Genomic DNA, 144,179 nt, shown 5'->3' with positions numbered 1-144,179 from the left:
GAGAATTTGAATTGCTAAAATGCTTCAACATTGAATATTCACTGAGGTTTACAATTCTGAGATCCTAAACTGAGATTGAACAATTAAAATGTCTGCTTAAAATGGTGAATTTTATCCTATGTGAATTATATGTAAACAATGATTTTACTGAAAAAAAAATGTTAAACTGTGATACCTAAGAAATGTTGATTCAATATTCAATTCTGTATTTACTATAGTTCCAGTAAAGGAATTTTTGGAACAAGTTTCTTCAATTGCAACCATTCCTCACACTATCCTAAAACCCTTAACATAAGATCGGTGATTGCACATGCAGGATCATCAATACTTAACTGCAGGAAGCAGTTATAATTATGAAAGAGTCTTTTAACATACACAAACATAAAGGCACCTAACCTTTGATTTTGCACTTGGCATCCAGATATTCTAAATGTTCTTTTATATTTACTTTGATGTGTACAAGTTAAAGTTTAACTAAATAATGATTTTTTTGTTGGATACCTGCAAGAGCAGAGAGAATTCAAGGAAGCCTTGCATTTCACCAGGATGTCTATGAAAGTGACTGAAGGTCTACTACAGCTGAGTAGTCACTTTAGATTTGGAAGTTGAGTAAAGATGCTGGTGTGGACAATGGAATACAGCCATTGGGTCACTTAAGGACAATACTGGAGAATCTCACACAGAGGGGGCATGAGGTGACTGTTTTGAAAACTTCAGGTTCCATTTTTGTGGGTGGTTGACAAATCATTTGCCCTTAAATTTGAAAGTTATCCTTAATCATTGTCAAGAGAAGATGTAGAGAATCTTTATACTCAATAACTCATTGTACTGGTTTATGAGATGCCACAAAAATCTGACATTATTATTCAATATTACAAGAAATTATGAGTCAATTTTCTGATTATTTTGAGAATCTATGTAGAGATGCAGTTTTAAACAAGAAACTTATGGTAAAACTATAAGAATCAAGGTTTGATGTCATTCTTTCAGATGCCATTAGTCTCTCTGATGAACTTCTGGCTGAAGTTCTTCAAAAACCATTTGTGTAGGCTCTCTGTTTCTCTCCTGGTTAGACATTTGAAAAGTATAGCGGGAGATTTCCCTTTTCTCCTTCCTATGTGCATGTTATATTTTCAGAACTAAGTGATCAAATGACATTCCCTGAGCAGGTAAAAATGTGCTCTACATGTGTTATTTTGATTTTTGGTTTGAATTTATTAATGTGAACATATGAAATCAATATTACAGAGAGATACTAGGTGAGTCACTCATACTAAAATGTCATGACTCACCTGAGCCTTTTTGAAGGTGAACTTCCAAGAATATAATGTCAGATGATTTTTGAATAGTTCCATGTAATAAAGGAAAATCATCTATCAAATCTAAAGTACAACAGAAAAATGTACATTGAAGTGTCAGAAACCTTTGCCCAACAATTTTGTAAGACATACAGCAAATGCACATACCCACTCATGGAGTTCTGAGGACTTCTCTAGGCAACTACATACATTTTACCATTGCACTATTCATATTATTTATATTTGTAAACTAATTTTAATCTTCAGTAAATCTTCATGAATATAGAACATATATATTTAGGACTACCTGCATATTTCTAGCACAGCTCTCCTTATAACACTGAGAAAATTGTCTCACTTTAGTTCAATTATATTCCTCATTTAGAAACCATTTTGTTAATTTGTGATGGATTCCTTCTCAGTTCAATGACAATGTTTCCATCCCAGACCAGGAGGCCTTTAATTGTGGTTTCTAGCCCATCCACCTTCCTTCACTTAGGGTTTGCAGTTCATTCTCTTTAATGTCTATAATGCTGAGTTTTAAAGTGTCAAAGAAAAAAAAAATTGAATGAAATATATTCTATTTCATTCTTAACTACTTTCAGCTATTCTTTCAAAATATTTTAATATACAAAATATTTGCAAGTCCCTAACATGAACTCAAAGCAGTAGTACATATAAAAAACAGAAACATATTCAAACTACTTTCAGTTCACTTGCAGAAACAAGGATCAGAGTTCTTCCTCTAAATTGTACACACTAGATGTGTACCACATTACTGTGGTACACTTAATGGATTATGTAACTCAAATATTTGTTTCGTTTGTGTTTGTTACTTTCTCAATGCTAGAAATGAAAAAAAAAACATATTTAACCTTATACAGGTTGGCTTCCTTTGCTGATATTTAAGCTTGTGAATTGTGAGGACATTACAGATAATGTATCCTCAAAAATTTCATATATATATATATATATATATATATATATATATATATATATATATATATATATATATTCATGCACAATAGAGGCTTTATCAAATTATGGACACTTTTAAGCATATTTGTCTTCATTATTAAAAGTTTATTCAGATATTAGGTATATGCATATTTACATAGAACTTTCCAGTGTCCTGTAGCTTTAATATTTGTAAGGTTCAGGACCACCCACTACAATGGAAAAAGCAGATATCTGGCTCATTATCACTTACTAGGTTTTGGAATATTCTTGTCCGACACTACCAAATGTTGATTTTGTTGGAGGACTCCACTGCAGACCCGCCAATCCTCGGCCTGAGGTAAACCTGTTCCAATTTAGTTGGTTCTGTCATTCTTGCATTTTTACCAGGAATGATTCTCTCTTCCTCATTCAGAATGGCTCACACACAGTGATAGAATTACAGGAAATGGAGCAAAGAGATTTATAAATTGACATTCTTGCATGTGTTTATCATCACAAGTATGTGTTACAGTAGAAAAAGGATTTTTGAGAATAGGGTCAGTTAAATGAAGTTTTATATTATTTAACATATAATAAAATACCAATCATTCCTTGACAGAATAATGAGAGTGACTAGCATGTACCACAGGAAAGTGCTAAATATACGTAGAAGAAAAAGTAGCACAGTCTTTGCCCCAAACACATTTAATTCTACATTGAAAGGTAGACTGTGAGCGAGAAAGAAAAATTGTGTGGGCCATGCTATAATAAGGAAAGACCAGAAGATTTTTCTATCTATCTCAATGCTATTGGGGACCTCAGGTATACTCTCTGAGAGAACATGGGTCTCCATACCATAGCTGCCTGACAGAAAGAATAGAAAAATGTATGTTGCACATATAACAAGAAATACAAATTGTGCATTTTAATAAGTAACTATTAATTTGTACCACTTGTATGTGTAGGCTGCCCTATATTTATTATTATGAACATATCTATAAGCATATAGAATTATATTTCTTGAAAAGAATCAAAGACTTAATGTATGTTTGATGAATATCTCACCTTTATGACACAATTGAGAAGCTACTACATCATTACTTGATCCTTAAAGAGATCCTTTTTGGTTACATATTTAGCATGAACATAAAATCTAATCTTATTGAAAGTTTAAAACACAATATGGTAACCTCACATTCCACAATCAGAGAAATGAACATACTGGACAGTCCAGATCTTGAGTGAAAAATTTCTCTATTCACATTAAGTAATAATTGCAGGGTCAATAGAAAAGTTAAGAGAAGAGTTAAAAGAAAACAAGAAAAAGGATTAATAGCATCCTAATCATGATAATTAAGAAAAGTTGTGGTAATGAAGTTTCATAAACAAAATTTAAATCCTCATTACTGATTATCAGATATATATGAATTCTTTTTACTCATGTGTTCCCTTGCCATTTCCTATTAGATTCTAGGAAATTTCTGTATATTTCAAAGAATCAGATATTTGGAAAATATAGCAAAACAAACCTGAAAATGAACATTTTCTAATTTATTGTATATTTTAAAATAGCTAGATGAAAGGGATTGAAATATCTCCAGATAAATGCTAAAGGTGACACAGATGTTAAATGCCTTCTTTTGATATGTAAGCATTATATGCATCTGTTGAAGTATCACAAAAATCTCAAAAATGTGTAAAACTATTATGGAAAAATCAAAATTTGCAAAGTATAATAAAAAATAAAAATGCCTAATTCTATTTGCTTCACCAACTTTGGAAATTTTACAGAAAAAAAATTATGCTGTATAAAAAATTTATACCTGATATTTTTAAAGGAATCATTGAAAATAATACAGATATGCAATATGGAGTAATGATGTAAACCTTATACTTTCTCCATGTTATACTATTACAATCATTTTGTCAAAGAATACTCAACTGCATATTTAGACATTATGCAAATACCTTCAGAAAATGAAAGGCATATGATAAATAAATTGCCTTTTTTTGGAGGATGAAAAAATTACACATAATGGGGTTATATTTCTCCAAATATGTGAACTTACTTGTATGAATAGAAAGTAAAACAGAACAAGATCATATGTATTTTTCTGTGTTTGTCATCTAGGAATGGAACCCAGGTCCTCATGCATTCTAAGCAAATCCTGGGACACTGAACTCTATATCCATCCCTTAAAACACACAAAACATAAATCAATTTAAATTTTAAACAAGGAGATTATCAGTAAGATTATTTCTTTTTTATACTACTCCAATTTTTATAACATTTAAATTTTAATTTTAAAGGATATTGCAGAATGGGAATGATAAGTCTACTTAGTGTTTAATCTGTGATATAAGAATATGTCAGTTAATAATATAAGTATACACAAAATAAAAAATGAATGAATGAATGTATGAATAAAAGAAAAAGAACATATATCCTACAACATGGATGAAGAAAGATTTACATAGAGCATCAGTACAATTAAGTAGTGAATAAAATTGCCTAAAGTACTAAAAGTCATCTGAATACATAAAACATTTGGATGTATCATATGCATTTATCATGAAGCAGATGTCATCAAGTTAAAATTATAATTTTGAAAAATGCTATAGGCAATATGGGACCTGTAAGTGGAATATGAAGTTCTTTTATTTTGGTCTTTTAAATGTTTTTATTTATTTATTTATTTATTTATTTTTAGTTGTAGGTGGACATAATACCTTTATGTATTTTCATGTGGTGCTGAGGAATGAACCCAGTGCCTCACACTTGCAAGGTGAGTGCTCCACCACAGAGCTACAGTCCAAGTCCTAATTTTTTTTCCAAACAAATCTTAACCAATCTGTACCAAATGAAATATAATACATGGTTTCAAAGAGTGTGGACATTATTTCATAGATGAAAACAGAAAGCAGTGAATTGAAAACAGAAACAAGGAGATAAATTAGGAAATTGGTTTTGATAATATTTCCAAAAAAAATTTGGATCTCCATTCCTTTTTGAGTGAGGGACTTTCTTAAATAAGTAGAATTGTTCTTGTATGGAATATATAAGGTGAAAGTTAAGAAACCTTATGTTAGGATAATTCTATGACCATTCCAAAAAATAGTTTCTCCCCCTAGGAACTTTCTAAAGATTTAAGTGAGTTACTCAATATTATGACTAAATCTTTACTGCAGAAAGGCCTGGTGGAACTCTCCTACTGGTGTGAAAGTTTTTACTACCAGCCACAGTCAGGTGATAACAAAAATCTGTCATAGTGAGTTATATGCAGCACATTATATAGGGACCTTAATTTTACAATGAGATTTTATATCATAATTAATATGTACAGCAATATGTTCATCAAACATGGAGCTAAACATATATAATACAAGAGAATTTATATGACTCTGATCAATTGTTTCACAGAAATTCCAAACCACTAGCAGATAACTGAATTCCAGTGATTCTTAAACACTTAACCATAAAGAATGATTTAAAGGTAGAATTTGCAATATTATGATTAAATTAAAGTTATAAGAATTTTAGAGCAAACAAAAAGGCAAGTAAGAATTTTTCTTAATTATATTTAAATTTTTCTTCACATTTATAGAGGAACAAAAGAACAATGAACACACCATACTTCACCACATAATCATCACCACACATTGATATATACCACAAGGTCTATGCATCAATATTTTGCAACATGGAGTTTAGTTACAAATGATTCTAAGTTAAATTAGGACATTTATAAAAAATAGAAATACCACATCAGTGCAGACTCCCAGCCACTCACTCATGCAGGACCTCTGGGTGCCCAAGCAGGACCAACTGTGTCAGAACCCCTGCTGGACTCCTGGAAACTCACTTGTGCAGGAATCCCAGCTGGCCTCCACTCCCTTGTAGACCCCTATTTACCAACATGGGGCTCCTCTGGTTGCCCCTATCTTGGGACACTGTAACCACTGTCATAGTCCCCTACATGCAGTAGCTGCACCTGGGAACACCACACAGGATCTGGAGACAGCCTTCAGCCACAAGGCATTCCACAGAGCTATATCTGTAAACACTCTGCCTAATGTCAACACTAAGACTCACCCAATTGACACCCCATGGCTGAAAGCAGCCACCACCATCTTGGGACATGTTTATTGCCATCTTTAGTTGGAGCAACACCCAGCTTGGACACCAGCTGGGTCTTAGAAGCAATATCAAGGTAACTTTAGCCCCCAACTTCCTCCCTCTCCCCAGCAGTTGCTAACCCAGCTCAGTGCCTGTGGCTATGCAGCTGGTCTGTAGTTCACAAAATTTGGTCCTTAACTGCCCAATACAAAACAGCTCTCCATGACAGGTACACAGCCCTCAGAGCATAGCCTACAAGACCTCTGGATAGAAAGATTCCTGATTGGAAAGTAGAAAGGGAGGGGTGATTAAGATATGCTTTAGAGACTAAGTTAGAGGACAGGAATTGTGAGGCCTGCAGGCCATATGAGGAGATAAGACTAGGTACCCACATCATAGGAGAAGGCGCCAAAGGACATCAATCCATGCTGTGCAGTCTCCAATCTGAGACAGGCAAGTGTTATACCCCACCTCCAGGATGTCTGTCCCCAAGAGTAACCCTCCAACCCTAATAGCCTTCATCATCCTGTGGGTGAAGATACCAGTAAACAAAAGACAACCCCACCTATTGGATGAGATGGGAAAAAAGAAAAATACTGATCTTCAACAACAACAACAACAACAAATCCTTGTATCTTGCTTCAAGAATTTTTTAAAATTATTTTCTCTCTGTTGCTCTCACAACACCAACATTTGTGAAACCACTTTTCATAAATTAGGCTACTGAAGATTGGGATGTCTGAATAGTATATTACAGTCTTTAATTTCCTATTTTTTACATTTTTATTTTTCTTAATATTTCTATTTGTTTGTTGTACACTCTCTATTGTCTTCCCACTTACTTGTCTCTCCAAAATCACTTTCTCTCACTTCTTCTGCTACTAATGCACTTCTTTAGATACCTCTTTCATGCTTTGTAAGATCTAATAACTCTGTATCCTCACTTCCTACCCCTCAACATCTCATCCCACATCTAACCTCCAGTTCTTGGCCCACCATCAGAAACTGTAAACCGTTTTGCAAAACTACTGTTTATATTGCAGATAATTGTTGAACTCACCATTTCTGTATATTCTGACAAAACCATAAATGTATTACTAGCAGTTATTTGGTTTAAGGCTGTATATTGCTTGTATTGTGATCTGTTAATATTGTTCTCCCCCTTAAAGGAGAGGTATGGGCACCTTGCAGGAACACTATAAGCCTATAGGGTAAAAACTGTAACACCTTGGATCCACAGTGCTGGAAGGGTAGACACACAAACAATATGAATAAAGGGGGGGGGGAAGTTCTCCAAACAAACCAAAATACTACATTATTAGACATCTGTGCTCAGCAAAACAGAAGAAATGAAAGAGGAGTTCAGGATGTACATGATTAAAATATTCTGTGAATTAAAGGATAATCTAAGAAAGCAAATATAGGAAGCAAAAGATCATTTTGATAAAGAGCTACATAAGCAAATACAGTAAGCAAAAGATTACTTCAATAAGGAGACAGAGGTTCTGAAAAAAAACAACAGAAATTCTTGAAATGAAAGAAACAATAAACAAATTAAAAGCTTAATAGAAAGCACCACAAACAGACTAGATCAATAGGAAGACAGGATCTCGGACAAGGAAGACAAAATATATAATTTTGAAAGAAATGTTGATCACACAGTGAAGATGGTAAGAAACTATGAGCAGAAAATCCAAGAATTATGGGATAACATAAAAAAAAAAAACAAATTTAAGAATTATTAGGATAGAACGGAAAACATGGTGGCAGGTGGGGAGGCAGAGCTCCCTTCACCTCCTCAGCCACGCGGACAGAGAGAGACCTCAGAACATTTGGATTCTGCCTGCTGAGAAACTCCCAGCAAAATTCAGCTAAAGTGAGACCTAGTTGGGGAATTTGTGCTCCTCAGAGGTGGGAGCTTGCTCAGACACGGGTCAATCTTGGCCACCCCACACCTCGTGGAGGTGCTTGCTGACTGTCTGGCAGCCTGCCACAGACCAAGGTATTTCGGCACTGCTGGAGACCGCGAGCGGCAGAGAAACAAAGAGTTGGACCCTTTGAAGAGGTTGCTAACCAAGCCTCCATGAGACACTGAGAACAGAGGCCGGGACAGACCAGAGACAGACCAGACCCACCCCTCCCATCAGACACCCCAGCAAGCAGTCTGGAGCCTGCCATAGCAGAAAGCTTATGTCACTAGAGTTCAGCAGACAGGATACTTTCCCAGCATAATCAGCTTCAACGGGTGTGTGACCCCCACCCCACCAGATACATACAGCTGGGAAATATCAAAAATATCTCCCAGATATCTGTGGGCATGATTGTAGGGGCCGAGGGAAGCAGAGGGGACTCCTGACCTCCAACTACCCCTACCACCAGCTCCCGGGGGCATGGCTACTGAAAGGGACCAGGCAAAATAAGCTGACGGCCCCCAGATCAACGGCTCCACAACCTTGGGGTCTGGGTGAATGGCAAACAGAGAGAGTGCTCAGTCATTCCCAGGGGGCTGCAAGTGTAACTAGATCTGTGGAGAACGTCACTGGTGAGTGGGGCCTGGCTGGCAGGAGAAAGAGTGGGAGAGGCTGGAGACCAGAAATGGCCCTGGGCAACCAGGATTGGAGAGCTGCCCAGAAGGGGAAGAGGAGCCACTGCACAGGGATTGTTTCCTGCATATTGAGGGCAGAAACTCAGCTTGGAGGGCACAGGTCCACCTACTGGAAGAAAAGAAAATAAACTCTAAGACTGCATTGATCCTTTTTTTTTTTTCTTATTTATTTTTTTTTAATTTTACTTTTTAAACTTTTTTTATTTTCTCTTTTCAATTTTTATTTTTCTTACCATTTTCTTTTATTCTACCTATTTTTTCTCCCTCTTTCACCATAAGGACTTCTTCCTTCCCCTTCTCCTACCTTTCATCCCAAGCATTACAAATTTCATTATGTGTAATTTTTTAAATGCAAATAGGTGAAAGTTTCGAGGCTGTATATAGTGCTCCTAAGTCCCTAGACACCACCAAATACCCTGGTCCATTCGCCTGTAATATCCCCCTTCAGTAGAGCAATCTTCCAAGGTAGCTAAGAAATGCTAACCTCCATACCATCACAGCACCCGACATAAACATACAGTCTTAAGACCAAACTGCGGATCACTTTACGCCTTCAGAATCCATATGCCTTTTATGAAATGAATAAATTTGCTTTAAATTACAATAAAGCCTAACATCTCTAGACATAGTCTCCCATAACAAAGGAGAGATCCCAAAGATATACAAAACCAAAACAAATTTATAGGAGAAAACAGAAACACAGAAGTTAAACAGAGTTGGAAAGTAAAATGAGCACCATGAAAAAACAGGGGAAAAAAGGATTGCAAACAATGAAGAACAGCTTAAATTTACAGGAGAACTTAGAGGCATCAGAAAAATGGTCAGATAAAGAACTCAAGGCATATCTGACTCAGATGGAATGGAATCTTAAAGAAGTCAATAGACAGCAAATCCAAACAATGAAAGAATATTTTGAAAATGAATTACATAAACAGATTCAAGAAGCAAAAATCAACTCTACCAGTAGATAGAGATTTTAAAAATATCAAACAGTAATCCTAGAAATGCAGAAAACCATAAACCAAATCAAAAATTCAAATGAGAGTATTATAAGTAGACTAGATCAAGTAGAAGTCAGAACATCAGATAATAAAGACAAAGTATATCAACTCAAAAAGAGTGTAGTCAATGTCGAAAGGCTGGTAAGAAACCACTAGCAAAACATCCAAGAGATAAGGGATATCATAATATAAACCAAACTTAAGAGTCATTGGGATAGAGGAAAGCATTGAGGTCCAAATCAAAGGAATGAACAATCTGTTGAATGAAATAATTTTAGAAAACTTTCCAGACATGAAAAATGGAATGGATTGCCAAATCCTGGAAGCCTACAGGACCCCAAACATACAAAACCATAATAGACCAACTCCAAGATACATTATTATGAAGTTATCCAACATACAGAAAAATGAGAGACTATTAAAAACTACAATAGAAAGGAAGCAGATGACATTCAGGGGTAAACCAATTAGGTTAACGGCTGATTTTTCATCACAAACATTGAAAGCGAGAAGATCCTGGAACAACCTATTTCAAACGCTGAAAAATAATGGATTCCAACCATGAATATTGTATCCAGCAAAATTAAGCTTCAGGTTTGACAATGAAATTACAATCATTCATGATAAACAAAAGTTAAAAGAATTCGCAGCCAGAAAACCAGCACTGAAAGCATTTTGGGCAAAACACTACAAGAAGAGGAAATGAAAAACAATATCCAAAACCAACAGTGCAAAGTAACTCAGTAAAGGGGGAAAAATAATCAAAGATGAAAAATAAGCCAAATTAAAACAAACAAACAAACAAACAAACATGTCTGGAAGTACACAGCATATATCAAGAGTAACCCTAAACTTTAATGGCTTAAACTCACCAATTAAGTGATATAGGCTAATAACCTGGATTAAGAAAACAGATCCAACAATATGCTGCCTTCAGGAGACTCATCTGATAGGAAAAGACATACATAGGCTGAAGGTGAAAGGTTGGGAAAAATCATACCACTCACATGGTCCTCGGAAGCAAGCTGGAGTGGCCATACTCATATCGAACATAATTAACTTCAAACCTAAGTTAATCAAAATGGATGAAGAAGGACACTATATACTGTTAAAGGGAACCATTCACCAACAAGAAATAACAATTATCAACATTTATGCATCAAACAATGGTGCAGCTATGTTCATAAAACAAACTCTCCTCAAGTTCAAGAGACAACACAATAATTCAACTCAAGTTCAACACAATAATTATGTTTGACTTCAACACACCTCACTCACCATTGGACAGATCTTCCAAACAAAAGTTGAATAAAGAAACCATAGAACTCAATAACACAATCAATAACCTAGACTTAACCGATATATATAGAATATATCAACCATCATCAAGCGAATATACTTTTTTCTCAGCAGCATGTGGATCCTTCTCAAAAATAAACCATATATTATGCCATTGGGTAACTCTCAGAAATTATAAAGGAGTGGAGATAATACCATGCAGACTATCTGATCATAATGGAATGAAACAGGAAATCAATGATAAAAGAAGGAAGGAAAAATCCTGCATCACTTGGAGAATTAACAATATGTTACTGAATGATCAATGGGTTACAGAAGACATAAAGGAGGAAATAAAAAAATTGTTAGAGATAAATGAAAACACAGACACAACATATTGGAATCTATGGGACACAATGAAAGCAGTTCTAAGAGGGAAATTCATTGCTTGGAGTTCATTCCACAAAAAAAGAAAAAAAAAACAACAACAAATAAATGATCTCACACTTCATCTCAAAACCCTAGAAAAAGAAGAGCAAAACAACAGCAAATGTAGTAGAAGACAAGAAGTAATTAAAATCAGAGCTGAAATCAATGAAATTGAAACAAAAGAAATAATTGAAAAAATTGACAAAACTAAAAGTTGGTTCTTTGAAAAAATAAATAAGATCAACAGACCCTTAGCCAGGCTAACGAAGAGAAGAAGAGAGAGAACTCAAATTACCAGCATATGGGATGAAAAAGGCAATATCACAACAGACACCACATAAATACAGAAGATAATCAGAAATTATTTTGAAACCTTATATTCCAATAAAATAGAGGATAGTGAAGACATCGATAAATTTCTTAAGTCATATGATTTACCCAGATTGAGTCAAGAGGATACACACAACTTAAACAGACCAATGTCAAAGGAGGAAATAGAAGAAACCATCAAAAGACTACCAACCAAGAAAAGCCCAGGACCAGATGGGTATACAGCAGAGATTTACAAAACCTTTAAAGAAGAACTAATATCAATTCTTTTCAAGCTATTTCAGGAAATAGAAAAAGAAGGAGCTCTTCTGATTTCATTCTATGAGGCCAACATCATCGTGATTCCGAAACCAGACAAAGACACTTCAAAGAAAGAAAACTATAGACCAATATCTCTAATGAACATAGATGCAAACATCCTCAATAAAATTCTGGCAAATCGGATACAAAAGCATATCAAAAAGATTGTGCACCATGATCAAGTAGGATTCATACCTGGGATGCAAGGCTGGTTCAACATATGGAAATCAATAAATGTTATTCACCACATCAATAGACTTAAAGATAAGAACCATAAGATCATCTCCATAGATGCAGAGAAAGCATTTGACAAAGTATAGCATCCCTTTATGTTCAAAACACTAGAAAAATTACGGATAACAGGAACTTATCTCAACATTGTAAAAGCTATCTATGCTAAGCCTCAGGCAAATATCATTCTAAACAGAGAAAAATTGAAGGCATTCCCTCTAAAATCTGGAACAAGACAGGGATGCCCTCTGTCACCATTTCTATTCAACATGGTTCTCAAAACACTGGCCAGAGCAATTAGACAGATGAAAGAAATTAAAGGCATAGAGATAGGAAAAGAGGAACTTATATTAGCACTGTTGGAAAATGACATGATCCTATAACTAGCAGACCCAAAAGGTTCTACCCAGAAACTTCTAGAGCTAGTAAATGAATTCTGCAAAGTGGTAGGATATAAAATCATCACGCATAAATCAAAGGTATTCCTGTATATCAGTGCCAAATCCTCTGAAATGGAAATGAGGACAACCACCCCATTCACAATATCAAAAAAAAAAAAAAATGAAATACTGGGGAATCAACCTAACAAAAGAGGTGAAGGACCTATATAATGAAAACTACAGAACCCTAAAGAGAGAAATAGAAGAAGACCTTAGAAGATGGAAAGATATACCTTGTTCATGGATAGGCAGAACTAACATCATTAAAATGGCGATATTACCAAAAGTACTCTACAGGTTTAATGCAATGCCAATCAAAATCCCAACGGTATTTCTCACAGAAATAGAAAAAGAAATCATGAAATTCATCTGTAAAAATAGGATACCCAGAATAGCAAAAGCAATCCAAAGCAGGAAGAGTGAAACAGGTGGTATAGCGATACAAGTTTTTAAACCATACTATAGAGCAATAGTAACAGAAACAGCATGATACTGGTACCAAAACATGTGAGTAGACCAATGGGACAGAATAGAGGTCACAGAAACCAATCCACAAAATTACAACTACCTTATATTAGACAAAGGTGATAAAAGCATGCAATGGAGAAAGGATAGTATCTTCAACAAATGGTGCTGAGAGAACAGGAAATCCATATTCAACAAAATGAAATTGAATCTGAGTCTCTCACCATGCACAAAAGTTAACTCAAAATGGATTAAGTAGGTAGGAATCAAACCAGAAACTCTACATCTAATAGAAGAAAAAGTTGGCTCTAATCTCCACCTCATGGGGTCGGGCTCCAAATTCCTTAATAGGGCAACTGTAGCTCAAGAGTTAAAATCAAGAATCAATAAATGGGACTTACTCAAACTAAAAAGTTTTTTTCTCAGCAAGAGAAACAATTAGAGAGGTACATAGGGAGCCTACATCCTGGGAACAAATTTTTACCCCTCACACTTCAGATAGAGTCCTATCTCCAGAGTATACAAAGAACTCAAAAAAATAAAAATAAGAAAACAATTAATCCAATCAACAAATGGGCCAACGATCTTAACAGACACTTCTCAGAGAAGGATATACAATCAATCCACAAATACATGAAAAAATGCTCACCATCTCTAGCAATCAGAGAAATGCAAATTAAAACCACTTTAAGGTACCATCTCACCCCAGTAAGAAAGGCAGCAATTATGAAGTCAAACAACAACAAGTGCTGGCGAGGATGTGGGGAAAAGCGTACACTTGTGCATTGCTGGTGGGACTGAAAACTGGTGCGACCATTTTGGAAATCAGTATGGAGATTCCTTAGAAAGCTGGGAATGGAACCACCATTCAACCCAGTGATTCCCCTTCTTGGACTATTCCCAAAAGACCTAAAAAGAGCATACTACAGGGATACAGCGTCATCAATGTTCATAGCACCACAATTCACAATAGCTAGACTATGGAACCAACCTACATGCATTCAATAGATGAATGGATTAAAAAATGTGGCATATACACACAATGGAATATTACTCAGCACTAAAAACCCACAAAATCATGGCATTTGCATGGAAATGGATGGCATTAGAGCAGATTATGTTAAGTGAAGACAGCCAATACCTTAAAAAAAAATGCCGAATGTCTTCTTTGATATAAATAGAGCAACTCAAAAAAGAGCAGGGAGGAAGACATGAGAAGAAGATTATCATCAAATAGGGACGAGAGGTGGGAGGGAATGGGAGAGAGAGGGGGAATTGCACAGAAGAGGGAAGGAGACCTGCATTGTTATACAAAAATACATATAAGAGAATGTAAGGCGAAGGGGAGGGAAAAATAAGAGAGAGTGCGAGAAATGAGTTATGGTAGCTGGGGTAGAGTGAGGGGAGGGGAGGGGAAGGGAAGGGAGGGGGTTCGGAAGGGGATAGGAAGGGCAGCAGAATACAACAGACACTTGTTTGGCAGTATGTATAAACGTGGCTGTATAATCAACATGATCCTGCAATCTGTACATGGGGGAATAATAAGAATTCATACCCCATTTGAAACAAAATTATGATATATGGTATTTCAAGACTAATGTAATGTTTTGAGAAACCAATAAATTTCTGATGTTTAAAATTAAAAAAAAGAATTATTAGGATAGAGGAAAGCATAGAGTTGAAAACCAAAGGAGTTAGCAATCTATACAATGAAATAATATCAGAAAATTTTCCAAACATGAAAAATGAATTGAAAATCAAATACAAGAGACTTACAGGACACCAAATGTACAAAATCACAACAGATCCACATCAAGGCACTTTATAATGAAAATGCCTAGCATATAGAATAAGGAGAGAATTTTGAAAACCACAAGAGAAAGGAATCAGATTACATACAGGGGAAAAATCTCCAGATTTTTCAACCCAGACTCTGACAGCTAGACAATCCTGGAAGAGTATAAACCAAGCTCTGAAAGAAAATGGATGCCAACCATGATTCTTTTATCCAGCAAAAGTAAGCTTTAGATTTGATGATAAACAAAAGTTGAAAGAACTTACAACTAAAAATCTGACACTACAGAACTTCCTCAAGAAAATATTCCATGAGGAGGAAATAAGAAACAACAATAAAATTCAGCAAAGGGAGAAACTATGTAAAAGGAAAAAAACAATCAAAGGAGAAAACAAGTCAAGTTAAATACCAAAAATAAATAAAAATGGCTGGAAATACAAATAATGTCTCAATAATAACCCTGAATGTTAATGGCCTAAACTCAACAATCAAAAGACATAGATTTGTAGATTAGATTTGATTAAAAAAAAAAAGACCATATAATATGCTGCCTTAAAGAGTCTCATCTCATAAGTAAAGACATACACAGACTGAAGGTGAAGGTTAGGAAAAAATATACCACTCACATGGGCTCTGGAAACAAAAAGAAGTTTCCATTCTCATATCAAATAAAATAGACTTCAAGTCAAAGTTAATCAAAAGGAATAAAGAGTACACTTCATACTGCTTTAGGGAGACATACATCACCAAGACATAACAATTATAAATATATATGCCCCAAATAATGAGACATCTACATTCATCAAATTCTTCTCAAGTTCCAGAGTCAAATAGACCACAACACAATAATTCTTGGTGACTCTAACACGTCTCTTTCACCAATTGATAAATCTTCCAAATAAAAGTTAAATAAGATATAGAATTCAATAATATGATCAATAACTTAGGCTATATATATATATATATATATATACATAATACATATAAATATATAATATATAGTATTTTATATACAATATACATAATACATATAGATATAATATTTTATTCATCAATGAGTGAAGACACTTTCTTCTCAGCAGCACATGGATCTTTCTCTAAAAAAGATGATATATTATGCCACAAAGCAACTCTTAGCAAATACAAAAAAGTAGGAATACTACCCTGCATTCTACAAGATCATAATGGAATGAAATAAGAAATCAATAAAAAAATAAAAATAGAAGCTACTCCAACACCTGTAGAATAAATAATACGTTATTGAGTGAACAATGGGTTGCAAAAGATATCTACAAGGAGATTAAAAAATTCTTAGAAGTAAATGAGAACACTGATGCAACATATCAAAATCTCTGGGACACTATGAAGGCAGTTCTAAGAGGACTTCATTGCATAGAGTTCATTCCTTCAGGGAAAAAAAAGCGAATAAATAAATGACCTAACATTACATCTCAAAGCGCTAGAAAAAGAAGAACAAATCAAAACCAAAAGCAGCAGAAGTGAGAAAATAATTAAAATCAGAGCTGAAATCAATGAAATTGAAACAAAAGAAACAAAATTGAAAAAAATTGACAAAACAAAAAGTTTGTTCTTTGAAAAAATAAACAAAATTGAACAAAATTCTTAGTTATGCTAATGAAGAGAAGGACAGAGAAAACTCAAACTACTAACATCCATGATGAAAAATTAAATATCATGACAGACACTACAGAAATACAGAAGATAATTAGAATTTTTTTGAAAATTTATACTCCAATAAAATCGAAAATATCAAAAGCATTGACAAATTTCTAGAGACATACTTGCTCAAACTGAATCATGATGATATTCAGAAGTTAAACAGTCAACTTCAAGCAATGAAATAGAAGACACTATTAGAAGCATACCAATCAAGAAAAGCCCAGGACCAGACAGATACACAGCTGAGTTCTATGAGACCTTCAAAAAACAACTAATACCAAATACTCCTCAAATTATTTCATAAAATACTAAAAGAGGGAGCCCTTCAAAACTCAATCTTATGAGGCCAAAACCAGACAAAGGCACATCAAAGGAAGAAAACTTCAGAGCAGTATCTCTAATGGGCATGAATGCAAAAGCTCTCAATAAAATTTTGGCAAATTGAATACAAAAACATATTTAAGATAGTATACCACAATCAAGTGAGTTTAATCCCAGGAATGCAAGGCTTGTTTAACATATGGAAATCAAAAAATAGAATTCATCACATCAATTGACTTAAAGATAAGAATAATATGATCATCTTACCAGATGCAGAGAAAGCATTTGACAAAATATAGCACTCCTTCATGTTCAAAACACTAGAAAAACTAGAGATAACAAGACTATATCTCAAAATTGTAAAAGCTATCTATGCAAAGCCCCAGGCGTACATCATTCTAAATGGAGAAAAATTGAAAGCATTCTCTCTAAAAACTGGAACAAAATAGAGATACCATATTTCTCTATGTTTATTTAGCATAGTTCTTGAAACAGTAGGCAGAGCAATTGGACAGACAAACAAAATTAAAAGGATTACAGATACAAAATAAGAGTTCAAACTATCACCATTTACTAATGACATGACTCTATACCTAGAGGATCCAAAAAATGCCACCAGAAAACTTCTAGAATAATAAATGAATTTAGCAAACTAGCACAATATAAAATCAACACCTATAAATCAAAGACATTTCTGTACATTAGTGACAAGTCCTCTGAAGGGGAAACTAGGTAAACCATCCCATTTACAATAACCTAAAACAACAATAACAATAACTTGGGAATCAATTTAACAAAAGAGGTAAAATACCCCTACAAAGAAAATTACAGATCATTAAAGAAAGAAACTAAATAAGACCTTAGAAAATGGAAAGCTCTCCATTATTCTTGGGTAGGCTGAATTAACATTGTGAAAATGACCACACAACAAAAGCACTATATATATTTAATGCAGTTACAATCAAAATCCCAAATGACATTTCTCATAGAAATAGAAAAAGCAGTAATTTTCTTGTGGAAAAATAAGAGACCCAGAATAGCTAAAGCAATCCTTAGCAAAAAAAAAAAAAAAGTGAAGCAGGTGGCATCACAATACCAGATTTTAAACTATATTACAGAGCAATAGTGAGAAAAAGAACATGGTTTGGGCACCAAAATATACTTGTAGACCAATAGTACACATTAGAGGACACAGCGACAAACCCATATAAATACCATTATCTCATATTAGACAAAGATGCCAAAAACATAAATTGGAGAAAGGATAGCCTCTGCAATGAATAGTGCTGAGAAAACTGTAAATCCATATGCAACAAAATGAAATTAAGCTCCTATCTCCCACCATGCCCAAAACTCAAGTCAAAATGAATGAAGGACCTAGGAATCAAATCAGAGACCCTACACTTGATAGAAGAAAAAGTAGGTGTAAATCTTCATTATGACAGATTCAGTCCCCAATTCCTTAATCAAACCCTTATAACACAATTAATGGGATGAATTCAAACTTAAAAGCTTCTTCTCAGCAAAAGAAACAATCAGTGAGGTGAAGAGAGATCCTACATATTGGGAGCAATTTTTTACCATACAAACATCTAATGGAGCACTAATCTCTAGTATATATAAAGAACTCAAAAATCTTAACACTAAAAAAACAAATAACCCAATCAGTAAATGGGTCAAGAAACTGAACAAACACTTCTCAGAAGAGGATATACAATAAATCAACAAATATATATAAAAATGTTTAACATCTTTGCAATTAGAGAAGTGCAAATCAAAACTACTGTAAGATTTTATGTCACTCTAGTCAGAATGGTAGCTATTATGAATACAAACAATAAGTTCTGGTAGGGATGTGAGAAAAAAGGTACACTCATACATTGTTAGTGGAACTGCAAATTGATACAGCCAATATTGAAAGCAATATGTAGATTCCTTGGAAAATTGGGAATGGGACCATCATTTGAGTCAGCTATCCTCACTTCAGTCTATACTCAAAGGACTTAAAAACAGCATACTACAGGGACACAGCCACATCAACGTTTAGTAGCACAATTCACAATAGCTAAATTGTGGAACAAAACTAGATGCCCTTCTGTCAATAATTGGATAAAGAAAATGTTGCATATATACACAATTTTTTTATTACTTAGCAATAAAAGAGAATAAAATCATGGCATTCATAGGTAAATGGATGAAGTTGAAAGATATTATGCTAAGTGAAGTGAGCCAATACCCAAAGAAAACCAAATGCTGAATGTTTTCTCTGATGTGTGTATGCTGATCCATAACGGGGATGGGGGGGTGTATGGAAGGGATGAGGGGGGGTGTATGGAAGGAATGGAGAAACTTTAGATAGGGAAAAGGGGAGGGAGGAAAAGAAAGGGATTGTGGAGGGTAGAAAACATGGTGGAATGAGATAGACATCATTACCCTATGTATATGTTTGAAGAAATGAATGGCATGACTCTACTTTGTGTACAACCAGAGACATGAAAAAATTTTACTCTATATGTATACTATGAGTTGAAATGCATTTCGCTGTCATGTATGATAAATTAGAATAAATATATAAATTTAAAACATAGAAATACTTTGTATATCTGTGCAAACAGGATGGAATCCTCTGATTCTTGTCTACTTTCTCATACAACAATTTCTTGTGTTTATTAACAAAACTTTACACATTAAATTAAAGTCCAATGCCAAAATTACATAAATGCCTGGTTCCATTCTTTAATTAGTATTTCAGTGGTTAATTTTAGTTTGAAATGAGCTAGATATCTAATTAATATATATTACATAACAGTATATACTAAGTTATCAAGTTAAGACAAAGATTTTAAAACACGCTTTTTGGGAAGATATACTGTGTCATCAGCAAAACTAGATATCATCTCAAGGTATTTCCTTATTAACTCTTTGTGTCTATGTAATACATACAGAATGAAAATATAAGCTCATAATATGCTTAATGCTGATTGTTCAGAAACACACCTTTTTTTTAAATTGTGAAACCAGTGTCAAACTAATTTTTTTCCCCAAGGATTTATTCAAGTCATGTGAACAAGAAGCCTGTTGGGCTTTCTTTCTTTTTTTTCTCTATATTCCAGGTATTTGGTTAGGTCTAGTTTCTACATGTACTGGTTTAACTCTATGTCAATGTGAAAAGAAATCTGCACATGAATTATTATGAATGGAATAAGATACCTTTCCTGATGACTATCATTCTGACTGGTATGAGATGAAATTTCAGTCTAGTTTTGAGTTGCATTTTCATGAAGATTAACAAAGTCAAAAAATTTTTAAAAATATTTATTTATTTATTTTTAATTGTAGTTGAACACAATCCTTTATCTATCTATCTATCTATCTATCTATCTATCTATCTATCTATTTATTTATTTATTTATAGGTGGTGTTGAGGATCAGACCCAGAGCTAGGCAAATGCTCTACCGCTGAGCCACAACCCCAGCCCCAATAAACTCAAATATTTATTTTCATATTGCTGTTGGCCATTTGTATTTCTTTTTAAAAAATTTCTTTTAGTTGTCAATGGAACTTTAATTTATTTATTTTTATGTGGTGCTGAGGATTGAACAACTCAGTGCCTTACACATGCTAGGCAAGTCCTCTACTACTGAGCCACAACCCCAGCTCCTGTGTCTTCTTTTGAGAAGTATCTGTTTAATTCATGGCTGATTTAATAATCTGGTGGTTTGAATGGTGAAAAGTTTTTGTTTTTAAAACCTCTATGTATTCTAGATATTAATCTTCTTTCAGAAGGTAAGTAGAAAAGATTTTCTCCCAAAGTGTAGATTCTTTATTAACAATTTTAACTGTTAACTTTCTGGGCAGAGGGTATTTAATTTGATGCCTTCCCATTGATTAACTATTGGAATTATTTCCTAACCTTTAGGAGTTCGACTGAGAAAGTTGTTGTTTGTGTCTATAATTCTGGAGTGTTGACTCTTCATTTTATTATAGGAGTTGTATAATTCTGGCCTAATTCCTAGGTCTTTGATCCATTTTGGGTTGATTTTTGTGCAAGGTGAGAGATACAGGTCTATTTCTTTTTCTGCACTTGGATAACCATTGTTCCCATAATCATTTGTGAAAAAAGCAATCTTTTCTCCAATGTATGCTTTTGGCACCTTTGTCAAGGATCAGATGACTGTAGATGTGTGGGGTTTTCTCTGTGTCTTCTATTCTGTACCAATGGTGTATGTGTCTGTTTTATTCTGATACCATACAGTTTTTGTTACTATAGCCCTGTAGTATAATTAGAAGTTCATATTATTATGTCTCCAACATTGCTTTCTTGGTTTAGAATTGATTTGACTATTCTGCCCTTTTATTCTTCCAAATAAATTTTAGCAATTATTTTTTCTAGTTCTTTGAAAAATGTCATTGGTATTTTCATGGGGATTTCACTGAATCTGTATATTGGTTTTGGTTATATGGCCATTTTAACACTATTTATTCTGCCTATCCATGTACAGGGGAGGTTTTCCATCTTTTGAGATTCACTTCAATTTCATTCTTCAATGTTCTCTGGTTTTCATTGTACAGGTCTTTCACCTCATTGGAAAACTTATGTTTAGTAGTCAGTGGAATTTAAAAAAAAAGGCTTTGAAAGAATTCTTGGTACACCTCGTCTAATAATTTATGCATATTAAAGACAAATAGAGCTAATACTGTCAGTTATTAAAAATATTGTTAAACCATGAAAACTGAATTAGTTCTCATGAAGCTATCATGCAACTCATGTATGAACAAAACATAAGTATTCATCCAATAGTGAGAAATATTACAAGTCATCAAACAAAAATATAAAGGCCATGTATACAAATAGATGAAGGAGATGGATAAGCAATTCACACAAATGAAAATGGCTAATAACAAGTAAAAATAGACAAGTCACAAATGGAAATTAAACTTATTAAATAAAATTCAATAAACTTCAATAAATCCTGTCAGCAAGTTACAAATAGAAGGAACACACCTCAACACAATTAAAGTCACAAATATTAGACACACAAATAATATGATATTGAATAGAAAATGTTGAATTTTTTTTAAGTTTGGGAGCCAGGGAAGAATGTTAACTTTCATCATTTTTATTCAATATAATATTGGAAGTCCCACCCAGAACAATTAACCAAAGAAAGAAGGAAAGTTCATCAAACACAGGAAGGAAGAAGTCAAACTATCACTGTTTTAATTCCACATGATCTTATATAGTGAAACGATATTCACTCTACCAGAAACCTTTTGGATAAAAAATAACAGATGAAAAATTCTAGATAAGTTACTGCATAAAAGATCAACATGCACAAGTGACAAGTCTGTCTATAAACACTAACGAGGAACTACCTGAAAAATTAAGAACTCAATCCCCTTTATAATAGTTATGAAAAAATAATTAGCTAAGAATAAATTTAACATGAAAAGCAATAGAATTCTAAAGTATAAATTCTGAAACACTAATAAAAGATATTGAATAAGACATACACAAAAATGGAGAGATAGCTCATTTTTGTGAGAAGGATTCGATTTGGTAGTATGTCCACAAATTATACTGCAATCTACAGTCACAAAGCAAAACTTAACAAAATAAGGAGGACCTTCTTTACAGAAATAATTTAATATATTTAATTCAATAATTTTTGAAATATTTTAAAATATGACAAAACCTACAAGGAACATGACTTTTAAAATAAATACTTAAAACTGAATAAAATCCTAAGTATATGTGTGTGTGTGTGTGTGTGTATATATATATATATATATATATATATATATATATATATATATATATAAATTATTATTATTATCATTATTCCTTCATCTGTTAATGGGAACCTATGCTGATTCTATAGTTTGGCTGTTGTGCACTCTAATATAATAAAGATAGGAATTCCAGAATCTCTTTTGTATAATGACTGAATCCTTTGGATATATGCCTAGGTGTGGTATCCCTGTAACATATGATAGTTACATTTTTAGTTTTTTGAAGGAACTCCATACTGTTTTGCATAGGGGCTTTTGAAGGTTGCATTTCACCAAGAGCACATAAGAGTTCTTTCTCCTTTGGACCCTTGCCATCATTTGTTATTTTGTAGTTCTTGTTGTCTTGATAGCAGCCATTCTTATAGAGTTACCTCAATGTACTATTTGCATATATTTTATGACTAAAGATGTTCAGCACTTTTATTCATATATTTGTTGGTGATTTGAACTACTTTATAGAAGTGTCTATTCAGTTTTGTTACCCATTTGTTGTTTCTATGACTTGTTATTTTGTTGAACATTTTTTTTTACTTCTTTATATATTCTGGACATTAATTCTCTATTAGATAAATATGCAGCAAAGATTTTTGTCTTATTTAAAAGTTCTCATTTTTCTGTCAATTTCTTTGTCATGCAGACGCTTTTAAATTTAATGTAATCCAATTTGCCATTTCTTAATTTACTCCCCAAGCTTTATAGTACTATGTCACAAAGTGTTTTTCCAGTGTTTTCCTCTAATCACCGAACATTGATATCCAACTTTAAATTATTTTATCCACTTTGAGATCATTTTGTACAGGGTGAGAGAAGGGAATACATATTAAATCATCCCCAAGTATCTATCCAGGTTTCCCGGTTTCCCATTTATTGAGCCTATTTTTGCTCCAATGTATATTTTGGGACCTTTCTCAAGCATCAGTTACTGTAGACCTGCAGGTTTATGTCTGAATTTTCTATTTTACTCCATTGTCACATTATGTTTTTATACCAATATCATGTTATTTTTGCTAATATGGCTCTGTAGTATATTTTGTGATACCTTCAGCATTGTTCTTTTGTCTTGGGATTTCTTTGTCCATTCAGAGTATTTTATATTCCTTTTCTAGTTCTTTGAAGAATATCATCAGTGTGTTGATTGAATCACTGTGTGTCTTTTGGTTATATGGCCATTTTAGCAATATTAATTCTCCCAGTTCATTAACATGGGAAGTCTTTCCAACTTCCCACACCTTCAATTTCTCTCTTCAGTGTTTTACAATTTTCATTTCAGAGACTTTTCACCTTTTTTATTAGATAGTTCCTGAATTCAGCTTATTTTGAAAATCGTATGAATATGACTGCTCTGATTTCTTTCTCAGTGAGTTCAACATGGATATATTAAAAAATGATTATTATTATTATTATATGTTCATTTTGTATCCACATACTCTGCTAAGTTTATTATTTGAGAGTCTTATTGAAGTCAGAAGTTTCTTGCAAGTATACAGTTATATCCTGTGCAAAAAGAAATAACTGATCTCATACCATTCCTATTTATATACCCTCTCCTTTTCCTACTAGCCTGATTGATATGGCAAAATATTTAAGTACTACACTGAATAAGATGGTGACAGAGGAGAGCTTGGTGTGTTCCTGATTTATAGAAAATACTTTTAGTTTTTCCTGGTTCTGTATCTTGTTGGCTATGGGTTTGCCATATATGGCTTTTTATTTGTTGAGATATAATTTATTTGTTGAGGTATAATCATTCTATGCCAAGCTTCTACTGGATTGTTTTCATGAACGAATATCTAATTATAAGAATTTTTTCTGTTTCTGTTAAGATAATCAAATGATTTTCATCCTTGGTTGTACTTATGGGCTGTATTACTTTTATTGATTTGCATTTGTTGAATCATTCTTTCATTACTTGACATGAAGTCAACTTGATCATGGTATATGATCATTACTGTGTTATTATGGAATTTGATATTTGACCATTTTATTGAGAATCTTATAACTATGTTAAGGGAAGAATTTGCTTGGTAGTTTTCTCATTTTCTTTGTATCCTTTTCAACTTGTGGTAGCAAAGAAATACTGAATTTGCAGAATGAGTTTGGAAGTATTCCTTCCCTTTCTATTATATGGAATGTCTTTTAAAATCTGGGAAAAAAATAGCAACAAATCTATTCATTTCTGGGAATTTCTTTGTTGGGAGATTTTGTAGCTATTTCAGTCACATTACTTATTATTGACTGCACAGACTTTTATGCCTTTAGCTCAAGTCTCGTAGTTCAGATGTGTCTCAATATGTCCACTTATTCTCCCATCTCAAATTTATTGGGATATAAGTTTTCAAAATATTTCCTAAAGATCATCTGATTTTCAATTCTTTTTATGGTGTAATATCGACTTTTTGCATCTTATTATATTCATGGGGCTCTTTAATTTGATTTCTTATTCACTTACCTCAGCTCTTATCTTTTTTATTTATTTCCTTCTACTGGAATAAGGTTTGGATTGTTCTTATATTTCTAAATTTTTAAAATGTAACTAATTAGGTTTTTTTTAAGAACTAATGTTTTTAACATTCTGTCATAGCAATGATAGAATAGCTTTTGCTTTTTTTTCACAGAATGTGTGACATTGTTCTTGCTTGCATTTAAACTGAAAATTTTAAAATATTCCCTTGATTTCTTAACCCCCAATTGTGCAAAACTATGTTGTACAATCTCCATACATTTTTCACTCTTTTCATTTCTCTTGCTATTGATTTTTAGTTTCATTTAATTATGGTCTGATGAGAAGAAAGCTTTAAATTTTATTAGACTAGCAATGAAATTCTTTATGACCTAAATGAAGTCAGTTTGGGGAAAAGTTTTATAAACTGGTACAAAGACTGTGTATTCTATAGCTAATGGATGGAATGCTCTATAGCTGTCTATAAAGTCTATTTGATCAATAGTATGAATTCATTCTAAATATTTTTGACTTTTTTATTGAAATGATTGGTCTATTGATGAAAGTGGCGATGTGCAGCAACTCACTAATATTGAATTGGGGAGTATGTCTCCCTTTTTACCCTGACGTGTTTGTTTAATAAAGTTCAGTACTACCACATCAATGTGTTCTCATGTGTGTGATTTTGTATGTGTGTGTTTGTATGTGTGTATGCAATTGTTAAATGTTCTTGATAAATTGTTCTCTTTATCAATATGTAGTTACTTCTGCCTTTTCTGAGTGGTTTGACTTGAAGAGTTCTTGGGCTTCAATTAGTAGACTCACTGTTGTTTACTTTTGGATTCCAATGGATTGGGATTAAAACTCCAGATGATGTCACTTTGTGGGTGCCTTTGCCAGTGAGGTGAGTTTCTTCCAGGTACCTAATTGTTGGTTCCTATCTTTTAATCCAGTAGACCAGGGTGTGTTTTCTAATTTGGAAAAGAAAACCATTTAGGTTAATGGTTTTTACTGAAATGTTTATACAATTGCCTGATTTTTTTTCTTTTTCTTCTTATTCTTTCAGATAATATTTCTGTTTATTATTTTCTCTTATTCATTTTAGAGGAATGATGTTTACTGAATTAGTAGAGATTTTTATTTAATTTTATTTTTTTCCAATATTTTTTTCATTCATTTTTCCAGATTCACTCCTTAGTAAAATGCTGTTATATATACATTTTATTCTTTATTTCAGTAGTTAACTTGAAGAGAGTTTGAATTCATTCATCATTTTCAATTTGACTGCTATAAATTTTTGTCCAAAAATTCATTTATTTCACCATTTCTGGAAAAGTAAATAGAAATTCATGATCTTTTGGACGAGTTGTGTTGCCTTTTTACATATTTTTTCTTTGTTTGTTTTTCTAGGTTGATATCTCTGCATCTCTTTGGATGTATGTCTTTTCCAGCTTTACATGAGCACATATTTGGCAATCACATTATCTTTATTATATGTCCTTGGTCATTGATTTATTGAATAATAATGACCTTTTATATCAAGTAAACTTAGTAGTAAAGTTTTCCTGTGGCATTTCTACGGTGATTGGCAGTCCTAACACAATGCATTCTGTTTGAAACTGAAGGACCAGCATTCCTTCAGTTCATCAATAGTATTGTCCTTTGGATGTTCAGGCATGGGTGGTTGAGAGAAGAATATGTAGAGTGCAAGTTCTATGTTTACCCATGTGGTCTTGTCAACAATATGCGTTCTGAAAAAGATAAAAGTGACGCATACAGAGGTTCTTTGTAGATGAGGTGTCCACAAAAATTGTGTTATTTCCCTCTAAATTGCTATAGTGGTGACTGTCTTGGATTGCAACTTTGATCCCTCCCTACATTCTTCTGCTTAGGGCTATGTCTAGAACTAGAGGCTTTTTGTCTTCCTTCTTCCATAAGTGGAATTACCTGTCAGTGTTCCAGCTTGACTAGGATATGACTGGAATGGTGTAAATTTTTATCAACATGGCTATGTGTGCAGGTCCCCATCAATGTCTAAATCCAATGAGCTCACTCTGCTGGAATTGAGCCCACACTCCACCAACAAGGAAGAAAACTAACAACATTAACAATCACAAAATAAAAAAAAACAGATATAGAAATACATTAGTAATACATTAATAAGGCAGTGAGAGTGAAAACAAGTCATGATGCCAAAAAAGGAGGGGACAGAAATATTATAGAAAAAGTTAAATGTTAAAAATTAAGAAAACCAAGTACATGAAAAAATGCTCACCATCTCTAGCAGTCAGAGAAATGCAAATCAAAACCACCCTAAGATAGCATCTCACTCCAGTAAGATTGGCAACCATTATGAAGTCAAACAACAACAAGTGTTGGCGAGGATGTGGGGAAAAGGGTACTCTTGTACATTGCTGGTGGGACTGCAAATTGGTGAGGCCAATTTGGAAAGCAGTATGGAGATTCCTGGGAAAGCTGGGAATGGAACCACCATTTGACCCAGCTATTGCCCTTCTCGGACTATTCCCTGAAGACCTTAGAGTGTACTACAGGGATACTGCCACATCGATGTTCATAGCAGCACAATTCACAATAGCTAGACTGTGGAACCAACCCAGATGCCCTTCAATAGATGAATGGATAAAGAAAAAAATGTGGCATTTATATACCATGGAGTATTACTCAGCACTAAAAAATGACAAAATCATGGAATTTGCAGGGAAATGGATGGCGCTAGAGCAGATTATGCTAAGTGAAGATAGCCAATCCCTAAAAAACAAATGCCAAATGTCTTCTTTGATATAATGAGAGCAACTAAGAACAGAGCAGGGAGGAAGAGCAGGAGGAAATGATTAACATTAAACAGAGACATGAGGTGGGAGGGAAAGGGAGATAAAAGGGAAATTGCATGGAAATGGAAGGAGACCCTCATTGTTATACAAAATTACATATAAAAGGTTGTGAGGGGAATGGGAAAATAAGCAAGGAGAGAAATGAATTACAGTAGATGGGGTAGAGAGAGAAGATGGGAGGGGAGGGGAGGGGGGATAGTAGAGGATAGGAAAGGTAGCAGAATACAACAGTTACTAATATGGCATTATGTAAAAATGTGGTTGTGTAACCAATGTGATTCTGCAATCTATATTTGGGGTAAAAATGGGAGTTCATAACCCACTTGAATTTAATGTATGAAATATGATATGTCAAGAGCTTTGTAATGTTTTGAACAACCAATAAAAAATGAAAAAAAAAAAGAAAACCAAAACTAATAAAGAAAAAGATGGGGAAATAAAATATTAAAAGAGAATAGAGAATGAGTGAAAAGATCCTATAAATGTTTAATGAAAAACTGACAAAACTATGAAAAATTCATATAGTAAACACAAAAATTGGTATAGGAAAAGAAAAGGGGAAAAAGGCGGTCAAGGAAAATATTCCTCCTGAGGTGCTTTAATTCAAGGACCTCTTTCTAAGCTCTCTGATATTGAAATTAACTATTATAGTTAATGATAGTTTGAATCTTCTTTTTGTATTTGTATCCCTTTAATTTCATTCATCTTTTTAATTGTTCTGGCTAGAGTTTTTAGGACTACATTGAATGGAAATATTGAAAGAGGGAACCCATTTCTTGTTCTAGATTTTAGATGAAATGCTTTTAATATTTTTCCATTAAGAATGATATTGTCCTTGGGTTTAGTATAGATAGTTTTAAAAATGTTTATGTATGTTCCTGCTACCATTAGTTATATTAGTGTTTTGAGCATGAACAGGTACTATGTTGTGCCAAATGTTTTTTATGCATCTATTGAGATAATCATATGATTCTTCTCTGTAAGCCTATTGATGTGATGAATTGTGTTTATTGATTTCTGTATGTAGAACCAACCTTGATCCCTTGGATGAACCCCATTTGATTGTGATGCATTATCTTTTCAATATGTTTCATATGTGACCTTCCAGACATTTTTGAGACATTTTGCAACTAAGTTCATTAAGGCTATTCGTCTAAAGTTTTCTTTCCTTGATGTGTCTTTGTCTGGTTTTTATATCTGAGTGGTAGTAGACTCATATAATGAGTTTGGAAGGGTTCTCTCCTTATCTATTTTATGGAATAATTCGAAGAGCAAATATGTTCAATAGTGTGGGTAGTTTTGCACCTCAGATACAGCATTAATCTCCAGGATACATAAAGAACTCAAAAACCTTAACACCAAAAACAAAACAAAACAAAAACAATTAACCTAATAAATATATGGGATAAAAAAAACTAAACAGATGATTCTTGAAGAAGAAACACAATCAACCAGGAAACATGAAAAAAAAATGCTCATCATCTCTAGCAATCAAATAAATATGAATAAAAACTACTCTAATATTTAATCTCCCTCTAGTCAACATGGAACTTATCGAGAATATAAGCAACAATAAATGTTGGTGAGGATGTGGGGGAAAATGTACTTTCATATATTGCTGGTGGGACTGTCAGTTGGTGCAATCCCTCTCGAGAGCAATATGGAGATTCCTTAGAAAACTTGGAATGGAACTACCATTTCACCCATCTATCCCACTCCTCAGTCTATACTCAAAGGTCTTAAAAGCAGCATACTACAGTGATACCGTCACATCAATGTTTATAGCAGCTCAATTCATAATAGCTAAACTGTGGAACCAACCTAGATGCTCATCTATAGATGAATGGATATAGAAAAGGTGGTACATATACACAAATGGACTATTACTCAGCATTGAAGAAGAATGAAATTAGAGCATTTACAGGTAAGTGGATAGATTATAGAATATCATGCTAAGCAATATAAGCTAATCACATACACACACACACAAAAAAAAAAAAAAAAACAGACAAACAAACAAACCAACCAAAAGGGCAAATATTTTCTCTGATATATGAATGCTGTTCCATAATGGGAAATGAGACTAGGGAAGAATTGAAGAAACTTTAGAATGAGCTGAGTGGAGTGAGGGGAGGGGATATAGGTGTACAAAAAATGGTAGAAAGAGACAGATGTTATTACCGTTTGTACATGCATGATTGCACAAATGGTGTGACTCTGAATCATGTACAACTAGAAAAATTAAAAGTTGTGCTCAATTTGTATACAATTAGTCAAAAATTATTCTGGTGTCATATATAAATAATTAGAACAAATAAAAAATGAAAAAAAATAAAAAGTGAGGCTGTATAAAATATTTACAGTAATAATTTATGAAAGAAACATTGAAACTTATTTAGATATACAACATGGAAGAATGATGTAAAACTTATACTTTGTTCATGTTATACTATTACAATCATTTTATCAAAGAATGCTCAACTATATTGTCAGCCATTATGCAAATATCTTTAGCAAAGTCAGGGGAAAATAATAAATAAAATCATTATTTTCTTGGCAGATGGAAAAACATTTATAATAGCGTTGTTAGAGTTTTCTAAATATGTGCCATATGTATGCACTTAGTCGTAGAAATAGAAAACAAATCAGAATGAAAACATAATATTTACATGTATTTGTTTTCTAGGGATGTAACCCAGGTCCTCATACATACTAAGTAAATGCTGGTACACTGAACTGTATCCATCTGTTACAAAACCAAAATAAATAAATAAATAAATAAATAACCTTAAAATTTAAACAACAAGGATATTTTAGTAAGATAATTTTTTCTCATACTATTCCAATTTATATAATAAACTTTTAAATTTTAATTTTAAAGGGTGTTAAAGAATGAGAAGGACAAGTCTTCTCAGTGGCTAATCTGTAATATAAGCATATGTCAGTTAATCATATACATATGCACAAAATATAAAATGAATGAATGTATGTATGCATAAAAGAAAAGGGTAATATTTTCTACAACATGGATAAAGAAAAATTTAAACTAGAACATTAGTGAGATTAAATAGCAAATAAAATTGCCTCCAGTACTAAAAGTCATCTAAACATGTAAAATATCTAGAAACACATTGTGAGTCACAGCAATAATGCTTTCATCATGAAGCTTATGTCATCAAGTTAAAATTATGATTATGAACAATGCTGTAAACAATATGGGATCTGTAAGTCATGTATGAAGTTATTTCATCTTGTTTTTAAAATGTTTTTCAAACAAAGCTTAATCAATGACTAGCAAATGAAATATACTACACAGTTTGGGAGAGTGTAGATATTATTTCATAGATGAAAACCGAAAAGACTGAATTGAAAATGGAAATAGTAAGAAAAATATGGAAATTGAGTTTGACAAAATTTATTTAAAAACTTTAGATATCCATTTTATTTTTGAGTGAGTGAATTTATTGAACAAGGTATAATTATTCTTTTATATAATGTATAAGGAAAAGAATGAGAAATCACCTGTTGGGATCACTCTAAGAAAATTCCAAGAAACATTTTTTAAAATTTTTTTAGGAACTTTCTAAAGATTGAAGTGAGTTATTCAATGACCAAATCTCTACCAGAGAAAGGCCTGGTGGAACTCTACCACTGGTGTGAAAGTTTTTCCTGCCAGACACAGTGAGATGATAACAAGAAATCATTCACAGCATGTTATACAGAGAAAATTCTACAGGGACCTCAATTTAATGTGATTTCATGTCATATATAGAAATATGTTCATCAAACATAGAGGTAAACATGTATATTATTAGGAATAAATATGACTCTTAACAACTATTTCAGAGAAATTCTAAAGTAATATCTGACTCCTGAATTCTAGTAATTCTTAAACTCTTAACAATGAAGAATGATTTAAAGGTATAATTTGCAATATTCTGATTAAGTTATCTTATAAGTAATTTTAAAGCAAAGACAAAGATAAGTAATAATTTGCCTCAATTATATCTAAATTTTTCTTCATACTTACAGAGAAATAAAAAAACAACAACAAACATGCTATACTTTACCCTACCATGACACTGTTGTTTATTGCAAGTATTCTGTTCATCAGAATCTTTCATGAGTTTAGTAATAAATGATTTTAAGTTATATCAGAACAATTTTATAAAATGCATCACATGATGATAACACTCCACTTTTTACAAAATGTATTTGGCATATGATCTACAATGATTATGCAGGGAAATTTGGCATTTGTGATTTTGAGTCTTTAGTGATGGCATAGACATCAACATCACAAACAGAGTTTTACCTCAGAGAAAAGAAGAGAAGTATTCAGCTTTAGCTTGTGGGGATTCATTAGAGAGTCATATAAGTATCTGGGAAGTCAGGATATTGTTCTCTATGGATAAAGTCAGGAGGACAGGAGCAAATATGGATATTTTTGCTTGGTGATATGTAGCCACATATTGAAGGAAAATAGAATTAAGAATTGATGATGATGGACACATAAGCCACTCCAATTTACAAGTTAAAGTAACACACAGTGATGTGCTATGCAATTTATTAACCTCATTTCTGAACAGTGATAAATTAAATAATGTTATTCTTGACAAAATGTGCCTTGCCTCATTGGATTCATAGGATTATTTACATCAGTGCAGAAATAATGGAAATTGACCACATAGTACTTTGTGACTTTGCCTTGCTGTATTATTTTTCTAGGAGTATTAAATAGGAATTCTTATTACCATTCAAGTATGGGAAATCAAGTCAGGAGTCAGACTTCACCTTTAATACTCTTAAATTTGGGTAAATTCCTCTCTCATTGCAGCCTGAACATATTTTAAGGTTCTTGGACCTAACAATAAATACCTAGTTTATCAATGCAGACAGGATGGAATCCTGTAATCCATAGCTATTTTGTCAAAAAGCTATTTATTATCTTTACTAACAAAACCAAATACATTATGTTAAAGCCCCATGTTAAAATTGCATAAATGCATAATTCAATTTATTAATTAGTGTTTCAGTGGTTAACATTAGTTTTAAATGGGCTAGATATCTAATTAATATATGTTGAATAACAGTATATATCAAGTTATCAAGTTAAGACAAAGAATTGCAAACACTCTTTTTGGGAAGATATAATATGACATCAGCAGAACTAGATATAATATCAAGATATTTTTTTAATCCTATGTGACCATTTAATACATACAGAATGAAAATATAAGTTCAAAAAATACTTAATGCTGATTGTTCAGAAACAGCTTTTTCATTAAACCAATATCAAAGTAATTTTTTTTAACCAAAGACGTATTCAACTCATGTGCACATGAAGCCTGTTTGGTTTTCTTTTGTTTTTCTCTATATTGTAGATGTTTGGTTAGATCTAGGTTCTACATGTGTTGATTTAACTGAAAGTCAATATGAATAGAAATCTGCACACAAATTTTATAAATTTAATAAGTAATATCATCTTGAACTTAGGAAATATCATGTAAACATAACACATACTTGCATAGATAAATATACTCCATAAATATAAACACACCTAAAAAAAAACCCTATGAACTGAATTCTAAAATTTTAGCCACAAATATGGCAACAGAATAGTACAAAACTCAATGATTAAACTGTGGTTTTGATAAAATGCAAGAATTTTAAATGACTTGCACAATAGTCAGTAAAATGTTTTTTGACCTAATGCTTTTTTCAATTTTAATTTTAATTTTTTTGCCAATAGATGTTCACTTTATTTATTTATGTGGTGCTGAGGATCAAACCCAGGGCCTCACACATGCCAGACAAGTGCTCTACCACTGAGCCATAACCCCAGTCCCTGAAATAATGTTTTTAAAGAAGCTCTTAACATTTTCTTTTCTCCTCACATGGCGGTGTTATCTTATGGAGGCTGAATAAGCTGAGGATACATATCATGTGGTGCTCTGAATGTCTTCTAAGTACATGTGAGTGGACAATATATTTATTTTATTTCTTTTCTCTCTGTTTTAATTTGTTCCCATTCATTACACATGGCATTAGAATGCATTTTGACATATCATATATAAATGAAGTATAACTTCTCATTCACACCTGTCATGTAATCACATATCACAAACATTATTAGGGTAATAATGCTTGAATCATTCTACTATTCTTCCTATCCACAGATGCTGTCCTTTGCTTTTACTCCACTTTGCCTAATCCCAAGTAACTCTTATATTTCCCTAACACACAACTTCTACTGTGAATTAGTGACTGCATATAAGAGTAAGCATTCAGCCCATGGTTTTCTTTGTATTGATTTATTTCACTTAGCATGATATGTTCCAGCTCCATCAAATTTACCTGCAAATACCATAATTTCATTTTTCCTTAAGACTGAGTAATATTCCATTGTGCATATTTACTACATTTTCTTTATCAATTCTTCTATTGAAGAATATGTATGTTGGCTTCATAATTTAGCTATTATGAATTGAGCTGCTGTAAGTAATGACATGGCTGTGTCACTGTAGTTTTCTGATTTTGAGTCCTTTGGGAGTATGTCTAGGAGTGGGATAGCTGGGCCAAATTCTGGTTCTATTCCAAGTTTTCTATGGAATCTCCTACTGATTTTCATAATGGTTGTATCAATTTGCATTCCCACCACCAATATATGAGTGTACTTTTCTTCCCAAATCCTTGCCAACATTTATTGTTTCTAGTATTCTTGAGAATTGCCATTCTGACTTGAATGAGATGAAATAATTAGATTTTCAAAAGATTTATTTCCCATCCAACCTCCAGTAATTGGCTCTAGGGGTTCCTGAGTCTCTTGAGAGCTCTCAGTTCTGGCAAAAGAACAAGTGACTGGAGGAACCTTTAGGTTAGAGGCAGAATTAAAAACTGTGACTGTGGGAGCACAGAGGGAGAGAACTAGTAGGACCTTGAAGTGCAGCATATCAAAGGTTGTGAAGGAGATGAAGGGAACAACGAAGGTTTTAAAAACAGCAAGAGGAGGGAGTAGTGAGGGAAAGAAGAGGTCTTAGGGAAACCAGTTTGGGTGATCATAAGTTTTGAAGAGGAATTTGCGACTGCATGACACAGCATAAAGAGTGTGTCTTGGAAGTGAAGTCTTCCAACAAAGACAAAAGAAACCCCAAAGTGAAGTATTAGAAGCAAAGTAAATGTCCAAGAAAGATGAATGGATACGGTCTTTGTCATACATGATATCTTAAACTATGATACATAAAAAATGTTGATTTAACTATATGTGTACTTTAGCTCCAGCCAAAGAGTCTATAGACACAAGTTACTTCACTTGCCATTGTTCCTCACACTGTTCTAAAACTCTACACATGCAGGATCATAGATTCTTAAACTCAGGAGAACATTTATAGTCATAAAAGAGTCATTACACATACACAAACATGAAGACACATAACCTTTAATTTCTCTACTAGGCATCCAGATATTCCAAATGTTCAACTGTGTATTTACTTTGATGTGTACAAGTTATATTTTAACCAACTAATGATTTTTTCTTGATGTCGGCAAGAACAGAGGAAATTCAAGGTGAAAGGAAGCCTTGCATTCCACCAGGATGTCTGTGAAAATTACTGCAGTTCTGTTGCTGCTACATCTGAGTAGTCACTTTGGTTTTGGAAGATGTGGAAATGTGCTGCTGTGGGCAATGGAATATTGCCATTGGATCAACTTAAAGACAATACTGGAGGAGTTCACACAGAGGGGGCATGAGGTGATTGTTTTGAGACCTTTGGGTTCCGTTTTTGTGGATGGTGACAAATCATCTGCCATTAAATTTGAGAGCTATCCAGCATCATTATCAAGAGAAGATGTAGAGAATCTTTATAATCAGTGGATCAATGTACTGCTTTATGATTTGCCAAAAAAAATTTTGGAAATATTATTCATTATTACAAGAATCTTCAAGTCCATTTTTTTATTATGTAGAGAATATATGTAGAGATGCAGTTTTGAACAAGAAATTTATGGCAAAACTACAAGAATCATGTTTCGATATTATTCTTTCAAACACCATTTGTCCCTGTGGGGAGCTTCTGGCTGAAATTCTTTAAAAAAACATTTGTATATACTGTCTGCTTCTCTTTTGGTTACACATTCGAAAAGTATAGTGGGGAAATTCTCTTTCCTCCTTCCTAAGTTCTTTTTATATGGACAAAACTAAGCGATCAAATGACATTCATTGAGCGGGTAAAAAATATGCTATACATGCTATATTTTGACTTTTGGTTTGAATCATTTAATGAGAAAAGATGGAATCAGTTTTACAGTGAGATACTAGGTGAATCACTTATACTACAAAATCCTAACTTTCCTGGGCCTTTCTGAAGCTTCTAACTTTATATTTACAAGAATATAAAGTTAGAGAAAAAAAAATTTAATACTATCATGTAATAAAAGAAAATCATCCATCAAAATCAAGAATACTACAGAAAAATGGACATTGATGTGTCAGAAACCTTTGGCCATCTCTTGTATAAGACACACCAGAAATGCATGCACCCACCACATAGAGCCCAGAGGACTTCTCTAGGCAACTGCATACAATTTACCATTGTACTACTCATTTTATTTATCTTTGAAATTAATTTTAAACTTTATATAAATATCTTGATAAACATAGACACAGAGATTCAGGGGTTACATGTGTATCTAAAGTATAACAATCTATGTAGCACTGAGAATTTTTTTTCTCTTTACTTCATTAGATTCTTCATTTAGAAACTACTTTGTCATTTAACCTTAGATATTCCTTCTCACTTGGGTGACTGTGTTTTCATTCCAGACCAGGAGGCCTTTCGTTATGGTTTCTAGCATTTGTAAATTTTTTTTTACTAAAGCTTTGCAATTCATTCTCTTTAAGGTCTATAATTTTGAAGCATACAAATGTAATTTATTAGTCTTTTGTTTTAAACTATCTGTCATTTAAAGAAAACAAAAATTGTATAAAAAGAATTCTATTTATATTCTTAACTATTTACAACTATTTTTTCCTAAATATTTCTATATAATAAATATTTGCAAGCTCCTAACATGAACTCCAACCATTAGTAGATATCACAAACAGAAACATACTCAATTTCCTTTCAGTTCACCTGCAGAAATAACAATCATATTTCTTCCTCCAAATTGTATAAATAGATAAAAGAATGCTGTAAATTTCTTTTCCTTAATGAGGTACAGTTAATGAATTATGTAATTCAAATATTTGTTTACATTTGTGTTTGTTACCTTTATAACTTTAGATAAAAAATACATATTTACCTCTATAAAATCACTATCTTACTTTGATGATATTTAAGTTTGTAAATGATGAATAGTTTACACTATTGTCTGCTCCATAATTCCATATATGTACACACATATATATATATATGTATACATATATATATATATAAATATATGTATAAGAATCCTATATACATAATAAATACAGACAAATGTATATATATTTTTGATGTACTCATAGTATCTTTATCAAATTACACACACTTAAACATATTTGTCTTTGTAATGAAAGTTCTTTCAGACACTAGGCATATGCATATTTATATGACAATTTCACAATTCCTTATAACTTTTATCTTCTTTTTCCTGTTCAGGACAACCCACTACATTGTCAGAGACAATGGCAAAAGCAGATATCTGGCTCATTCCCACCTACTGGGACTTGGAATTTCCTCGCCGGACCCTACCAAATGTCGTTTTTGTTGGAGGACTCCACTGCAGACCAGCCAAACCTCTGCCTAAGGTAAACCTTCTTCCATTTATTTGTTTCTGTCATCTTTGCAATTTTTACCAGGAATTATTCTCTTTTTCACTCAGAATAGCTCACTCACAGTGACAGAATTATAGGAAATTGAGCAAAAAGCCCTATAAATTGAAATTAGTGCGTGTTTTACCACGAGAAGTATGTGAATCTCATTTGTATTACAGAAGAAAAGGGACTTTTGAGGATAGAGTGAGTTAAATGAAGATCTTCATTATTCAACACATAAGAAAATGCCTGTCATTCTCTGAAAACGTATTGATAAATGACAATCATGTACCACAGAAAATCACTGAATATGTGGAGAACCACAGTAGCACAAACACCTTTAATTCGGCTTACAAGGTAGACTGTGAGCATGAAAGATATTGTATGGGAAATGTTATAATAAGGAAAACACAGGTGTTTCTTGGCTATCCCAAGGTTATAGGAGACTTCATGAAAACTCCCTGGGGGATAAAGGTCTTCATGCCAAGCTGCCTGACAGAAAGGTAATAGAAAAAATTGTATGTAACATATAACGTGGAGTACAAATTGTTTAGTTTTAATGAGGATCTATTGATTCATATCACTTGTATGTGTAGGTTTTCCTGAGTTTATAATTATGAAACAATCAATAAGCACATAGAATTACATTTCTTAAAGTTAACCTTTTTTTTGGAACAGACAAGACATATCACTGAAATGGAAAACTGTAGGCAGGTTTATTTATTTATTAGTTGAGGGAAAAGCTTTTGCTGTAATCAATCAGTCCCCCTGAACCTGAGTTCGGGAAGTTTAGAACTTTATACCCAGTTCATAGAGGGAGGGACTCAGAGGTACACAATCTACAGAAGTTCCCATGACAACAGGTTTTTGTTTTATCGTTCTGGGTAAATTAACCTCTCAATTATAACCCCTAAAAGACAGTTTTTTTTTTTTTTTTTTTTTTTTTTTTTTTTTTTAATTTTTTTATTGTTGGCTGTTCAAAACATTACATAGTTCTTGATATATCATATTTCACAATTTGATTCAAGTGGGTTATGAGCTCCCATTTTTACCCCATATACAGATTGCAGAATCACATCAGTTGCACATCCATTGATTTACATATTGCCATACTAGTGTCTGTTGTATTCTGCTGCCTTTCCTATCCTCTACTATCCCCCCTCCCCTCCCCTCCCCTCCCCTCTTCTCTCTCTGCCCCCTCCACTGACATTCGTTTGTCCCCCTTGTATTATTTTTCCCCTTCCCCTCACTTCCTCTTGTATGTACTTTTGTATAACTCTGAGGGTCTCCTTCCATTTCCATGCATTTTCCCTTCTCTCTCCCTTTCCCTCCCACCTCTCATCCCTGTTTAATGTTAATCTTCTTCTCATGCTCTTCGACCCTACTCTGTTCTTAGTTACTCTCCTTATATCAAAGATGACATTTGGCATTTGTTTTTTAGGGATTGGCTAGTTTCACTTAGCATAATCTGCTCTAATGCCATCCATTTCCCTGTAAATTCTATGATTTTGTCATTTTTTAATGCAGAGTAATACTCCATTGTGTATAAATGCCACATTTTTTTTTATCCATTCATCCATTGAAGGGCATCTAGGTTGGTTCCACAGTCTAGCTATTGTGAATTGTGCTGCTATGAATATCGATGTAGCAGTATCCCTGTAGCATGCTCTTTTTAGGTCTTTAGGGAATAGACCGAGATGGGGAATAGCTGGGTCAAATGGTGGCTCCATTCCCAGCTTTCCAAGAAATCTCCATACTGCTTTCCAAATTGGCTGCACCAATTTGAAGTCCCACCAGCAATGTACAAGTGTACCCTTTTCCCCACATCCTCGCCAGCACTTGTTGTTGTTTGACTTCATAATGGCTGCCAATCTAACTGGAGTGAGATGGTATCTTAGGGTGGTTTTGATTTGCATTTCTCTGACTGCTAGAGATGGTGAGCATTTTTTCATGTACTTGTTGATTGATTGTATGTCCTCCTCTGAGAAGTGTCTGTTCAGGTCCTTGGCCCATTTGTTGATTGGGTTGTTTGTTCTCTTATTGTCTAATTTTTTGAGTTCTTTGTATACTCTGGATATTAGGGCTCTATCTGAAGTGTGAGGAGTAAAGATTTGTTCCCAGGATGTAGGCTCTCTATTTACCTCTCTTATTGTATCTTTTGCTGAGAAAAAAATTTTTAGTTTGAGTAAGTCCCATTTATTGATTCTAGTTATTAACTTTTGTGCTATGGGTGACCTATTGAGGAATTTGGAGCCCGACCCCACAGTATGTAGATCGTAGCCAACTTTTTCTTCTATCAGACGGCGTGTCTCTGATTTGATACCAAGCTCCTTGATCCATTTTGAATTAACTTTTGTGCATGGCGAGAGAAAGGGATTCAGTTTCATTTTGTTGCATATGGATTTCCAGTTTTCCCAGCACCATTTGTTGAAGATGCTATCCTTCCTCCATTGCATGCTTTTAGCCCTTTTATCAAATATAAGGTAGTTGTAGTTTTGTGGATTGGTTTCTGTGTCCTCTATTCTGTACCATTGGTCCACCCGCCTGTTTTGGTACCAGTACCATGCTGTTTTTGTTACTATTGCTCTGTAGTATAGTTTGAAGTCTGGTATCGCTATACCGCCTGATTCACACTTCCTGCTTAGCATTGTTTTTGCTATTCTGGGTCTTTTATTTTTCCATATGAATTTCATGATTGCTTTCTCTATTTCTACAAGAAATGCCATTGGGATTTTGATTGGCATTGCATTAAACCTACAGAGAACTTTTGGTAATATCGCCATTTTGATGATGTTAGTTCTGCCTATCCATGAACAGGGTATATTTTTCCATCTTCTAAGATCTTCTTCTATTTCTCTCTTTAGGGTTCTGTAGTTTTCATTGTATAAGTCTTTCACCTCTTTTGTTAGTTTGATTCCCAAGTATTTTATTTTTTTTTTTTGAAGATATTGTGAATGGAGTGGTTGTCCTCATTTCCATTTCAGAGGATTTGTCGCTGATATACAGGAATGCCTTTGATTTATGCGTGTTGATTTTATATCCTGCCACTTTGCTGAATTCATTTATTAGCTCTAATAGTTTCTTTGTAGACCCTTTTGTGTCTGCTATGTATAGAATCATGTCATCTGCAAATGGTGATAATTTAAGTTCTTCTTTTCCTATTTTGATGCCTTTAATTTCTTTCGTCTGTCTAATTGCTCTGGCCAGTGTTTCGAGAACTATGTTGAACAGAAGTGGTGAGAGAGGGCATCCCTGTCTTGTTCCAGATTTTAGAGGGAATGCCTTCAATTTTTCTCCATTCAGAATGATGCTAGCCTGAGGCTTAGCATAGATTGCTTTTACAATGTTGAGGTAAGTTCCTGTTATCCCTAGTTTTTCTAGAGTTTTGAACATAAAGGGATGCTGTACCTTGTTGAATGCTTTTTCCGCATCTATCGAGATGATCATATGGTTCTTATTTTTAAGTCTATTGATGTGGTGAATAACATTTATTGATTTCCGTATATTGAACCAGCCTTGCATCCCAGGGATGAATCCTACTTGATCATGGTGCACAATTTTTTTGATATGTTTTTGTATCCGATTCACCAGAATTTTATTGAGGATTTTTGCATCTAGGTTCATTAGAGATATTGGTCTGTAGTTTTCTTTCTTTGAAGTGTCTTTGTCTGGTTTAGGTATCAGGGTGATGTTGGCCTCGTAGAATGAATTTGGAAGTTCTCCCTCTTTTTCTATTTCCCGAAGTAGCTTGAAAAGTATTGGTATTAGTTCCTCTTTAAAGGTTTTGCAAAACTCTGCTGTATACCCATCCGGTCCTGGGCTTTTCTTAGTTGGTAGTCTTTTGATGGTTTCTTCTATTTCCTCAATTGATATTGGTCTGTTTAGGTTGTCTATATCCTCCTGACTCAATCTGGGCAGATCATATTACTTAAGAAATTTATCTATGCCTTCACTATCTTCTAATTTATTGGAGTATAAGGATTCAAAATAATTTTTGATTATCTTCTGTATTTCTGAAGTGTCTGTTGTGATATTGCCTCTTTCATCCCGTATGTTAGTAATTTGAGTTCTCTCTCTTCTTCTCTTCGCTAGCATGGCTAAGAGTCTGTCGATTTTGTTTATTTTTTCAAAGAACCAACTTTTAGTTTTGTCAATTTTTTCAATTGTTTCTTTTGTTTCGATTTCATTAATTTCAGCTCTGATTTTAATTATTTCTTGCCTTCTACTTCTTTTGCTGTTGTTTTGCTCTTCTTTTTCTAGGATTTTGAGATGAAGTATGAGATCATTTATTTGTTGGTTTTTTCTTTTTTTAAGGAATGAACTCCAAGCAATGAATTTTCCTCTTAGAACTGCTTTCAATGTGTCCCATAGATTCCGATATGTTGTGTCTGTGTTTTCATTAATCTCTAAGAAATAAATTAAAAAATTTCCTCCTTGATGTCTTCTATAACCCATTGATCATTCAGTAACCTATTGTTCATTCTCCAAGTGATGTATGCTTTTTCCTTCCTTCTTTTATCGTTGATTTTCAGTTCCATTCCATTATGATCAGATAGGATGCATGGTATTATCTCTACTCCTTTATATTGTCTAAGAGTTGCCCTGTGACATAATATATGATCTATTTTTGAGAAGGATCCATGTGCTGCTGAGAAAAAAGTTTAGCTGCTTGATGTTGGGTGGTATATTCTATATATGTCAATTAAGTCTAGGTTATTAATTGTGTTATTGAGTTCTATAGTTTCCTTATTCAACTTTTGTTTGGAAGATCTGTCCAGTGGTGAGAGAGGTGTGTTGAAGTCTCCCATGATTATTGTATGGGGGTCTATTAGACTCTTGAACTTGAGAAGAGTTTGTTTGATGAACATAGCTGCACCATTGTTTGGGGCATATATATTTATAATTGTTATGTCTTGTTGGTGTATGTTTCCCTTGAGCAGTATGTAGTGTCCCTCTTTATCCCTTTTGATTAACTTTGGCTTGAAATCTATTTTATTTGATATGAGTATGGATACTCCTGCTTGTTTCCGAAGTCCATATGAGTGATATGATTTTTCCCAACCTTTCACCTTCAGCCTATGTATGTCTTTTCCTATCAAATGCGTCTCCTGTAGGCAGCATATTGTTGGGTCTTGTTTTGTGATCCATTCTACTAGCCTGTGTCTCTTGATTGGTGAGTTTAAGCCATTAACATTTAGGGTTATTATTGAGATATGGGTTGTTGTTCCAGCCATATTTTTTTATTTATGTTACTAAACATGGTTTGTTTTCCTCTTTGATTATTTCCCCCCTTTAGTGTCCTACCTCCCACTGTTGGTTTTCATTGTTATTTTCCATTTCCTCTTCCTGTAATATTTTGCCAAGGATGTTTTGAAGAGATGGTTTTCTAGCTGCAAATTCTTTTAACTTTTGTTTATCGTGGAAGGTTTTAATTTCATCTTCCATCCTGAAGCTTAATTTCGCTGGAAACACAATTCTTGGTTGGAACCCATTTTCTTTCAGTGTTTGAAATATGTTATTCCAGGATCTTCTAGCTTTCAGAGTATGTGTTGAAAGATCAGCTGTTATCCTGATTGGCTTACCCCTAAATGTGATCTGCTTCCTTTCTCTTGTAGCTTTTAAAATTCTCTCCTTATTCTGTATGTTGGGCATCTTCATTATAATGTGTCTAGGTGTGGGTCTCTTATGATTTTGCACATTCGGCGTCCTGTAGGCTTCTAGGATTTGGGGTTCTGTCTCATTCTTCAAGTCTGGGAAGTTTTCTCGTATTATTTCATTGAATAGATTGCTCATTCCTTTGGTTTGAAACTCTGTCCCTTCCTGTATCCCAATGACTCTTAAATTTGGTCTCTTGATGTTATCCCATATTTCTTGGATGTTCTGCTCATGGTTTCTTAACAGTCTTGCTGAGCTGTCTATGTTCTTTTCAAGTTGAAATACTTTATCTTCATTGTCTGATGTTCTGTCTTCTAAGTGTTCTACTCTGCTGGTAGTATTCTCAATTGAGTTTTTAAGTTGGTTTATTGCTTCCTGCATTTCTAGGATTTCTGTTTGTTTGTTTTGTATAACCTCTATTTCCCTGTATAGTTGATCTTTTGCTTCTTGGATTTGTTTATGTAATTCATTGTTGAAGTGATCTTTCATTGTCTGATTTTGCTGATGTCTTCCTTGATACTCCAGATCATCTGAAGCATGTATATCCTGAATTCTTTATCTGACATTCCATCTGCTGCAGCTATTACCTCTTCTAAAGTTGATTTGACCTGCATTGCTTGTGGTCCTTTCTTTCCTTGTCTCTTCATACTGTTCGCGTTCCTTTCTACTTGGTGAAACTGTTGTGCTATTGAATTTTCCCCCTATATATTTATATTGGTCTTGTATAGTTGCAAAGTCTCCCTCGCAGGCGCGGGCGGCGGCTCTGCCCCTCCTCCAATTGGGGCAATGTGCCTACCACGCCGGGAGGCTGCTGGGCCTGTTCTGCCGGTCGGTAGCAGGTCCGCCGACCTTGCAGGCGCAGGCGGTGGCTCTGTCCCTCTGCGGGCCGCTAGGCTTGTTCTGTCGGTGGTCGCAGTTCTGCCTACTTTGCAGGCGCAGGCAGCGGCACTGCCCCTCTCTAGGCCTCTGGGGCTGTACTGCCAGTGGGTCGCAGGTCTGCCTACCTTGCATGCGCGGGGGGGCAGCTCTACCCTTCCTCAGGCCACTGGGCCTGTTCTGTCTCTCGGTTGCAGGTCTGGCCTGTTCTGATGGTGGTCACAGTTCCGTCTACCTTGCAGGCGCGGGGGGGAGGGGGTGGCTCTGCCTCTCAGCAGGCCGCTGCTCCTCTTCTGCCGGTGGGTCACAGGCCCGCCTACCTTGCAGGAGTGATTGGAAGCTCTGCCCCTCCGTGGGCCACTGGGCCTTTTCTGTCGGTGGTCACAGTTCCGCCTACCTGGCAGGCGCGGGGGGTGGGGGGCGGCTCTGCCCCTCAGCAGGCTGCTGGGCCTGTTCTGTGGGTGGTCACAGTTCCCTCTACCTTGCCGGCGCAGGGGGAGGGGGCGGCTCTGCCTCTCAGCAGGCCACTGCTCCTCTTCTGCCAGTGGGTCACAGGCCTGCCTACCTTGCAGGAGTGATTGGAAGTTCTGTCCCGCCGCGGGCCACTGGGCCTTTTCTGTCGGTGGTCACAGTTCCACCTACCTGGCAGGCGCGGGGGGTGTGGGGCGGCTCTGCCCCTCAGCAGGCCGCTGTGCCTGCTCTGTGGGTGGTCACAGTTCCCTCTACTTTGCCAGCGCAGGGGGAGGGGGCGGCTCAGCCTCTCAGCAGGCCGCTGCTCCTCTTCTGCCGGTGGGTCGCAGGCCCGCCTACCTTGCAGGAGTGATTGGAAGCTCTGTCCCGCCGCGTGCCACTGGGCCTTTTCTGTCGGTGGTCACCTTTCCACTTACCTGGCTGGCGCGGGGGATGGGGGGCGGCTCTGCCCCTCAGCAGGCCGCTGGGCCTGCTCTGTGAGTGGTCACAGTTCCCTCTACCTTGCCAGTGCAGGGGGAGGGGGCGGCTCTGCCCCTCAGCAGGCCGCTGTTCCTCTTCTGCCGGTGGGTCGCAGGCCCGCCTACCTTGCAGGAGTGATTGGAAGCTCTGTCCCACCGCGTGCCACTGGGCCTTTTCTGTCGGTGGTCACCTTTCCACCTACCTGGCTGGCGCGGGGGATGGGGACGGCTCTGCCCCTCAGCAGGCCGCTGGGCCTGCTCTGTGCGTGGTCACAGTTCCCTCTACTTTGCCGGCGCAGGGGGAGGGGGCGGCTCAGCCTCTCACCAGGCCGCTGATCCTCTTCTCTTGAATACACTTTTATGAGACAGCAATTTGTATTTCACTGTTAGTCAATGGCATAAAGGATACAAGTACTGATCTGGGCTATTTTAGTGTCGTTTTTCTTTTTCTCCTCACTATCTCAAGGCAGAAATTGGCTAACTACTGTCCTGTCCAAATATGATACCAGCATATATATCTAGTAAAATAATAGTATAAAAACTCATTTACATCTAGAATAAAAAGAGCTCACACACTGATTCACTGTAACTCCTGAAGGCACCGCAGGCCTATAGACCCCTCCAAAGACACTGCGGTTTCAGGACAGCAAATGTTCCCATAGTCCTGGTGCCACCTCTTGTCCTACTTTCATGCTTACAAACATGGCAGTATTTTTACCTTGAATAATGCATAGCTTGGTGGCCTGCAATAATAAAATAGAAGTCTGTGGTGTGCTTCATCTCATTGGTGTGTCCAGTGGCCTCAATCCAGTGTCCTATGGGGAGACAATAAATGCCATCCACCAAATTGTTTTCATTGTAAGTACAGCAACGGTCGTGGTGAGGTCCATTGCCTTCTCAGCTGAGCGCTCCTCCTGGCTCGCGCTTCAGGAACTTGTACCAGAAGGTGTCCACGCGGCCCGGCGATTTGTTGTTTCTATGACCTGTTCTTTTGTTGAACATTTTTTGACTTGTATATATATTGTGTATATTAATTCTTCATCAGATGAAAGGTAAAAAAGATTTTGTACTATTTACAGGTTGCTCCATTGCTCTCAATTGCTTCAGTTGTTGTGCAGAAGCTTTCAGATTTTATGTAATCCAATTTACCATTTCTTACATTTACTTCCCAAGCTTTGTAGTTCTATTCAGAAAATTGTTGCCTGTATTACTATATTATGAAATGTTTCCACAATGTTTTCTTCTAAGCTCCAAATTTTCATGTCTAACATTAAATCATTTGATCAACTTTTTGATCATTTTCTATAGGGTGAGAGAAGGAAATCTACAATTAATTGTCTACAAGTAGATATTCAGTTTTCCAGGTTTCCCAATTTTTGAATCTGTCTTTATTCCAATGTATATTTTTGGAGACTTTGCCAGGAATCTGTTGATTTTAGATGTGCAAGTTTATTTCAGCTTTTACAATTATATTCCATTGAATATAATTATACCAATTATATTATAATTATACCAATATTAAGCTATTTTGTTAATATGGCTCTCTAGTACATTTTTGATAAATTCAGCTTTGTCTCTTTGTCTCAGGATTTCTTTGGCCATACAGTCTTTCATATGCCTTATCTACTTCTGTGAAGAATATCATTGGCATGTTGATGGAGATTTCTTTGAATCTTTGGGTGTCTTTTGGTTATATGGCCATTTTACCAATATTAGTTCTCCCAGTTAAGGAACATGGGCGGTCTTTCCAATCTCTGCCAACTTCTTCAATTTCTCTGTTTCTTTGTTTTACAACTTTTATTTCAGAGGTCTTTCACAGATTTTGTTAGGTTAATTCCCAGATTCATTTGAATTTCTTGTGAATATGACTGCTGTGATTTCTTTCTCAATAAGTTCAACACATGTGTATTTAAAATCTACTAGTGTTGTATGTTCATTTTATATCCACATACACTTTTAAGTTTCTTATTTCTAAGAGTCTTATTGAAATGAGAAGTGTCTTCTAAGTATAGAATCAAATCATATTAAGGAGAAATAATTGCACTTGTACCTTTCCTATTTGTATACCTCTCCTATTCCCATTAGCCTGAGTGACATGCCTCAATATTAAAGTACTATTCTGAATAAGAATCTTGACAGTGGACAGCCATGTTGTGTTCCTAATTTATAGAAAATACTTTCAGTTTTTCCTGACTCAGTATCTTGTTGGCTGTGGATTTAACACACCTGTAATTTGTTGAGATATAAGCATTCTATACCAACTTCCTACATGATTGTTTTAGGAAGAGCTATCAAACTATGAAGTTTTGTGTTTTTTTTTTTTTTTTTTTTTTGTATTAAGATGATCATTTGATTTTTGTCCTTGGTTGTACTCATGTGCTGTGTTACTTTTTTTTGACTTGCATTTATTGAAGCATTCTCTCATTCCTTGATATGAAATGAAGCCAACTTGATCATGATACATGATATTTTACTATGTTATTAGAGAACTGGATCAGTGAATATTTTATTGAGGATCTTACATCTATATTCAGGGAAGATTTTGGTTTATAATTTTCTCTGTATCATTATCAATTTTGATAGCACCAAAATACAGAACTTGCAGAATGAGTTTGAAAGGGTTCCTTCCCTATTTATTATGTGGAATGACATTTTCAAATCTGGAAACATTAGTAACAAATCTGTATATTTTTAGGGATTTCTTTGTTGGCAACAATGGTGGCTACTTTAATCTCACTGCTCACTGTTGACTGCACAGGATTTGTAAGGCTTTGTCTCAAGAATGCTAGGTCATATGTGTTTCAATATGTCCATTTATTTTACAGTTTATAATTGATTGGGATATAGTTTTTCAAATTATTCCCTAATGATCATCTGATTTTCAGTGGTTTGGGGTACAATATCTACCCTTTAGCATCTGATTTTATTCATGTGAGTCTTTCTCTTTCTTTGATCTCCTTATCAGATAATTAATCTCTCATCATTTTTATTCATTTTTTCCACTTGTACTTGTATGACTTGTTTTCATATTTCTAAGATCTTAAAATACATCTAACTAGGTTTTTTCAGAACTAACCTAGGCTTTCATATCTTGATTAAAATAGCTTTTCCTCTTTTTTTTTTTTTTACATTTTCTGTTACATTGTGTTTCTCTTTCCATTTAAATTGATAATTTTTAAAATATCCCCTTGATTTCTTAATGATCCACAGTTATACAATACTGTGTTGTGCAATCTCCATGTATTTTCTCATTTTTTTTCATTTTTCCTTGCTCTTGATTTTTACTTTGATTCCACTAAGGTCTGAGAAATCAGAAAAAAAGTTTCAAATTATTGAACAATTCATTGAATAATTTGCATTCTTTCTTTTTTCAGACCACAGGCCAGGTATAATTAGTAGAGAACAACAATAACAAAAAAGTTAGCATTGAGATAACTGCTGGGACCCGGGTTAGGCTGTGTAACTAGTTAAACCATTCTTACAACATTTGTATCTCACATTTTGTACCTCAGCAGAAAGACAATTTTATTTATGTGATTGACCTTTGGGTCTGCTAACATGTCATTGATACTGCAAATGTTAAACTCATAACTGCCACAAGTACACAACAAAGAGTTGCAAGCATTGTGGTAGAAGAATTTGCATTCTTTATGACCTTAATTCAAACACTTTAGGGAAACATTCATAATCTGTGACAAAGAATGTTTATTCTATAGCTAGTAGATGGAAACTCTATATCTGTATATGAAGTTCAATTGGTCAATAATGTGAATTAATTCTGAATATTGTTATTTGCTTTTTTTGGGGGGGAGTTATTGATCTATTGAAGAAAGTGAGGCTATGAAGGCACCAACTACCCTTGTACTGAAGCCTATTTCTTCTTTTATTTCCTTCTGAGATGCTATAGTTGCAATGTCCGAAGTACAATGTTGAGCCCTCCTTAATCTCAGGTACTTGGGTCTGGGTCATGAACTAGAGGCATTTTATATCCCCTGTTCCATAAGTGAAATTGCCTGTCAGTGTTACAGCAGGACTAGGATATTCCAGCAGGACTGGAATAAGGTAACGTTTTCTTGATATAGCTGTGTGCAGTTTCACAGCAAGGTCTAAATCCAATGTCCTCACTTTGCTGGGAATGAGACCAAGCTCCAGCCAGAAAGAAGAAAACAAACCAGAGTAAAAATCACAAAACAAAACAAACAAAAAACAGATTTATAAATACATTAATAATGCAGTGAGAATGAAAATATGACACAGTGTAAATAATGGAAGGGGCATAAATATTGTAGAAAAAGCTAAATTTTAAAAATTATAAACTTTTGTTAATTTTACACATAAAGGAGACACACAGTACTCTCTCTTGTTGTCTAGTTTATATTATTTATATTATGATGTTTACCAGTTCATATTATGATGCTCTAGTTTATATTATGATGTTCACCATTTCCGTTCTCACTCCTGCAAACATAGGATTTCATTCCATTTTTATGGCTGAATAATAATTCACTGCATATATATTTCACTTTTGTTATCTAAAAACAAATATGTTACTTGATTTCATATCCTGGCTAATGTTGGGAGAGCTGCAATAACATGGGGGTACAGGAATCATTTTGATATACTACTGATGTCTTTTTCTTTAATTCTTTTTATTTCTTAGTTTAAAAGTTGAGCTCCAGGGGCGATGTATTTTTAGTTTCTCAAGAAACTTCTTTTCCAGGGTAATTGTTCTAATTTACATTCTGGTAGTGGTCTGTAAGAGTGCCTCTTACTCTGCACCCTTGCCCATGTTTTCCATTTTTTTGTGTTTTTGAGTATAGCCCTTGTTATGTTTATTTGATTATTTTTGGTGGTTGTTTTCATTTGCATTTTCTTCAGGATTAGTGATGGGCAGGATCTTTGCATATACTTGTTGCCCATTTCTCTTTATTGAAAACTGGAAATTTAGATTATTTATTCATTTTTAAGCATTTTTTCCTCTTGAGATTATAGAATTTCTCATAATATCAATATAATTTCTCAAATTCTCAGCCTCCTTTAACTTGATTTTGGAGAATTGTGTACATTTAATTTTCTTGGAGAAAACACTCAATAATTACAATCATGTAAAAAGTCTAACAGTTCCCTTTGGTTCTGAGAGGCCATATTGCTGATGTCTTTTAGTATAAATCCAGCCTCAGCATCACTTCTCTCCTGAGCATCTGGAAAGATGTTTGCCTTCTTCCAGCTAAGTCACTTCACAGTAGAATGTCTCTGGCATTAGAAACAGAATGATTCCTATCTGCTTTCTACAGTTAAGCTATGGAAGAAAATATGTGGTGTCATTAGTTTAATATTATTTCTTCTTAATCCTTCAAATTTATTCACCTGGTTGCCCACTCTCATAATCATACTTTAAAAGTAGATACTAGGTCTCAATTTTATGTTGTGGTAATATAGAATAGGAACAGGAAAAAAATGCTGAATTTTGCTCTCTCCTCAAAAAAGTAACACAATGTTACCTATATTTGTTACAGTTATGTTGTGAAATGTAATGAGTTTTTGTAGACAGTTTGCAATGATGTTATTGTTCTATAACCTGTAATTATGAAGAGTTTGTCTAATTTTTCTCTTTCTTCAGTAGCTGATTTTCTCATCATACCCATAACACTAATATGGGATCTAAATCATTTGCAATGACTGAAAAAAAATCATCATACTTTTTCTTCAGAATGCAGCATGGTGTCTATTATAATAATCTTTAACACTGAAAGCAATACAAAAATTATATAAATTGTTGAAAAATTGATAAATCAACCCTCAAGTAATCCAACATCACAGAAAATTTTCATGATTGAAATGGTTCAAATTTGAATAGTTAGTATTTAGTAAGCTTTTTCACCACTGTGAACAAAAGATCAACCAGAATATTGTAGAAGAAGAAAAATTTATTTGAGGGCTCACAGTTTCAGAGGTTTTAGTTGATAGAAGTTTAACTCCATTCCTGGAGGCTGGAAGTGAGGCAGAACATTATCACAGGAGAGTGTGGTAGAGAGAAGCAGCTCAAATGATTATCAGAAAACAAAATACATACACCAAAGCCATGTCCCAATGACCTGCGTCCTACAGCCACATCTAGCTGCTTCTACTTACCTCTCAATTAATCCCATTAGGTCATTAATTTACGGATTGGCTTAAGGCATTCACATCCTAATCATTTCCCCTCTGAACCATCACACATTTTCTCACACATGAGCCTTTGCAGGACACATCCAAAGAATAACAGTTAATTAGCTTTTTTGGTATGAAGACCACAATCCAAGCGTGACAAGAAACATTCTCTGTCTTAAGTTTTAACTCAATTTAAATATGAAAACATATTTATTATATATTTACTACTTCTTTATTGGTGGATTATAAATGTACAAATGATAGGATTTAGTGTGACATATTTGTACATGCCCACAAATACACAGTATGACAGTATAATTTGGCCAATAACACTCCCCAGCACTTTCCCCTCCTTCCCCATCTCCCACATTTTGGTCGGGTTCATCACCTGATCACCCAGTGATTTTCATGAGATTTGCCTTCATCTTTCCTTTTCCCCTCTAGCTGGAAATCCTTGATCTTGTGATTTTGACCTATTGTGTTTAGCATAATGGCCTTAAGTTCCACCCATTCTTTTGCAAATGACATAAGTTTATTTTTCTTTGTGTCTGAATAAAACATATATATATATATCACATTTGCTTTATACATTCATCCCTTGCCAGACACCTTAGTTTGGCTATTGTGAATTGTGCTGCTATAAACATGGATATGCAATTTCACTGTAATAAGATGACTTTAACTTATTAGTTGGAAGTGTTAAATTATACCTGGGTCATATGATGGTTCTGTACCTAGCTTTTTGAGGAACTGTCATATTGGATATCCGTATTGGTGGTACTAGTTTACAATACCACAAAGAGTGTAAATTGTTCATTTTTCCCCACATTAGCATTTATAATTCTTATTCTTGGCAACTACTATTCTGACAATTATGACATGAAATCTCAGTTTTCTTTTGATTTAAATTTCCATGAAGTTTAAAGATGTGGAATATATATATATATATATATATATATATATATATATATATATATATAGAGAGAGAGAGAGAGAGAGAGAGAGAGAGAGAGAGAGAAAGAGAGATTTTCATATTTTTGTTGGCCATTTGTATTTCTTCTTTTGGGAATTATCTGTTCAATTTATTTCCCAATTTAATAATTTGGTTGTTTGGCATAAAATTCTTTTTCAAATTTTTTGATATTCTAGAAATCAATCTTCTTTCAGAATATAGCTAGCAAAGATTTTCACCAATTCTGTAGGTTACTGCTTCACAATTCTAATGGTTTGTGTGTGTGTGCATGTGTGTGCAGAATGTAATTAGCATGGTGCGTTCCCATTTATTAACTCTTGGCATTATTTCCTGACCTTTAGAGGCTCTATTAAGAAAGTTGTTGCTTTTGCCTATGTGCTAGAGTGTTGACCCTTCATTTTCTTAAAGGACTTGTATAGTTTCTGGTCTAATTCCTAGGTATTTGATCCATTTTGGGTTGATTTTTATATAGGGTGAGAGATAGGGGACTACTTTCATTCTTCTACACATGGATAACCAGTCCCTCATCATCATTTGTGAAAAAAAAGGAAATCAATCATTTCTGCAATGTATGTATTTGACACCTTTGGCAAGGATCAGACAAATGTATATATGTGGGGTTTTCTGTGTTTTCTATTTTTTATCAATAATACATGTATCTGTTCTATGCTGATAACTATGCAATTGATGCTGCTATACCTTTGTAGTATAATTTGAAGTCAGACATTGTGATGATGCCGCTAACATTGCTTTCTGGGTTTAAGTTGCTTTGTCTATTCTGATTCTTTTATTTTTCCAAATAAATTTTAGTTTTTTTTGTTTCTAGTTCTGTGAAAAATGCCATGGTTATTTTCATGGTGACTGCATTGAATGTGTGTATTGCTTTTTGTTATATGGCCATTTTAACAATATTATTTCTGCCTATCCATGAAAAGGGGATCTTTTCCATCATTTGAGGTCAATTTCTTTCCTCAATATTGTCTAGTATTCATTGTAGAGGTCTTTTACCTTCTTGGAAAACTTATGTTTAAAAGTTAGAAGAATTATGAAGAGAATTTTGAAAGAATTCTTCAAACATCTCATCTAATTTTTTCATATTAAATACAAATACAGCTAATACAGTCAGTTGTTAAGAATATTCTAAAATCATGATCTGAATTAGATTTCATGCAGCTAGCATGCAACATATGTATGAACAAAAGATTTGTCTTCATCCAATAGTGAGAAATATTAGAGTCATCAAACAAAAATATAAACAACCATGTATACAAATGCATAGGCAATTCACACAAGTGAAAATGGCTAATAACATGTAAAAGATGACAACAATCCCAAATGTAAGTTGAAGGTATTCAATAAAATTCAATAATTTTTTAAAAAAACTGTCAGCAAGTTACAAGTAGAAGAAACACACCACAACACAATTAAAGCCACATATGAAGACACACAGATAGCATGACATTGAATAAAGTTAAAAATTTTCCTTTAAGTTTGGGAGCCAGAGAAACATGATCACTTTCACTATGCTTACTTAATATAATATTAGAAGTCCAACACAAAACAGTTAACCACAGAAAGTAATAAAGTTCATCCAAATTGGAAACTAAAAATCAAACCACCAGTGTTTTGAATCCATATAATCTTATATAGATAAAGCCTTACTCATTCCACTAGAATCCTTTTGGATGAAATAGATCAGATGAAGTATTCTTGATAATTTTTCTGTATATAAGATCAATATATGAAATTGAATAGTATTACTAAACACCAATAAAAAACAACCTGAAAAATCAAGAGTCAATCAAATTTACCATAGTTACGAAAAAAAATAACTAGCTAGGAATATATTTAACATGAAAGGTAATAGAATTCTAAGCTATAAACTCAGAAACAATGATAAAAGAAATTGAACAAGACATACACAAAAAGGGAAATATAGCCCATCTTCATCAGAAGAATTCATTTTGGTAGGTGGATCCAAGATGGTGGGCCAGAGGAGGAAATATTTTGTGTTGCTCTGTGACCTGGGACTCACGTAGGGAGAATATTGCTTCTCTGAGAGCAATATTCCTGCTCCTGTGCAGGAAATCACAGCCACCATTCCCATGCAGGCCTCAGTGTCAGTGTAGGTCTCCCAACTACTCGCCCACTCATCACTACCAGGTGCCCAAGAGGAATCACTGGCATCAGCACCCACAGAGACCTTTGCCACTCAGCAGAGCAGAAATCCCAGATGTCATTCCCACACAGAATAAAGAGAAATACCTGAGATACTTTGAGAATAATGTCAGTTAAATTAAGTTCTTCCTTATTCAACACATAAGTATCAATCATTCAATCAAAGGATATTTATAAAGTGAAGAGTATGCACCACAGGTCAGTTCTGGATATGCAGAGGAACAAAGCAGACATTTTCCGTCCCCATATATCTTACATAATACTTGGAAAGATAGCATGTAAATAAGTAATAAAAAGAGTGTCAAAATGGGTATAATAAAGGAGGAACACAATGCTGATATAATATGTCTGGTACTTAGCAGTCCAGAAGTAACACCAAGCATTGTCATTATTGCTACTTATTACTCATACTACTAAGTGACTAATTTACAGGAACCACATTAGATATAACTCCTCACTTAATAGGAAATGGTTTTCCAATAGATAAACCCTGTATACAGGGCTAGATAACAGATACTTTATAGATTGGTTTAAAAAAAAAGAAATGTGTTCACAGTCAAATGTACAAATAGAAATGCAAAAATACTGTGGTAAGTATTAAGGTTTTTTACATATCTTTCCAAGTATTACGTAAGATATATGGGGACAGAAAATGTCTGCTTTCCTAGCTTATATAGAAGATGTTTTAACTAAATATCTGTTCCCCCACAATATTGCAGCCAAACTCAACATTCATTTTCTTTTCATTCATGAATTTTACCTATTTTTTCACGTCAGATTCCAGGCTTTTATGTCTCTGAGCATAAAATATTATGTATCTTATCAAAATGAATTTGTTTAGTACCTTCCACCAAGTATCTAGTCCATTGCTGTAAAGCTTCCTTGAGGAACATGAATCTCAAAAACAAAATGAATTCTCAGAAAATGTACATTGCATATATAATAAATATCTAATAATTCCTACCACCTGTACCTGAAAAATTACTCTTAGTTTATAATTATGAAGTAATTCTGTCAATAAAAAACAGGGTATTCCTTATGAATGAACAAAGATCTTAATGTATTTTAATTCAATATCAAATTTTAAGACATATGTAGAAAACAAGTATTCTATGTGTATTACTATTTAATCTTCAGAAGATTATCTTTGTCTCCATTCTTGATAAAAGCAACATAAATAATGAGATATTGTTTGAAGAATAAACCCAATATTATCTGGAATGTAACTAATAAACAATTGTCACCTTTTACTAGGTACAAGACATGAACTAAGACTTGTGCAAGTTCTGTATAATCTAATTCTATTCTTTTTTTTTTTGGGGGGGGGGTTGGGGCGGGGGGTACCAGGTATTGAAATCAGGAAATCAGGAGCACTAAACCACTGAGCCACATCCCCAGGCCTATTTTTTTGTATTTTATTTAGAGACAAATTCTCACTGAGTTGCTTAGGCTCACTGTTACTGAGGCTGGCTTTGAACCTGAGACCCTCCAGGCATGGGCCAATGAGCCCGGCTACTAGTTCTATTGTTGAAGGATTTTGTTGTTCACTTTAAAAGAAAGTGGCAGTAGCAGTTTGTGGGTGTGTGTGGTGGGGGGTGTGGGTAGAGAGTAGGAAGAATATGAAGAGAAGGAATATGATAAAGAATAATGCAATATCAATATTTAGTATTACCAGCTATTGTTATTAATTCATAGAAACATTTGTATTGGCATCAAGAGTTGTGAGGTTTTCTTCTAAATTTTGTAAAAAGAAATTATTCCCCTACATATCTTATCTTTTGTTAGATTCATAGATAACTTCAGAATATATTAAAGAAGAGACATTTGTCAAAATTCATCAAGAATCTTAAAAATTAATATAGTCATTGGTTTAATAAGATATTCATAATAATATAGTAAAAAAAGATCAAGGTGTACAGAATACTATCTTTGGTAGTTATCTATAAAATGAACACTGGATATAATGTGATTATCTTTTCTTGCTGAATTACTTAAAACCTATCTGCATAATGCATCATTACAACAGATTTTATTCAAGAAGGTATAGTTTGCCTAATTCAGCCTCACTATGAGTTTAGTTGGAAACTGAGGAAAAGAAGAAATATAATAGATTAGATGAAAAAATAGAAAGTCAATCTTATTTCATTTTTTATACTTTTCCACAGTTTTCTGAATTTTCGCAAATTGAGCTTGTACTATTTTCATAAGGATATCAAAGAATGAGAACAAATCCATGTTTGCAATTAGTTAATTGCAACTGAGGTTGTATTGCTTTACTTTTTTGTGTAATATCATCGACAGCTTTGGAACACAAACCTGTGAGACAAAGATTGAACATAAGTTAATGGTGCTGTAGTTTACTGGAATCACACAGAGTACCTTGATACCCCATGCGAGTCACAGAAATAACACAATGGTCTCCCTACAGAAAATAATTATAATTTTGAAGAACGCTCTGGACAACATTCAGTCTGCATGGTCAATATTTAGAAAAGTTTTAGCTTGTTTATCTTTTCTCTAAAATGTTTTTTTTTTTTAAATATAAGCTCTCTATATTAGCAAATATACATTTTATGTTCAAAAGTTGCTCATTATTATACAGTGAGAAAAGAACAAATCATGTATATAAAATGCAATGAAGAAAAGAATAGCAAGTATATAGTTTTGAAAACACAAGTAGTGAAACTTTTGTCTCCTCCACATTTTTCTTCCTTTTGTGGGGAGAAGTGTTTATAGTTTGAATCTTGAATGTGTCCCAAAGGATTGGTCCCTGGCTCAAGGCACCACTGGGAGATGGTAGAATTTGTAGATTGTCAGGCCCAGTGGAAGAAACTCAGGTCATTTGGCATATGCCCTTGAAAGGAATACTGGGATCTAAGCCCCTTATCTTCCTCTCTCTATGTCTCTTTTTTAATTCCTAGCCCGTTTCTATGCCATACTCTCCTACTGGTAATGTACCCCCTCAAAATCAGCCCAAAGCAATGGTGCCAACAGACTGCAAAAACGTCCAAAATTGTGAGCCAAAATAATATTTACTTCCTTATCAGTTCATTATCTCAGGAATTTTATTGGAGTAACAATACAAAGTTGACTAACACAACAGAGATTAAATTGAATGATATGGGATTGCTGTTATTTTAGATAATAATTTAGCAGTTGGTATGTATTGATGATCTCAAATAAGAACAATTTTCAAAGAATCCCGACTAAACATGTCTTTACCAGGAGCTTTTTAAAACGTGAGATGATTTGATCAAAAGGTTGACCATATCTACACTGGAGAAATGCTGGCTGAACCTCTTTGATTGTGGTATAAGTGCTCCCTGTGGGACACAGAAAGGTGAGAAGAAAGACCACTCATACCCAGTTGCATATAGCACATTCTACCATAATATCAATTGGATATCCAGGCAAAAGTTGCCATATAGAAATAATAACCTAAGAAATATGATAATTTAAATATGTAGCTATACATGTATAGTCCTAGATTCTAAATAGGACTCTTGGAACAGTTTCATTGAAATTCTAAAGCATATCACAATAATTGTAAAAATCTTAACCTTATTGAATAAGTTATTTAAGGAGTGGTGATTGGAAAAGTTCAACAAATTTTAAGATAAGCTATACAGGAATACAGATATGAGAGAAATTGAATAAAGTATCATTTGTAATTTCCTTTTAGTACTCTTAAATTGAAAAACATAATAACTAAACTAAAATGACACATTGCTTAGTAAAACAACAATGGTAAATATCTAAAGGTGAATTAAATTCCTAGGTATTTTATTTCTTTAAATTTTTTAGTTGTATATGGACATGATGACTTTATTTTATTTATTTATTTTTATGTGGTGCTGAAGATCAAACCTAGTGCCTCACACATGTCAGGGAAGTGTTCTACAACTGAGCCACAACTCCTGCCTCAGTCCCTAAGTATTGTCTGCTTACAAGAACATATTAAAAAAAAAAAACAAACATTAACATTAGATTAGATTATAATGTTTTACAATACTGTTAAAAATATTAACAATAACTCTTAAAAACAGTAAGGTAGACATCATTCAAGTATCTGCATCACTGAAATAATATTTTCAGTAGGGGAGTCTTGCGGTTTGAACATAGCTTGTCACCACCCATGTTTCTGTTGAGGTTTGGTTGTACAATATTGAGAGGAGTGATTATTTTAGTCAACATTTTCATCACTGTGACCAAAAAAGTTAAGAACAACTTAGAGGAGAAAAAGTTTATTTGGGGCTTAAGGATTCAAAAGTCTCAGTCCATTGATGGCTAACTCCATTGCTCTGAGCCTAAGATGAAGTAGCACATCATGAGAGAAGAGCTCAGCAAAGAAAAGCCACTCAGCTTATGTCAGCATCTGGAAGAAAAGAGGGAGAGAGAGAAAGAGAGAGAGGCACCACAGGACAGATGAACCCTCTAGGGCATACAAACTTTTATAACCTTGAGGTACTCTACCTTGTGTTTGTTCTCCTATCATCCACATGATCAGCCTGTACAAATGTACTTTGAAGTGCAGGAGTTATATTTTAACTTTGGATTGATTTATCCTGAGACATATAAGCATGGGAAATTAAACAAAAGAAGAGCTTCTAATATAAAAGAAGCATTACATTGCACCAATATGTCTGTGAAAAGGAACTCGGTTCTTCTGCTGATACAACTGATGTGTTACTTTAGCTCTGGAAGCTGTGGAAAACTGCTGTGTGGCCCACAGAATACAGCCATTGGATCAACATAAAGACAATCCTGGATGAACTTATCCAGAAAAGTCATGAGGTGACTGTTCTGACATCAACAGCTTCCATTCTTATTAATCCCAACACAACATCTGCTATTAATTTTGAGGTTTACCCTGCACCTTCAAGTGAACAACATTTGGAAGAACGTTTCTCCAAATGGATCCATGAATTAATTTATGATATTCCAAAAGATGACTTTTGGGAATATTTTTCATTTTTGCAAAAAGTTTCCAAGGAATATTCTGATACAATTGAACAACTCTGCAGAAATGTAATTTTAAACAAGAAAATTATGATGAAACTACATGAATCAAAATTTGATGTCGTTCTTGCAGATGCAATTGGTCCCTGTGGTGAGCTGCTGGCTGAGCTACTTAAAGTACCATTTGTATACACTCTCTGCTTTACTCCTGGCTATACATATGAAAAATACAGTGGTGGACTTACATTCCCTCCTTCCTATGTGCCCATTATTATGTCTGAATTAAGTGCTCAAATGACATTCATAGATCGGATTAAAAACACAATGTATATGCTTTATTTTGATTTTTGGTTTCAATCACTTGATGTGAAGAAATGGAATCAGTTTTACAGTGAAGTTCTAGGTAAGCTGGTTCTTTAATTAGTATTTTGAAACCCTAAATTTCCTGTGACTTTGAAGCTGAGCTTGCATGGATATAAAATAAGAAGAATTTTCTTTTCTGTAAGTAAAAGGATGAAATGAAAATATAAGATGAACAAGTAGTCTCACCAATAAATAAAAAAAGGGCCCTTATATTATAGGGCCAGTTAGAAACCAGTGGCAATTACTTATTCAAAATGCTTCAGGAAATAATAACCTGCAAATTGAATCATGGAAGATTTCTCTGAGCAATTACATATGCATTTTACTATTCTTTTCCTCTTTAAGGACAGTCATTATTAATCTCGCTAAATGTTTTAATGATGATAGTCATGTACATTAATAACATACACATGTATTACTAGCACAACCACATATATGTACCATGGAGGAAATTGTTTACTTTGAATAGCTTTGTTTCCTCAGTTAGAAATTAAAAAAAATATATATTTATTTGCATTGCTGTGAAGATTCTTTCACAGTTAACAGTGTCTCTATCTCCAGCACAGAAAGTTATGAATTGTGATACCTTATATTTCATATTCCTTTGATAAAAACAAACTAATCATGTGTTAAGGCCTAAAACCTTGGTGTAGAGTAAAACTACACCTTATTAGTCTATATTTTTTAAACTGCATTTACCATTTAAGACAATATGAACTAAATTAAGCATGAGAACCAATCTCTATTTTAATATTTGTGTAAACTTTCTGGCTTTTACTTAAATATATATATATATATATATATATATATATATATATATATATATATTAACCAACTTAATACTATTAATCTCTTAATATGAGGCAAATGCAGTAGGGGTCACTAGGAATTCAGGAATACTCACCAAATCATTACAGATCACTTGAAGAATCAAGGATCAAGGGAATGGTTTGCTCAATTGTAAGAATTAGACTGACTACTCCTAGAAAAAGATATCTCTACAGTTATGGGAGCACTGATTGTTTATGGCTCTCACAAAAATTCTAAAAATTTAGGTTACTTTTGTAGTTTTAGAGAGAAAATAATATAAAATGCATGTTTACTTCTATGGAGGCTTAGGTTAATAATTTAATTATTTGTGATTGTAAATATACAAATGGAACACTAGAAAGTACTCACACAACAAGTTTATGTACATATTAACGTATGTAAAATGTATCAAATATAGTATGCAAAAATGTACCCTAAAAAACATATCAATTGTAGTATGCAAACACAGGAACACACACAAACACAAGTGCATTTGAACATCTTGCCTACAAAAATACAACTCATTTTAAGGCAAATATATCAAGCATTCAAGATACATGTCTCTCATTTTCTTTTCTTCTCTTTTCTCCATTCAGGGAGACCCACTACAATATATGAGACAATGGGAAAAGCAGATTTTTGGCTCATTCGAACCTATTGGGATTTAGAATTTCCTCGTCCACTCTTACCAAATTTTGACTTTGTCGGAGGACTCCACTGTAAACCTGCCAAACCCCTCCCTAAGGTAAATCTTCTCTTGTTTGTTTTGTTCTATTTGATTAACATTTTTTGGTAGAAATGACTCTGCATTCTTAACTCAGAGTGTTTAACTCAGAGATGTGAAAAACAAGATAAAGAGTTCTGTCAAGTATAGACTCAGGCAATTCTATGTCATCACATGTAACAGCATCTCATATTGTCACAGAAGAAAGTAGGATATTGGGTATCCTTTGAGAATAGTCAGGAAAATTAAGGCCTTCATTATGTAATACATAATAAATAATCAACCAATTATTCTAATAAATAGAAAGAATATTTATTAAGTAACTGTCATATACCAGAGATAAGTGCTGGATATAGAGAGATATAAAATTGGCACAGTTTCTGCATCATCGAGACCTTACATTCAAGCTGGGTACAGAGACTGTAACAAGTAATAAATTTGTGTGTGTTATCATAAGGAAATTATACAATACTAATGAAATCTCCAGCTAAGATCATAAAATAAATTCTAAAATTCTTGATAACTAAGGTGAATTCTAAAGAATCCACAGGATAGGAAAAGAGGTTGAGGGAGAGAGGGAGACACAAAAGGAAAAGCACATACAAGAGTAAGGGAAACTCTCAAGAACTTCAAGAGTAGTTCAGCAGGAGAAGGCTCAGCAAAGAGCAGATGATGCTAGAGAGGTAAGTGAAAGCCAGATAATTAGTAGGAGTTTAAAATATCTGTGAAGAACATTGGGTAGCCAATGAAAGGAGTTAAGCATAAGAGAAATGTGGATAAAGTTTCTGTTTTGAAAAATCTCAAAATGTAGTCACCAAGTTGGATTTTAGAGGGAAAGACAATGCAGAGGAACCACTCAGGAATTTGTTGCAAGACTGCAGATAACAAATGGTGTAAACATGGATGAGGTTGTTCTTACATGTGACTATGCTTATTTATCTATTAAGAGTCAAATTTCATTTGCGTTACCTGGAAAATGTAGACAATACTGATACACAATGTCCTTGGTACAAACATAGGATCCATAGCAATATTCGCTATTGTATTTATTCCTTTTTTGTTTCTATAAAACTATTTTTCCATCTGAAAAACTGAACTTTGTTATCTACTTTTAAAGACCCTAACTACACCAAAAAGGTAGGATTAATACTTGGAAATAGTAATATTTGGATATTTTTACATTTAATTCATTTCCGCATACCCTAAACACTGCTGTGTACATGAATTTGGATTATATTCAAATTGAGAGATAGAAACTCACAATATGGCTGAAACAAACTACCATAGATTTTCTCTTGTAAATGTCAACAGCCCAGGTCTGGTATGATAGCTCTATTACCAATAATATTAATTAGGTAATGTGTTCCAGGCACAGTGGATACAATTTCATATATAACAGAAACTAAATTTCTGAAAAATCAACACTGTATTTTCAACCAAAGACCTAGAGAACAGATATTTCATCAATTTTCTTAAAGGTAAATGCATGAGTTTTGGCAATCAAATGAGTAAGTGGAATTGCTAAAATTATATTTTAAGTGTTCAAGCTCTTCACAACCTTTTAGCTTTAAAGGAATTGCTTTTCTCCATGATATAAATGTGTGGCCTTTACTTGTCTTCACTCCAGCATTTGAACAACCTCACCTGAGAACTCAGACTACTACATGCTAGACCATGCTAGGGATGTTTAGCTTGAGAGAGCTTTCTGCCATATGCCAATCTTAGAGGACACCTCAGGAAAACTCCCTTGGAAAACTCAGGTCTCAACATCACAGCTTCCGGACAGAATGAACATAGGAAATATATACTGCACACATAATGATGATCTAAGTTTTCTTTTCAATTATTTCTGATCACAACCCTTTAGTTTATAATTACAAAATAATTCTGTTAGCAAATAGGATAATATTTCATAGGAGAAAACAGAAGAGTCTAAAACATTTTAAATAAATACCATGCTTAGAAGAAAACATTACTTGCCATATTGCTATATGATCCCTAAAGAGTGGCTTTTTCCCTACCTGTTAAAGGCACCAACACATTGAGATCTTACTCAAGCCTCATTTTTTAAAAAAATTATTGGTTGTTCAAAACATTACAAAGCTCTTGACATATCATATTTCATACATACATTTGATTCAAGTGGGTTATGTACTCCCAGTTTTACCCCATATACAGTTTGCAGAATCACATTGGTTACACATCTGCGTTTTTACATATTGCCATACTAGTGACTGTTGTATTCTGCTACCTTTCCTATCCTCTACTATCCCCCCTCCCCTCCCTCCCCATCTTCTCTCTTTACCCCTTCTACTGTAATTCATTTCTCTCCCTTGTTGTTTTTTTTTTTTTCCTTTCCCCTCACATCCTCTTATATGTAATTTTGTATAACAGTGAGGGTCTCCTTCTGTTTCTATGCAATTTCCCTTCTCTCTCCCATTCCCTCGCACCTCTTGTCCCTGATTAATGTTAATCTAATAGAATTATTTTGTTATTTGTGATAAGTTCCATACAATACAAACAGAAAACAAAAAAGTTAGTGAAAGTTATGACTAAAAACTGAGACAGAGTTATTGTAAGTTTTAAGCCATTAACCTCTGATCTTGAGACATTTCCCCATTCACAGGAGAAGAAAGAGACCTTGTCAATAAAAGGGGAAAGACAACAGAGAGAGGAGGAGGACAATGAGAAGGTAGATAGCAGTCTGATCATGATAAGGAATAATAGAAGCAGGTGTTATTTAATAGAATAAACAAGATTAGAATACAGGCCAATATTAGAAACACTGTCTTCTTGATCTTTATTATATAAAGTAGTGCTCCTCCAAATTACTTGCTTTTCCATTAATAATTAGATTCTTAGACAATTTCTATATTGTTTAAATACAGAAATTTGTCAAAATGACAAAGAGCCAAATGTACCAATACTCTTAACAATGCAAATAGCCTTGGGTTTCACAGTATACCAATTGTAATTATACAAACAAAAAATCAAATGAATGTAATCTGTGTTCATGGCAGTTACTTATAGAATACATATTGGAAAAAATGTCTTACATTAATTAATTAACACATTAAGTGATGTCATACATTAAGTAATGATTTTAAAACTTATTCTGATACATACCACACCATCACAATCACTTTATTTACTTATTATATTTATTTTTATCTCTCTTTTTGTACTCCTCCTGACCTGCTGGGATTACAGGCGTATACCACCTTACCCAGTACAAATACTTTACAATATAATGCTTCACTACATTAAGTCATAGCACAAGTTTAGTTTGAGACTAAAAGGCAAAATACTGACTATATTAATATCATTTTGTGAGAAGAAAAGATATAAAAAGAATTTTAATCTTCCATTTACATTATATATGTGCATGTATCTACTCATGTACTTATATGAACAGAAAAAAAGACCACAATGAAACAATTCAAATTTTGAACCAACAGTATCTCTAAATGAACCAAAGATCATTTTGGCAATCTTCTTAAACATTATATATTTTTTCATGCTCTTCCAAATTTTGGTATGATTAATTTGTTTTTTCTTTAAAAATAATGTTGCAGAAAGACTGTGACCTGTCTATGTCAGGGATTATTTAGTTTTTAAAAAGCATATATTTATAAAACAGTAGTAGTGAAAAAATCTTTGTACAACAAAAGATGAAGAACATTTTGAGCAGGGAGAAAATATATTGAATATATTACTGTACACGTTGCTCTGGGTTACTGGAATCACAAAATAACTGGATGTGTCACAAGTTCCTAGGAGTACTGCAATGTCCACTATATGTGAATGAGCTACTCAACAAGTTGACCTGTTCTATAAAAGGTCTAGAGGAAGACCCACTGTGGTGCAAGAGCTCATGGTTCATAATGAGGTGAAAATAAGGATTCTTCACAGCCACTGATACACAATTCATTCTCGTAGAACTTCAATATCATTAAAAAATTTCAGGGAAAATATGAGATATATAAATAACCCAAAGATATGATTACTTAAATATATGTATCATTCCAATGAAGTGAAAATGCTGATTATGGATCAGTATAGTTCTGGACATGTAAAGGATTGTTAGGATCCTTAGAATTATGTAAAAGAAAGTCCAAACCATAATATTAATCTTCTGAATGCCAGTTATTTTTAATCTCCAGTTTTTATGAGCTATTTTAGATGAAAACTTGGGACACTCTCACAAATTGTAAAGTAAGGAATCAAATACTATAGAGATAGGAAACATAAAAATGTACAAAAATCCTATGCACAGGTAACTTTCCTTTTGGGCTCACAAGGACCGAAATAAGTACTAATAATTCCAAAATAAAAAATCATTCATATAACCTGCCTGGAATAAAATCAAGTGAAGTACTATAACAATAAGAATTATAACCAAGTACTAGCTATAGTGTTTAATAAAAAATTAACATTAGTAATAAATAAAATTATGAATTAAGTATTTACATACAATAATTTTGAATATCATCTTTTCATCTAACATCATTTATTTAATGGCTTTATGTAATTTCTTACACACACAAACACACACACACACACACACACACACACACACACACACATATTTCCACAAGTAAGCCTAATGGAGCCTTCCATGTCATAATACACATCTCTTTCCAAAGAAAGTGAGTGACTGGGTCAATTTAAAAATATCCATAACTCACAAATTCTAATAATACATGCTTTTCTCTTAGTTTACATACCAATAATTTCTTTGCTTTTCCTACATTTTTATTGGTTCATTTAAGTTGTACATAATGATGAGATTTGATGTTACATATTCATACATGTACACAATATAACAGTACAATCTGGCCAATAAAACTTCCCAGAAATTTTCCTTCCCTTCCCACCGTCCTCCCATTTGTCCTTTTCTCCATTGATTTCCCTTTGATTTCCATGAGATCCACCATTATTTTTTCACTTTTCCTCTCTAGCTTGCAAATATGACAGAAAATATACAACCCATGACTTTCTGAGTTTGACTTATTTAATGTAATAGACTCTAATTCCATTCATTTTTGTAAAATGACATAACTTTATTTATTATTTTGACTGAATAAAACTCCATTGTGTATATATACCACATTTTCTTTATTCAATCGTCCATTGGCAGACACCTAGGCTGGTTCCATAGTTTGTGTATTATAAGTTGTACTGCTATAAAATGGGTATGCATGTATCACTGTTATATATGCATGTATCACTTTAATTCTTTAGGATAAATACTGAAAATGGTATACCTGGGTGATATGATATTTACATGCTTATTCTTTTGAAAAATACCTATACTGATTTCCATAGTGGTTGTACTCATTTACAATTCCTCAAATAGTGTTAAAACTTTTTTCTCCATATCCTCTCCAGTTTTTATTATTCTTTTTATTCTAGATGACTACTATTCTGATGGGTGAAAGATAAAATCCCAGTGTAGTTTTCATTTCCCTTGTTTCTAATGATATTGAATACATTTTGTTTCTATATTTTTGTTGGCTCTTTATATTTATTCTTCTGAGAAGCATCTTTTTAGTTCATTTTCTCTTTGATTATTTGGGTTGTTTGATTTTTTTGGTGTAAAGTTTTTGGAATTTATATATTCTAAATATTAATCATTTGGCAAAAGGTGTTTTGCAAAGATTTTCTTCCATTTCATAAGTTATCTCTTCACAATTCTAATTATTTCCTTTGCAGTTCAGAAGCTTTTTAATTTGATGCCTTCCAATTTATCTACTCTTGGAATTATTTCCTGACCTTTTAGGGGTTCTATTTGAGAAAGTCATTGCCTGTGCCTATATGCTGAAGTTTTGACCCTACAGTTTCTCCTAGATGTTGTATAGTATTGTTTCTAATTTCTAGTTTTTTGATCCATTTTGAGTTGATTTTTGTGCAGGGTAAGAGATAAGGTTATAGTTTCACTTTTCTGCAATTTTCCCAGCATCATTTAATTAAAAGACAATCTTTTCTCCAACATCATGTGTGTGGTTTTCTATTCTATATTACTGTTCAATATGTCTTATTCATGTCAGTACCACATAGTTTTTGTTACTATAGCTCTGTAGTATAATTTAATATCAGATATTGTGATGCCTCCAGCATTGCTTTTTGGGTTTAGAATTGATTTGATTATTATGGGTGTTTTATTCTTCAAGATGAATATTAGGATTATCTTTTCTAGTTCTGTGAAGAAAGCCATTGATATTTTCATGAGGATTATATTGAATCTGTATAATGCTTTGGATCATTGGTGATTTTAACAATACTAATTCTATCTATCCATGAACATGAGGGGTCTTTCCATCTTATTTTCTGTCTTCTCTAATTTCAATCTTCAATTTTAGAGGTCTTTTAACTTTTTGTTAGATTTATTCCTAGATTTATGTTGTTGTTATTATTTGTTTGTTTTGAGGCTATTGTGAATGAAATAATTCTCTTGATTTTTTTCTCTGCAGATTCATTGTTGGTATATGAGAAAGCAATTGATTTTTGTATGTTGATTTTGTAACCAGGTACTTTGTCAAATTTTTTTATTAGCACTATCAGTCTTTTGGTGGAGTGCCTTGGCTCTTCTATGTATAGGATCATATCATCTACAAACTAATAAGTTGACTTCTTTCTTTCCTGTATTTCTGTTTCTTATTTATTTATCTTTCCTTGTTGCTATTTTACTGGTTTTGGAATTGCTTTGTTCTTCTTTATGAAGGGCCTTGAAATGAGAAATTAGGTTTTTTTATGTGGGATCTTTATGATTTTATTATACAGGCACTCATAGCTATAAACTTTTCTCTTAGAAACTCCTTCATTCTGCCCCAGAGGTTCTGATATGTTGTATTACTATTCTCACTTGAGTCTAAGAATTTTTAAATTTCTCCCTTAATTTATTCTATAATCCATTTTTATACAATAGAGATTGTCCAATCTCCATATGTTCATATAGTTTTTGTATGGTTCTGTCATGTTGATTTCTAATTTCATCCAATTATGATCTGGTAGAATATAATGATTAATACCAATTGTTTTGTATTTGATGAGAGTTGCTTTGTGGCCTTAAATATTGTCTGTTTTGGAGAAGGTTTTCTTGAGATGCTGAGAAGAAAGTGTATTCAGATGCTGTTGAATGAAACATTCTATAGATATCTATAAGTTCATTTGACTTATAATATTTTTCAAGTCCAAAGAATTCTTACTGGTTCTATGTCTGGATGACCTATCAGAAGATAAGAGATTGTGTTGAAATTACCAAGTTACCAAGTATTATTTTACTCACATCTATCTGAGGCTTCAGTTTGACTAGTGTCTCTTATGTAATTAGTTGGATCCATGTTTATGACTTAAATATTTATAATTGTTATATCTTCTTGTTGGATTATTAATTTTACCAGTATGAAGTGACCAGCTTTGTCTCTTCTGATTAATTTTGGTTTGAAGTCTGTTTGTCAGATATAAGAGTAGATAATCCCGATTATTTTCTGATTCCATTTGCATTATGTATCAATTTTTATCTTTTTGCTTTTAGCCTATGACTATCTTTACCTGAAAGGTGTGTCTTTTATGATCAACATATTATTGGGTCTTGTTTTATAATCCATTCTTCCAGACTATATGTTTTAAATGAAGAATTGAGATGATTTACATTCAATGTCATTACAAAGAGACATTTATTAATTCCTGAAATTTTGATTCATTTATGTTTAATTTGGTCCTATTTTTCATTTGCTTAGCTACTCTTCCAATAAGATTTGTTCATTTGTAAACTTCAGAGTTTGTTTTTTATTTGTTCTATATGGATTCTTTCATTTTGAAAGAGAGCTTTTCTCGATATAGCAATCTTGCTTTACAGTTAATTTCTTTCAGGACTTGGAACTTATTTTTCTAAGTTATCTCCTAGCTTTTAGAGTGTGTGCTGAGAAATGAGAAGTGCTTCTTATTGGCTTGCCTCTAAATGTGATCTGACAATTTTCTCTTAAGGCTTTTAAAATTCTATACTTGTTTTTTCTGTTAGGCATTTTAATTATAATGTGCTGTAGAAAGATTCTTTTTTGGTCCTGTGTATAAGGGGTTCTTTTTCTGTATATGTCCCTCTGTATCTGGATATCTACATAATTAGTCTTGTGTTGGGTTTTATGCATCTGTTAGGAGGGATTTCTAATCCATGTTTTTTTTTTTGTTTGTTTGTTTTTTTTTAAAGTTATAGATGGACACAATACCTTTATTTCATTTATTTTAGGTTTTGTTTTTGTTTTTGTTTTTTTATGTGGCACTGGAAATCAAGCCCAGTTCCTCACGTGTATGAGGCAAGCACTCTACCACCAAGTCACAATTCCAGCCCTCTTCCACTTTTTTTAAGGCATAGTATTTACTTTCCAAAGTGTCCTAGCTTGATCTGGATTAAGACTCCTTATAAGTATGGTATTCACAGCCTTTGAATTAATTCTCCTATTTTTCCTGTGGCAGTGGATTTCCATAGGGGGAAGCCATGAACCCACCCCCAACTGTTTCTATTTGAGGCCTTTTCATTAGTTTGAGTTTTTATCTCTTCTGTTCTATGTATTAAAGTATAGTTAGTGATTGAATGCCACTAGTTTTCATGTTGAGCAAGATGAAATATATTTTGGTTGAACTTATTCCAGCAGTGGACTTTTCTACCCTGTGAACATGTAGAGTTATTATAGATTTCCAGCTACTCACAGAAAAGGGGGAAATAAATCATAACTGATACAGTAATATACAGCATTAAAATAAATACCTGGATTCTACAATGACTTCTAAAATGTTAATTGCTACCAAAAAAACCCAGAAAATTAGATCAGCAATTGCCAACAACAAAGCACTGCATGAATATAAACTAAACCTAACATTTAAACAAGAAACAGCTGTCAACTATGTCATCCACAGAAGTAATAATTGCAACAACATTAATGGTGGGATCAAGAGTTTTATAAACCAATTAGTTTAAAGATGGCAAAATCACATTCAGTAAGAGGAAATAATGTGATATAGGAAGATAGTCAAAAAAAGATTAAAATTTTAAAAAGTGAAGAGAGAGAATGCAGAAGAGATAGCAGGTGATAGTTATAAGGATGGAGGACACAATAGGAGAAACAAATAAATGGAGAGAGAAAAAGAGAATAGATTTTCACTATAATCAGGAGTATAAAAGAGAGATAAAGAAAGAAACAAATAAAAACAATACAAAACAAAACAAATATATACAGACAAAAAAACCCTAACCCTCAAAAGACAACATTAGGAAAAATAACTACATTTAAAAAATGCTAAGGCTAAAAAAAAGAAATAATGCTAGAATACACAAACACACAGAAAGAATAAGAAAAAGTAAAAATATTCTTAATTATAAATGAAAGAATCATTTCCACTGAGGTAGCCAAAATTGTCAGAATGGATGGTTACTGACTATACTCAACAGTTTTTCAATTCATTTCTTCTTTAGCTATGTCCTGAGACTAAGAGCAAAGGTTGGATTTTGTTATCACCTTCCTCTTTTTGTGTTTCTCTCTGAGCTACCACTTGGAATGGCCTAAGACTGAAGGTGTTTGAAATAATTCTCAGCTTCCCTTCTTACCAGTATGATGTAGGTTGGAGTGGGAAGAAGTGTCAGTTAGAGATTTGTGTGCACAGACCAGATCTAAGCACTCCTGGGGTGAGGTTGCTGCAGTGTTCTATGAGATGAGTTCTGATGGAGGAAACTTAGGTCTAATCAGACCTAAGGGGTTTTGTTTGGTATATACTCTGAAGAAATTGGATGGACACACACCTAGAGCCTGGCAGTTGCTTACCTCTGTAGGGAGTCTGAATCTCAGAAGCCTCCTAAGAATTCTACTCATTTCACGGGGGAGCTGATCTTCCACATATTCTGCTGTCTACCTGCAAAGCTTTCCTAGGCTGAGTCCCTGAGTGTTTCCATAAGTGCCTGTTCAGATTCTCACTCACTTCAGCTGGTCACAAGAGCCACCAGCTCAAAGAAAAAGCAAGCTGTGCTCCCCCTTTGCTTTTCTGGCTTGAATCCCCTGGGGTAAAATCTTATCTATGCCTCTTTCACTCCCATTTAGCTAGGTACACTCTAGGCCACACAGTAGGCAGTACAGTAGTGTTTACTCAGATCTCCCAGTTCTGGTAACAGAGACTGGAACAAGGCCACCTCAAGATGAATCTACCTCATCTCTCCTCAGGCAGTGAATAAACAGCACTTTTCAATCACCAGTGCACACTGGAGTCTCTGGATCAGCTTAAGTTAATGTTGCTTCTCTGATCTCAGGTTTTTTGTATACCAAATATGTCCACTTTGTTTCTCCCTGCGTTTTTCATTTCTCTGTGGTAGACAGCACCATTACTACTGCTGTAGCTGCTTCCACAAACAGTTTGGTTTCAATGTAGTCTTCTTTGTTTAATGAACCCGAGCTTCTGAGTCTCTGAGACACTCTGTCCAGTGTTGAATTTTAGTGAAATCCTTCTTTCACCCTGTGGTGAGCCGTTCCTATAGACCGTGGCCGCCATTAGAAGATGGCGCCGGCTTCCACTGTGGCCTGTGATAAACAACTCCTTTTATGGAGAATTGGCGCGCAATCCCTGACCACCCTATGAGAAAGATCCAAGTGGCAGCTTGGGATTGGTATGCGGGAGGCTTTATTAGGCTGTGCTTGGGCGCTCGGCAGGGGGTCGCTAGAAGATGATACTTGAATCAAGGCCTGAATAAACTGCTGAAAGAAGAATCCTGTGTCGTGTTTTCCCTTGCCGGCCAGGGGTCGCGACATCACCCACCTCACTAAGAAGCAGTATTCTCACTGCTTATATTTTGATCCTTGGAGCAACTAGAAAGGCAGCCTTCCCCTAATCTGACATCCTGTATCCCCTCTCTTTTCATCTTTTTTTTTTTTGATGGAGCAAATAAATGTTTTATTCACAGGAAATGGAAGAATTTGTACAGAGTTCTGGAGAAAATGGTATTGTGGTGTTTTCTCTGGGGTCGATGATTTCTAACATGCCAGAAGAGAAAGCCAATATAATTGCATTTGCCCTTGCACAGATTCCACAAAAGGTAAGAAAAAGTGCCCTCTTAGTGGCCAAATATGTAAAAAGTCTGTTAAACTTTATAAAGGGTTTTCTTAATGAAGCATCCTTTGTGAAACATAACCTATTGTGATATCTCTAGTTCATCTCAGAAACCATGATTTAAACAAAAATATGTGTGGTAATTCTAAAATGTAGAGAGTGTTTAATTCATGATAATACTAACATTGTGATCATAAAGAATATATTTTACAGGTCCATTGTGAAATTTTAATTGTAAGGCTATCACAGGCATTTATTTACACAGATTCCACATTCTTCTTGGCTACTTCTTCCTTTTCCTTGCAGGATCCCTGAGGGCACTATATACACGGCCAATGTTATCACAAACCTATAAAAAGTTAACTCATAACTGGACAGCCACAATAATGCTAAGCAGGTATTGAAGAAGGCTGAAATTTATCATGATTTTAGATACCCAAGGCAATCCCTTATTACTTGCTTACCCTCATTTAAAAATAGGATTCTTGCCATGATATTCTACTTAATCTTTGGCAAATAACAATGGAGTCTGCCACATAAGAACTGAACTTCTGAAACTGTAAACCCAAAATACATCCCCTCCCCATTAAAAAGAAGTATAAATTTATTTAACAAACTGTTCCTGGAGTTTTGAGGAGAAAGGCTAACCAAATCATTGGGCCAAATTCCCACTCAGTCACATGTATTTGTAGAAAAAAAAAAAAAGAAAAAAAAAAAAACAGCTTGCACTCGGGGACAGGATCCTGACAATGTCTGACAATTAGAGAAAGTGCAGAGATTAGTTCTGCCTTTAAAGTGCATTATAATGTACCTCAAAGGACTTTGCTTCTAAAACATCAGATTAATACCTTTTAAGAAGAAAGAAGAGAGTATAAGGAAGAGTCAAGCAGAAGCAAGCCTGGCATGGGCTGAAATTCAAAATTCCCACCTCCATAAAATGCTTTAATACCACAATTTCTAACATAACCACTCTTGTGGTCTTTGAGTGTTTTCCATCTGCTTTGCAGTTTCCTATCTGATATAGGCTTCTCCTAATCACCCAATTATTTTTTCCTTCTGTAGAGCTAAATTTACTTTGCTACTCCCATTGCATAGAGAAGATAAGCACTTAGAAATTATTCTCCAGTTCATGAAGATTGCTTTTAATTTCCAGAGTCAGCTCCTAGACATAAATATATCTTGGATATATATAAGACTACTAGCAAGATTTGTACTGCATCATTAAATGATAACACACAGTTTTAAAACATTTAGTAACCTCACAATTTTGAACTTTATTTCAATATCCATGTAATTATTTGTAAGTTGCAAATGGGTTCTTCCTTTTAAAACTTAAAGAATTTCTAAATTCACCAATATTGATAGAAGTGTGGGTTAAGATCCATAAGTACCAGTAAAAGGTTTGTTATAGGTAATGTTTAATAAATTGAAGTCTAAAACAATTTACATATAATTCCTAGTTAGTATTAATTTATTTCTAACAGTAGCTGACTGCATTGGTTTGGTTTTGTCTATAAAAAACAATGCAAACTGAAATAAGCATTTTAAACAATATATGTCCTGTCTAATCTATGTCACTCACAAGAAATAAACATAATGATATTAATCTGGAAAATGAAATCTAGGATAAAATGCATAAAACAAAATAAAAATGGAGTTTTAGTTTGTATTTTAGTAATTTTCATTACTTAAAATTTTACTTATTTCCTTATGTGTTCAATGTTGAACTGCAGATCTTCTCAAGGCCTTGAGGATGGTCATTAATGACCCTTTGTAAGTACAACAACTTTGACATTGGGTAATATTCATAGAGGGATTGTCTTCTCATAAATGAGTATAAATTTTAGCCCATTTTGAGGAGGGTAATATTTGATTAATTTATTTATTTATATATGACAGTGGAATTCATTACAATTCTTATTACACATATAGAGCACAACTTTTTATATCTCTGGTTGTATACATAGTGTATTCACAACAAGTCATGTCTTCATACCTGTAGTTTGGATAATAATGATTATCACATTTCACCATCATGAATAACCCCATGCCCCCTCCATTCCCTTCCCAACCTCAGCCATATCTAGAGTTCATCTAAACTGCCCATGCTCCCACTCCCTATCCCACTATGAATCAGCCCCCTTATATCAAAGAAAACATTCAGCATTTGGTTTTTGGGATGGTCAAACTTTCCTTCACATTATATTCTCTAACTCCATCCATTTACCTGCAAATGCCATGATTTTATTCTCTTTTATTGCTGAGTAGTATTCCATTGTGTATATATGACACATTGTTTTTATCCTTTCATCTATAGAAGGGCATCTAGGTTGGTTCCACAGTTTAGCTATTGGGAATTATGCTGCTATAAACATTGATTTGGCTGTGGAGGAGGGTAATTTAAAGAATCTAAAGATTCAACCCATATTAAATCTATTTTCAATCAGTTTAACCATTACTGTTTCAGAGTTGTATACAACTTCAAATATCATACATATTTCAACATTGCATTAATCTTGTAGATTACACAAGAAAATGATTACTGCATCATTTCTACACATACACAAAATGTTTGTTATATAGAGCCATTTGCAATGAGGATTTAATTTTTAAATATGACAGGATCTACACAAGAAAAGACTGATAAACTTATAGAGATATGACAGTATCTTAAATCCATACTTAAAATTTCTGTAATCATAAATTATTTTACTCAAAAATTATTTCATCAGTATTAATATTTTCATAGATTTTAATGACTTATGACACACAATATACCATTTATATAGTTAAAATGTGAATTAAAATTCAAATACATTTGATATTTCCATAGTTATAAAACTCTTAAATACTATAATTTTTGAAAATTTTATCACATCAAAAGAAATATGACAATGCATTGAAGTCATTTCCTATTGCCTCCTAGATTAGGCAAACTCCATTTATTTGTTGTTTCTATAGAACATCCTATTCTAAATATTTCACATAAAAAGATAATAAAAATTATTGTCTTTTTCAATGGTTTCTTTCACTAGTGCTGTTAGTTTCATCATGCTTTGCCAAGGGTCAACCTTTATTGTTTTTTATTGTTGAATAACATTGTGTGGTTGGAAATATTCAAAGTAATTTACCAATTCATCAGTTTATAAAGGTTTCTGTTTCCAATTTTGATTATTATGAACAATGTGTATAATTTATATGAACATAAGTATTCATGTCTTCTGGTAATTTCTAGTTATAGAACTGTTAGGTCATATGATAATGTTATATGTATTCAGATCTGCCAAAGTATTTTCCAAAGTAGTTGCAAAAATTTTTGCAGCATACAAGCAATATAAGAGAGTTCCAATTTCTCCATATCATTGTTAGCATTTATTATCACCTTTTATTTTATTTTAGCCATCCTAGTGAAAAGGATTGTAGCTCACTGTGGTCTTGACTTGCATTCCATGATAGCTAAAGAGCATCATTTTTATGTGCTTTTTGGTCATTCACTTACCTTCATGAGAGAAATGTCATTTCCAACCCTTTGCTCATTTTTAATCAGGTTATTTATGTTTTAATTATTGATTTTAATGTTTCTCTATCTTTTATGGATATATATCTCATCAAATATATGATTTGCGAATATCTTTCTAACATTCCATATGGTTGATTTTTTTAACTTTGTGATAATCTTAGAAGCACAATAAAATTTTCTTCATGATATTTGAGAAAACAAAACTTCAATAATTAACCTTTTCCATACTGCACAAGGAAATTATATGGAGTATAGAGTTTCTAGGTAGAATGACTGTGTTCAACTTAACTCTCATTTCTCCTAATGATAGTATTATTGTTTAAGGAAGGTATCACTTTTCCATTTCCAAGAAAAAAATAGTAGCACAATAAATAATAAAAATACTCTGAGAGAAGTAAAGAAAGAATGGAAAAAGAGACATAAAATAATGTATAAATGGAAAAGAAAACACAGATTAAAACATCAGACTTAAATATTAATATATTAGTTTTACATTATGTCCTAAAAGACTTTTCATTACCCTAACAATCTCTCCTCCTTCTCCCCTGATCCCTTTCTTCTTGTATAATTATCTTCCTGTTACTTTTATGTCACCTACCCTGCCAGATTCCACATGTGAAGGGAAACATACAATATGTTATATTTTTGATTTTTTACTTATTTCACTTACTACTTAAATGTTTAATTCCATTTTGTGTTCATTCTTGTACAGCGTCAGAGTTAGGGATCAAGTTGCAATCTTCTACATATGGCTATCAAGTTTTACCAGCACCATATTTAGAAAAGGCTCTCTTTTCTCCAATGTGTATTTTTGGCAACGTTCTCAAGAATCAGATGGCTACAACTATACAGTTTTATTTCTTGGGCCCTAATTATATTTCATTGGTCTGTGTCTTTTTATCCCACACTATGTTATTTTTTGTTATTATGGCTCTGTAGTCCATTTTAAAATCAGAATTGTGTTAATTCCAGCATTTCTCCTTTTGTTCACAATTGCTTTTGATATTTGAGGTCTTTTGGCTTCCATATGAATTTTATGATTTTTATTTTATTTCTGTGAAGAATTTCATTGGTATTTTGACATGGATATTATTAAATCTGTAGATTGGTTTCAGCCAGATGGCTATTTCAACAGTATTCTTTCTGCTGATTCATGACTTTCCATCTTCCAGTATCTTCTTTCTTCAATATTCTATAAATTTCATTGTAGAAAACTTACACTTCCTTATTACATTTATTCCTAGTGATTTTTCTTTGAAGATATTGTCAAAAAATGTTTTTCTGATTTCTTTCTCACTGAGTTTGCTATTTATATATTTAAAAAGCTACTTTGTTTTGTGTGGCAATTTGTATATTGTTACTTTTCTGAGTTTGTATTTCATTATCAGATTTAAGTCTTCTAATGGATTCTTAAGGATCTTTGAAGAGGCAGAACATATGACTTGCAAATCCTATATCATGATCCAATTAGTGGGAACATTGGTGTCCTTACTTCACCATCCCTACAAGTTAATTGTGATATTTCCTGGTGATCACTTAGGATATGGTGTGTTTTTCTTGTAATATTGGGGCTTATTATAGAAAATGCAATGTATTTTATATTATTAGGAAATACATTTAAAACAACATAAAATAATAGAAGAAATCCCTAGGGCTACTATTCTAATATAACCAAGAAAAGTACCTCTGAGGAGTGACATGATGGCCAAGAGCTTAGCCATGAGATATAAGCAAGACTTATGGTGTTGCATCAAAGGATGCTCAAGGAAAAGCCAGATGAGATTAAAAGTATGAAGGTGCCAAGGGGAGAACACATTTGTTGACACTGGAGGACAGAGAAAACACACATGTGCTCAAAACCACTAAAAATTAGGAATGGACCCACAATATGATTTACTTATCCCACTTCTCAGTATATATTCAAAAGATTTAAAATCAGTATACTACAGGAATTCAACTACATTGATGTTTGTAGTAGCACAGTTCACTGTAGCCAAGCTCTTAAACCAATGTAGGTCCCCTCAATAGATGAATGAATAAAGAAATTGTAGTGTATACACATAATGGAGTATTGGTCTTAAAAGATGAAATTATGTCCCTTTCCAGTAGATACACAGAACTGGAGACTATCATGCCAAGTGAAATAAGTCTGGCTTAAAAAGTCAAAGGTCTAAAGTTTTCTCTTATATGTGCAAGTTAATCCAAAGTAACAGGGTACACCTGAGGAGAAAGAATGAAAAAAGAAGAGAGAATTTTATCAAAATAGAGGAAAATCAATAGAGCAAACAAAGCAGATTGAGGAGGAATAAGCAGGAACAGGAAAAGGGAAGAAGAGTGGAAAAAATCTGGTTAAAGTTCATGTGTACATTTGTGGATATATCACAGTGAATCCCAATATCAATTATATGCAAAAAACCCCACTAATTTTAAAAAAGCATACATAAATTGCAGAAATATCAGTAGAGAAGAGAGAGTGAAGCAAGGGGAGGGAGGGTATGGGAAGAGAGGAGTGCTAGAGGCTGAGATAGAGCAAATTATATTCCTTGCTTTTGTGATTGCATTAAAATGTGTCCTAATGTTACATATAACTAAAAAAAAAGTCAATAAAAATAAAATTTAAAAAACACATATGCCTAGAGAGAATGAGTGAGGAAATATAATATCAGAAATCATGGCCAGTGTCTAACCCATTAGAATCCACTAGTACAAGAATAGACTTGGATTTTATTCTACTTATGATGAGAAGTCACATGAAGATTTTGAGCAGGATAGCTTCATAATCAGATGTGTATATTTTAATAATCCCAGCCTGGCTACAGAGTGGAAAATACAGTAGAGGGTAAAAAAGAAGAGGAAAAACAGAGAGAATACTTAAGAAGCACTGCACACTATGATATGATTCCTCTTTAAAAGCGTCAAGGTGATCTTTTACAAATTATGTGTTTTCTGTCTCACTTATTGGACTCAGAATGGTTCATAACTATTTCCTCTGATGGAAAGAATTTGACTCACCTTCTTGAAATTCCATGGGCACTTTTGAAATGTTTTACATCAGAACATAAGCTAAAATCAGAAATTATATGGTGACAAAAGAAAAAACAAATCATATGCAGGGCAAGTCTATGATATTTATTTTAAATTATCCATATGGCACTTGTGAAAAACTTTGATTGACTTCATGTGCTTAGACAGATTAACTTACTTTCAATATTGATCCTTTTATGTTTCACCTTTAGATATAAAGATAATGCTATGAAGTTATCAAGAATTCAACATGATCAGCCAGTGAAGCCTCTGGACCGAGCTGTCTTCTGGATTGAGTTTGTCATGCGCCACAAAGGAGCCAAGCACCTCCGGGTGGCTGCCCATGACCTCTCCTGGTTCCAGTACTACTCTTTCGATGTGATTGGGTTCCTGCTGGCCTGTGTGGCAACTGTGATATTCATCATCACTAAATGTTGTCTGTTTTGTTGCCAGATGTTTTTTTAAAACTGGAAAGAAGAAAAAAAAGGAGTGATTTTTATCTAGGCCTGGCTCCTCCCATTGCTCCCATTAGAGGAGGTTATATGGCCAGGTTCCTACCTATCCCAACAACTTTTCACAAATCACTTTGTCAAGTCAAATTTTATCTTCATGAAATTCACTCCCTGTGTAAGAGACAGAAATATTGCAGTTCAAGGAAAAATTATTTGAAAAAATAAAATTAAACCATATGCGTTTATATTGCCATTTGTTTCTGTTTTGTAGCTTTCACCTCTTTGAATATAGAGTTCACTAATTAGAGTGTTGGGATTTGCCTTTCCATTGGTTTTCCGGGAAACTGGAAGTGATGCTTACCTTTTATTGTACATTCAGCCCCAGCATCCCTCTTTCCTGAAAGATGAAGGAAACAAAGTCATTTGTCAGTGGCTTTAGAAATGTAGTGATGCCTACCTGCTTTCTCTTATCAAATGGGAGTATGTGTGAAATATTTGGTTTCATGAGCTCATTCGCTTTTGCTCTTAGCCCTTTAAAAATGTTCCCCTAGAGGGCTGGAGATGTGGCTCAAGCAGTAGCGTGCTCGCCTGGCATGCACGCAGCCTGGGTCCTCAGCACCTCATACAAATAAAGATGTTGTGTCCGCCAAAAACTAACTAAGAAATAAATAATGAAATTCTCTCTCTCTCTCTCTCTCTCTCTCTCTCTCTCTCTCTCTCTCTCTCTCTCTCTCTCTCTAATGTTCACCTAGATGTCTTCATTTTAATTCCTTCTTTGGGTGGATATATAAAATATAAATTTTTTGATTTTTGATTGAACAGAGCAGAAGGGTCTGACGGTAACAAAGAAATAGCCTGTGTTTGCTTTAGTTATAGCAGTACAGACCAAAGGGGTTCAGTAGGTGTAAGATTTCAGTGTAGCAAGGGATCCTCTGGTAAACAGGTTGCGTTATGCTTAGCAGGTCACAGCCATCTCTGCCCACCTGTGGACAGCTGTGTTTGATTAAGACTCTGAGCTAAGGCAGAGAACCAGGATGATCAGGGGTTTGGGAATTTCACACAGGAGTTCCCAGAAAAGCAGCTTCCCAGCCTTAGGTTGGCTCAAACAAACCGGTAATTCATATATGGCTTCCAAAAATCTTAAAAAATTATGAAGTCATAGTGTTAACAGAGCTGGGAACTTCTGAGTCACTGAGGCAATGCGAAGACCCCCTTCAAACCCTGAGTCTTGTGAGTAGTTCCGAAAAATTTCAGACATGTCACTCAGAGTAACAGGAATGAGTTTACTGAAGGGATATACCAAAAGGGAAAGGGGACACTCTCAAAGGAGAGAATTGTTTCTCTCAGAAAGGAGAAGGAAAATGAGCCTCTCCTCCATTCGGGTTTCATTGGGATCCCAGAGAAGTTTCCAGTAAGTTCCACCCAGGTCCACCTTTTGACTGAGAGCAGGGTGACATCAGACTTTGAAGTACTGACTTTCATGGCAACTCTAATCACCTTGGCCCATGCTGACTAGTTCTAATTGAATTTTGTTGTTATTTTAGAACCTGGGACTAAACTCAGTGCACTTGACCACTGAGCCCATATCCCTAGTCCTATTTTGTATTTTATTTACAGGCAGGGCCTCACTGAGTTTCTTAGGCTCTTGCTAAGCTGTGGAGCCTGGCTTTGAACTCATAATTCTCCTGCCTCTGCCTCCTGAGTCCCTGGGATTATAGGTGTACACCATGGTGCTCAGCTTCTAATTGGATTCTTAACCACACATTCTCACAGATTTTACATTTAGGAAGAACTATTGTTATCTTCCAGAGTTTCAGGATCTTAAGACAAGTGTCTCTTGGGTTCCTCCCATTAACATTATCTTGAGTCTGCATTTTTCCTGCAGTTAACAGGTAATTTGCTGAGGAATGTGACATATCCTGTCCACTTAGGCCAGGCAGGCTGCAGGTCAATTGCTTCTTGGAAAATAAAACATGTTGGGGGTCAGCACAGTGAGCCCATTTTAGAGAATTATTCTCACAACTTTGTGTTCCCATTATTCTCATATGTCTGTTCCCTAATGAGAAGAATTATTTTTAAAACTTTCACTTAATAAACTCAAAGTATCAAAGAAAAATGTACATTGAAGTGTCAGAAATCTGTGGCCATCCCTTGTATAAGACACACCAGGAACACATATACCCAACACATGGAACGTTGAGGACTTCTCTAGGCAACTTCATAGAGTTTACTATTGCAATGTTCATTTTCTTTATTTTTGAAAACTAATTTTAAATTTCAGGAAGTGTCTTGATGAATATAAGCACAAATATTGAGGACTTACACACATATTTCTAGTACAACTATCTACATAGCACTGAGAAAATTGTTTCCCTTTGGTTCAATTAGATTCTTAATTTAGAAAAAAATTTGTCATTTTACCTAATGAATTACTTCTCAATTGGGTGACAATGTTTTCATCCCAGACCAGGAGGCCTATAATTGTGGTTTCTAGCACTTCCATATTTCTACACTAAGGGTATGCAATTCATTCTCTTTAAGGCATATAATGTTGAAGCATAGAAATTCAAATGATTAGCCTTGTGTCTTAAATTGTCAAGTAAAAAAATGAGTGAAAGAATTTCTATTATATATTCTTAACTACTTCCATCTCTTCTTTTAAATTTATTTTATATAATAAATATTTGCAAGCTCCTAACATGAACCCAAAGCAGTAGGAGATATAAAGAGCAAAAATCACATCCAAATCCTTTCAGTTCACTTGCAGAAACAAGGATCAGAGTTGTTTCTCTGAATTGTACAAAAGAGATGGAAGAATGCTGGAAAATTCTTTCCATTAGTCTCATACAATGAATAAATATATAACTCAAAATATTTGTTTACATTTGTGTCTATTATCATTCCAGATTTAGAGGATAAATAAATACATGGTTACCTCTATACCAGCTGGATTACTATGATGATATTTAAGATTTGGAAAAAAGAAATAATTACACATAGTGTGTTCCCCATGTTTTCTCACACTGTGTCATATATATATATATATATATATATATATATATATATATATATATATATATTTCTATATATGACACAATTTACAGATATGTAAATATAAGCAACATATATGTAATAAACAGACTTATATACATATTTTACATGCACACATAGTAGGTTTATTAAACTACATGCACTTTTAAACAGATTTTCCTTCATTATTGAAAGTCCTTTCAGACACCAGGTATATGTGTATTTACATGACAATCTCCCAATAGCTGTAGGACTACAGCTTTAATCTTCCTTTTCCTGTTCAGGACGACCCACTACATTATCAGAGACACTGGCCAAAGCAGATATCTGGCTCATTCACACCTACTGGGATTCAGAGTTTTTTTTTTTTTTCCCAGCCCTACCAAATGTTCATTTTGTTGGAGGACTCCACTGCAGACCAGCCAAACCTCTGCCCAAAAGTAAACCTGTTCCCATTTAGTTGTTTCTATCTTTCTTACATCTTCATCAGGTATGATTCTCTCTTTCTTGCTCAAAATTACTCACTCACAGTGACAGAATTACCTGAAATGGAGCAAAGATACCTGTAAGTTGGAATTCTTGCCTGTCTATACCACCACAAGTATGTGAATTTCATTTTGGTTACAGAAGAATAGGGACTTTTGATGGGACTTTTGAGGATAGGGTCAATTAAATGAAGATCTTCTTTACTTAACCCATAAGAAAATACCAGTCATTCTCTGGCAGAATATTGAGAAGGGACTAACATGTATCACAGGAAAGTGCTGAATATGCAGAAAAACAATGTAGCATAGTCTCTGTCCCAAACACCCTTTTATTCTGCATTGAAAGATAGACTATGAGCAAGAAAGAGAAATTGTGTGAAAATTGGTGCCGCAGTCTGGCTGGGCACAAATCACGAGCAACTGAAGCAGGAACAAACGTTATTTCTGAACTCCACCAGCACACTCCACACATGCTCCCAGGAACTCCCCCAAATGCCACACAGCTCTTCCAGGTACCAGCAACTGTAAATATACCTCCTCCAGCACTTCCCCAACCAATGGGAACTCTCCAGGAATCCCCGCGTGAGCTCAAGCGGAACTCAATAGGAACTCTGCCAGAACTCAAAAGGCATCATCTTAATGGCTCGCTAGCGTCACCTCTCAACCACTACTTCTGGCAAAAATGCCATGCATCATCCCAACTCGGCTGTGGCCCTCAACATCTCCTCCCTTCTCTTTAATTAAACAATAAGCAATGTGGCTTACAGACTGTGCCTGTTAGGCTGTCTGATACTACATATGGTTCTTACCCGTCATCAGATGAGCTGACCTCAAAGTGTCAGCCTCCTGTCTTAGGTTGGTACCACTGCAATTGGATCATACCCGTCACTGACTACCAGTCCAGCATACAGCCATACTTGTGGATAGGCCTTTGCACCAGTGTCAGGCCCCCAAATTTGGCCTTGGTGCCAGTGGCTTCCTTGCCATTCACCATAAGAGTCTCAGAAATTTCTATATATTTGGAAGTATCAAATATTTGGAAAATACAGAAAAAATCTGAAAAAAAATGCACATTCTTAAATATATTCACAATTTTAAAAATGCTAGTGGAATGTGTTTGGAATGTTCCCAGCATGAAGAATTGGTAAATGCTAAGGAGACTGAAGTGCTAATTGCCATGATGTGATCGGAAAACATTATAAGCATGTGTTGAAGTATCACACAATTTTCCAGAAGGTACAGAAATAAGGGTAAAATAAAATTTCCTCAAAGGATGATAAAAAGAAAATAAAATGCTGAGTTTTACCTGCTTCACCATTGGAAATTATACAGATCAAAAATGTTAGTCTGTATATAATATTTATAGTACTTATTCATAAAAGAAACATTTGAAATTATTTCTATCTACAGCATGGAGGAATGATGTAAAACTCATACTTGTTCTTGTTATACTATTATGATTATTTTATTAAAAATGCTCAACTCTATTGTCAGCCATTATGAAAATATTTTTGGAAAATTAAGTGCATTTGATATATAAGATTTTTATTCTCCTGGCATATGAAAAAGCACATATAATAGGATTAGAGTTATCTAAATAAGTGACATATATATGCACTTAGTTGTATGAATAGAAAAGAACACAGAATAAAAACATACATATTTATATGTATTTGCCATCTAGAAATAGCATCCATGCCCTCATACATACTGAGCATATGCTGGGACACTGAACAATATCTCCAGCACTTAACACACAAAACTTAAATGAATTTAAATTTTAAACAAGAAGGAGATTATTAGTAAGATAATTTCCTTTTGTATACTATTCCAACTTTTATAATGAACTTTTAAAATTTAATTTTAAAGGATGTTACCAAATGAGAAGGACCAGACTCTCAGTAGTTAATCTGTCATATGAAGATATGTCAGTTAATGATATGAGTATGCACAAAATAAAAAAATAAAGAAATGAAAAAAATTTTAAAAAAGATATGTCTATCTTTTTTTTTTATTTTTTCAACAGCCACATCAATGTTTATAGTGGCACAATTCACAATACCTAAACTGTGGAACCAACCTAGATGCCCTTCAGTAGATGAATGAATAAAAAAAATGTGGCTTATATACACAATGGAATATTACTCAGCAATAAAGGAGAATAAAATCATAGAATTTGCAGGCAAATGGATGGAATTGGAGAAGATAATGCTAAGTGAAGTTAGCCAATCCCCCCAAAACAAATGCTGAATGTTTTCTCTGATATAAGGAGTCTGATTCTTAGTGTGGCAGGGAGTGGGGAGCATGGGAGGAATAGATGTACTCTAGATAAGAGGGGGGGAGGAGAAAGGAGGGGAGAGGGAGTTAGCAAGGATGGTGGAATGTGATAGATATCATTATCCAAAGTACATGTATGCAGACACGAATTGGTTGGAACATACTTTATGTATAACCAGAGATATAAAAAATTGTGCTGTATATGTGAAATAAGAATTGTAATGCATTCTGCTGTGATTTATTTTTAAAAAATAATTTAAAATTTAAAAAAATAATAAGAAGAAGAGAAAAATAAAGAAAAAAAAGAATGTTTCCCACAGCATGGATGAAGAAGGATATAACCCAAGCAACAGTGAGGTTAAATAGCAAATAAAATTACCTACAGCACTATAAGTCATCTGAACACATAAAATACCTAAATATACCATGTGAGTTACAGGCAAAATGCATTCATTAAGAAATAGACGTCATCAAGATAAAACAATAATTTTGAACAATGCTGTAGACAATAGACAACCTGTAAGTCAAGTATGGAGTTATTTCATCTTGTTCTTTAAAATTTCTTCTTCTTCTTCTTCTTCTTCTTCTTCTTCTTCTTCTTCTTCTTCTTCTTCTTCTTCTTCTTCTTCTTCTTCTTCTTCTTCTTCTTCTTCTTTTCTTCTTCTTCTTCTTCTTCCTCCTCCTCCTCCTCCTCTTCTTCTTCTTCTTCTTCTTCTTCTTCTTCTTCTTCTTCTTCTTCTTCTTCTTCTTCTTCTTCTTCTCCTCCTCCTCCTCCTCCTCCTCCTCCTCCTCCTCCTCCTCCTCCTTCTTTTTCTTCTTTCTACAAACCTTAACCAATAGCTAGCAAGTGAAATATAATAGTTGTTTGGGGAGACTATGGACTTTATGTCAGAGATGAAAAGTGAAAACAGAAACAATAAGAAAAGTGAAGAAATAATTTTGAAAAGATTTCAAATAAGTTTTTTATTTCCATTTCATTTTTGGGTGAGGAACTGTATTGAACAAAGTAGAATTATTCTTGAATGGAATACATAATGCAAATGATCAGAAACCAACTCTTAGGATAACCCTAATACAATCTAGTAATATTGTTTTTTTTTTTTTTTCCTTCAGAAACAGTCTAAAGACAGAAGTGACTTACTCAATAGCTTGACAAAATCCGTAGTGGAGAAGTCTGGTGAAACTCTCCCAATGCTATGAAAAGTTTTTCTGGTCCATCACAGTGAGATGATAACAAAAATCTGTTACAGCCAGTTATAGACAGAACATTCTACTAGGAAGTCAATTTTACAATGTAATTTTATGTAATATTTAATATGTACAGAATATGTCCATCAAACTTGGAGCTAAACATATATACTTTATAAGTTAATGTGAATATTAACAATTATTTCACAGAAATTCTAACCCAATATCAGACACCTGAATTCCAGTGATTCTTAAAATCTTAATAATTAAAAATGATTTAGAAGAAGAATTTGCAATATTCTGTTAAATTTAAGTTATAAGGAATTTTAAAGCAAAGATAAAGTTAAGTAAGGATTTTCCTCAATTATATCTAAATTTATCTTCATAATTACAGTGAAATAAAAGAGCAATGAACACACAATGTTTAACCAAATATTCACCAGTGCATTGCTGTGTATTGAAAGTATTCTGTGCATCAGAATCTCATACCAGAAAGTTTAGTAATAAATCATTTTAAGTTATATAAAGACAGTTTCTTAAAAAGCCTCACATAAGGGTCACACTCCACTTTCTAAAAAATATATATATTTGGCAGATGATCCACAATGATTATGCAGGTAAATTTGGCTTTCACAGTTGTGAGTGTTTAGTGATGGCATAGACATCAACATCACAATCACAGTTATATTTATCACAGAGAATAGTTTTGGTATGTGGGGATTCTTTAGAGAGCCACTGAAGTATCTGAGAAGGCATGATATTGTTCTCTATGGACTAAGTCAGGAGGATAAGAGCAAGTATGGGTAGTTTTGTTTGGTGAGATGTAGCCACATATTGAAGGAAACTAGAATTAAAGATTCATTGAAGATAGACACAAGAACCAATGCAATTTACATATTAAAACATCACAAAGGGATATGTTATAACATTCTCTTCTAATAAAATATGTATCACCCATTGGATATATAGGATTATTTACATCAGTACAGGAAGAATGGAAATTGACTACGGAGAACATTTTTACTAGGATTGTCAGATGAGAATTCTAATCTCCTCTCAAGGCTGGGAAATCAAGTCAGGCATAAGACTTCACCTTGAAAAACTTAGATTTGGATAATTTTCTCTCTTCTTGCTGTCCCAAATATAATTTAAGGATCCTGAACCTGATGATAAATATCTTGTGTATCAATGCAGACAAAAGGGAACTCTATAACTCAAGACTATATTGACATCTAACAATTTCATATGTGTATTTTATTTTTCAAATCTTTATTTTTTGGTTATAGGTGGATACAACATCTTTAGGTGGTGCTGAGTGCTGCAGTCTAGCTGGGCAGGAATAACCGAGCTGCCACAAAGCCTTGTAGGTTCAAACAGCGACTACTTTATTTCAACTCTCACCGGCACTGCATGTGCGCATTTCCGCCAACGCCACCCATGTGGCCTTCTCCCTGGACACACCACACACCAACCGGAAATCCCTTCTAGGGAAATCCCACCTCCGGCACTTTCCCAACCAATGGGAACTCTCCAGGAATCCCCGCGAGTACTCCAAAGTAGCACGATAGCTCCAAAGTGGCGGGCGCCCGAGGCAGCAAGAGCCACCCCATTGACCAACAGTAAAGGTCCAATATACAATACGATCAATCCAGCATAACAGCAATTATATATAGCTTAACTCAAATCATAGTCTCAATGGTTCGCTGGCTTCAACTATCAAACATCCCCTCTGGCAAATGCCAGGCATCATTCTGACCAGCTGTGGCTCTCAACATCTCCCCCCTTTTGTTTAATTAAACAACAAGCAATATGGCTTAGGGACCGCCATCATCAGATGAGCTGACCTCAAGGCATCAGCATCCTGTCTTAGGTTGGTACCACTTCAATTGTATCTTACCCGTCACTGACTACCGGTCCAGCATACAGCCATACTTGTGGATCAGCCTTTGCACCAGTGGGGGGGGGGGTTCTTTGCCTCACCTCTGTTGGCCCCCAAATTTGGCCTTGGTGCCAGTGGGAGGGTGAGGTTCTTTACCTCACCTCTGTTGGCCCCCAAATTTTAGACCATCACTAGCAGAAGGGAGGAGGATACAGAAATGCCACGACACCAAGCCAATTGACAGGTCCTTTGGAAAAATTGTACCACTGGTGACACCATCAGCAAAGATACTCCAGCACTACCACAATTCGATGCACCAACAGATAATTCACAATGCATACAAGTGATTCATAGTCCAGGCAAGTTCTGCAAGCATTTCAAAGCAGAGGAATCTATCAATATGTCCATTTCCTCCCAAAGTAAATCAACTCCTTGATTGAGCATTACTTGTTGAGTTATTATTCATTGATGCATCAGTTTATACAGTTTACTGTGATAGCTATCAAAGAAGCTGTAGTTTGGTTTTATCTTTGCCTTCACCAGCTCTGGGATGAAGATAGGAATTCTGGCAATGATGGCTAATATATATATATATATATATATATATAACATTCCAGCAGGCACTAAAAGAAAGCAATTTTTGAAACAATTCAGTATCCTGAATAGAATTAGATATAATGAAAAGGAAAGGAGAAAGTAAACAAACAGATCTGTTAACCTCCTTTTTTGTTCACATATTAAAACAATTCTCAACAGCTGTTTACCCAATTTAAATTAAACCATTTAAATCATATGAATAAAAAAAATATTTGGATTCATTTTTCCATGAGTGCTCCTCATATATGATATATGGACATATGCACATACATACAACACAAAACACAAATGTACACACATAACATACAACACATAAGACAACACAAAACACAAGTGTGCACACATAACATACAACCCATAACACAATAGTAAAGGCCTTGTAGCTTTACACAGGTGAAATCTCCATTGCAATGTTTAAAATCTCCACAGTCAAAAAATAAAACTGATCAGAAAAACATTAACCTAGGTCTGAATGAGCTCAAAAAATAAAATAGAACTTTATGATGTGGGAAAAGGGCAATAATAAAATAGATATTGAAAAAAGACATCCTGGTTATCACCTGGGTTTCACTCTTATTTGGATATCCCATCCTTTTTCCTGTATCTTGCATAATGGGTCTGAAGGTATTCCCACAAGCAAGCCTCAAGGTTTTTTACATTTGAAATAGGCATTAATGGTGTTCATTATTCATTAGCCTCCAGATGTGGGAGAATCACTGTCACAGATATAAAAATAGCCAAGCTGGAGCTCTGGATATCAGCTGTTATGGATTTGAGTCAAATCATCTTCTTTTTGGTCTGTAGAAATCGCTTTGGTTAGTCTCTCTGGAATCCAAATCAGCTGCTGATCTCCATGTGGAAACACACAATCAGAACTCCGACTCCAGACAATCACTGGGTCAGGACTTTCCATTGTCCTATTAGAATATCCTTCCAAAGTACCTTAGTTTTATGTACATTTTTTGGATACATATATCTTTCCACAGCACTACACCCTGATGAATCCAAATTAAAAAGTTTAGAATAAAAAGGGTTATTTTAAGATTATCTTTGGGAGATACATACCCCTTTCCAGTTCCCTCTTTTTGCTTTAATAAGTACATTTTAATAGTTTGACGAGCTCTTTCAACTATGCCTTGTCCCTGTGGATTGTATGGGATTCCTTTTATGTGAATAATGCCAAATGATGAGCAAAATTGTTTAAAAGAGGTAGAAGTATAGCCAGGGGCATTATCTGTTTTTAACTGTTTTGGAACGTCCACAGTGGCAAAATTTTGTAAACAATGAGCTATAATATCTTTAGATTTTTCTCCAGCATGAAGGTAGCTCATCAAAAATCTGGAAGAAGTATCAACTGTAACATGCTAATATTTTAGTTTTCCAAATTCTGGCAAGTGTGTGATGTCCATCTGCCAAATATGGTTAGGTATCAGTCCTCTAGGATTGACTCCAAGATTAACTTGTGGTAAAAAGGTCACACAATTTTAACATTCTTTTCTTATTTGTCTAGCTTGTTCCTTAGTTATTTTAAAATGCTTTTATAAAGTATTAGCATTGACATGGAACCTTTTATGAAAATTTATAGCTTCTTCTATTGTGGAGAAAATATGTATGTCATGTGTAGTTTTATCTGCTAAATCATTGCCCAAACTTAGGGCTTCAGGCAATCCTGTATGTGCCCTGAAATGTCCTATAAACAATGCATCTTTTCTTTCCCAGATTAGACTTTGTATAGTGGAAAACAAAGAGAAATCAGTAGAAGAAGGGTAAATCCTACCAGCATCTTCAAGAGATACTATAGCATTAACTATATACTGACTATCAGAAAATAAATTAAATACAGAATCTTTAAACATCACAAAAGCTTCTAAAACTGCATTAAGCTGTACCTTTTAAGCTGATTTTTAGGTACTAAAAATGTAAAAGTTTGATCAGGGGTAACTACTGCTGCTGTACCATTATTTGACCCATCAGTGAATAAATTTGGAGCATTCATGATAGGTGTTTTTCTTGTCATTTTTGGAAAAACTACAGGATGTGAAGACCAAAAAGACAACAAAGGATTAGATGGCAAGTGTTTATCAAATGAAACATTAGATTTGCACATGATTATTGCCCAAGTATTTAACTCATTAGCTAACTCATCTGTTTGATCCATTGTATATGGAGTAATAATTTCATTATGATAAATTCCAAACACTCCCTTTGCTGCTTTTATTCCTTTGAGTATTAATTGTCCTACAGCCTCAGAATACCTAGTAAGAATAGTGTTAGGAAAATAAGATAAATGTATCCACAATAATGGACCTTCTTGCCAAAATACTCCTGTAGGAATATTTTTTGTTGGTATTACAATAAATAATAAAGGCAAACATATATCAATTCTATCCAAATGCATATTTTCCATATATGTTTCAATAATTTTTAATGCTTTTCTTGCTTCAGGCATTAACATGTGGGGTGAATTTGGATCTGATGGACCTTTTAGGATATCAAGTAAAGGTCCCAACTCTCCTGTTGGTATTCCTAGATAAGGCCTTATCCAATTTATGTCTCCTAATAACTTTTGAAAGTTGTTAAGTGATTTGAGTTAATCTACTCGTATTTGAATTTTTGGTGGATGGAACATGGTTGAGAATAATAGAACTCCTAAATCATTAATTGGAAAATTTAATTGTACTTTATCTATTGCTATCTCTAGATTATAATTTTTAATAAGTTTGTAAGTATCGTATAACATTCTAGCAATGCGTTTTTATATTTGTGTGCTAATGATACATCATCCGTATAGTGAAATATTTGTAGTTCAGGATTTTTATTTCTAAGTGGCTGGATTGCTTTGTTAACATAAAGTTGACACATAGTTGGGCTGTTAGCCATCCCTTGCGGGAGTACTTTCCATTCATATCTCTGATCAGGACCTTCATGATTCAGTTCAGGGATAGTAAATACAAAACTTGGACTATCCTCAGGATGAATTGGAATTGAAAAAAAAAAGCAATCTTTAATATCTATAGCTAAAACATACCAGGTTTTTGGCAAAGCAGACAATTGGGGTATCCCCGATTGAGCAGGTCCCATAATAACCATCTCATTACTAATGGCTCTTAAATCTTGCAATAATCTCCATTTACCAGATTTCTTTTTGATGACAAAAATGGGAGTATTATGGGGAGATACAGAAGGTTGTATATGTCCCTCCACTAATTGTTGTTTGACCAGGTCATGGGCTGCTCGTATCTTTTCTTTAGTCAGGGGCCACTGAGGAACCCATACTGGTCTTTCTGATTTCCAAGTAATTTTGATTGTCTCAGTGACCCCTCTGAAAACCCTTGATCTATTTGAATTGGTGTTGCTAAACCTTGTTCTTGTTCTCCTAATCTTTTTTTCTTTCCTAAAACCTTGTCTAGCCCTAGTAGTGGGCGCAATAGGATTGATGTTATTTGTTAATGTCAAACCTAATTGATCGAGGACAACATGTCCCCATAAATTTATAGGAAGATGATCCAATACATATGGCTGTATAGTTCCTTCACATCCTTCAGAATCCTTCCAATCTAATACCATTGTACTTCTATGGGGATTAGTTGCCACTCCTAGGCCTTGAAGGTTTGAGTGGCTTGTTGTAATGGCCAATGTTTTGGCCATTCTTGATGAGAGATGATGCTATGGTCTGCACCTGTATCCAGTAGCCCATTAAATTCACGTCCTTGAATAGTTAGTTTTAGCATGGGGTGAGAATCTAAATTTAAAGAAAGCATTGCCCAATCTACACCTGTGAAGCCTAATCCCCTGGAACATCTTTCTACAGTATGACTGGAAAATTAACATGCAGGCTGGGTATTATTAATAACTGTGCTATTCTATCTCCTGGTGAAATTACTGATATACCTCTTGGAGAACTAGCTATGATTTTTATTTCACCTTCATAATTGGGATCAATTATCCCAGGACTTATCATAAGTCCTTTTAGTGTAGAAGAACTGCATCCCAATAATAAGCCTACTGTTCCTTGGGGAAGAGGTCCTTTTACTCCTGTGGGAATGATTTGAACTCCCATCTCTGGACTTAGTACTGCTCTGGCTGAGGCGCAGATGTCCAACCCTGCACTCCCTCTGGTTTGTCTGATGAGGGATCTAATGAATAATGTGTCCTGGGCACTACCCTGATGGTGTTGCTGGGTTCCTCCATTGCCCCGTATATTTGTCATTGTGGGTCCCGGAGCATTGGGCCCCCCTGTCCATTTTTTGGCAATGGAGGCCGATGCTTTTATCCACAATATCATGGGTAAACACCTGGTCCTTGTCCGTTTTTTGATAATGGAGTACCCTCTATGGTGGTTTGAGAACAGCATTCATTAGCCCAATATCTCCCTCTATGGCATCGTGGGCAAATACCCGGTATTCTACTCCTTTGATACCTAGCTTTGTTAAACCCTCCTCCTATGGGGCAACTCCTTTTAAAATGTCCTGTTTGTTCACAATTGTAGCATGGTTTGGGCTTGGCATCTAAAGCCTGTTGTACTGCAGCTGCCAAGACTTGCCCTTGTTCATTAATGTCTCTACATAATTTAATATATGTGTTTAAATCTTCATGTTTCCATGGTCTAATGACCTCTCTGCACCAACGATTTCCTTGCTCAAAGGCTAGCTGTTTAATTAATGGCATTGCTTGTTCTGTATTCCCCAAAACTCTGGTAGTTGTTTGAATAAGCCTATCTACAAATTCAGCGTAAGGTTCATTATCTCCCTGTATTACCTTAGATAATTGACCTTGTAAATCTCCATGTATTTGTAAAGTCTTACATGCCCTAACTGCATCTGCAGCAATTTGTGAGTATATAGCAGGATCACATCTAATTTGTTGCTGCTGATCCTCATAAGGTCCTTTTCCTAACTACATATCTAGATTTCTCTGAGGATAACCAGCTGCTGCATATCGCCTAGCCATCTCCGTGGAAAATTCCTCATTGGCTACCTTCCATAACAAATATTGTCTTCCATTTAGCACAGCTTTACACATGCTAGCCCAGTCTGCTGGTTTCATGTCCAAGTTGGTAATGGATTCAACCATGCTTACAGTGAAGGGTGCTTGAGGACCACAGGTTGTTACAGCCTCCTTTAACTGCTTCATTGTTTTGAAATATAAAGCATGGTGAATTCACTGCCCTCCTGCCTGTTCAAATACAGGGCGTGCTAATCTTTGAGGTCCTGTCTCAGGATCCCATCTATCAACTACAGGGGTTGAGGGCCACTCAGCTGTCTCCATAGATGGAGCTGTTGGTTGAATTATGCACTTTGGTGATAGAATGGTGTTAGTAGCAGACTCCTGTTGTAGCTTCCCCTCTAATAGCTGTTTCTCCTCTAAGCTTTCTTCCTTTAAATTTTCTTCCTCTGTCTGACTAGCTCGAGAGACCTTCTCTTTTGCTTGATCTAACATGTTTTCTACCATAGTCTGGACCTCTAACAATTTACTTAACACTCTTTCAGATTGTTTTGTACTAATTTCTAATCTACTATAAAGATAATGCAACCCAACAAGATAACACAAAACAAAACCCAAACAGAATGAAACAAAAATGGAACAAAAAAATCTTTGTATCAATTTTCCTATTTTCTTGACATGTGCATTTGTGGTGTATTTCTATCTCTTCCTCAGGGGCAAACAACTTCAAACCTTGAGCCAACCATTTTTCCCAGTTTGCCTGAGAAAGTTCTAGGGATAGGCAGCTTGAAACAAAAACAAAACAAGAACATATTGTTTTTTGAAATGGTCACTCATTCTCTCGCCTTCCCTCAGGGGCAAACAATTTCACTTACCTCCAAGCTTCAGGCATTCCCCACACAGGCCCCAAATGCCGCAGTCTGGCTGGGCACAAATCATGAGCCACTGAAGCAGGAACAAACTTTATCTCTGAACTCCACCAGCACACTCCACACATGCTCCCTGGAACTCCCCTGAACGCCATGTGGCTCCTCCAGGAACCAGCAACTGGAAATATCCATCCTCCGGCACTTCCCCAACCAATGGGAACTCTCCAGGAATTCCCGTGAGAGCTCAAGCGGAACTCAACAGGAACTCCGCCAGAACTCAAAAGTCATCATCTTAATGGCTCGCTAGCGTCACCTCTCAACCACTACATCTGGCAAAAATGCCATACATCATCCAGACTCGACTGTGGCCCTCAACAAATTGGTATAACAAGGAAAGGCTAGAAGTGTTTCCTGTCTAACCCAATGGTATAGGTGTTCTCAAGAGAACTCCCTGAGAGGACAGAATCTCCATACCACAGCTGCATGAAAGAAAGAACAGAAAAAAATGTATGTTGCACACATATGAAGGAATACAAATTGCACGTTTTTAATGAGTACCTATTAATTTGTACCACTTGTATTAGTAGGCTGTCCTGAGTTTCTAATTATAAAACAGATCTATAAGCATATTCTTTAAAAAAATCAAAGAATTGATGTATATTTATATTTAATGAATATCACATCTTCATGACACAATTTGAAAGCAAGCATTTTCTACTACATCATTACTTGAACTTTCAAAACATAATTTTCCCCAAAGTAAACCTGTCTTAGTAAACAGAAAATCTGATTTTATACAATGTTTATAACCAAATATGATCATTCTCCATTCCACAAGCAGAGAAATGAATATTCTGCAAAGTCCAACCCTTGGCTAAATGATTTCTTCATTCACAATAAGGGATAATGACAGTATAAATAGAAAAGTTAAGAGAATAGGTAAAAGAAGAAAAGAAAAAGGATGATTATCAGGCTAATCATGACCAATAAGAAAGGCTATTATGGTAGTGAAGTTTTGGAAAAAAGATTCACATCCACATTATCAGATCTATGTGAATTCTAATTGCTCCAAGGAGCTTCCTTGCCATTCACTATTAGATTCCCAGAAATTTCTGTAATTTACAGGGATCAGATATTTGGAAAATGTATCAAAAATCTGAAAAATACACATTATCTTATTTATTGTATATTTTAATATAGCTAGATGTAAGGTTTTGGAAAGTTCCCAACATGAAGAATTCATAAATACCTGGGGTGATACAGGCATTATCATTACACATTATATACATGTATTGTACTATCACACAAAGCTCCTCAAATTATATAACTGTTATGAGAAAATCAAAATTTTAAAAATTGTAGTAAAGGAGAAAAAATAAAAGTGCATTTTTGCCATTTACTTTACAATAAAATTGATAAATTATGTAGAGACAAATAATTAAGGTATACATAATATTTATAGTAGTTATTGATAAGACAAACACTGAAAGATAATTACATACATAATATGGAAGAGTGATGTTAAAGCTTATACTTCTTTCATGTTATTACAATCATTTTATCAAAGAATACTGAATTCCACTGTCAGCCATTATGCAAACATATTTGGAAAATGAGGGAAAATTGTAAGTAATATTATTTTATAAGGAGGATAAAAAAGTATACATAATAGGATTAGAATTCTCTAAATATGTGCCTTATATATGCACCTAGTTGTATGAATAGAAAACAAAACAGAATGAAAACTCTCATATTTATATGTCTTTGTTATCTAGGATGGAACCCAGGTCCTCATGCATATTAAGCAAATGTTGAGACACTAAGCTGTATCTCCAGCCCTTAAAAATTAATTAAATCAATTTAAATTTTGAAAAATAAGGAGATTGTTAGTAACTAATTTTCTTTTTCATAATATTTCAATATTTATAGTAAACTTTTAAATTTTACAACAGTGTTACAGAATGAGGATGTCTTGTCATTATCAGTGGTTAATCAATAATAGAAATATTTGTTACTTAATCATGTAAGTAATACACAAATTAAATAAATTAATTAATCAAATAATAAGAAAATATTTTCTACAACCTGGATGTAGGAGGACTTAAGCAGAGCATCAGTGAGATTAAATAGTGAATAAAATTGCCTACAGTACTAAAGGTCTACTGAATCACACAGAATATCTGATGTACTGTATGAGTCACAGGAATATTGCATTCATCAAGAGCAGATGCCATCAAGGTAACATTATAATTTTGGACAATGCTCTATAGAAAATATAGGGCCTATAATCAAATAGTAAATTATTTTAAACTTTTCCTTTAAATATTTTTTTTTCAAAGTTTAACCAATAGTTCGTGAGCAAAATATACAACTTGGTTTGGGAGTATGTAGACATTATTTCACAGGTGAAAACAGAAAACAATAAATTGAAAACAAAAACAATAAGAAGCATAAGAAAATAATTTTGACAAATTTCCAATAATTTTTGGATCTCCATTTCATATTTTGGAGGGAGACTTTATTGAATAAGCAGAATTATTCTTATATAGAATATAAATATAACAAGAATCAGAACCAACTCTTAGGATAATTCTAAGACAATTCCAGGAAGCATTTTCTTTTTCTTCAGGACTTTTCTAAAGATTAAAGTGAATTAATGATTTGTGTGCCTAGATCTCTATTGGAGAAAAGCCTGGTGGAGCTCCCACCAGTGAGCAAGTTTTTCCTGGCAGACACAGTAAGGTGATAACAAGAATCTGTCACTGCCAGGTCTACGCAGCACAGTCTACTGAAATCTCAGTTTTACAATGTGAATTCAAGGCAAACATGCCATAAATAAACAAGTAAAGAAATATGTTCATCAAATATGTAGCCACAAATTTGTATGAAGAATCAATGGACCTATAACTATTTCTTAGAAATTCTAAATCGTAATGCCAGAATCCTAAACTCCAGTGATTCTTTTTTTTTAAATTTTTTTTATTATTAGTTGTTCAAAACATTACAAAGCTCTTGACATATCATATTTCATACATTTGATTCAAGTGGGTTATGAACTCCCAATTTCCCCCCTTATAGATTGCAGAATCACATCAGTTACACATCCACGTTTTTACATACTGCTGTACTAGTGTCTGTTGTATTCTGCTGCCCTTCCTAAACTCTACTATCCCCCCTCCCCTTCTCTCCCCTCCCAATTTCTCTCTCTACCCCATCAACTGTAATTCATTTCTCTCCCTTATTTTTTCCCCTTCCCCTCACTTCCTCTTATATGTAATTTTGTATAACAATGAGGGTCTCTTTCCAATTCCATGCAATTTCCCTTCTCGCTCCCATTCCCTCCCACCTCTTGTCCATGTTTAATGTTAATCTTCTTCTCATGCTCTTCCTCCCTGCTCTGTTCTTAGTTGCTCTCCTTATATCAAAGATGACATTTGGCATTTGTTTTTTAGGGATTGGCTAGCTTCACTTAGCATAATCTGCTCTAGTGCCATCCATTTCCCTGCAAATGCCATGATTTTGTCATTTTTTAGGGCAGAGTAATACTCCATTGTGTATAAATGCCACATTTTTTTATCCATTCATCTACTGAAGGGCATCTAGGTTGTTTCCACAGTCTAGCTATTGTGAATTGTGCTGCTATGGACATCAATGTAGCAGTATCCCTATAGTATGATCTTTTAAGGTCTTTAGGGAATAGTCCAAGAAGGGGAATAGCTGGGTCAAATGGTGGTTCCATTCCCAGCTTTCCAAGGAATCTCCATACTGCTTTCCAAATTGGCCACACCAATCTGCAGTCCCACCAGCAATGAACAAGTGTACCCTTTTCCCCACATTCTCACCAGCACTTGTGGTTATTTGACTTCATAATGTCTGCCTATCTTACTGGAGTGAGATGGTATCTTAGGGTGGTTTTGATTTGCATTTCTCTGACTGCTAGAGATGGTGAGCATTTTTTCAAGTATTTGTTGATTGTTTGTATGTTCTCGTTTGAGAAGTGTCTCTTCATGTCCTTGGCCCATTTATTGATTGTGTTATTTGTTTTCTTATTGTTTAATTTTTGAGTTCTTTGTATACTCTGAAGTGTGAGGAGTAAAAATTTGTTCCCAGGATGTAGGATCCCTATTTACCTCACTTATTGTTTCTCTTGCTGAGAAAAAACTTTTTAGTTTGATTGAGTCCCATTTGTTGATTCTTGTTTTTAACTCTTGTGCTATGGGTGTCCTATTAAGGAATTTGGAGCCCGACCCCACAGTATGTAGATCGGAGCTAACTTTTTCTTCTATCAAACACAGAGTCTCTGTTTTGATATCAAGCTCCTTGATCCATTTTGAGTTAACTTTTGTGCATGGCAAGAGAAAGGGATTCAGATTCATTTTGTTGCATATGGATTTCCAGTTTTCCCAGCACCATTTGTTGAAGATGCTATCTTTTCTCCATTGCATGCTTTTAGCACCTTTGTCAAATATAAGATAGTTGTAATTTTGTGGATTGGTATCTGTGTCCTCTATTCTGTACCATTGGTCCACCTGCCTGTTTTGGTACCAGTACCATGCTGTTTTTGTTACTATTGCTCTGTAGTATAGTTTGAAGACTGGTATCGCTATACCGCCTGATTCACTCTTCCTGCTTAGAATTACTTTTGCTATTCTGGGTCTCTTATTTTTCCATCTGAATTTTATGATTGCTTTATCTATTTCTACAAGAAATGCCATTGGGATTTTGATTGGCATTGCATTAAACCTATAGAGAACTTTTGGTAATATTGCCATTTTGATGATGTTAGTTCTGCCTATCCATGAACAGGGTATATTTTTCCATCTTCTAACATCTTCTTCAATTTCTCTCTTTAGGGTTCTGTAGTTTTCATTGTATAAATCTTTCACCTCTTTTGTTATGTTGATTCCCAAGTATTTTTTTTTTTTTGAGGATATTGTGAATGGGGTGGTTGTCCTCATTTCTATTTCAGAGGATTTGTCACTGATATACAGGAATGCCTTTGATTTATGCATGTTGATTTTATATCCTGCCACTTTGCTGAATTCATTTATTAGGTCTAGTAGTTTCTTTGTAGACCCTTTTGGGTCTGATAGGTATAGAATCATGTCCCCGAAAATAGTGATAATTTAAGTTCTTTTCCTATTTTTATGCCTTTAATTTCTTTTGTCTGTCTAATTGCTCTGGCCAGTATTTTGAGAACTATATCGAATAGAAGTGGTGAGAGATGGCATCCCTGACTTGTTCCAGATTTTAGAGGGAATGCCTTCAGTTTTCCTCCATTTAGAATGATGCTAGCCTGAGGCTTAGCATAGATCGCTTTTACAATGTTGAGGTAAGTTCCTGTTATCCCTAGTTTTTCTAGTGTTTTGAACATAAAGGGATGCTGTTCTTTGTCAAATGCTTTTTCTGCGTCCTTCAAGATGATCATATGGTTCTTTTCTTTAAGTCTATTGATGTGGTGAATAATGCTTATTGATCTCTGTATATTGAACCAGCCTTGCATCCCAGGGATGAATCCTACTTTATCATGCTGTAAAATTTTATTGATATGCTTTTGTATCCAATTCACCAGAATTTTATTAAGGATTTTTGCATCTAGTTTCATTAGATATTGATCTGTAGTTTCCTTTCTTTGAAGTGTCTTTGTCTGGTTTTGGGATCAGGGTGATGTTGGCCTCATAGAATGAATTTGGAAGAACTCCTTCTTTTTCTATTAACTCTTCTTTAAAGGTTTTGTAAAACTCCGCTGTATACCCATCCAGTCCAGGGCTTTTCTTTGTTGGAAGTTGTGGTGAGCCGTTCTAATTAGACCATGGTCGCCATTACAAGATGGCGCTGGCTCCGCTGTGGTCTGTAACAAACAACTCCTTATTTGGGAGAGTTGGCGCATGGTTTTTCATCACCCTATGAGAAAGCTCCACGTGGCAACTTTGCATTGGGGCTTGAGATGCTTTATTAAGGCTGGGAGGGGCATCCGAGGGTTAGAAGAAGAAATATCAAGGACCTGAATAAACTGCTGAAAGAAGATTCCTGAGTTGCATCTTCCTTGCGGGCAAGGGGTCGCGACAAGTGGTGCCGAGTCCCGGGAATCAGAACTTTCAACAGTCAGGGGTGGTGCACCGGTTAGTCCCAGGTAAGTGGGATCCGCGATCAAAGCGGGGATAGTCCCTAGTAAGTGGGATCCGCGACCAAAGCGGGGCAGCTCTTCTGTAAATACAGAAAGAGCCTTACATTTTATTGCAGCTGCACTGTGTACTTTCGCTTTTACTTTCGCTTTTGTTTTCTGTGTTTTTCTTGTTGTATTTCGCTTTTGTTTTTGTGCTTCTTTTGTTGTTGTGTCATGGGTGCCGCATCTTCAAGTCCGCTTCTCCTGGCCCTAGATGGCCTGTTACGTTCCAAGGGCCTGGAAGTGAAACATAGTACTTTACAGAGATTTTTACAGAAGATAGATATCGCTGCACCGTGGTTTGCATTTTCGGGCAGCCTTACTATACCTAGTTGGGATAAATTAGGCAAAGATCTTGACTTTGCTTCTGAGCAGGGCATATTGGAGGGTGGGGTGATACCCCTTTGGAAAATGGTCCGCAGTTGCCTTACAGATGGCAGATGTCAGGAAGCACTTACTAAAGGACAGGAAGTTCTAGAGCAATTACATGAGGAGAAATCAGAGACGGCAGGAAGTGAGGTGCCTCAGGAGGATGGGAGTGTGCAGAGTGTGAAGCAGGGGAGGAGACGATTGTCTCCGGCAAGAAGTGAGATATCTCAGAAGGATGGGAGTGTGCAGAGCGTGAAGCAGGGGAGGAGACAATTGTATCCAGATCTTAGTACACTGCGCACACCCCCATGCGAAAGTGGGTCAGAGGAGGAGGAAGATGAGGAGGAAGAGCTCGGAAGGCTGTCTCGTCAGCTAGAGAGTTTGGCTGTAGGAGAAGGGAACAAAAATAAACAGGGGCTCAAGAAAAACGATCCCCCGGATCCACCGCCGTATGGTGGGGGTGTTTCGGGGAGAGCTTTCCATGCCCAAACATGGAGGGCTGTTAACACTGAGATGGGTCTTGCTTATCCAGTTTTTCAGGATAACAACAGGGGAAGATTCCATGAACCCTTAGATTTTAAAATTGTGAAGACCCTGGCGGAGTCCGTGCGCACTTATGGGGTGGATGCCGCCTTCACACTAACTCAGGTGGAGAGTCTGTCTAGATACTGCATGACTCCCTCTGATTGGGCTAGCCTTGTTCGGGCTTGTGTTTCCCTGGGTAAATATTTGGACTGGAGAGCATTTGTGCTAGAGGGCACAATAGAGCAGGCCGCCCAAAACCATGCGGCGGGACACCCCCATTGGGACAAGGATATGCTTTTGGGGCAGGGTAGATTTGCAAATCAACAGACAGGATTTCCTCCTGAGGTATATGATCAAATTAACAGCATTTGCATTCGGGCATGGAAGTCACTTCCAAATAGAGGAGAGGTGTCTGGTAATTTGACCAAGATTCTACAAGGCCCTACAGAACCCTTTTCAGATTTTGTAGCAAGGATGGTGGATGCCGCTGGAAAGATTTTTGGGGATCCTGATAGAGCCATGCCCTTTATCAAGCAATTGGTTTTTGAGCAATGTACCAAGGAATGTAAAGCAGCAATCACTCCTTATAAAAATAAGGGCATAGAAGCATGGATGAAAGTGTGTAGGGAGATTGGAGGACCTTTAACTAATGCAGGTCTTGCAGCCGCTGTCCTTCGGATTGCAAAAGGGGGCAGTCCTGGTGCTGGAACATGCTTCCACTGTGGTCAACCCGGTCATTTCAGACGTGAATGTCCCCAAAAAGACAAGTTTACTAGACCTCCTTACGGTGGCCCTTCCAATGGCCTTCGTCAACCGGGGCTATGTCCAAAATGTAAAAAGGGGAGGCATTGGGCAAAAGAGTGTAGATCAGTGAAGGACATCCATGGACAGCCTATTTCAGCTGGGCCAAAAAACGGCCGAAGGGGCCCCCGACCCCAAGGCCCACAAATATATGGGGCAGTGGAGAATGTCACACCCGAACCCGAGACATGGCCATCTCTACGCCATCCCATGAGACGCGGAGAGCCACTACAGGTGCCGCGGGATTGGACCTCTGTTCCACCTCCAGACTCGTATTAACCCCTAAGATGGGAGTCCAATTGGTGGAAACTGAGTTCAAAGGGCCTTTACCACCTGGCACTGTAGGTTTGCTGATTGGACGTGCATCCTCTATTTTACAAGGTCTTCATGTCTTTCCCGGAGTCATTAGCCCTGATACTGTAGGGGCAGTAAAGGTTATGGTGGAGGCTCCAAAGGGCATTGTGTCTGTCTCCCCAGGGGATCGGATTGCTCAATTATTAATTTTGCCTAGTTTACATAATCACTTCCCTGCTGACTCAAGGTCACGGATGGGAAGTGAGATTGGAACCACCGGAGGGAATTGTGCCTATTTGTCACTAGATATGAGCAATCGCCCCACTTTGGAATTAAGCATAGAAGGTAAATCTATTGTGGGATTGCTGGATACAGGAGCAGACCGTAGTATCATAGCCTTTAAGGACTGGTCTAAGGGATGGCCAGTGCAGACTTCTGATCAATCCCTGAGAGGACTTGGATATGCCCAAGCCCCTCAAATCAGCTGTAGACATCTATCTTGGAAGGACCCGGAAGGGCACAATGGCACCTTTCAACCTTATGTACTTGATTTACCTATCTCTTTATGGGGCCGTGATCTGATGAAAGACATGGGGTTCACTCTTAGTAATGACTATTCCCCAGTGTCTCAACAAATTATGCAAAATATGGGGTATAGGCCAGGTCTAGGACTAGGAAAACACTTCCAGGGGCGTAGGCATCCTGTGCAAGGTCATCAAAAGCTTAACAGATTTGGTCTGGGTTTTTCCTAGGGGCCACTGGGGCTCAAATACCCATAACATGGCTCACCGAGGAGCCTGTTTGGGTGCCTCAGTGGCCTCTTCCCTCGGTTAAATTGGCAGCAGCCCATAATTTAGTCAAAGAACAACTTGACTTGGGTCACATCCAACCTTCTACTTCTCCATGGAATACTCCCATATTTGTTATTAAGAAAAAATCAGGAAAGTGGCACCTACTGCATGATTTACGAGCAGTTAATGCTCAAATGCAACTTATGGGGCCCATTCAAAGAGGGCTGCCTCTGCTCTCCTCTGTTCCTCAGGGCTGGCATATTATTGCTATTGACATTAAAGACTGTTTCTTTTCTATTCCTTTGCATCCTAAAGACTCACAGCGTTTTGCCTTCACCCTTCCCTTGTGTAACCACGAGGAACCAGATCTAAGGTTTGAGTGGGTAGTGTTGCCGCAGGGAATGGCTAATAGTCCCACGATGTGCCAGATGTATGTGGGGAAGGCACTCGCACCTCTCAGACATAAGTATTCCTCCATCAAGATCATTCATTATATGGATGATGTGTTATTGGCCGCTAAGTTAGAGCAGACAGTTAATGAGGCCTATAAAGAATTAGTAAAGCTGTTAGCTCAATATGGGCTACATATTGCACCTGAAAAGGTTCAAACGGGGAATTCTATTGAGTATTTGGGAGCGATAATTGGGTATGACAAATTAAAACCACAAAAAATCACCATAAGAACTCAAGATCTCCAAACTCTAAATTATTTTCAAAAACTGCTGGGAGATATTAATTGGATAAGGGGATATTTACATATTCCTAATAGTGTGCTCCAGCCTTTGTATGCTACCCTTAAGGGTGATCCAGATCTTGCTTCTCCTCGTAGCCTCACCAAAGAGGCTAGAGCGGCCCTTATAACAGTAGAAGAAGCCATACAACATGCTACTTTATGCAGGCTCCAGAGTGATAAACCTTTCCAGTTATGTGTGCTTGCCACTATGCGGCAGCCTACTGGAGTACTGTGGCAAGATGGGCCTTTATTATGGATCCACCCACATGTATCCCCAGGAAAATCCTTAGAATACTATCCTGATGCTGTTGCAGCGTTAGCACTTAAAGGGATTCAACAAAGCATTCAATTTTTCGGACAATCACCTTCTTCTCTTATTATACCCTATACTAAAGCTCAACTTAATGTTTTGTGTGCTACTCTTGACAACTGGGCTATTTTATGTTGCTCGTTTCAAGGGGATATTGATAATCATTACCCTTCCCATCCATTACTCCATTTTGTTAAAGAACATCCCATCATTTTCCCTAAGGTAACTTCACCCAATCCACTTCCGGGGGCTGTTAATATTTTTACTGATGGTTCCAAGTCTGGAATGGGAGCTTATGTAATTAATGATTCTCCCCCTGTTCAGCATCAATTTGCTCCTGGAAATCCACAATGGGTGGAACTGCAAATTGTTATTGAGGTTTTTAAACAGTGTTCTTTTCCTTTTAATCTTATTTCGGACTCCATCTATGTGGTGCAAGCACTAAAAGTCCTGGAGGCCGTGGGAGCTATTAGTAATGCCCACAATGTATCTACTTATTTTAACCAGCTTCAACAGCTTATCTGTAACCGCACTGCTCCTTTTTATCCAATGCACATCCGGGCTCACACCTCTCTTCCTGGTCCGTTATCACAGGGTAATGCCTGTGCGGACTCAGCCACTAGAGGTCAGTTGATATGCTTGGCTTCCTCCTTAGAGGGGGCTAAATTATTTCACCAGAATTTCCATGTTAATGCTTTAACGCTGCGCAGGCGTTTTTCTATTTCAAGAGCGGATGCTCGTCAGATAGTATTACAATGTCCCCATTGTGTCACATTTCTTCATCCCCCTACTTATGGAGTGAACCCACGGGGATTGAAGCCATTGGTTGTCTGGCAAATGGATGTGACGCACATACCTGACTTTGGTAACCTCAAGTATGTACATGTTTCTGTTGATACGTGCTCTGGAGTTATTCATGCTTCTGCTTTATCGGGAGAAAAGGCACGTAATGTTATTACTCATTGCCTAGAAGCATGGGCAGCATGGGGTGCTCCTGCATCCCTTAAGACTGATAATGGACCTGCTTATACTGGCAGACAATTTACATCCTTTTGCTCTACCATGGGAGTGCAACTTACTCATGGTCTGCCTTACAATCCTCAAGGACAAGGCATTGTTGAGCGTGCTCATCGCACCTTAAAGGAAACTTTACAAAAACAGAAAGGGGGAATAGGAGCTGAACACACTCCTAAAGAACGCCTGTCCTTAGCTCTCTTTACCATTAATTTTTTGAATTTGGATATTCATGGCCGCTCTGTGGCCGATAGACATGTGTCCCCTCAGCCCTCTGTGATTGGCTATGTTAAGTGGAAAGATGTTCTTACGGGCCAATGGAATGGCCCCGACCCCGTGCTGACATGGGCGCGAGGATCTGTATGTGTTTTTCCCCAGGATCGCACGGAACCGTTGTGGGTCCCTGAACGCCTGACTAGAAGAGTCTTGACATCAACCGACCAACAACAAGAGATACCACAGCAATCCCGTGATGAGGATCTTCACTCTGCTACGTGCTCTGGTTCTGGTGCTGGTGCCGATGGCACAGACGACACCAATGCAGTGGTGGGCAGTGGCACGGGCTTGGCCAATGTCGATGCCGGTTCATAGTAATTCTAGTGTCCTCCCCACTCTTTTCTCTACCTCATGTGAGATGTCTGCTCCCTGTGCCTCTCCTAGAGGGGACATGGAGAGCATTTTTAATCAATCTCAAGTTAATCTCACAGGAGTTTTTTTGTTTCAGCCTTGGAAACTCTAATTGCATCAGCCTTAAGACCAAAAATTTGACTAACTGGGAGGACCCATTGCGGTCCAGTCAGGTCTCAGGGAGCATTATCAGTGCTGTACTGAGCCAAGTAGTTTCGGGGAAGCAATCAGGCTCAGGGACCCCCGCAAATAGCTCTGCTTTAAACATAACTACCTTGGCTATTATCTCCAAGGTACTAATCCCAGTGCCTCCTTCTTCTAATAGTACTTACAATGCCACCCATTTCAAGGCCTCCCCTTACTGTACCCCTAATCTTGGTTTCCCCCCAACATTTACGCCTTGTCAGGATCATTCTTGGGAGAAACATCAAGTTGCTAAAGGTTTCTCCCTTTACCCCTCTCTTAAGAGGCATGTTTATAACTTTAATAACAGTACCAACTCCTCTACAGGAGTAGGTTGGTCCTGGTTTCAATGGCTGATTTCCAATGAGAAGGGGGCTTCAGCTGATATTTCTGCATTGGCTCAATTGCTGGGAGCCAAAAGCTGGCTAGCTAATGTTTCTGGTACTGTTAGGGAGAGTGAACGAGGTAATAGACTTACATCTGTTTCGTTCAACTCTCTGCTATATAATGCCACCTTGCCCCCTGCAATGGTCTGTGTCCAATCCCCGTTCTTGCTCCTTTTGGCTAATGACACTTCGTCGGGGATGCTGGATTGTTCTAATGTTACCTGTCTCTTATCTGAGTGTTGGAATGGTTCTTGGACTGTAGCAGTGGTTATGAAAATTCCAACTTTTGTCCCAATCCCAGTCACTGCGGACCCAGATAAATTCCCCATTGTTGAGCTACTTAGAGTCCGCAGGGATTTTGGAATTACGGCAGCTATAGTGACAGCTGTGGCAGTGTCTGCTGCTGCAGCGGTCACGGCCGGAGTGGCCATGGCCAGTCAAGTACAAACTGCTGCCACCATTAATCAAGTTGTTCAACAAACTTCCACCATACTTGAATCCCAAAATACAATTAATCAACATATTTTGTCAGGGATTTTAGCTGCCAACCAAAGAATAGATTTACTCCAAGCTCAGGTAGAAGAATTGGCTGACTTGGTGCTTTTGGGTTGTGTTGACCAACGTGCGCATTTATGCATAACCTCTGTCAGATTTAATGATTCCAGGAATGCCTCCTGCATCATTGGCGAATATTTGGCTGGAAATTGGTCCATGGCAGCGGAAGACTTGATCCAGTCTCAACTAACCCAGATAGCTGTCTTAAACAGTACCCGTGTCGATCCCGTGACTTTGGGTCAATTCACCGATTGAATATCTTCTGCTTTTTCCTTCTTCAAAGAGTGGGTGGGGGTAGGCATTTTTGGTGCAATGTGTTGCTTCGGTATGTTCCTCTGTTTGTGGTTTCTCTGTCGCCTTAAGGCCCGCAGTGCTCACGATAAGGCTATGATCATACAAGCTCTTGCAGCTTTAGAAAATGGCAACTCACCTCAAGTCTGGCTTGCGCATCTTAAACAGTAAACCTTTGTCATGGTCATTGCACTGGGATCGACATGACTTTCCTTGTTATTCTCTTAGTGTTGGAAAGCCCTTGCACTCTGCCGGTCTTACTGCCATTGCACGCAGATGGGTTTCCATACTAGTGCTTTTCTATCGCCTTAAAGTCCGTGCCTTTCTTTCAGGGTGCTGTCAACTTGTTTGTTGTTATTAACAGCCACAGTTCGGCCTCAGCTATCCCCCTTCGTCCACCATCGTCACAATACAGGATGCGAGGCAAGGCACTGCACTTGAGTGATCCTTGACGTGGACCTCAAGGAGAGCATGTCCTATTGCATGCGGGTTAGACGCGTCCACGCCCCGCCCCACGAAAAAAGGCGTCGGCTGATATGGCCTCAGATCTGGGGAAGGGCCCTCCTTAGACTGAGCCATACTATGCAGCCACTTCTGCACAGTGGGATAGGACCTCTACTCTCGCCTGTATTGTTTTAAGAAAACAGAAAGGGGGAACTGTGGTGAGCCGTTCTAATTAGACAGTGGTCACCATTACAAGATGGCGCTGGCTCCGCTGTGGTCTGTAACAAACAACTCCTTATTTGGGAGAGTTGGCGCATGGTTTTTCATCACCCTATGAGAAAGCTCCACGTGGCAGCTTTGCATTGGGGCTTGAGATGCTTTATTAAGGCTGGGAGGGGCATCCGAGGGTTAGAAGAAGAAATATCAAGGACCTGAATAAACTGCTGAAAGAAGATTCCTGAGTTGCGTCTTCCTTGCGGGCAAGGGGTCGCGACAGGAAGTCTTTTGATGGCTTCTTCTATTTCCTCCTTTGTTATTGGTCTGTTTAAATTGTGTGTATCTTCCTGACTCAATCTGGGCCAATCATATGACTTAAGAAATTTATAGATATCTTCACTATCTTCTATTTTATTGGAATATAGGGTTTCAAAATAATTTCTAATTATCTTCTGCATTTCTGTAATGTCTGTTGTGATATTGCCTTTTTCATCCCATATGTTAGTAATTTGAGTTCTCTCTCTTCTTCTCTTTGTTAGCATGGCTAAGGGTCTGTTGATCTTATTTATTTTTTCGAAGAACTAACTTTTAGTTTTGTCAATTTTTTCCATGGTTTCTTTTGTTTCAATTTCATTGATTTCCGTTCTGATTTTAATTTTTTCTTGCCTTCTGCTACATTTGCTGTTGTTTTGCTCTTTCTTTTCTAGGGTTTTGAGATAAAGTGTGAGCTCATTTATATGTTGGGTTTTCCTTTTTTTTTGAGGAATGAACTCCAGGCAATGAATTTCCCTCTTAAAACTGCCTTCATGTGTCCCATAGATTCTGATATGTTTTGTCTGTATTTTCATTTATCTCTAAGAATTTTTTGATTTCCTCCTTTATGTCTTCTTTAACCCATTGATCATTCAGTAACACAGTGTTCATTTTCCAGGTGATGCAGGATTTTTCCTTCCTTCTTTTATCATTGATTTCCAGTTTCATTTCATTATGACCAGATAACATGCATGGTATTATCTCCACACCTTTATATTTACTAAGAGTTGCCCTATGGCATAATATATGGTCTATCATTGAGAAGGATCCATGTGCTGCTGAGAAGAACGTATATCCACTTGATAATGGTTGATATATTCTATATATGTCAGTTAAGTCTAGGTTATTGATTGTTTTATTGAGTTCTATATTTTCTTTATTCACCTTTTTTTGGAGTATCTGTCCAATGGTGAGAGTGGTGTGTTGAAGTCACCCTTAATTATTGTGTTGTGGTCTATTTGATTCTTGAACTTGAGGAGAGTTTGTTTTATGAATGTTTCAGCACCATTATTTGGTGCATACATATTGTTAATTGTTATGTCTTGCTGGTGAATGGTTCCTTTTAACAGTATATAGTGTCCTTCTTTATCCCTTTTGATTAACTTAAGTTTGAAGTTGATTTTATTCTATATGAGTATGATCACTCCTGCTTGCTTCTGAGGACCCTATGAGTGGTATGATTTTTCCCAAGCTTTCACCTTCAGCCTGTGTACGTCTTTTCCTGTTAGATGAGTCTCTCCTGAAGGCAGCATATTGTTGGATCTGTTTTTTTTAATCCAAGTTTCTAGCCTATGTTGCTTGATTGGTGAGTTTAAGCCATTAACGTTTAGGGTTACTATTGATATATGGTTTGTACTTCCAGTCATGTTTATTTATTTATTTATTTATTTATTTTAATTTGGCTTGTTTTTCCTGTTTGGTTACCCCCCCTTTACTGAGTTACCTCCCACTGTTAGTTTTGGGTGCTGTTTTTCATTTCCTCTTTTTGTAGTGTTTTGCTCAAAATGCTTTGCAGTGCTGGTTTTCTGGCTGCGAATTCTTTTAACTTTCGTTTATCGTGAAATATTTCAATTTCATTGTCAAACCTGAAGCTTAATTTTACTGGATACTATATTCTTGGTTGGAATCCATTCTTTTTCAGTGTTTGAAATACGCTGTTCCAGGATCTTCTCGCTTTCAACATCTGTGATGACAAATCAGCTGTTAATCTAATTGGTTTACCCCTGAATGTAATCTGCCTCCTTTCTCTTGTAGTTTTTAGTATTCTCTCTTTGTTCTGTATGTTGGATATCTTCATAATAATGTTTCTTGGAGTTGGTCTATTACAGTTTTGTATGTTTGGGTTCCTATAGGCTTCCAGAATTTGGCAATCCATTCCATTTTTCATTTCTGGAAAGTTTTCTAAGATTATATCATTCAACAGGTTGCTCATTCCTTTGATTTGGACCTCTATACCTTCTTCTATCCCAATGACTCTTAAGTTTGTTTTTTTTTATGACATCCCATATCTCTTGGATATTTTGCTCATGGTTTCTTACCAGCCTTTCTGCGTTGACTATATTCTTTTCGAGTTGATAAACTTTGTCATCATTATCTAACTTTTATTTTATCTAGTCTATTTGTAATATTCTCATTTGAGTTTTTATTTGTTTTATGGTTTTCTGCATTTCTAGGATTACTGTTGGATTTTTTTTAAATCTCTATCTCCTGATAGAGTTGGTTTTTTGCTTCTTGAATCTGCTTATGTAATTCATTTTCAAAGTATTCTTTCATTGTTTGGATTTGCTGTCTAATGTCTTCTTTAAGATTCCATTCCATTTGAGTCAGGTATGCCTTGAGTTCTTTTTCTGTCCATTTTTCTGATGCCTCTAGGTTCTCCTGTAAATTTAAGTTGTCCTGCATTGTTTGTAATCCTTTTTTCCCTTGTTTTTTTTCATGGTGTTCACATTACTTTCCAACTCTGTTTAACTGCTGTGTTTCTGTTTTCTCCTATAAATTTGTTTTGGTTTTGTATATCTCTGTGGTCTCTCCTTTGTGGTGGGAGACTATGTCTAGAGATGTTGGGCTTTATTGTAATTTAAAGCTGATTCATTCAATTCATAAAAGGCTTACAGATTCTGTAGACATATAGTGATCTGTTGTTTGGTCTTAGGACTTTATGTTTAGGTTGGGTGCTATGATGGTATGAAGGTTAGTATGTCTAGGCTACTTTGGAAGATTGATCTACTGGAGGGGAATATTAACAGGTAAATGGATCAGCATATTTGGTAATAGCTAAGTACTTAGGAGCCCTATAGACAGCCTCAGAACATTCACCTATTTGCATTTAGAAAATTACACGTAATGAAAGTCGTAATGCTTGGGATGAAAGTTAGGGGGAAGGGGAAGGAAGGAGTCCTGCTAAAGCCGATTCCGCTAGGAAGGTATCCTGTCCCCTGAACTCTGGTGATGTCAGCAATCTGCTATGGTGGGCACCAGACTCCTTGCCACAGTGTCCGATGGGAGGGGTGGGTCTTGCCTGTCTCTGGTCTGTCCCAGACTTGGTTTTCGTTCTGGTCCACTGTTTCATGAAGGCTTGGTTAGCAACCTCTTCATAGGGTCTCTCCACTGCACCCGGTATCCTGCAGTGCTGAAACGCCTCCGCAGCAGTCGCTAGGGAGTGTCGGCTCGGAACTCTGCGCAGGGTGGCTGACATTCACCTGTCCAGGGCATGCTGTCACCTCAAATAATCCCAAATTCCCCAGCTAGGTCTCACTTCAGTGGAATATTCCTGGGAGTTTCTTAGCAGGTGGAATCTGAACATTCTGATGTGTCTCTCTGTCTGTGTGGCTGAAGAGGTACTGAAAGCACTGCCTCCCCGCCAGCCGCCATGTTGAGTCCTCCTCCAGTGATTCTTAAACTCCCAAGTATAGCAAGGTTTTAAGATGGAATTTACTATATTATTATTAAATTTAAATTATAGGGAATTTTAGAGAACAGAGCAAGGTAAGTAAAAATTCATCTGAATTGTACCTAACTTTCCATATACAGAAATAAAGGACCAAGAAATGACCATATTGCATCATACAATCCTCACCATCATATTATTGTGTACAACAGAATCTTGCACCAAAAACAGGTTAGTAATAAATGTTTTTTTTAGTAAAACCAGCACAATTTTTAAAAAGGCTTCACATAATGGCCCTTTAAAAAAAAATCCAAAAATACAAAAAACAAACCATAAGATCTGCAAAGAGTATTCAGTGAAATTTGGCTTTTTAAAAATTTCCAGATAATTTCCTTGAAATAAACACAAGTGATTTAGCAAAAGTATAAGCAAGTACAAACAAAGATGGAATAAGATCCTATAGCAAACTATAATACAAGAATATATATTAATAATTTATGACAGATGAGTAGAAACAGTTTTAAGGCAATATCATCTACATACAAGGTATCCTAAATATCCACCTCACTACACTTACATAAAAATTTTCATGACAATCTTATCAAGTTTAAAGGCAGTAAGGAAGAAAAATTTCAGGATCATTTCAGTAGTTCTAAGAATCACTGTGGATGGGGTTTTGCAAGAGAGGAAAGGCATTGTGCTTGTCTCTGAAAACAGCAATAACAGAAAGGATTTATAATCAATATGCATGGTGGAAACCAATGGAAAAAATATTAGTAAGAACAAACATTGGAGGTCAAGGAGATTCTTGTGAAAACAAAGTAACAATATTCTGCTTTTTAAATTTTTTATTTATTCTTTTTAGTTATATATGACAGTAGAATCTATTTTGATATATCATGCAGACATGGAGTATAATTTTCCATTCTTGTGGTTGAACACGGAGCACATAGGAAAGATATGTCTGATTCATTCTACTATTTTCCCATTTCCCTCCCCACACTATTTCCCCAAGATCACCCTGTCCAATCCAATAAACCCCACCTCTTCACCCCCCATCTGTAACCCCACCAACTGTGAGTTGCAACTGCATATCACAGAGAATATTTTGCCTTTGCTTTTGAGGGATTGGCTTATTTCACTTAGCATAATAGTCTCCAATTGCATCCATTTACCAGAAAATGACATAATTCCATTCTTCTTAATGACTGTGTAATATTCCATTGTGTATATGTACCACATTTTCTTGATCCATTCATCTGTTGAAGGACACATAGGTTGGTTTCATAATTAGGTATTGTGAATTGAGGTGTTATAAACATTGATGTGGCTTCATAAATATAGCATGCTGATTTTAGGTCCTCTGAGTATATGCTGAAAAGTGGAAAAACTAGGTCAAATGGTGGTTCTATTCCAAGTTTTTTGAGCTCCATACTGCTTTCCATATTGGTTGTACCAATTTGCAGTTCCACCAGCAATGTATGAATGTACTTTTCTCCCCCACATCCTTGCCAACATTTCTTATTACTTGCATTCTTGATAATTGTCATTCTGACTGGAGTGAGATGAAATCTCACTCTAGTTTTAATTTGCAACTATCTAATTGCTAGTGATGTTGAATATTTTTTCATATATTTGTTGATTGATCATATTTTTTTGAATGTACTTTCTGTTCAGTTCCTTTGCCAATTTATTGATTGGGTTAGTTGTGTTTTTAGTGTTCCATTTTTTGAGTTCTTTCTATGTCCTGAAGATCAATGCTGTATCTCAGGTACAAGTGGCAAAGATTTTTCCTCTTTCCATAGGCTCTCTGTTCATGTTTTTGTTTCCTTTGCAGTGAAGACACTTTTTAATTTGATATTATCCCATTTACTGATTCTTGATTTTATTTCTTATGTTTTAAGAGTCTCATAACAAGTTTCCACTGAACACAGAACACTGCTCAGATGACACGTGCAGAATGGTAAAAGGTAAGGAAGATGATTCCATATCCATAGTTACCAGAGAGAAAAGGTTAAGAATTCTTGTTAGACTGATTTTGCAGAATTCTAGCTAAAAGTGGACATTCCAAAAATTACCCAAGATTTAAACAGGATATAGAAGAGAAAAGTGATCTAAAGATTCTGACCAGACTTTTTCAAGGACAGAATGTATATCAATCCTCCTTTTAGTCAATGAGGGAAAAATCATTTATTTCTCTGAACAATCTAAATTGATTTACTCATCTCATCACTCTCTGTTGACTTCTCAACCAGCTCTGTCCTAGATTGAGACTGGTAGCATAGAATATTTGCTGAATGATGTTAACAGTGAGATATTTAATGAAAAATTTTCCATTAAAACAAAATAAAAAGTTTAATCATTGGTTGTTTGGTGTCTCATTTGTGAGGGAAGTCAATTGAGATCACTAGTCTTCAGTCCAAATCACCATTAATTGATGGAGTGAGGACGGGAATGGCCATCTGACAAATTTTCTGGTGTACAATTTGAGTTTTTGGTGATGGTTTAGATATCAATGTCACAGTCACAGTCACAGTTATTTCTAAGAGCAAAACATGAAAGCATTCAACTTAAGTAGATATCTTTAGAGAGCCCAATAAGTATATGCAAAGTCAGGATATAGTTCTCTATAGACAAAGTCAGGAGGCCTGGAGCAAATATGGACAGTTTTATTTGGTAGTTATACTCACATATGGAAAGTAATTAGAATTGAAAATTCATTGAGGGTGGACACATGAAACTGTTAAATTTACATGTTAAAGCAGCACAAAGTGATGTGCTATAACATTCCATTTTAGTAAAATGTACCTACAATCCTTAAGCTCATTTAAAATCAGTGATAATCTAAATAATGTTATTCTTGAAAAAAAGTTTCTCACTTCTTTGGATTTATAGGATTATTTGCATCAGTACATAAAGAATGGGAACTGACTACATAGGACTTTGTAAGTTTGCCTTGTTGAATCTTTTTTGCTAGGAATATAAGATGAAAATTCTAATCTCCTCTTAAGGCTGAGAAATCAAGTCAGTTGTCAGAGTTCACCTTTAATAGTTTCAGATTTGGGAAAATTTCTCTTCTGTTGCAGTCTCCAAAATATTTTTAGGTTCATGGACCTGGTGTGAAATACCTTGTGTATAAATGCAGACAGGAGAGAATCCTCATGGCTCTTTTGTCATAAAATAATTTCTTGGTTTATTAACAAGACCAAATACATTAAGTTAAACTCATGTCAAAATTGCATAAATGCTTACTTACATTTTTCAATTAGCGTTTCAGTGGTTAATTTTAGTTTAAATGGCTAGATATATAATTATCATATAGAAGGTAACAGTATGTATCATGTTTTCAAGTTGAGATGAAGATTTTCAAAAACTGGTTTGAGGAAGATATACTATGACATCAGCAAAACTAGATATCATCTCAAGATTCATCTTTTAAACCCTATGTAGCCAGTTAATACATACAGAACAAATTATAAGCTTGTAACATACTTAATACTGATTGTTAAGAAATGCAACTTTGTTTATTAAACCAATGTCAAACTGATCTTTTTTACCAAATATTTTATTCAAATCATGTGAATATGAAGTATGTTTGGATTTCTTTTTTTCCTCTTTATTTTTAGATGTTTGTTTAATTCTAATATCTACATATGCTGATTTAACTCTAAGTCAATGTGAATAGAAATTTCATGAATTTCATAAATTTCATAAGAAGGGCACTTTAGCTTAGGAAATATCACACATACAAAATACATACTATTATGTATTATGTATAAATAAATACACTGCATAAATAAATACACTGCATAAACATGAACAGACACCTTCACAGATCCTATGGCTTTCATTCTAAAATTTCAGCCAGGGATTAGAAAACATGCTTTACTCCCATAATGGTTAATTTGAATTGTCAATTTGATTGGATTAAGAGACACTGAGGATTAAGAGGCTAATGTGTGTATCAGGGTGTCTCTAGGAATGATTGGCATGTGGAATAGCCAATGGAAATGGAAACCCTTCCTAAGTATGGGCAGAACCATCTAATAGGATGATGGGTTGGATAGAATTAAAGTTAGAAGAACCAGGAAGCAGCAGCAAATGCAAGCTTGATTCTTCTTGAATGGGTTCTTGATTGCTCCTTCAATCATATGAAGATATCAGACTCTCACTTCTTCACTCTTCCAAAGCAATATCTGCCAGTGGTGCTCCAGAAGCCTTCAGTCCTGGACTAGGGTAACACCATTGATCTCTTTTGTTCTGGGGCTTCAGGTTTTTTTTGACTGTACAGCTATTCCAGTCTGCAAATTGTAATTCTGTACTATTCAGCTTCTGGTCATGTAAGCAAACCTAATATGTCCCCTTCTTATAATTATACTTCCTGCTGTTGATTTTGTTTCTCTAAAGAACCTGGACTAATAGAATCATCATATAATATTTCATCCAAACTGTGTTTTTGATAAAAATGTAACAAGATGAAATGACCTATTCAATATGCAGTAAGATTTTGAACTAATATTTGTGAAGAAGGCTTTTAATGTTTTATTTTCTGTTTGCGTAAAGTGTCTATCTTATGGAGGCTGAATGTTAGACTGAGGAGAGAGACATCTTTTGCCCGCTAGTGGATAACATATTTGTTTTATTTCTAATTAGCCTTTTTTCCCATTCAAACTCAAGTAGTTGCCTCTAGGGGATGCTGAGTCTCTTAAATGCTCTCAGATGAGTCAAAGGAATAATGACTAGAAGAACCTGGAAGCTGAAGAGGGAATTATAAAGGGTGTCCAGGGGCATAGAGTGAAAGAACTATTAGACCTCGAAAGGCAACATATCAAAGGGTGTGAAGGAGCTGAGAGGAACTATGAAGGCAGAAAAAGAGAAAGAGGAGGAAGTAGTGATGGAAAGGAAGAGGTTTTAGGGAAGCCAGTATTTGGTGATCATAGATTTTGAAGAGAAATTTGTATACATATGACAACAGTCTCAGTAGTGAAGTGTTAGATAAAAAGTAAGTATCCAATATGGACTTATAGATAGGCTGTTTTTCATATACATATATCTTCTATAACTTAAGTTCCTGGGACTTTGCTTACCTATGAATCTTAGGAAATAGTAGCACTGTATCTAAACCCAGATAAAATTTAAATATATTATACTGTAAAAATCCATTAAAAAGACAAAACATTCCATGTTTATTCAGTATCTAATGACCAACATTTAGAGAAACAGAAAGTAGAAATATGATAGTCAAGTCAGAACCTGGAGAAAAGAGAATTGTGTCCAATTTATATAATTTCTTGGTTTTGCAAAGTAGTAGTGTTCTGGAATTGTTGGCATTAGGATGTAAATATATGTAACATTACTGAACTATGTACCTCACAAAATTTAAAATTATATATTTATGTTATGTGTATTTGACTTTAATTTTCAAAAGAGCCACTATTCTAGTATATCCCGAGAATATTTATTTTTTTTCTTTCCTTATGTGTTTAAACCAGTTATTAGTCTTTGCTCTGCTCTTGGATTTGTGATGGTGCAAATTCTCTCCTTCATAGGAAATAGAAGACACTGTCCAGAGCTAGGAGAGATTGAGTTGTGGTGTTTTCACTGGGGTCAATGGTTGGAAACATGACCAAAGAAAAAGCCAATGTGATTGCATGAGACTTTGCCTAGATTCCACAAAGGTTAGATAAGATGACCTAATGGTACAGAACTATGGAAAGAGTCTATTGAACTGTCTATAGGGTCTGATAATAGAAATTTCCTTGCAAAAGTGAAATTCTTGTGATATCTTTAATTTGTCTCAGCATTCACTTTCACTACCAGGTAAACATGAATGCTGCTAAAACAATGCAGAATTTATTTGTGATTTTAAAAAAATGGCATTAACACTGTGCTAAGAAAGAAATATATTTAACAAGTTCAGTGTGAAATTGATATTGTATTGGTATGCCATATACACAGGAAATTCCCAAATTATGCCTTGCTATGTCCTTTTGTACCATGCAGGACACCTGAGGACAGTGTACATATGAATGAAGTTACATTTTAATAAGCACTAGCATAGTGATGACAAGTAAGTATTAAACAGAGAAATCACATCCCACATATTGTTATGGCTGTTTACCAGTGAAGAGTCCTTGCTTCCCAGAATGCTGAAGTATAACACCAGAGAAGCAGACTGAGGCAAGGTTAGAATCCATAGTAGAAGCTTTATTAAAGGACAGTAGACAAGACTTCTCCCTGGAGGAAGAAGAAGACCCAAGAGGTGGAATCAGTGTTAGGGGGAGGTCTTCCTTCTTTTATAGCTAAGGTCTTCTTTCAGCTTTCCCACATTCCTGTCACATTCCTGTCCATTGTTCTCAGTGATCTTGCAGTGATGGAATGTAGGTGGGAAGGACCAAAGGGTGGAGACAGGTGGGCTGAAAGAGTGATCTGGGCAGGAAGGGCTTTTGGATTAGCATCTCCATGGCTCTGGGCCTTGGGGACATTTTCAATTCCCCCAAGTGCTACCCTGGTTTCCTGGATTCCATTCTCAATAATGGCCTCCATTTTATTCATATATTTACCTAACTACACTAACTACCTATTCCCTTCATCTCCTAAATGATGAAAGAGATCTATTCCTGGTGTTGTCTATTTGCCATTCAAAGATGGAAAGGCTGGGTAACTACCAAACCAACTAGACTTGGAGAAAAAGAAGAATTATCCTGCCCTGGTGACTGGCCATGCTATTTTCTCAAGATTGAAGATCACTGAGTTAGGTTGGAGATAGAAAGCTGCCCTTACCATGGACTCTGTGGCTTAGAAAAAAATGTGATTCCACAGGGAAAAACAATATAATAATTTATTTTAAGAAAGGAAATCTGAGTAAACTTTCTCAAATATCACTCAAAAGGAAAAAAGTGAAATATTCAGTTAAAAATTTTACTACTGTAAAATTCAAATTTGTAAAGAATAACAAATGTGGGAGGTCATTAGAAATGTTTATGTAGCATATTGTCCTAAAATTATAATAACTATCTCTCTCTCTCTCTCTCTCTCTCTCTCTCTCTCTCTCTCCTCTCTCTCTCTCTCTCTCTCTCTCTCTCTCTCTCTATATATATATATATATATATATATATATATATATATATATATATATATATATATATATTTCACATTTATAAAACAATTAAACATAGCATACCAGACATTGCTAAATATAAATATTCTTACATAAAACACTCTCCTCTATTTAATTACTATTTCAGTTGTTCACATTATTATTCTTTATTATTTCTTTTTTTCATATCTCATTTCATTATCTGTCATATGAGTAGCATTCAGCTATAGAATTTCTTAATCTCTTCCAAACATTAATATGCTATATTTGAAATTGTCTCAAGGAATGAGAGGTCTGCTTTACCCTAACAGGTTTTATGTGGATTTAATGGCAAGAAACTAGATCTATTAGGACCCCATACTCAACTGTATAAGTGGATTCCTCAAGATGACCTTCTTGGTAAGAGTGAGAAAATGAATCATGAAAATATGAATAAAAGTCAATCTGAAACATAATAGTTAAGTGTATTTTTTAATCCCTAAGTTTTATGTATTTTTTTCTTGTCAAAGAAAAACAGATACTGAACAACTATTTGCATTTTATTATATATGGCATAATAAATTATCTCTATTTCAGTTGTAATTCTCTTTCATAGTTTTTTAGTAAATTCCTGCATTATCTCTGTCTCCAATTCCTCCAATTTTAGACTTATCCTTTGAACCACTGCAGGACTATTTGAAATGCCATAAAAATAAGATCCTGTTCCTTTACTAAATGTTCTCTGCATTTGCACATTCTTAATCATGAACTGTACTTCATTTCATGATGAAGTGTAGTCAGTCCTACCTCTGATTCCAGCACCACAACCACCTTGCTCCCTGCTGCCTTGGACAATGCATAGCAGACTCAAATTGTCATTATTCCTTTAATAGGACACATTCATATCCCTCAGTGCCAATGACTACACTTGGTATTATTACTATCAGAATGTGCTCTTTCTTTTTCTCCACATGGCAGCCTTTCTTCATCTTTCAAGTCTCAAGTCACACACTTCCATGTAGACTTCACTTGTCTCATCAATGGACTTAGGTGCTTCTTGCTCTGAGATTTAAAAGCAAGAGCAGAGGCTATGCTTTCTCCCCACAGAATGCTCATGTTTGCTACAAGTAAGTCTTGCTACAAGTAAGTCTTGCTACAAGTAAGTCTTCTAGAACTCTGGAAACCCATTCTTGAACACAGACCAACATGAATCATCTCAGAGAATGCAGAACAGACTTGTCAGGTGCAGGCACAGGAAGAGCCCATGACATGACTGGGGTACAGGTACCAGAGACAGACCACTTGGTCTTTCCCAGCTGTGTACAACTGCTATAGTTATTTAACTTCTCTGCACCTCATGTTCTTTATTTCTAAAGCCAAGTCACCATAGTATCAATCTTTTATGGTCATTGTGAAGTTCAAATAATAAATTGTTTAAATATTCTAAAAAAAAATAAAAATAAAAGCAATTTTAGTACATTTTTCATGGTTATAATACTCTGCTATCTAAAAAATAATTAATTTTCCATGGTTTATGTTCTCATCTTATTTCTGACTTAAAATTTATAGTTTGCTTTAATTTATTCTAATCCTAGGTCATCCCAAAACCAAAGCTTTTATAACTCATGGTGGAACTAATGGCATCTCTGAGGCGATCTATCATGGGGTCCTTATGGTTGGTATTCCATTGTTTGGGGATCAAACTGATAATATTTCTCATATGAAGATCAAAGCAGCAGCTGTTACATTGGATTTTCACACAATAACAAGTACTGATTTGTTTGAAGCATTAAATATAGTCATCAAAGACCCATCGTGATTTTACCAAATTTTTTCATTTAGGTGTATGTATAGATAGACTCCCTTGATAGTGAAGATATTTTTTTTCTTATTTTTAGTCCATTTTTCAATAATTAAAATAATTTAGACAATGTGATATGTGCTTTTGCTAAATCAGTTCTTTTAAATTTGAAAATCAAACTGATAACATTGACTGCATGACTAGTTATCATAAAATCCATGTGATGCTAAAAAACTTTCCTGTGTAGCTAAATGTAAACAATTTTTTTTTAGAAATACAACAAATACACAGAAAAGCTAAATGAATTTAAGGGAATTCTAAATAATATTTCAAAACTTCAATTTTTAAATTAATAATCTTTTATATATTGTATACACTATTATGAAGTGTGAAATGATTTGATAATATATGTAATAGCCAATCCAGTTAATTTTTATTTCTATCCTTTAAATAGTAATACTTTCTATTTCAATGAAACTTTAAACTCTTCTTTTCTATTTTTTGTAAGATATATATGAAGAGTTGTACCCTATAGTCACCTGACTGAGCACTTCCAGAACTTATTTCTTCTATCTAACTGCGATTTGGTACCTGTTGCCCATCATCACTAAATGCTGTCTGTTTTGTTGCCAGAAGTTTGCTAAAACAGGAATGAAGAAAAAAGGGGAGAAGTTTATTAGATCTGACCTGGGAGTCCTGAATATGGTCTTCTTCCAGTTTAATCCAACAATAAGTGGATTTAATACAAGATTCCATGTTGTCTGTGAGAAAGGAAATTTTCGAAACATAATTGAATATTAAAGTTTCTTTTCCACAGGTTTCATTCCTGAAAAAGGGGTATAAACATTTTAGGTTAAAGAAAAATCAAACATTGTTGAAGATTAAACTATATGAATCCATGTAGAATTTTAACATACTGATTTATTAATCCTACCCAAAAAAAAAAAAAAACTTGATTAGCTTAATTTTGATTATGCATTGAGACAAAATCAGTCATGGTACCAATATGATTTCTCAAATTCTCAGCCTGCTTTAACTCATTTTGGTGCATAATTTTGTACATTTAACTTTCTTAAAGAAAGCATTCAATAATTACAATTGTGTAAAAAGTCTACTCTTCCCTTTGGGCTTAAGAGACCAGTATTGCTGGTGTCTTTTATTATAATCCAGTCTCACCATCAATTCTCTCCTGAAGTATGCAGAAAGTCATTTCCCTTCTTCCACTGAAATCACTTCCCCAAAATTAAAAACATAATGATTCCTATCTGCTTTTCACAGTACAATTGAGCTATTAAAGAAAATATTTGGTTTCATTAGCTCATTATTATTTAATCTTAATTCTTCAAATAAAATGTCCTGGTTTCCCACTCTCATAATAATACTTTGAAAACAAATGCTAATTTTCAATTTTAGGTTTGATAATATGGAACAGAAACAGAAAGAAACTTGCTGAATTTGGCTCTCTCCTCAAATAGAACACAATGTTATCTATATTTGTTTCAGTTATGTAGTAAACTGTAATGAATTTTGTAGACCTTTTGCAATTGTGTTTACTGTCCTATAATTTGTAATTATGAAGAGCTTGTATAATTTTTCTCTTTCCTCAGTTGCTTATTGTCTCATCCCACCCATACACTAGAAGAGATCTAAATCATTTGGAATGACTTAAAGTAAAATCATCATATTTTTCCTTCAAAACTCAGCATGTTATCTATTATCAGTAACAGTGAAAGCAATACAAATTATATAAATTGTGTGGGAAATAGGTAAATCAAACTATAATTACTACAAAGCCTGTCCTTAAAGAAAACATCACAGAAATTTTTCATGCTCAACGTGGCCCAAAAAGCAGAAATAGTCTGCTTTTTGGCTGCTGCGATTAAAGACCCACCAGAACAATTGTAGAAGGTGAAAAGTTTATTTGAGGGTCTAGAGCTTCAGAAACTTTAGTCAATAGAAGGCCTGCTCATTTCCTTGGGTGTCCAGGTGAGACAGAACATCATGGTGGGAGAGTGTGGTGGAGAGAAGCAGCTCATATGATGATTAGAAAGCACAGAGAGAGACTCCACTTGCCAGATACAAAATATATCCCCCAAAGCCATGCTCCCAATGACCCACCTTCTCCAGCCACACCCTAAGTCCCTCCAATTACTACTCAATTTATCCTATCAGGTCATTAAGTCACTGATTGGTTTTGGGTTCCCATAATCCTATCATTTCCCTTCTGCACCACCTCACATTGTTCCACATGTGAGCTTTTCAAGGACACCTCAAATCCAAACTCTAACAGTTAATTAACAGTTTTTGTTATCCAAGCCTGACAAGAGACATTATCCAACTCAAGGTATCAATTCAAAATAAATATTATTTTTTTTCATATTTTTTCCACTTCTTTATTGGTGTATTATAGTCATACAAACTGATTGGATTTGGTGTGATATATTTGTACATGTGCACAAACACACAATGTAACAATATAATTTGGCCAATGCCACTCACCAGCATTTTCCCTCTCCCTCCCAACCTCCCAACCTTTGGTCCCATTCCTCTCCTAGTCTCCCACTGATTTTCATGATATTCACACTCATCTTTCCTTTTCCTCATATGAGAGACAGCATAAAACCCTTGGTCTTCTAAGATTGAAATATTTTGTTTACCGTAATTATCTCCAGTTCCATCCAGTTTCATGCAAATGACAAAATTTTATTTTTCTTTATGGCTGAATAAAACATTGTATGTAATGTTTTATTTTTTATATATATATTTGTTAGCCATTTGTATCTCTTCTTTTGAGAAGAATCTGTTTAATTTATTTGCTTATTGTCGCGACCCCTTGCCCGCAAGGAAGACGCAACTCCGGAATCTTCTCTCAGTAGTTTATATTTATTATTCTTTCTTCTTCTTCTCTTCTTCTCCCCTCCTCCGGATGCCCTCCCAGCCTTAATAAAGCATCCCAAGCCCCAATACAAAGCTGCCGCGTGGAGCTTTCTCACAGGGTGGTGAAAATCATGTGCCAACTCTCTCAGATAAGGAGTTGTTTGTCACATACCACAGCGGAGCCAGCGCCATCTCGTAATGGCGACCATAGTCTGCAGAAATGGCAGAAGCGGCTCACCACAGTTCCCCCTTTCTGTTTTATTAAAACAATACAGGCGAGAGTAGAGGTCCTATCCCACTGTGCAGAAGTGGCTGCATAGTATGGCTCAGTCCTAAGGAGGGCCCTTCCCCAGATCCGAGGCCATATCAGCCGACGCCTTTTTTCGTGGGGCGGGGCGTGGACGCGTCTAACCCGCATGCAATAGGACATGCTCTCCTTGAGGTCCACGTCAAGGATCACTCAAGTGCAGTGCCTTGCCTCGCATCCTGTATCGTGACGATGGTGAACGAAGGGGGATAGCTGAGGCTGAACTGTGGCTGTATTAATGACAAACAAGTTGACAGCACCCTGAAAGAAAGGCACGGACTTTAAAGCGATAGTAAAGCACTAGTGTGGAAACCCATCTGCGTGCAATGGCAGCAAGACCGGCAGAGTGCAAGGGCTTTCCAACACTAAGATAATAACAAGGAAAGTCATGTCGATCCCAGTGCAATGTTATAATAACTTGGGGTGCAACGACCATGACAAAGGTTTACTGTTTAAGATGCGCAAGCCAGACTTGAGGTGAGTTGCCATTTTCTAAAGCTGCAAGAGCTTGTATGATCATAGCCTTTTCTTGTGCATGGCGAGTTTTAAGGCGACAGAGAAACCACAAACAAAGTATAACACTGAAGCAGCACATTGTACCAAAAATGCCTACTCCCACCCACTTTTTGAAGAAGGAAAAAGCAGAAGATATCCAATCGGTGAATTGACCCAAAGTCACTGGTTCAACACGGGTACTATTCAAAACAGCAATCTGAGTTAGTTGAGACTGGATCAAGTTTTCTGCTGCCAAGGACCAGGTTCCGGATAGATATTCCCCGATGATGCGGGAGGCATTTCTGGAATCATAAAATCTGACAGAGGTTATACATAAATGTGCACGTTGGTCAACACAACCCAAAAGCACCAAGTCAGCCAATTCTTCTACCTGAGCTTGGAGTAAATCTATCCTTTGGTTGGCAGCTAAAATCCCTGACAAAATATGTTGATTAATTGAATTTTGGGATTCAAGTATGGTGGAAGTTTGTTGAACAACTTGATTAATAGTGGCAGCAGTTTGTACTTGACTGGCCATGGCTACTCCAGCTGTAACTGCTGCAGCAGCAGACACTGCCACAGCTGTCACTATAGCTGCCGTAATTCCAAAATCTCTACGGGCTCTAATCAATTCAACAATAGGAAAGGATTCTGGATCTGCAGTAACTGGGATCGGGACAAAGGTTGGAATTTTCATAATCACTGCCGTAGTCCAGGAGCCATTCCAACACTCAGACAAGTAGCAAGTAACATTAGAACAATTAAGCATCCCCTGTGATGTATCATTAGCCAAAAGAAACAGAAACGGAGATTGGAGACAGACTGCTGCGGAGGGTAAAGTAGCATTAGATAAAAAGCATATCCTTATCCCAGGCAGGGTGTCCTGCTGCATGATTTTGTGCAGCCTGCTCTACCGCGCCCTCTAGCATAAATGCTCTCCAGTCCAAGTATTTGCCTGGGGAGACACAAGCGCGCACCAGACTAGCCCAATCTGAGGGAGTCATGCAAAATCTAGTAAGTCCCTCCACTTGAGTGAGAGTGAAAGCGGCATCTATGCCATAAGTGCGGACGGATTCTGCCAAGGTTTTAACTATCTTAAAGTCTAAAGGCTCATGATATCTTCCCCTGTTATTGTCCTGAAATACAGGGTATGCAAGTCCCATATCTGTATTAACTGTCCTCCAAACTTGCGCATGAAAAGATCTCCCGGAACCTTGGCTCCCCCCCCCCACATACGGAGGTGGGGCAACAGGCACCATATCTTCTTCTAGATATTCTACCTCCTCCTCCTCAGAGTTTCCCTTCCCCTTCTTACAGTAGGCCTGCGTGCCCTGTGTCTCCTTTTTCTTCTTTTTCACTTTTATCTTATGTAGTTGTTGCAACAATATATCAAGGTCCTCAGAACACTCTGAGCCGCTTGTGTCCTCAGATGTTTTGAATTCGGTCAAGTCTGGATAGAGCCTTCTCCTATTTTTATCTTCAGGCTCTTTTGTCTTCTCACTACTGTTACTTTTGATACTCTCTGTCACTTCACTATGTGATCCTTCAGATTTTTCCTCATGTAGTTGTTCAAGAACAGCCTGACCCTCACTCACAGCTTCTTGGCATTTACCATCTGTAAGGCAACTACGGACCATTTTCCAAAGGGGTATCACCCCACCCTCTAATATGCCCTGCTCAGATGCAAAGTCAAGATCTTTGCCTAATTTATCCCAACTAGGTACAGTAAGGCTGCCCGAAAATGCAAACCACGGTGCAGCGATATCTATCTTCTGTAAAAATCTCTGTAAAGTACTATGTTTCACTTCCAGGCCCTTGGAACGTAACAGGCCATCTAGGGCCAGGAGAAGCGGACTTGAAGATGCGGCACCCATGACACAACAACAAAAGAAGCACAAAAAACAAAAGCGAAAGTACACAGTGCAGCTGCAATAAAATGTAATGCTCTCTCTTTCTTTACAGAGGAGCTGCCCTGCTTTGGTCGCGGATCCCATTTACCTGGGACTAACCCCGCTTTGGTCGCGGATCCCACTTACCTGGGACTAACCCCGCTTTGGTCGCGGATCCCACTTACCTGGGACTAACCGGTGCACCACCCCTGACTGCTGAAAGTTCTGGTTCCCGGGTCTCGGCACCACTTGTCGCGACCCCTTGCCCGCAAGGAAGACGCAACTCCAGAATCTTCTCTCAGTAGTTTATATTTATTATTCTTTCTTCTTCTTCTCTTCTTCTCCCCTCCTCCGGATGCCCTCCCAGCCTTAATAAAGCATCCCAAGCCCCAATACAAAGCTGCCGCGTGGAGCTTTCTCACAGGGTGGTGAAAATCATGTGCCAACTCTCTCAGATAAGGAGTTGTTTGTCACATACCACAGCGGAGCCAGCGCCATCTCGTAATGGCTACCATAGTCTGCAGAAACGGCAGAAGCGGCTCACCACAGCTTATTTAATAATTTGGCTTGTTTTTTAGTATAAGGTTTTTTAATTCTTTATATACTCTAGATATTAATACTTTTTGAGAAGATAGCTAGCAAAGATTTTCTTCTATTCCATATATATATATATATATATATATATATATATATATATATACACATATATGTGTGTATATATATATACATATATTTGTATATATATAAAATCATATATTTTCTATTCCATATTATACATAATATAATAATATATCTTCTAATATATATATATATATATATATATATATATATATATATATATATATATATAAAATCATATATTCTTTATCCATTCATCCATTGGCAGACACCAAAGCTGCTTCCATATTTTTGGATATTTTGAATTTTGCTGCTATAAACATGAGAATGCAGTTATCTTTGTAATAAGATGACTTTAAATCTTTGTAATAAGATGACTTTAATTCTTCATGGTAAATACTGAGAAGTGGTATAGCTGGGTTATTTGATGTTTCCATTCCTAGAATTTTGAGGAACGTCCATACTCATATCCATCTTGGTTGTACTAGTTGACAATACCACCAATGGTGTAAGATTTTTCATTTTTCTCCACATTATCTTCTGCATTTATTATTCTTTTTATTCTTGGTGACTACCATTCTGACTAGTATGAGATGAAATCTCACTGTAATTTTGATTTTCACTTCCATGAATGTTAAAGATGTGAAATTTTTTTCCATATTTTTGTTGGCCATTTGTATGTCTTTTTTGAGAAGTATCTGTTTAATTCATTTGATTATTTAATAATTTGGTTGGTTGCTTGGTATAAAGTTTTTTTTTTTAATTCTTTATATAACCTAGATATTAATCCTCTTTCAGAATATATCCAGCAAAGATTTTCTCCTATTCCACAAGTTCTTTCTTTACAATTCTAATTTTTTCCTTTGTGTGCAAAAGCTATTTAATTTGATGCCTTTCAATTTTTGTTTTACTCTTGGCATTATTTCCTGACCTTTAGGTGTTCTGTTGAGAAAGTCATTGCCTGTGCCAATATGCAGGATTGTTGACCCTTTCTTTTCTTCTAGGAGTTGCATGCTTCTTGTGTAATTCCTATGTGTTTGATCTACTTTGGGTGGATTTTTTTTGGTAGGGTGAGAGATAGGGGTCTAGTTTTATTCTTCTACATGTGGATAACCAGTTTTCCCAGAACCATTTCCTAAAATCAATCTTTCTTCAATGTATATTTTTGGCACCTTTGTTAATTTCAGGTGACTGTAGATATGTGGGATTTTCTCTGTATCTTCTATTCCATATCAATGGTGTATGTGTCTATTTTACACTAGTACCATGCAGTTTTTGTTGCTATAGTTCTATAGTATAATTTGAAGTACAATTAGGAGGAAGTACCTCAATACAATTAAAGCCATGTAAGTGAGACTCACAGGTAATATGATATTGAATAGGGAAAAATTGTAATATTTTCTTTAAGTTTGGGATCCAAAGAAGGATGTTCACTTTTATAATTCTTATTCAATATAATATTGAAGGTCCAATCCAGAAAATTAACCAAAGAAAGAAAGAAAGTTCATCAGATTTGGAAAGGAAGAAGTCAAACTGTGTTTTGATTCCACATCATTTTATGTACAGAAAACCCTACTTCCTTCACCAGAGAGTTTTTGAATGAAAAATTACAGGTGCAGCATTCTTGATAATGATACTGGATACAAGATCAATTAACAAAAATGACTAGTCCATCTAAACAGCAATAAGAAAGTACCTGAAAAATCAAGACTCAATCCAACATACAATAGTTATAAAAACATAGTAAGCTAGGAATAAATTAACATGAAAGGCAAAATAATTATAAATTTTGAAACACTGATGAAATAATTTGAATAACACACACAAACAAACAAATCAAAAGAGAGCAAGAGCCATGAAAGACACAAGGAGAGAGTACTTCTGAACAAAAACAACACAGTATACTTAGAGACAAAGTATTATAATATCTCTCACTGTGTTGTTTTGTTATAAAACTGAACAGAAAAGGATTAGCATAAAATCTGAATACATGGACCAATGTAACAAAATAAACTAAAAAATCAATCCTCCAATTTAAACTCAACTGAATTTGAATTAGGACTGTAGGGATTCTATGTTTTGGATTGGGTTCTTGATAGCTTCATGACTATGGCATGGTTGGTGACTAGGAAGTTTCTGTGCAAAGACACAGAATGCCTGGATGCTGGGAAAACTTGTTTCAGCCTTGACCTTGATCTCAGGAATACAGCTCCTGGGAATAAAGGAACTCTCTTGTTAAAAAACTGCAATGTTTCACTGAGCCTAACCATGTCCACATAACAGTAACTATACAATGAACTTTCTTGAAAACTATACAAAGCTCCTAACATTGAACATTGCAACTAAGCATGTAACTGAGGAATAAACTGCATTATGTTGTTAAGTGTATAACCTGCCTAATAATACAATGAACTATATGTACTTATGCAGCCTATGATCTAAAGTAACCTATTGATATAAGTAAAGATGGCAGCTCAGATGAGCAACTTTTGCTTTTGTCTCTGCACTTTTTGTCTCCATTTATTTTATTTTTTACAGGGGACCAAGAAAATATGTTAAAGAATGAAGAGTTTCTTCAATAAAGAGTGATAGGAAGATTGAATTTCCCTATGTTGAAGAGTAAAACTCTACCTCTTCCATTCTCCAAATAGTTAATCAATTCAAAAATACAATAAAAATATAAATGTAAGCACCCCAAGAATAAAACTCCTGGAAGAAAAGTTTCATAACTTTGGTTTGGGCAAATGGTTATTGACTCTAAGCCAAAACTGAAAGAGAAAATTGAAAATTGGATCAGCAAATGAAAGAATCTGGAGAGTTAAGAGGAAAATGTATGGAATGAGAGAAAATATTTGCAACCATTTATCCAAAATATATACATATATGTGTGTGTGTGTGTGTGTGTGTATACATATATATATGTATATATATACACACATATATATACATATATGTGTGTATATATATACATATATATGTGTGTATAATATATATATTTACATATATTTATACCATATTGAGAGAAGGAAATCTATAATTGTCTACAAGTAGATATTCAGTTTTACCAGTTTCCCAATTTTTGAATCTGCCTTTGCTCCAACGTATATTTTTGGAACCTTTGCCAGGAATCTGTTGATTTAGATGTGCAAGTTTATTTCTGCATTTTCAATTATATTCCATTGACTACAGTCTGTTTTATACCAGTATTATGCTATTTTGTTAATATGGCTCTCTAGTACATTTTTGATAAATTCAGCTTTGGCTCTTTTTCTCAGGATTTCTTTGGCCATACAGTCTTTCATATGCCTTATTTTCTTCTGTGAAGAATATCATTGGCATGTTGATGGAGATTTCATTGAATCTTTGGGTGTCTTTTGGTTAGATGGCCATTTTACTGGTTCTCCCAGTTAAGGAACATGAGCAGTCTTTCCAATCTCTGCCAACTTCTTCGATTTCTCTCTTTCTTTGTTTTACAACTTTATTTCAGAGGCCTTTCACAGATTTTGTTAGGTTAATTCCCAGATTTATTTTATTTTGAATTTCTTGTGAATATGACTGCTCTGATTTCTGGCTCAATGAGTTCAACACAGGTGTATTTAAAATCTACTAGTTTTGTATGTTCATTTTATATCCACATACACTTTTAAGTTTCTTATGTCTAAGAGTCTTATTGAAATGAGAAGTGTCTTCTAAGTATAGAATCAAACCATGTTAAGGAGAAATAATTGCACTTGTACCTTTCCTATTTGTATACCCTCTCCTATTCCCAATAGCCTGAGTGACATGCCTCAATATTAAAGTACTATTCTGAATAAGAATGGTGACAGTGGACAGCCATGGTGTGTTCCTAATTTATAGAAAATACTTTCAGTTTTTCCTGTTTAAGTATCTTGCTGGCTATGGATTAAACACACCTAGCTTGTATTATGTTGAGATATAAGCATTCTATACCAACTTCCTACATGATTGTTTTAGGAAGAGATATCAAACTATGAAGGTTTTTTTTGTATGAAGATGATCATTTGATTTTTGTCCTTGGTTGTACTCATGTGCTGTGTTACTTTTTTTGACTTGCATTTACTGAAGCATTCTTTTATTCCTTGATATGAAATGAAGCCAACTTAATCATGATATATGATATTTTACTGTGTTATTAGAGAATTGGATCGGTAAGCATTTTATTGAGGATCTTACATCTATATTCAGGGAAGATTTTGGTTTATAATTTTCTCTGTATCATTATCAATTTTGATAGCAGGAAACTACAGAACTTTCAGAATGAGTTTGGAAGGATTCCTTCCCTATTTATTATGTAGAATGACCTTTTCAAATCTGGAAAAATTAGTAACCAATCTGTATATTTTTAGGGATTTCTTTGTTGGCAAATATTGTGGCTACTTTAGTCTCACTGCTCACTGTTGACTGCACAGGATTTGTAAGGCTTTGTCTCAAGAATGCTTGGTCATACGTGTGTCAGTATGTCCATTTATTTTACAATTTATAATTGATTGGGATATAGTTTTTCAAATTATTTCCTAATGATCATCTGATTTTCAGTGGTTTGGAGTACAATATCCACCCTTTTGCATCTGATTTTACTCATGTGGCTCTTTCTCTTTCTTTGATCTCTTTATCAAATAATTCAGGTCTCATCTTTTTGATTCATTTTTTCCACTTGTATAGTGTTTGACTTGTCTTCATAGTTCTAAGATCTTAAAATGCATCTAATTAGGTTTTTTTTTTTCAGAACTAATTTTTTTAACCTAGGCTTTCATAGCTCATATAGAATAGTTTTTGCTCTTTTTTTCACATTTTCTGTTACATTGTGTTTCTCTTTGCATTTAAATTGATATATTGTTTTAAATACAGCCTTGATTCCTTAATGATCCACAGTTGTACAATACTGTGTTGTGCAATCTCCATGCATTTTCTCTGTCTCTCTATCTTTTTTTTTTTTTTTCCATTTTATCTTGCTCTTGATTTTTACTTTAATTCCATTAAGGTCTGATAAATTAGAAAAAAGTTTCAAATTATTGAACAATTCATTCAATAATTTGCATTCTTTATGACCTAAATTCAACCAGTTTAGGGAAACATTTGACTATATGTTACAAAGAATGTGTATTCTACAGCTAGTGGATGAAACACTCTATATCTATTGGTGAAGTTCAATTGGTGTGAATTAATTCTGAAGATTTTTATTTGCTTATTTGTGGGGTTATTGAAGAAAGAGAGGCTATGAAGGTTCCCACTACCCTTATATTGGAGCCTATTTCTCCCTTTATGTCCTTCTAAGTTGCTATAGTGCTGAATGTCCAGGGTGTAATGTTGAGCCCCCCTTAATCTCCAGTACTTGAGGCTGGGTCATGAACTAGAGGCTTTTTATCTCCCCTGTTCCATAAGTGGAATTACCTGTCAGTGTTACAGCAGGACTAGGATATGACTGGAATAAATTTTTCTTGATATGGCTGTGTGCAATTTCACAGCAAGGTCTAAATCCAATGCCCTCATTTTGCTGGGAATGAACCCAAGCTCCAGCCAGAAAGAAGAAAACAAACCAGAGTAACAATCACAAAACAAAAAACAAACAACAAAAAAAAACAGATTTATAAATACATTATTAATGCAGTGAGAATGAAAACATGTCACAATGCAAATAAGGGAAAGGGCAGAAATATTGTAGAAAAAGCTAAATTTAATTTTTTTAAAAAAAGTAGATAAAAAGACTGATAAATGAAAGAGTAAATATATGTCTGCTGTGGAGTTTGGTTCATTTCCAGAATGAATACCCAGAACTACCATTAGTCCTGATGAATTTCAGCAGGCTGTGTGCTAGGCAGACACTCAAGCAATGTAACTGGGGCTATTGCAAATTACCAAACTGTGGCATAGACCTGCATTGTGGGCAAAGCTAGGAGACCACTGAATTCTTCACTCAAGGATAAAACATCGCTGGGAACCTAATGATATGCCAATACTGGTCAGAGTCCATTAGGACCTGGTCCTCTCATATGAGTTTTTCATTGCTTAACAGGTAGAGGGGGACACCAACCATAGTGCTTTACACAGATCATGTTCCCCATTCATTAAATTCTCAGGACATTTGTAAAAGATCCTCCCCTTTACCAATACTGTCTCTTGCAACTGCCTCCCATTCTGTCATACAGCAGGTGTCCCCAGGGACCCAGTATTAGTAATGCTTCTTGTTTTCTGATCCAAGGAGTAGTTAGTACAGAACAATTGTGCCCTTTTAAAGATGGCTCCTGGTTATAACAGCCTAAGAGATGATAAGATCTATATTAAATACTTCTCCATAGCTAGTTTTTATGCAAAAAAAAAAGCATTTTCAAATCTAACTCTTGCATTGGATATAAAATTTTAAGAACTCCAGGTTTTCTCTGCAATTAGGATTACTAGTTTGTGGCTATTATCTGTTTGCCTTCTCTCTCCCAGATTAACTGGTGATTGCATGTCAGTTTTCCCTGCCCCTTCCTGGGAGCTGAAATTGTGGTTCCTGATTGTTTTATACTTTTTCTCAAATGCCTGCAGCTCCTAAATGGTTGCTGTTTTCCCATCACCACTTCCTAGATTCCTGCTTATCTCCTCAGTATAGTCTCACCTTTGTTTATGTGAGTTTCTTAACTGATTGTCTTTCCAAGTATATTACATTTTATGAGGGCATCTGTGACATTATAAAAACTAAGTATTTTGTTTATAGTCTGGAAAACACTGGCAATGTAACTCATATCCTTAAAGATTAGCATTCCAAAATAGAAGTTATGACTTTCCTGGCCTCCTCAGGGGAAAAACTTCTTATCTTGTGTACCTCTTGGTCTAAAATTACTGGTTTCTATCATCATCATGATATTCATAGATATGTTTCAGATGCGACTACATTTCTTTTGTATAAATCTCATTCCGGTACTCATGTCTTCTTGTTTCTGTCATAGAAGCACGCACCTCCCAGATGATTTTACAACCTACTCTTTCTTTTCTTTTTCTTCCTTCCTCATCCTTCTCCTCCTCCTCCTCCTCCTCCTCATTTTTTGGGTACCAGGGATTGAACTCAAGGGCACTCAACCACTGAGCCACATCCCTAGCCCTATTTTGTATTTTATTAGAGACAGGGTCTCACTGAGTTGCTTAGCGCCTTGCTAAATTGCTGAGACTGGTTTTGAACTCAAAAACCTCCTGCCTCTGCCTCTCTGAATCACTGGGATTACAGACATGCACCACCACCCCAGGCTAACAACTTGTTCTTTCTAAATTAGACTTTTACAGAAACCCAGCAACCTCCCTGAATCATTCCTAAAAGGGAAACCTGAACTGCTTGCCCCATGTTGCCTCTGAAAAGCCCGAAGCAGCCAGGGCAGTCATTGTCAATTTCCTGTTAAACCAGTAAGTGTTTCATTAATCAGACTGGGGGGAATGAAACAAAGACAATGGGCAGATAGTGTAGATAATGTATGATTAGGTCAGGCAGATGAGGTTTAATTCAAAAGTAAACATAATGATGATATCTCCAGAACACTTCCCTCTCTTTGCAACCTGTTCTCAAGAATACCTGGTCTCAGAGGAATTGTTCCTCCCAGCAAGGAATAGTTAATGAATATCCCTGCCTCCGGTCATTTCCACCTTTTGGTCAATATATGGGAAAGTTAAGAGGAAATGGGGCATGGGAAGACAGGAAACCTAAAATCTATAAATGGGCAGAACACCCCCACTCCATCTGGCACCAGTTCTGACGGACACCCCCCCCCGCAGGATCTCTCTCTCTCTCTCTCTCTCTCTCCTATTCTTCAAAGAAAACTTCTCCTTTCCTTGCCATTTCTCAAGTTTTTGATCTTTAACATGGGGGAACAAGAATGTGATCCTGATTTTTCAAGATTGGTTCCAAAAGCATGCGGTAAAAGGAAGCCATATTTTAAAGAAAAACGAAATCCCCCTTTAGCAGAAAAAATAATCCTACATATAAAATGCTTCAGAAAATTTTGGAGAAAAATCTTGTTTAAAGAAGAAAAACAGCAAGTTTCCAGAATACAGGATTATAACACAAAGAAGAGTTATATTTTACCCTATTTGTAATGAAGAGTTTCAAATGCATTTCAGGCAACCATCCCATTGAAAATACAACAAAAAGGAATAAAGTACTATTATGGTTTGTATGTGTGCTAGCCCCCAAAAGCTTACATGTGAGACAATATAAAAAGCTTCAGAGGAGAAATGATTGGGTTATAAGAGTCATAAACCAATCAATAAATTTGTCCCCTGGTAGGGATTAACTGAGTAGTAAGTGAAGTTGCATGGTTTGGCTGGAGGAGTGGGAGTAGGGACATGGTTTTAGATATGTATTTGTTTCTGTAAAGTAGAGACTCTCTGCTTTCTCTTTATGATGTGAGCTTCTTCCCTTCACCAAGCTCTGCCACCAGGATGTTTAGCCTCACCTCAGGCCCCAAGGAATGGAGCCAGCCTTTTATGGACTAAGACTTCTGAAAGTGTGAGCACTTAAATAAAGTTTTCCTCCTTTACAAATGTTCTGGTCAGACTTTTGAACTATGAAACTACACAAATTAAGGGAACATAATGTAAAAATAGAGGTACAGAATGCATGTACAATAAGTATGGATGTACAATAGGTTATAGAACCTGGAAAACACATAGATTTTGATTAAATGATTTTTAATTTGTTCTAATTAGTTATACATGACAGTAGAATGCATTTTGACACATCATACATAAATGGTTTATAATTTCTCATTCTTCTGGTTGTACAATTTGTAGAATCATACTGCTTTTGTAATTATATGTGTACACATGGTAATAATATTGAATTCATTATGCTATCTTTCTTAACCCCATGCCCCCTCCCAAACCTTTATTCCCCTCTGCCTATTCCAAAGTATCTCTATTTTTTTCCAAGCCTCCCTTATTGTGAATTAGCAGCCACATATCAAAGAAAACATTGTACCTTTATTTGTTTGGTATTGGCTCATTGAAATTAGCATGATATTCTTCAGCTACATCCATTTACCTGTAAATGTCATAATTTCATTCTTCAATTAGTTCGAGTAATATTCCATTGTATGCATACCACATTTGCCTTAGCCATTCACTTGTTGAAGGACATCTAGGTGGGTTCCATATTTTGGCTATTGTGAGTTGAGGTGCTAAAAACATTGATGTGGCGGCATCTCTGTAGTATGCTGGTTTTAGTTCCTTGGTTATAAAACAAGAAGTGGGTCAGCTGAGTCAAATGGTGGTTCCATTCCAAGTTTTCTGAGTAAATGCCATACTGATTTCCATAATGGTTGCATCAATGTGCAGTCCCAGCAGCAATATGTTAGTGTATGCTTTCCCAATATCCTTGCCAAAATTTATTGTTGCTTGTATTCTTTTTTTTCTGCCTATGCTCTTTTTATTTATTTTTATTTATTTTTAATTTTTTTTCAAATTAGTTATACATGACAATAGAATATGCTTTGATACAACATACATAAATTGAGTATAACTTCTCATTCTTCTGTTTGTGCATGCTGTGGAATCATACCAGTCATGTAGTCATATATGCACATAGGTTACTAATGTTTGATTCATTCTGCTCTCCTTTCTACTCCCACATCCCTTCCCTGCCCTTAACTCTTTCTGCCTAATATAAAAGGACACTCTGAAATAATAGAAAAATGAATAATATTTGCAAATAATGCATTTGATAATGGATTTGCATCCAGAATATATAAAGTTAGCAACTCAAAAATAAGAATAGCACTAAAAAATGACCAAATGATCTGAATAGACATAATTTCAAGAAAAATATTCAAATGGCCAATGGACACCTGAAAATAACATTGCAAGCATTAGAAGGAAATTTAGAACAGAACCATAATGAAGTATCTCCCTACACCACCAATAAAATGGTTATAATAAAAATAATAATAAAATGTTGGCAGTGATGTGAGATATTAAAATACTCATGCAGGTTAGAATAGAAATTGGTTCAGTCACTGGATTACAGTCAGCCACACTCTCAAAGGTTAAACATAAGATTTTCATAAGACTCCAAAATTTTACTTTGACCTATATACCAAATAAAAATGAAAACATATCCAAATAAAACTAGTACATACATATTAATACAATTATTTATAATAGCCAAAGGCTGTGAAAAAACTAGTGTGCAAAAATTTAGGAATGGACAAACAAATGTAATATATTTTATTCCATGAATTGTGTTTTGGCTTTGATAAAAAACACATAAATGTTAACAATAGTCACATGAGGTTAAGGTAATAATTCTATGGAATAAGGCAATGGGCTGATTCCCACATTCTTTCTTTAAAAAAAATAAATAATTACAACACTGCCTGGTTTAAATCAATACAGTATGTTACATTCCTCAGCAAAGATGCTCTTGTCTGCCAGAGAAATGCAAACCCAAAATGCCAATAATTGTACCAATTACTCTATGGGGAGTGACAATGTTCTTTTATTTACCCTTAGAAAGACCTGGGGCTCAAGCAGTAAAGTGCTCGCCTGGCATTTGCACCGCGCTGGGTTCGATCCTCAGCACCACATACAAATAAAATAAAGATGTTGTGTCCACCGAAAACTGAAAAATAAATGTTAAAAAATCTCTCTCTCTCTCTCTCTCTCTCTCTCTCTCTCTCTCTCTCTCTCTCTCTTAAAAAGAATTTTAAAATAAAAAAAGACCTGATTACAAAACATAGGGAGATAAGGAATAGTTACCTGTAACCTGAAAATCTGTTTAAGAACAGCGTGTATTTAGAACAGGTCAACATGGTCCAAAGTGACCTAGAATTGCCCGGGAAGTTAAATTGCACAGTGAGAATTTAAAAGTCTGATATCATCCTGCTGACTTTCAAAAGTCTAAGGTAGACCTGGGCAGACACTGCTGGAAAATTCCCTGGATGTCCAAAAAACTGGAGGGCAGGAAGAGCATGCTGTCTTTCTCTTGAAAGGACCACTCCCTCCCTTGAGTGTGTCCTCTTTTCCCTTTTCCAGTCCATTCAATTAAATCCTGCCTGCTACCTTTGCAACATGTCTAAAACACCCTGGCATTACCACAATAGGATGAGAAAGGACTTCTATGGCTGCCTCAGCTCAGTGGCATAGCTCATGCCCTGTCATAGAATAAAAAGGAATGAATTCTTAACATATGCCACAACGTGGATGAATCTTTAAGACATAATTACAAGTATTGATATTAATCACCAAAACACATAACAATTATTTAAATGTGTTGAAATAAATCACAAAAACCAATATATTATATAACAATTAATTGAAATGTCCCCAGCATAAGCATATCTTTATGATATTATTATGCTGGGGACATTAAGTAAGATTAAGTAGGAATGAGGGATATGGAATGGTTAGAGGTACTGGGAGAATTTGAATTGCTAAAATGCTTGAGCATGGAATATTAACTGAGGATTACAATTCTGAGATTCTCCTCTGAGATTAAACAATTGAAATGCATACTTAAAATCGTGAGTATTTTCCTATTGAATTATATGAATACAAAGATTTTACTGAAAAAAATCTGTTAAACCATGATACCCAAGAAATGTAGATTCAACAATATGTTTACTTTAGTTCTAGTCAAGGACTCTATAGCACAAATCACCTCACTTGCCATTGTTCCACACACTCTAAAACCCTTAGCATTAATGCACATGCAAAACCATCAATTCCTAACTACAGGAAAGCATTTATGATCATGAAAGTATCATTACACATATGTAAAAATGAGGTCACCTAACCTTTGATTTTTCTACTTGGCATCCAGATATCTAAACTGTTCACTTATGTATTTAATTTACCGTGTATAAATTACATTTTAACTAAGTAAAGATTTCTTCTTGTATATCAGCAGAAGCAGAGAGAATTCAATGTGAAAGGAAGACTTGCATTTTATCAGGATTTCTACAAAAATGACTGTACTTCTTCTGCTGCTACAGCTGAGTACTCGCTTTGGTTCTTCAAGTTGTACAAAGGTACTGGTGTGGGAAATGGAATACAGCCAATGAATCAACTTAATGAGAATCCTGGAGGAGTTTACACAGAGGAGGCATATGGTGACTGTTTTGAAATCTTCAAAGTTCGTTTTTGTGGATGGTATAAATTATTTACCATTAAATCTGAGATCTATCCATTATTATCAAGAAAAGATGCAGAGAATCTTTGCACTCAATTGCTTGATGTAGTGGTTTATGAATTGCCCCCAAGCAAAATTTGAAAATATTAGTCAATATTACAAGAATATGCAAGTCAACTTTCTGATTTTGTAGAGAATATATAAAAAGATGTAGTATTAACAAGAAACTTAGGAGAAAACTACAAGAATCAAGGTTTGATGTTGTTCTTACAGATGACAATTTTCTCTGTGGTGAGCCTCTGGCCACAATTGTTCAGAAACTATTTGTGTACAGTCTGCACTTCTCTCCTGGTTACACATTAAAAAAAAAAGTATAGTTGGAGACTTCTCTTTTCTCTTTCCTATGTGCCTGTGATATTTTCAGAATTAAGTGATCAAATGACATTCATTGGAAGGGTAAAAATATGCTTTATGTGTTTTGTTTTGATTTTTGGCTTGAATTGTTTAATACAAAAAATGGAATCAGTTTTACAGTGAGATCTTGGGAGAGTTATTTGTAGTATATAATCCTAACTTTCCTGGGCATTTTTGAAAGTGATCTTACACGAATATAAAGTCAGAGGAATTTCTTTTAATAGTGTCATGTAATAAAAGAAAAAAATCAGAGATCAAACTCAGAGTACTACAGAAAAATGTACATTAAAGTGTTAGAAACCTATGGCCATCACTTGTATAAGACACACAAGGAACGCATATACTCCACCCATAGAGCTCTGAGGACTTCTCTAGACAACTGCATACAAATTTTACCTTTGCACTATTCATCTTATTTATCTTTGAAAAATAAATTTAAACTTCACTAAATGTCTTGATGAACATAGACACAGAGACTGAGGACTTACATGTATATTTCTAGTACAACTATACATGTAACACTAAGAAAATTGTTTCCCTTTAGTTCAATTAGATTTCTCATTTAGAAATCGTCTTTTCATTTTGCCTAATGAATTCCTTCTCAGTTGCATGACAGTGTTTCCATTACATATCAGGAGGTTCTTAAATGTGTTTTCTAACACTTCTACAGTCCTTTCACTACAGTTTTGCAATTCATTCCCTGGAATGCAAATTATTACTCTCATGTTTTAAAATATCCATCAATTAAAAAAATGATTGAAAAAAATTCAATTTCATATTTGAAAATACTTTCAGCTCTTCTTTGAAATTATTTCTTACCTTGGTTGTATATAAAGTATGCTGACACCAATTTGTGTCTTCATACATGTACTTTGGATAATGATGTCTATCATATTCCACCATCCTAGCTAATCCCCTGCCCCCTCCCTTTCTCTCCCAGTCCTCTACCCTATCAAGAATTCATCTATTCCTCCTGTGCTCCCCCTCCTTATCCCACTATGAATCAGCCTCCTTATATCAGAGAAAACATTTGGCATTACTCTTTTTGGGACTGGCTAACTTCACTTAGCATTATCTTCTCCAATGCTATCCATTTACCTGAAAATGCCATGACTTTATTCTCTTTTATTGCTGAGTAAAACTCCATTGTATATATATGCCACACATTTTTTATCCATTCATCCACTGAAGGGCATCTAGGTTGGCCCCACAGTTTAGCTATTGTGAATTGTGCTGCTTTAAACATTGATGTGACTGTGTCCCTGTAGTATGCTGTTTTTAATTCCTTTAGGCATAGTCCAAGGAGAGGGATAGTTGGGTCAAATGGTGGTTTCATTCCCAGATTTCCAAGCAATCTCCATACTGCTTTCCATATTGGCTGTACCAATTTTCAGTCCCACCAGCAATATATGAGTGTACCTTTTTTCCCACATCCTCGCCAACATTTACTGTTGGTTGTCTTCATAATAGCTGCCATTCTGACTGGAGTGAGATGATAACGTAGAGTAGTTCTGATTTGTATTTCTCTGATTGCTAGAGATGTGAGCATTTTTTCATATATTTGTTGATTGATTGTATATCCTCTTCTGATAAATGACTGTTCATGTCCTTGGCCCATTTGTTGATTGGGTTATTTTTTTTAGGTGCTTAGCTTTTTGAGTTCTTTATATATCCTAGAGATTAGTACTCTATCTGATTTATGAGGGGTAAAGATTGGCTCCCAGGATGTCTATTCACCTTACAGATTGTTTCTTTTGATGAGAAGAAATTCTTAGTTTGATTCCATCCCAATTATTGATTCTTGGTTTTAATTCTTGTGCTATAGGAGTCTCATTAAGGAAGTTGGAGCCTAATCCCACATGATGAAGATTAGGGCCACTTTTTCTTATATTAGATGCAGGGTCTGGGTTTTAATTCCTAGGTCCTTGATCCATTTTGAGTTGAGTTTTGTGAATGGTGAGTGATAGGAGTTTAATTTTATTTTGTTGCATATGGATTTCCAGTTTTCCTGACACCATTTGTTGAAGAGGTTATCTTTTCTCCAATGCAAGTTTTTGGCACTTTTGTCTAATATAAGATAATTATAATTTTATGGGTTGATCTCTGTGTCCTCTATTCTATACTATTGGTGTACCAGTCTGTTTGGTGGCAATACCATGCTGTTTTTTGTTACTATTGCTCTGTAGTACAGTTTAAGGTCTGGTATAGTGATGTCACCTGCTTCACTCTTCTTGCTAAGGACTGCTTTAGCTATTCTGGGTCTCTTATTTTTCCAGATGAATTTCATGATTCCTTTTTCTATTTCTATGAGGAATGCCATTGGGATTTTGATCAGAATTGCATTAAATCTCTGTAGTGCTTTTGGTAGTATGGTCATTTTGATAATATTAGTTCTGCCTATCCAAGAGCAAAGTAGATCTTTCTTCCTTCTAAGGTCTCCTTTGATTTCTCTGTTGTGGGTTCTATAGTTTTTCTTGTATAAATCTTTCACCTCTTTTGTTAAGTTGGTTCCCAAGTATCTTATTTTTTTTAGGTTATTGTGAATGGGATAGTTTTCCTCATTTCCTTCTCAGAGGCTTTGCTACTGATATATAGAAATGCCTTTGACTTATGGGTGTTGATTTTATATGCTGTCACTTTTCTGAATTCATTTACTAATTCTAGAAATTTTCTGGTTGAGCTTTTTGGGTTTTCTATGTCTAGAATTATATCATCATCAAATAGTTCTAATTTAAAATCTTCTTTTTCTATACATATCCATCTAATTTCTTTTATCTGTCTAATTGCTCTGGACAGTGTTTCAAAAACTATGTTGAATAGAAGTGGTGAAAGAGGGCATCCCTGTCTTGTTCCAGTTTTTAGAGAGAATGCCTTTAATTTTTCTCCATTTAGAATGATGTTGGCCTGAGACTTAGCATAGGTAGAGTTTACGATTTTGAGATATGTTCCTGTTATCATTAGTTTTTCTAGTGTTTTGAACATGAAAGGGTGCTGTATATTTCAAATGCTTTTTCTGCATCTATTGAGATAACCATATGATTCTTATCTTTGAGTCTATTGATGTAATGAATTATATATATCAATTTCTGTATATTGAATCAACCTTGCATCCCTGGGATGAATCCCACTTGATCCTGGTGCATAATCTTCTGATATGTTTTTGTATTTGATTTGTGAGATTTTTATTGAGAATTTTTGCATCTATGTTTATTAGATATATTAGTCTGAAGGTTTCTTTCTTTGATGTGTCTTTGCCTGGTTTGGGGATTAGGGTGATATTGGCAATAATAGAATGAGTTTGGAAGGATTACAGGACCCTAAATGTATAAAATTACAACAGACCCACAACAAGGTATATTACAATGAAAATGCCTAGCATACAGAATAAGGATTACATTTTAAAGGACACAACAAAAAAGTATCAGATTACATACATAAAGGGGGAAACTAATTCAGATCTTAGATGATTTCTCAACCCACACTCTCAAAGCTGGAAGGTACTCAGTCAACATATATCAAGCTCTGAAGGGAAATGGATGTCAACTAAGAATTTTATATCCAGCAAAACTAATCTTTAGATTTGAAGATAAAATAAAAGCCTTCCAAGATAAGCAATAATTAAAAGAATTCACAACTAGAAAGCCTGAACTGCATTCTCAACAAAATGGGAATAAAATTTAAAAAGTGAAAACCAGCAAAAGTAGGAACTACACCAAAATAGAAGCCAATCAAAATTGAACCAAAGCCAAATTGAAACTAGAAATAATCCAAAATAAATAAGAGTATACATCATATCTCAATGATATCACTGAATTTTAATGGATTAATTCATTTTTATAAGTTTGACAAAACAAACAAAGGGAAAGAATAGTCTTATGGAATAAATGTGGGTGCAAAAACTGATGATCCATGTGTAAATAAAATACAATTTGTGAGGGTGGGGCTGTAGCTAACTGGAGTAGCACTAGAATCCCACATGTGAGGCATGGGATTCAATCCTCAGCACTATATAAAAAATATATAAAAATATTGTTTTCATGGCTGGGATTGAGGCTCAGTGGTAGCGTACTCATCTAGCATGTGTGAGGCACTTGGTTTG

General features: G+C 35.2%; 2 pseudogenes; both read left to right on the top strand.

Moving 5' to 3' along the window:
- The first annotated feature begins 35,909 nt into the window (after positions 1-35,909).
- On the top strand, positions 35,910-57,898 carry LOC139706354 (UDP-glucuronosyltransferase 2B31-like; annotated as a pseudogene).
- A 1,610-nt stretch (positions 57,899-59,508) lies between these two features.
- On the top strand, positions 59,509-121,383 carry LOC114080218 (UDP-glucuronosyltransferase 2B31-like; annotated as a pseudogene).
- Positions 121,384-144,179: the final 22,796 nt, after the last annotated feature.

Source organism: Marmota flaviventris, chromosome 7 (assembly GCF_047511675.1).
Source record: "Marmota flaviventris isolate mMarFla1 chromosome 7, mMarFla1.hap1, whole genome shotgun sequence".
NCBI classification, from domain to species: Eukaryota; Metazoa; Chordata; class Mammalia; order Rodentia; family Sciuridae; genus Marmota; species Marmota flaviventris.
The sequence above is the reverse complement of the archived record's forward strand: the minus strand, read 5'-3'. Positions and strand labels throughout refer to the sequence as shown.